At 34.8% G+C, this 120,907-nt stretch overlaps 8 protein-coding genes across 18 annotated transcripts; 7 read left to right on the top strand and 1 right to left on the bottom strand.

Annotated features, from left to right (window-relative positions):
* The first annotated feature begins 578 nt into the window (after positions 1–578).
* On the top strand, positions 579–5,842 carry LOC112028740 (uncharacterized). Of its 7 annotated transcripts, XM_065759912.1 has the most exons (6): positions 626–643; positions 847–1,059; positions 1,586–1,673; positions 3,046–3,155; positions 4,094–4,932; positions 5,403–5,842. In XM_065759912.1, exons 4-6 carry the CDS (start codon positions 3,146–3,148, stop codon positions 5,592–5,594), a joined length of 1,041 nt encoding a protein of 346 aa, XP_065615984.1. In that variant the 5' UTR covers positions 626–643; positions 847–1,059; positions 1,586–1,673; positions 3,046–3,145; the 3' UTR covers positions 5,595–5,842. The 7 variants fall into 7 exon arrangements, 6 of the variants coding, with proteins under 6 accessions (XP_065615985.1, XP_023917188.2, XP_065615984.1 ...); XM_065759913.1 differs by having other exon boundaries at positions 579–1,054; XM_024061420.2 differs by having other exon boundaries at positions 579–1,059.
* Positions 5,843–10,652: 4,810 nt separating this feature from the next.
* Positions 10,653–14,451, top strand: LOC112028755 (uncharacterized). Its single transcript, XM_024061444.2, has 6 exons — positions 10,653–11,285; positions 11,367–11,473; positions 12,218–12,315; positions 12,555–12,757; positions 13,782–13,831; positions 14,063–14,451. Exons 1-6 carry the CDS (start codon positions 10,901–10,903, stop codon positions 14,111–14,113), a joined length of 894 nt encoding a protein of 297 aa, XP_023917212.1. The 5' UTR covers positions 10,653–10,900; the 3' UTR covers positions 14,114–14,451.
* Positions 14,452–19,774: 5,323 nt separating this feature from the next.
* Positions 19,775–28,000, top strand: LOC112037158 (uncharacterized). Its single transcript, XM_065759924.1, has 12 exons — positions 19,775–20,310; positions 20,945–21,108; positions 21,603–21,825; positions 21,909–22,051; positions 22,149–22,357; positions 22,831–22,965; positions 23,797–23,925; positions 24,818–25,218; positions 26,153–26,369; positions 26,690–26,883; positions 27,013–27,389; positions 27,496–28,000. Exons 1-11 carry the CDS (start codon positions 19,931–19,933, stop codon positions 27,209–27,211), a joined length of 2,394 nt encoding a protein of 797 aa, XP_065615996.1. The 5' UTR covers positions 19,775–19,930; the 3' UTR covers positions 27,212–27,389; positions 27,496–28,000.
* An 11,346-nt stretch (positions 28,001–39,346) lies between these two features.
* LOC112028763 (rhamnogalacturonan I rhamnosyltransferase 1) lies at positions 39,347–42,755 on the top strand. Its single transcript, XM_024061454.2, has 8 exons — positions 39,347–39,509; positions 40,443–40,510; positions 40,604–40,692; positions 40,814–40,979; positions 41,294–41,583; positions 41,691–41,895; positions 42,199–42,356; positions 42,521–42,755. Exons 1-8 carry the CDS (start codon positions 39,347–39,349, stop codon positions 42,753–42,755), a joined length of 1,374 nt encoding a protein of 457 aa, XP_023917222.1.
* Positions 42,756–46,661: 3,906 nt separating this feature from the next.
* LOC112028776 (rhamnogalacturonan I rhamnosyltransferase 1-like) lies at positions 46,662–52,555 on the top strand. The gene is made up of 11 exons (XM_065759933.1): positions 46,662–47,010; positions 47,475–47,542; positions 48,005–48,410; positions 48,874–48,941; positions 49,095–49,183; positions 49,498–49,663; positions 49,766–50,055; positions 50,185–50,389; positions 50,682–50,839; positions 50,964–51,178; positions 52,488–52,555. Exons 1-11 carry the CDS (start codon positions 46,662–46,664, stop codon positions 52,553–52,555), a joined length of 2,082 nt encoding a protein of 693 aa, XP_065616005.1.
* Positions 52,556–53,906: 1,351 nt separating this feature from the next.
* Positions 53,907–57,478, top strand: LOC112028743 (multiple organellar RNA editing factor 9, chloroplastic). Its single transcript, XM_024061428.2, has 5 exons — positions 53,907–54,381; positions 56,354–56,451; positions 56,558–56,623; positions 56,750–56,923; positions 57,144–57,478. Exons 1-4 carry the CDS (start codon positions 54,029–54,031, stop codon positions 56,920–56,922), a joined length of 690 nt encoding a protein of 229 aa, XP_023917196.2. The 5' UTR covers positions 53,907–54,028; the 3' UTR covers position 56,923; positions 57,144–57,478.
* Positions 57,479–66,088: 8,610 nt separating this feature from the next.
* On the bottom strand, positions 66,089–72,134 carry LOC112028766 (transcription factor BIM2). 5 transcript variants are annotated; one of them, XM_024061461.2, is made up of 8 exons: positions 72,037–72,134; positions 71,375–71,580; positions 70,806–70,890; positions 69,527–69,596; positions 69,290–69,385; positions 68,057–68,472; positions 66,627–66,756; positions 66,089–66,406 (listed from the first exon to the last, which is right to left on the bottom strand). In XM_024061461.2, exons 2-8 carry the CDS (start codon positions 71,496–71,498, stop codon positions 66,305–66,307), a joined length of 1,023 nt encoding a protein of 340 aa, XP_023917229.1. In that variant the 5' UTR covers positions 71,499–71,580; positions 72,037–72,134; the 3' UTR covers positions 66,089–66,304. The 5 variants fall into 5 exon arrangements, with proteins under 5 accessions (XP_023917229.1, XP_023917230.1, XP_023917226.1 ...); XM_024061462.2 differs by lacking the exon at positions 72,037–72,134 and adding an exon at positions 71,729–71,852; XM_024061458.2 differs by lacking the exon at positions 72,037–72,134 and adding an exon at positions 71,681–71,846.
* A 1,332-nt stretch (positions 72,135–73,466) lies between these two features.
* LOC136061741 (uncharacterized) lies at positions 73,467–75,173 on the top strand. Its single transcript, XM_065759932.1, has 3 exons — positions 73,467–74,061; positions 74,182–74,246; positions 74,580–75,173. Exons 1-3 carry the CDS (start codon positions 73,467–73,469, stop codon positions 75,171–75,173), a joined length of 1,254 nt encoding a protein of 417 aa, XP_065616004.1.
* Positions 75,174–120,907: the final 45,734 nt, after the last annotated feature.

The following is a 120,907-nucleotide window of genomic DNA, read 5'->3' as shown; positions in this document are numbered from 1 at the left end:
CAAAAAAAAAAAAAAAAAAAAAAACACGAGCTATTTGCAGGATACGTATATAGAATTAAAAACACAATTTAATAATTTTAACTTAAATAGTGAGCCATTCAAAGGGTGTGTATCAAAGTTTACAATAGCATTATAGCAAATATGTGACAAGATTAGCTGTAATTATAAATTTTGCATTATACAATATTGAACACATTTTGTTTATATCTTACATGTGAACTAAGAATTTTCAAATATATAATTAAAATAAAAAAAGAAAAACTAGTAGACAAAGAGAGAAAAAGAGGGCCAGGGGCAGGAAGGCAGGGCAGGCCAGCTCAAAATTGAGTAAGTAATACTAATGGCTACTTGTTACATGTGTTAAACACATCATTTTAATTTTTAAACAATATTAAAAGTACTTTTACACATTTTTTTCATCTATACATATTTTTTTTAAAAAATAAAAATTATTATTTAAACACGCATATTAATCGAGCCTAAATCTCAACACATTGGGAAATGACCAAGGATCAAAGTCCAAACTCTAGCTCACCGCACCTCATTTCAGCCCTGGGATATATATATATATATTTCGAAGCTGACAGAGCTGGAGAGAGAGAGTCGTCGCAGATATATGCAACATAATTCATACTACAACAGAGTAAGTTTCAACAGACCAATAATTCTCTCACTTTCTCTGTCTCTGTCTCTGTCTCTGTGATTGTTGTGTATTTCCCCCCGTCCTTCCTTTTTCTCCGGCCAACCAGACATCCATAGTTAAACTATCAATCAAACAAACAAACAGACAAAACTCTAGTCTGTTCCCACATCCCTCATTCATTCGGGTTTTGACTTTTTTCACAGACACAGAGAGACAGAGAGAGACAAAGCTGTATGTAACTCAGGTTCTCGAACATCAAGTTTGGACTTTTGTTAGATAAGGAGAGGGACAAGGCCTCAAAACGAAAAGGGTTTCTCGGCTTATGGTGTTTGGCGTGGAGGAAAAGGACTTTCCGGGAAATTGAGTGATAGAAAACAGAAAAAGAAAAAGACAAGGGGTAAATGCACAGAGGTGAGGTGAGTTCAAATTTTAGAAAGTGAGAGATACTAATACGATTTGATATTGGTTGGAAATTAAATGCAAAAACTGAGGTTTTAATGAGGGAGCCTTTTATTTTGTTGCTCTCTCTCTCTCTCTCTCTCTCTATATATGAAATAGTATTAATTGCAGAGAGAGAGAGAGACCTCTCCCCACCCCAGTTGACCTTTTTAGTTTTTAGAACTTTTCTAATTTATAAAAGAAAAAAAAAAAAAATACCCCCAGGTATATTTATTCTTTTCTTTTTGCTACTTAACAATAACACCCCCACCACCACCTCCACCATCACCACCACTCTTCTCTTTTTTGCTTTCTTTTGCTCTTTCTTCTTCAAATACTCGCCGGCTTTCCCTTTGATATTGATTCTCTTTTATTTCTATCTCTTATTCTTTTTTATTTTTCTCTACCAAACTTGTCTCTCTCTCTCTCTCTCTCTCTACCAACAAAAGAGAACTCTGTTGTTGTTTTTTCAGATTTTTTGAACTGTTGGATTTTTGGGTGCAGTGAGAGTTCGTGGATATTGTATTTTCTGAAAGTGAGAAACAGAAAGGGCTTGCTTACATGTCCCATATAGCTAGCGCTGGTCATAAAGGTATCACATTTACTTTATAAAACAACTTCTTTCTTCTATTTGTTTGATCTCTATCTTTTTTACTCTTTTGGGTCTCTGAGTTTGTTGGGATCCGATTCAGATCTCTGAAATTCTATAATTTTGGTTTTTTACAGTGAAACCCATCTGGGATTTTTCTCAGTTGGCCTTTTGGATTTCTATTCTTGGTGGTGTTTTTTTTTTTTTTTTTTTTTTTTTTTTTTTTTTTAATTGCAATGAATTAGATCTAGTCAGAGCTATCAGACAAAAAGACGGTGGGAATTTCGTAGAGCCTAGTGTCATACTCCTTTTCATAGATAATCCTTTATTATTAAAAAATAAGAATTGGGTTATGATTTTGCTGTTGAAAGTTTACAGAAGCTTTCTAAAAGTTTTTAACTTTTCCTTGTCTTTTAGTGTATTGAAAACGGGCTCTAGATTCCACACAATTAGCCGAAAGTTATTTATTTATTTTATTTTTGGTAAATTTTTTGAAAAGGAACAAAGTAAGTCAATAGTTTTTTTTTCCCCGTGCCATGGAATCATTTAATTGTTCTATTACTGTTAACACTTTTCTTGTTGCAATTTATTGGAAACGTGTTTGTTTTTGTGGAGAATATTTTTGTTACAGTTCATTGGATGCAGTACATTAGGTTCCTTATTCATCAATAAAACACAAAAATAACATTAAACCAATATTAATTGCGTGCCTAGTGTACTCACCCAAGGAACTGTACTATACCCATTTTTTAGCCAATCCAGAATCATCAATTAGCATTGCTTGCTCTTAATTTAATTTAATAATGTTTCAGTGTTATTTTTGTTGAAAACTTAGCAAGTTGCATCTGTCTTTTTGTGTTTAGTTATTATCATGGCTGCTCAGCTGAGAATTGGCTATTAATAGTCATATACTTTAATTATCATAAAAGCAATGATAGGAACCTGTGCTTTCTCTTTTTTGTTAAAGATTAGGTATAGTTTGGGGTGGGTGGTTATGTCCAACATCATGGAACTTTGCACTTCAATAATGTGATCGTAACAAGTTCTAGGAGCATGATGTTTTCATTGCTGTTCTGTTTCTGACCCTTGTTTTACATTCTTGGTTCTGTCCAGTTGTATCATTTGGATTTGCACTATTTTTTTCCAGTTTGTGAGACCATTAAATTTGTTTATTTAGAGTGTATGAAAATAATATTAGGTAATGCTTTTTTTTTCGTTGCAGAGAGCAATTGAGGTCTAATTGTTTCTCCTTTTGAACTTGAACATCTTATCGTTCAATTGATTTCTCTATTGTTAATTTTTTATGTATTTATTTATTTTTTAAAATAAGGTTATTTAATATACTTTCCTACATTGTCTTGTGTTTGATGAGCAGGATCACTTCAGTTTCTTGCACCTACCAGAATTGTTGTAAGCTTCTAATATCACACATAGTTACTCTGGAAATTTCTCTGCTCTCCCAGTTCATGTAAACCATGAAACTTGGTAAGAACAAAATATTCCTCTTCTTTGATTCTGTTCTTTTGTGTAACTCATGCATCTGGGATTTCCTTTTTTTCCCCTCTCATCCTTGCAGCTTGCAGCTCTTATATAAGTTTGTCTCCGCCTCATGGGTGGCTTGAACAAGTTTAATATGTGACATTATGATGTTGGATGGAATATTATAATAATAATAATAATAATAATAAACAACTTTAAATTTTGTAGAATAGGGCTTTATTTACTTATTTTAGAGTTTTTGGGAGTATTTTAATCAAGATTGGGTACTTATATGGTAAACTATGAATTAGGATCTGCTTAAGAATAACATTTTTGGTGAATTTTCCTATTTTTAGCCTAATTTTGTGCCTAACACGAATTTGGGTTTTCTAAGGGTCTCCTAGCCACCCTAAGACTTCTTGACTATAAATTAGTAGTAGACTAGTAATGCCTTCATAGAAGTTATTTCTTATTCATTTTTCTGGTGGATTCTGGATTTCTCTGATGAATAGAGTATTCACTTGGGAATTTGTGAATTCAAGGAACCTTGATAAATTATATTCTTAAATTTATCTCCTTTGATGAATAGAGTATTCACTTGGGAATTTGACTTCTCAGAGGTACTTGTATTTATTGAATTTAGCGGTGAATATTGCTTGACATGGCGATAAAGTTAAATATGTCATGTATAGTTGCTTTTGGTCATCCTTTTCTATTACTAATACCTCATATGTCAGAGGATGAGTGATTATAACTTATGGTTTGGCTGAGAACTTGTGGGCTTACTGTTCTATCTTAAGTTAATTGCGTCTTTAAATGTTCTATCAATTAAATTTTCAAGCTCTAAATTGTCACTGGATTTATTTTCTATGCACTCAAGTTCCTCAATATGATACAGGACCTGAATGCTGTGTGTATGACTATATTTATGTTCCTGGTTTCAGTATTCACTGGCATTCCACATATTAATGTACTTGCAGATAGTGAACCAGTGTTTTGCCATTCGACTCTTGGTCATAAGCCTGATTCTAAGCCTTTCGAATACAATGACAATGCTATACACGCTGCTATGAAGTCAGGAAACCTGATAATGAAGGAAAATCAAAAGAGGCTCTCATGTGACTTAAAGGGCACTCAGAGGGGTACTGGGGGATTACCATATGACTTAGATGACAGAGATGATTGGACTGCAACAAACTTTGACTGCTCCCTGAGCATGGATGATTTAAAAATTGAAAACCAAGATGAGGTCAGAGATTTTGTTGCATCACCTATTCATTCTTCCAGAGAAACAGGACCATTTGATAAGGACTCGGATGTTGTTATGGACAAAAGCATTATGGAATGTGAACTGCCAGAGTTGACAGTTTGCTACAAAGAGAGTACTTACCATGTTGTGAAAGACATCTGCATTGATGAAGGAATGCCTTCCCAGGAGAAGATCCTGTTTGAGAGTGGTACAGATGAGAAAACTCTTTGCATCTTTCTGCCTGCTGAGAAGGATAAAAACAAAGAACTGGTGAAAGAAAAAGAAGATATTGATACGGCCATTCCAGATGCGTTGAAGTTTTCAGCAGAAAATGATTCTAATAAGGATTCAGCTAATCAATGTGATCCCAAGGATTTGATGACAACAGGGGAAGACTCCACTGATACTATTGTGAATGATGTCTCCAAAGAGATGTTTTTGCCTGGAGGGAAGCTTCCAATTGTAGATATGGGCACATATACTTCCCACTACAAGTCTATGAATAATGATGAAGTTGAACAACAGCCCTTCCAGGTATTCATCTCTTAGCCAAAGTTTTTGTGTAATATGCCAAAACAACTGGTAATAATAGCTGATTTACACCTTTGTTAAGATCCACTATCTTGGAAGTGTTTATCATCTTATCATGGTAGTGGACAAAGCTTCATTTCAATGGAAAATTATTTCATTGACAGGGATTCTGGCACGCAACTACTTGCATGAGATTTGGGGCATAAAATAGGTCTCATTGTTGCATAATATTTCAATCCATACTATGAACCTTTTCTCTTAAAATAATAATAAAATCTTTTAATGATGTGAAGGTGGCAATCATTCAGTCTCCAACAATGACAACATAAATTGTTCATATTAGTGGTCATATCATGGGATAGACAGGCACTAGAAGTTGGAACTTACAGTTTGTTGTTGGGTGAAATATTGTTTACGCTTGAGAGAGGTTGGCATTTCAAAGTCCAATGCTGATTGTAATGGTTTAAATGCAGGTATCTGGTGAAGGAGCAATCTTGGAAAACCATGTTTTGATTTCTGCCGCAGAAGAATCAAACAATTGTAGCGAGGATTCAATATTGGCAAACTCAACTTTGGTTTCTGCTAGTGAAGAATCAAACAATAGCAGGGGATTCAGTGTTGGCAAGCACAACTTTGGTTTCTGCAGTGGAAGAATTAAACAATAGCAGTGGGGATCAAATGTTTGCAAGCCCTGATTTGGTCTCTTCAGCAGAAGAATCAAACAATGACAATGGGGATGCAATGTCATCAAGCCCTACTAGGGTTTCTGCAGCGGAAGAAACAAACGGTAGCAGTCTCTCCAATGAGTTATATTACAATAGTAAGGTTGAAAATGGAAGCATCACTTTTGATTTTGACTCCTTAGCACCTGCAGTTAGTGGAAGAAAGTTGAGTCTTGAAAATGGTGACAGTGGTCTTGGAACAAAAAAATGTCAGAGCTTGAAAATGGCATTTCTGATACTCAGACAGTTTCAAGGCAACTTCAATATGGTCAGGGAGATGTAAGTTTTTCCACGGCCAGTCAGGGAGAGGAAAGTTTCTCTGCAGTAGGTACTTTATCAAGTCTTATAAACTTCTCTGGGCCTGTCACTTATTCTGGCAGCGTTTCTCTTCGATCAGATAGCAGCACAACCAGCACTCGTTCCTTTGCCTTCCCCGTGTAATTTACTTTGAACTCCTTACCTCTGGTTATTTTTGTCTCTATATATCCAAATCCATAACACCTTGTATTTGCTTATCATGCCTACAGATTACCGTCTGAATGAATAGTAGTCCAGTTAGAATGGCAAAAGCTGACCGGAGGTGCTTCCGAAAGCATAAAGGTTGGAGGCAGGGCCTTCTTTGCTGTAGATTCTAAATGCTTCTTCTCTATCCATAGGTCTAGAATCTAATTTTATAGATCATTCAAAATTTACCCTTTTCTAATTTTATAAATATATACATCCTCTTTTCTGGCGTGGTGTGTATTGTGCAGTAGGTTCTAGTGTCATGCTTTGAGTTTGGCCCCATGCATGCCAACTGAGATGCAAGCAATGTCCTATATTTTTTCATTATCTGAATCTAATTTTTCTCTGACGTAGTTAGTGTAACAAATTAAACTTTAAGGTTTCAAATTGATGGAGTGCAATATAACTTTATCAGTTAGCCATAGACCAAGTCCTCCACGAAAAGTTTTCATCCGCATATTTCTGACCAATTTAAGGTGAATAGGGTACACTGTAACTATTGTTAGACATCCCTGCAGTAAAGTTCCTATCCATTGTTAAGAATTCAATATGAAGCAAAGTTCCCTAAATCTAAACTTTGGAATCAAGCAACTTTTATTTTTTTTTTTCCTGTCATTCTTTTGAACTAGCTCTTCAGAGTAGCAATTGATGTTTCCAAGGAATGGAACTACCTCTTAACAGCAGCTCTTACGCCCCGATTGGCATCCCTATCCTGTGTGATGGGTATTGTGCTGGGATTCAATCATCCACTCTTACCTAGTAAATGAAGCTCTATATGATAAGAAAGACATTTAAGGGTTAATTTTCTGCTTAATTCTTATTAATGCCTTCAACCTATATAAATGGTCAAGAATGAGATAACCATTAAAATCTAATCCTAAAAAATAAGAACAAATGCTTATCTAAATACAATTTGAGTCTAAAACAAAGATGAGTACGATTTGAAATAATGCAAATCCTAATATGCAGTTGGAGTATTATTTAAACTTCAACTAGCTCTAGGCTATGGAAAGTAGCTACTCGAAAGTTAATGCAAGAGCAATTGTACATATATTGTTCACAGAGATAGCGTCTCCAAATCGACCCTCATCTCTACCTATATGTCCATATGTTGGATGGAGGGAGAAGAGAAGAGAGACCCTCATCTCTACCCGTATGTATGGATGGAAGGAGAAGAGAAGAGAGTAAAGGGAAAAGAGAAGGAAAAGTAACTAGAATATTCTTAATTTTAGCACGTTCTGGCTACCTCCCCTAACCTTCTCTACTCTTCCTCTCCCTCTGTTAGAATTAAGGGAAGCCAAGGATGGGTTGCACCTAGTGCTGTCAAAAGTTCGAACCAAGAGTGGGAAACTTGAGTAGATTGATATTGTGTCCTTTTGTAAGTTGAATGTATTAGTATCATATTTCATAGTAGATATTCTCCCTTGCTCTCTAGTACTATGTGAGGATTGAAGAGACTATTTATGTGTAATTTTAGTCATAAATTTTTTAATGAATCATGTGACTTGTTAATAATATACACATAAATAATCTTATAAATCGCCACGTAATGGGTTAGAGGAGATGAATTTAAATTGGTTTGGAGGTAAATTTTGTCCACTTCAAAAAAAGAGTGAAGTATATAGAAAAATAAGTTAAGAAGGATCATAGCTACAAACTAGGTTAGACTTTTAAGTTCTTAGGACCTTTTGCTATAGAATGCCCCTAAAACCCCCAATCTGGCTATTAAATTTGTTATATATCCCTAAATAGTATTATCTTTTCAAAAAATGTAGTAATTTTATAAGAAAATCTAAAACATACACATAATTTTAACAATTATCTCACAAAAAAAGGAGACAAAAAAGGAAAAAATTAACAAAAATGAGACAAAAAAGGGTTTCAAATTTCCCTCTTCCTCAATCAAAAATAAATTTTAATTGCTTCCTTTTGTTTTAATCACGAAAGAAGATTGTATTGTTGTGCACACTTCTTCTTGATCCTCAAAAAACTGCACCACCATTGCTGTGTTTTTTCTTTCTTCTTTAGTTCTTTGCTTCATTTTGTTTTGTTTGGCTCATTTTTAGTGCTAAGTGGTAAAGGCGTTTACTCTCCAATTTCAAGAGGAACATGTGTGTGGTTAACAAACTCTTCTTTTATTCTTTATTCTTATTCTTTTATTAAATTATAGGGTAAATTTCACTAACTACCCTTGAGATTTGAGTTAATGCCAACCAAGTCCAAAACAATTCAAAACTAACCATTTTAGTCCTTAAGTCCAAACAAAGTATAACATTATTAACTCACCTCTCATCCCTCTCTCTAACTCTCTCTCTGTTATGTTTCTCTAACTTGGATTTAAACAATCTCTATATGAAGAACAAGAACTTTCTCAATAAACAAACAAGAAAAAAAAAAATGCTTGAATGAAACCAACAATCAAAACTCACTTTCATTGAATGAGGAGGAAAACACAACAAATTTAAACCCAAACCACAGAACATGCAATCGAGAATCAAGAACTGTGACAAAAAATCAGCCTCTTAACTCAAAATCCTAATTTGAAACCAAAACCCAATCAATCAAAACATCCTCTTAACCGATCCCCCAAATTCACAAACCTTAGCAAGAAAAAATATTTGCTCCTTTTTATGGCTTTGTGACTATCCACCACCAACCACCCCCATAGCAAATCCACCATTGCTAATCGAAACCTAACCACCCCTAACCCATACCATGACACTGCCACAAACAACACAAGAGAGAACCTAAACCCTCTAAAGCCTCTAAACTCTAAATCCTAATCCAAAACCAAAACCCAATCAATCAAAACATCCTTTTAAGAAAACCCCCAAATTCATAAGCCTTAGCAAGAAAAAAAACTTTGCTCCTTTATATGGCTTTGTGATTGTCCACCACCAACCACCCCCACAGAAAATCCACCACCACCGATCAAAACCTAACCATCCCTAATCTACACCACGACACTACCACAAACACCACGAGAGAGAAAACCCAAACCCTCTAATGCTGATCCATAACAAAATTCACGAATCACCACTTACCCACACCACGGCGTTGCTGCAAAAACCACGAGAGAGAGAAGGAAGAGACTCCAACACTGATTTACACCAAAGCCCACAAAACCACCACTTACTCACACCAAAACCCACGAACCACCACTTACCCACACCACCCTGCCGCCACAAAGACCACTAAAGAGAGAAGAGAGGGACGAGAGAGTAAGAGAGAAGAGAGTGGGATGAGAGAGTAAGAAAGGTTTGAGAGTGAGAGGGATTAGAGAGTCAAAAAGTGAAGATTGAAAATTGAGGAACAAGAGAGAAGAAAGGTATGAGAGAGAGAGAGACACTAAAATAAATAACGGTGTTAAAATAGTTTAAGTTTAAGGACTGAAATTGTTAGTTTTGAATGGTTTTGGACCTCGTTGACATTAACCCAAAATCCCAAACCTTAGGAGTAGTTAGTGAAATTTACCCTAAATTATATATATATTATCTAACATATAAATCGTTTATTGCTATTATCTTCATAAAAATAAGTAATATATCAATGTAATATCTTATTTGTTATTTGATTTTTATATGCTTTCATTGATTGTTATTTTAATTTTTGAAAATTTTTAACTTATTAGTAATTTTTAATCTTAATTTGTATATTTAATGGTTTATAATTCAATCTTAAAATCAAGGTTTGTGGACAAGGTAAACTTTATTGAGTTATAAGTTACAAATTATAAAGTACTTAACATTAACCTTAATTAATGCATTAAGGCATTATTAATTGAACCCAATAACATATATTGAGAAAAAAATATTAATCATTTTCTTTTTTATTCGATACAAATTCCTAACTTTGCCATTGCTACGAGCATGGATTGATCTCTCTTGATAAAGGACCACATTGTTAGCTAATGTTGAGTCCCTTCGGTGACATCCGATAAATTGGAGCTAATGTTGAAGAAAGTTCTCATAAAATCCAATCTTCCACTTGTAGGCAATAGGTGGTAGTTATTTTCAGCCGAAAAAATAAAGGTATGAGTGGTTATTTGTAGTAAATGACTACCATTACAAGTGTCATCTTTTACCAAATGTATCCTACATGGAATAAATGACTTTTAATTATTTAAATTCTTAATCATTTAATTCCAATCATAAGAGTACTCTCTTCATTTTCATCATTAAGGATGAAATTGAAAAGAGGTTTAACTACGATGATAGCAAAGTGAAAAGAAAGGTTTTATTGGTATTCAATTTTGAAGAATAAATAATTGAAAAGAGTGTCAATTGCCATTTTAATGACTCAAGTCACTCATTCACTCAACTCAATCCTATCAGATTGAATTGAATTGGGTTGAGTTGAGTTAGAGAATTAGGATTTTGGATTGGGTTTAGAAAGAACAAAACTCTCCAAACCCCACAAGGCCCAAAGCTGGAGCCCGCTAGTTCCATTAGAGTTGACTTATAATTTAGAGACTGGGGGGGTGAGACGAGACTCCTGAGCTAAAACGGCGCGTTTTTGCGTGATGGAGTGAAACAGAAACACCGAAACAGAAACAGAAACAGAAAGCGAAACCAACAAACACAAACAAACAGCAAAGACCCCTATTATCATCAACGTCTTTCTACTAATCAATCTTCACTGCCTAATCTTTATCTCTAACAAAACAAAGTGACACAAACAAGACAAACACAACACAAAGAATTTCAGATTTGAGATTTTGAGATTCAGAAAAATCAACAACAACAATGGAGGACATTTGGAAGAGAGCGAAAGGCTTGGCAGAAGAAGCGGCGAGGAGATCTCAGACTCTCACGAGTTCCGTCAACATTTCCGATTTGGTCACCGAAACCACCAAGAAATCCATGGAGCTTGCTGCCGAGGCTTCCAAGAAGGCCGATCAGATCAAATCCGCCGCGCTCGATCAGATTCAGATTCAGCAGATCAAGTCTCTCTCCCTCTCCGACATTATCCCCGCTCAGCTCTCTTCGCTCGCCAATTCTTCCGCCTCCTCCTCGTCCGCCTCCGCTTCCTACTCCGAATCGGAGCTCCGCGCTTTCGGCGTCACTGACGATCTGAGAGACTTCGTCAAGGGCCTCACTTCTACTACATTCCAGAACTTCCCAATCCAAGGTAAAATACTAATTCAACTCAATTGCTGTTTTCTGAATTCTGTGATTTGATGGAAAAAGGAACGCTTTTTGAAATTTGCAGAGGAAGCGGAGGCGTCTGACGTGACTACGACCACGGTGTCGAATGTGCGTAAAGATCTGACGGAGTGGCAGGAGAAGCACGCTACGATTGTTCTCACTACTGTTAAAGTTGGTTCATTTTTTATTTCTCTTCTATGCTTTTCTTTTTCCATGCGCAATCTCAATTTTGCATAAAATTCAATTCATATACCTTAGTTTTACTTTTTTTGTCTTATGACCGATTTCAGTTCCTGAAGCTTAAAGTAGTCAGTTTTTTAGTCCTTAACAACTTCAAATTGATTGCTTTTAGTTTCTAGCAAACTTAAAATGATTGCTTTTAGTCTTAATGTGTTTAGCATAGTGATAACAGATTAGTTTTTAGTTTAAAAGCGATCACTTTCAAATTGAGGGACCAAAATCTAAAATATATTTATCATGAATGTTGTTGTTCTGTGTTAAAACTTTATGCCTATATTTGGAAGGAGAGAAATCCGCAAACTAGTCTTTTTTTGAACTGTTGCTTGTTTTGATCAGGCTAATAAGCTGAGAAAATTCTGATTTTGTGACTGGAAGTTTTATATTATATCAGTGGTTAGGGAAAAAACTTGAGTTCACAAAAATGTTGCTCAAAGTTGAAGTTAAAATTGTTGATACTTCATTAATTCTGTTCTTTTTGTTTTCATTGCACTTTAAGTTTTTTACTTCTCCAAGTAAATGCAAAATGATATTGAAATAAATTTTGTGTTTTTTTGAATGGGTTTTAACAAATAAATTTGTATTGTCCTGGGATTTACTGGATTATATGTGTTAATAAGGTGATGCTATGTACTACAGAAGCAGAACATTCAATAATCTTTTTATCTTTTTTCACAGGAAATTTCAAGATTAAGATATGAATTATGCCCACGTGTTATGAAAGAAAGAAGATTCTGGAAAATATATTTCACACTTGTGAACAGTCATGTGGCTCCGTAAGTAGCAGTTTATTTGAGAGAAGCATTTTTGCTTTATTGATGGATTCCCACAAGATATTAAATTTATTTTTGATGCATTATTGGAAGTAGATACTAATTTATTGTTTCTCAAAATCTCCATTTTCTGGAGTGGTGAATCAAAGGAGGAATGGATTGTTCTCTCTTTGTATTTTGGTTTAACTTGGACTATTTAGAATTAATATCTTTTCTTACAATGGTTATAAACTTACTCTTAGGTTTGAGAAGCAATACATGGAGGAGCTGAAGCTCAAAGCAGCGGAGGACATAAAAGATGATAAAGTGAAACAAGCTTCTGAAGAAAATGAGAAAGCAGAAGGGGTGGAGAAGAGCTTGAAGGGTCAAACTTCCAACGCTTCAGCTGAGCAGGACTTGGATAAATTTCTTTTGGGAGATCTTGAAGACAGTGATGGGGGTGGAGGTATACTTCCTTGTTGACATGTGGTCATGTTCAACAGCCTCAATTGCAATTTAGAATTTCCCTTCATCTGTTTGTGACATGTTTTAGTGTTGCATTAATTACATTCTAGTCTTAGTATAAACTACAGCATAATTTTGCATGGAATCTAGATGTGCACACTAGCAGGTTTAGCATGCATTCCCATAGAGTTTACTAATATCAAAATATTTATGGTCTCCCATTTGATCATTTGCCCTTATTTTTTTATGGAAGTGATCTTTTGAAAGTGGTGTTCATTGTCCAATACAGAATTAGAATTGTGGAATATGAATGTCTTTCAGTCCATTGTTTTGCATATGTCATATAGAGAAACAATGTGGCAGCATAATAACAGGACAAATACCCTTAAATTTTCAAATACTTAATAAAATAGATGGATACATTTAAAATTTAATAAAAAATAATAAGCTTATTCAATTATTCTATTTTTATGGACTCTAGGCACTTACATATTACATATTGCTTACAATTCTAAGGTGTTTGGCTTCCCAATGAGGTCTGATTCAAATGGCACTTCTTTCACCTATAAGAATTGGGTGGAGGGTGGGGTCATGGTTAAAGACCCATTGGGTTAATGTGTAATTGATCAATAGAAAAAAGGGGGTACTAGTGCACAGGGCTCCTGCTTTTGTGGGGTCTAGGAGAGCCTAATTCCTGGACTCAAACCTTTGACACATTGCTTGGGCAGAGGGCACTTGCCATCGCACCAATGTCTTACCTCTATGTAATTTATCAAATTAATGTGGGAAAAAAGTACTAAGGTGTTAATGTATGGCTGGCTCTTTTGATCAATAGTCAATATTTTCTCAGTGAAGTTGTGGACAATTTGTGTACAAGATTTGCAATTTAGTGTCATTTAACTTTTGAATAATTTGGTGCATGTTATGTAAAACATCTCTGATGAAATAAAAATGTGGTGAATATTGAGTTATGAGTCTTATAACTTTTCTGTTCAGTTGGTTGATTATCTTACATGGTCTTTCAGATGATGGTGAGGAAAGCTTTGATGATGATTTTGACAAGATTGGCAATTCAGTAAGCTTTACTTATTGCTTGATTCACTTTTCTTTCATCACATTTTTAAAATCATTGACTTATGCTTCACCTTGATTTCACTTCTTTTGCATATTGAGGAAAAAGCATCCATCTTAATTTGACCAACAATCTTATAGATAAATGAATTTTAACTAATAGACATGGAACTAGAAGCCTGCATCAAATGATTGTTACCTTGAAAATTCTTTGAAATCTTATTGGCAATTACAGGATGTTGAAGATGAAGCACAAATGAAGAAAGCAGCAGCTGCAAGAGGTTAGAAGACTGCCAATTTGAGGGAAATATGAAGTAAAGGCAAAGACTTGCATCTGTAACTAATAGTAATGACCATTGAAGGGAAAACAGGATCAGTAGATGCTACATCTCAAACTTAATATTGTGATTTTCTTAGGAGGTGCAGTTACTTTGGTTGGCAAAACTGAATTAGATATCATCTGTGTTCTTTTATTTGTTTTAGTGCTATAAATAGTGGCAAGCTATGATGCCTGTTTTAGGTTGTTAGTGAACAAATTTGGGGAAGCTGGACCTTTAAATGCCTTGTATAGATGACTTTATTATGTTTATTCTTATATTACACGGTTCTTTTAATGCTAGAAAACCTACAAGTGCATACTGATTTATCCTAGCTTGACATATGGATTGCATAAAGATTTGCGAGAATATGCATAACAAAAAATGAAGCTTTAGGAGTATACTCATGTGCGGTAGAGGTTAGTATATGATATTGTAGGGGAGTCAAAGCCCACTTATACAAGCCTGAAGTGGTGTTCGTTTGTGCTGCATGAAGTTAAAATTAGTTTCTTTATAGACGAATGAAGGGACGGGAGAGTAGAGCCCCTCTCTATAGCGCCTCTCTATCTTTCACTGTCTCATTCATCGGGGTAGACAGAAGCTTTCTGTTTTGCGCTGTGTCTGTGAGAGAGAGAGAGAGAGAGAGAGTGACGTAGTCTCACACGAAGAAGGTGACATAAAGTGATTGAATATCCACAATCATATAGAGGTGACCTAGGCCATTTTTTGTGCGGTAGGTACGCTTTAGCTGTTATTAATACATACTTTTAACCCTTGATCATTTTGTAAAATAGGACAAAAAAACTTGGAAAGCACCAATGAAAGATCAAGACAAAATCTCGAAATTCACTGGGTGGATTGACAAGTCACCTGGAACTTGATCTAGATTAAAGCATTTACTTAGGTTAGGCATTTGTAATTTTATCCGAGTGCAAAAACATCGTACATCACGCGAACCGCAAGTTAGCCAAAATCTTCAAATTCTACCGTACCTCTGCAAATTGTAGCTCACAATTTTGTATTTTCAATTTGTTTTTACAGTAATGACATCCTTTATGAGTCCTATATTTCTTGTTCAAATTTCAAATTCCATCTTCCCCTTCCTTATTACCTATCTAAAAAAAAAAGAAAAAAAAAATCATTTTTCACTCCAATCTCTTTCCACCATGCGTTGCTGTAAGTGAAAGCCCAAACTCATTGATTCAATTGATATTCAAGCATATTGGGGATTTGTTGACGAAGATTAAAGATCGTAGTCAATATCCCTCAGATGTCAAACAATTGTATCAACCTAATAAAACTAAGGAATGAAACGCTATTGTTGCCAAGTGCTTCCACAATTGAATACACAATTATTGGTCAAGACCCTTGTATCTTAGTGATTTGTTGGTCTCCCTTATGATGATAATTAAGGTTTGAATCTCTCCTCCACCACTTTTTGTAACAATTATATAATAATAATAAAAAAAGAATACTCAATCACCATAAATATTAAATCACATATTGGGTTGTTGCAATGGATTGTTGTGATTTGGGCGATTAATAAGCTAAGTTATTGAGATTGTGGCAATGCAACAATTAGATGACCCATAAGAAATGCTTTTGGTTTTCCATTAATTATGGATGAGTTACTATAATGCAGATGATGTGCAATGATGTTCAAGATTGGCTCATGTTACCTTAATGGCACATGTAACAAATCAAACTCCTATTAAGAAAATGGCAGAACTTCGTTATGATTTTTTAAGTTTTTTAATTAAATCTAAACATATGGTTACATTGACTAATGCAATACAAACAGTGTTATCTTTTTCAATAACAATTGTCATCCAATAAAAAAAAATTAATTCAATAATGTATTTAAATTTAATTGATAAACTTAAAGTATAACATTAATTTTTTTTTTTTTTTTTGGGTATGAAAATTCTCCGCAAACACCTCCTATAGTTATGAGATGGCCACCTAAACAATTCTATGGTCCTAAATCAAAATTCATTTTTCAAAACATTGTATCAAAATAAATTAGTAGTGAAACACCCCAAAAAACCCAAAGCTCAGTTTGATGTACTGATTGCACAATGTTAAAATCCAACTTGAGTTCAAGAGTTCAAGTAGAACACCATTGGCATCCTCCCTCTTACCATATGCCTCAATGTACCATCGAGCTTCCAGCCTTAGCATTCTATGGTGCAATGGAACCTCCAATGCGTGACTAATTTGTTCTGCGATGCTTTTACTTACATCCCTTTTGAGGTCCTTGAGATGCATTCTTGTGAATGCCAGGGCCTCATCCAAGAGATTTTCTCCTTCAAAAGCAAGATACGAGGCTTCATATAGACTGAGCATTCCTTGAACATCCTTTCCGAGGAATTCCTTGTAATTGCCACTATCGTCCTTGAATCTGTTGAATACATCTGGATTCCATACAGACATTATCCAATAAGATTGTGAGGTTATGAGGTTGACACGAGATGAAAAATGCTATAAATATTACAAATTAATATGATAATAAATACTGGATTTTAACAATATAATAAATGTATGTTCCAATTTTTTTTATTTATTTAGGGATAATTACAGTAAACCCACCTGAGGTTAGGCTCGTTTTCACTTTGCCTACCCGTAGTTCAAAACTTAACACTTTGCCCACCTGAGGTGTCTTCCGTTAGGGATCTGTTACCCACCTCTCTCTTTGCCGTTAGAAAAACACATTTTTACGGAAAAACAAACATAACAAAGATCAAAAAGTTAGGGTTTTTTTTTTTTTATTGTTTGAGAATTTCTATGAGAACAAAACACAAATCAAGCTATTCTCTTGTCCAATGGCTTATTCAAACATGTATTAGTTTGAATATGTACTCTTAGCTGTTTCTTTGCTTGAAAAGCAATCTCATTTTTATCAAAACAGCACCCATATACTCAAAACCCACAAGCAAATAAGCAACACATGCACAGAGCTACCAAACAACTTCAGTGCTATCTTTGGTGAGATCTAAACAACTTCGGTGCTGGACTGTCCCACTCCGTCATGGAATCAACTGTGATGATGGTTGTGCTCTTCAACTTCGCAAGCTGAAGATGATCACGGTCATGATCATGATCTGGGTTGAGGAGCTGCAAGGAGAGCCGACCGTCGGATTCACCGAGTTGTGGGATCGTCAGATTCGGTTTCGCCAGGTTGATTATTCAAGTGTTTTGCTACTGTGACAATGGTTGTGCTCTTCATCTTCGCAAGCTGAAGATGATCACGATCACGATCATGATCTGGGTTGAGGAGCTGCAAGGAGAGCTGATCGTCGGATTTGCCGAGTTGTGGGGTTGTCGGATTCGGTTTCGTCAGGTTGATTATTCAAGTGTTTTGCTACTGTGACAATGGTCGTCGGATTCAGATTCAGGTGTTTGGCTACTATGGCTGGGATTTAGAGTGGGTTTGAAGTTGGAATTGGGGGTGGGTTTGTTACTGTGGTTGGAATTGGGGGTGGGTTTGAAGTTGGAAGGGTCCTTTCCTTTCCTGGGTTGATGGTGTTTGGTTGTGCGGAAAAGGACTGAGAATTAGGAGAGGCACAAGCAGCACCTAGGGTCGCCACCATGCCACCAAACCCATGGCTGATCTACCACAATCCAAACCCACGGCTGGATTTCTCATTACCTCATTCTTTGGTTGTTGATTGCATATCTCCATCTCACTCTCTTTTGTTAATAACGTTGCTGGTTGTTTTGAGATTGTTGGTCTTCTTGTAAAAATTGGTTCACAATTTTGATTTGTTATGAGATTGTTGATATTAATATAGATTAAAAGTGATTTCATTGAGCCTTTGATCCGTGTGTTGTTCATGTGTTTTGTTCTCATACAAGTTCTCAAGCAATAAAAAAAATCCTAACTTTTTGATCTTTGTTATGTTTGTTTTTTCCTAAAAATGTGTTTTTCTAACGGCAAAGGGAGAGGTGGGTAACAGATCCCTCACGGAAGGCACCTCAGTCTTTTTTTTTTTGATGAACTGTAATGTTAGAACTTGTTTTTTTAATGTTTTATGGGTTTTGATTTAATGCATTCAAAATAAACTTTTAACAAATTATATATATATATATATATATAATTTGGGTGTGATGAGATGGGTACCTGTGGGACCCGCTAGATGGGTAAGAACAAAACCCACCTTGAAAAGGAAGTGGAGATTGAAAAGGAAGTGGAGGAGGGGCGGGAAATAGGAAATCCGCCCTTTACCTCCCTCGTTGTCATTTCTACTTGGTTAGAGCATCCGCATTTGGGCTTCTAAATGCCAAATGTTAAGAACATTTGGCATTTAAGCCCCAAAACCCATCAGCAATGGAAGGCTATATCCAAATGCTAAAAAAATATGAGATTTTGCTACAGTACCATCTCAAATGTAAGATGGTACTCTAGCAAGATGGTATTAAAAAAAAAAAATTTAATTAACTTTACCGGTAAATTTCTCACTCTCCCTCATTTTATCTCTTTCTCTTCTCTCTCTTTCTTCTCTCTTTCTCATCCCCTCTCTCTCTCTCGCCGAATCACCAAGCTGGATCGGAGCTCACGCCGGATCCGTTCTGATGGGTTCCGTTCCGATGGCGAGGTGGCTTCCGATGGCGAGGTGGGTTCTGATGGATTGTTGATGGGTTTCGATGGCGAGATGGGTTCCGATGGCGAGGTGGGTTCCACGGAGATCCGTTCTGTTCCGATGGCGAGGTGGGTTCCGATGGCGAGGTGGTTGATGGGTTCCGATGGCGAGGTGGGTTCCGATGGATTGTTGATGGTTCCGATGGCAAGATGGGTTCCGATGGCGAGGTGGGTTCCGATGGAGATCGGCATGGATTGTTGATGGTGGGTTTTTCTTCAAATTTTGTTTTTGTGATTGTTGATCGGTATGGATTGTTGGGATTGTTGTTGTGATTTGCTGGGGTGGCTGGGTTTGTTCACGGTGATTTGTTGTTGTGATTTTCTCTGTTTTTTTTTTTTTTGTTGGTGTTGANTGTTTTTTTTTTTTTTTTGGTGTTGACGGTAGTTTCTGGGTTGCCGGTGGTGGTGGTGGCAGCGGTGGTGGTGTGCAGCGGTGGTGGTGATTGTGGTTCCTGACCAGAAGGAAAGAGAGAGAAATAATAAATAATGTATAAATAATGTGTTGTAATGTATAATAGTAATTGTGAGAAATATTATTTTATTTTGTAAAAATATTATTTTAATGAGTAGGATTGGGATATAAAAGTTGGGATGTTGGAGAATTGTAAAATTGTATTGTATAATTGAAAAAGTGATTTTTTGAAGTGGTAAAATAAAATAGGATTTAGAACCCGGCTGCGGATGCTATTACAATTCTATTCAAAAGTAGGCTTTAAAAAACAAATGACTTTTAATCTTAGTAATTGAATAAGAAATTAAAAAGATAAAAAAGTAAAAAATTAAATAAAGCTTACAAGGTTGTAAAATTTTGTGAGGGATTTCCAATAGGGAAGATAGGGTACTACAACTGGTCTCCTCTCCCTTGATTAAACTTTTTCATAATAATTTTTTAATATCACCTTTTCTTTTATTAGAACCTCTCAATGTTATTATTTATTTCTTTTTCAATAGAACACTCCTATTTTTTGAACACAATAAAACACTTTTTCCTTCTCAAAAAAAGAAAAAAGAAAAAAAAACATTTTTAGTTCTTGATCCTCTAGGTGAAGTTAGAAGCGAAACACACTGGCTCTTGCCTAGTTCCTGCAAGTCCCTTCCAGTCGATACTCCATACTCCGTACTCCATAATCTCCAACCTCCAAGCTCTATGGCTCTTGCCTCCCTCCTAAATCCCAAGTGCTCAATCAAACAGCTCTCTGTTTTCTTAATGCCCCACATATCTTCCTCCCTATTCTCCTCCCTCTGCAGAGGTAGAGAGCATCCATCCTTCTCGCCACCCCAACAAACCCCTCCAATTCCAAAGAAAGTCCCATTCACTGTCTCTGCTCATGGAAGGACGTGGCAAGATCCTTACCATTGGATGTCCAACACCAACGATCCTGATCTCTCTCACTATCTCACCCAAGAGAACTCATACGCTGAAGCTTTCATGGCTGACACCCACCACCTCCAACGCACACTTTTTTCCGAGATGAAAGGCCGAATGCCCACTTCCATTTCCACTCCTCCTGAGCGCTGGGGACCCTGGTTTGTTCATTTCTCACCAACCCCATTTCCACTTTTCACCAAAGTTTTCACCTTTATGAATTTTTAATTGGTCAAAATACATTCTTGCTCCCTAAACTTTAAACTTTTTCCCGTAATCACTTTTAGTCCCTTGACAAACTTAAAAGTGATTTCTTTTAATCTTGAGTTTTTAGTCCCTAAACAAATTTAAATTGAGCCCTTTTTAGTCTCTAATGTTTCTAACATAGTAATGACCTGTCAGTTTTGTAGTTTGGCCACATCTTAGGTACCAACAATGTATTTAAGCCATTTTAATAGCTTGCATTGGTTTTTATTATAAAGTTTGGTTCCCATTGATGGTTATATACAAGTATTCTTGTTATTGGTAGGGATGCTATTTGATTTTTCTGTGCTATGGTGTGAATTTGATTATTTTGTATTAGTGCTTCTAGGTGTAAAAAATGAGAGCATTGTCTAATATGTTTGGACTTGGATTCCATGTAAGTGCCACAAGGGGAATGCAGTGAGTGATGAGGATGTTAATGTCTTAGACTCATATCATCTTTGATATTGTGCTTGTTCATTAATTGGTTCTGCTTTAATCGGGTGCCAATTCTTTAAAATTTATAATTTTGTTTTATAACCTCTTGAGCAGGTTGTATTACCAATACATTCCAGAGGGGAAGGAATACCCAGTTCTGTGTAGGAGGTTAGATACTGAGAAGAGTGGTTGGCTTAATACTTTCCTTCATTATGCAAGAGGAGGATTTGGAGGGGAGGAACCTTTGCTAGACTGGAATAAAATTGCAGAACAATATGGCAAGTATTTTTTTTTCTTTGTTCTTTATGTGAGAATAAGATTAATATATTTTTTCTCATAAATACTTGGCAAAGTGGCTTCCTTTTCACATAGACTTATTTTTTGTAGCCTAACTAGAAAGCTATTCTAAAACTTAGATACGTCTTTCCATTGGTTAATGCTACACAGCCTAGTTCATTTTTTCTATTTAGTATTCATGCTGAGCTAGAAGATGTAATTGATTTTTGTTTCCAAATTCTTAGATTTTAAAGCAAAGAATGAAGAAAAGTGCATCATTAAATTTTAATACATCCATTACTCCATGTTAATATACCTCATGGAATTGAATCATGAAAGTCATACCTTGGACCATTAGCTATGCTTTTATGGCACATATGTTTTTTCAATATTGACCTAAAAAAAAATGAAGATTCAAGTATACATTGTGTTTGGTTTTTCCTTCCCTTTTTATTTCGTTAAGCTAACATTGTTATATTGGTTCTCAACGTTGCAGGTTATGTGCATGTGGGTACATGTCGAATTTCACCAGACCACAATTTTCTTGCTTACACGCTTGATATTACTGGCAGTGAACGATTCATGCTTCAAATTAAGGACCTTAGAAGTGGATGCGTTGTTTCAAACATACAAGTTGATGGGGTTGTTAGCTTGGCATGGGCTCAAGACAGCAATACTCTGTTTTATACAATAGCAGATGATAATCAACGACCTTACAGGCAAGGTGACTATACTGAATCTTTTTTTTCCTGGGGGTCAATATACTTTCTCACCCATGTTTTATATATATATTTTTTTGCAGGGTACTCTGTACAAAATTAGGATGTCCCGACATGGATGATGTCCCAGTGTTTACGGAAAGTGATTCCAGCTTTTGTGTGGACATTACAAGCACAAAAGATGGCAAGTTCATAACTGTGAATTCAAATTCAAGGACTTCATCCGAGGAAGGAACTTACATATATAAATGTTTTCCACTTTCGAGCATTTATATTGAGCCTATTCTCATACAGTGAGACTTACCTTTTGTTGTGTTTATGACAGGTTTATGTAATTGATGCTGCCAATCCATTAGGTGGCTTGCTCCAAATTCATGAGCGTGTTTGTGGCATACAGTATTTTTTGGAACATCACTATGGTTTCTTCTATATTCTTACAAATGCTCCTTTGAGTGAGAACAAGGAGTGTTCTGGTGGAAACTATTACCTGGCTAAATGCCCAGTTGAAGATATACAGTCAGCTAATTGGCAGGTGAAGTTTTGGTGACCATCCTATGTATATTTTCTAATGGCTAAATTAAATTTTAAACCTCCTAGTTACTTGTAGGGAAAAAAAGAAACCACATAGTTTTTGAAGTGATTTTAAATTAAACTGTACACTTCCAAAAGTTTTAAATTGAACAATACACTTTTAAAAGCATTTCAATTCAAACACATTATGTGTGAAGCCATCAAAGGAAAATGCTTAAACCAAATGACCCCACGTGGCTTAGAGTAAAATAATATTCATATATAATAGATGCATGTTTTGAAATAACTACATGACATTCCTTTGTTTAAGCATTTTCCATTAACACCATTGTAAATAAGTTTATGGTTTGAATTGAAATATTTTGAAAGTTTTAAGGTTTATTTGAAACTTCTAAAAGTGTGGGGTTTAATTTGAATGTTTATTTATCATCTATCCATTTTCTCATCTTTCACATGTATCCATTTTCCTTTTAGAATGTCATCCTTCCAGGTGGAGATATGAGCTTACAAGATATGGACATTTATAACGGACATCTGGTGCTTTCTGTCAATAAGAAGGGGTTTCCTATGTTGTGTTCTGTCAATTTGCCTATTAACTTTAATTATAAGGTATTAATATTTCTGCTTCATTACCCTGTTCTTCTCATATTTTCATTGGTAGGGCATAATGTTTTATTTATTTATTTAATTTACTTATCAAAAAGAGTTACACTTTACTATAAAAATATGAAAAGAACGGAGTAATAATATTCTATTTTTGCCTTTTATACTTTATAATGTTGAAGGTTATCATGTTACAATGAAGGTCTCCCAAGATAAGAGAGAAAGAAATGATAAATTTGAAAGTAGAAAAATATAAAGAATAGATTTCTGGATTTTCTCATCCATAGACATTGAGGAATCTATATCATGTTCCTAATTTTATTAAAAAGTACTGTAACAAGCCATGTGATAAAATGGCTTAGCCTATTCTTCTATAAACAGCAGATTTGTGGAGCAGAACTGCACATGCAAATGATGGATTTTATGTTCATGTAGATGTATAAAAAGGAGGCCATCAAAGAATATGCAATGAATGAAAACAAGTGCAACATATGGATGTATATATTTGCTTTTGACCACTCTTTCTACTTAAAAAAAAAAGTGTGTTTATATGCAAATATGATCAGATATAATTTATTTAGTCATTTTTCTTTTGATAAGTCAATTTATTTAGTCATATAAGGGACCCTGGATCATTAAACATCAGGTTTACAAATGCTTGACTTTCATCTCTCTGAGATGTTTTTAAGTCCAGTTCAGATTATGTTATGGTTGATTATATTTATACACATGATCTACTCACAGAAAAGAATATATATATATATATATATCAAATGCTCCTTACGTGTGCAAATGTGTTTTTAATTAATGTTCTATTCATCTTGAGTTGTTTTGCAGCATCAAGTGGAGGTTGACGATCTTAATCCATGGTATTTTCCTCTGCCTTCAAATCTATGTACTGTTGTTCCAGGTTCAAACCATGACTTCATGAGCTCAGTATACCGTGTGGTGCTTTCATCACCAGTGGTATGACTTCTAATCAGCATAATACATTATGTTTCTCTCTCTCTCTCTCTCTCTCTCTCTCTCTCTCTCTCTCACGTGCTTGCGCTTTTTCTTGCTCTCCCTTTTTCTAGTAATCTATCATATGGAAACTTAGAAGAGTTTCTGTGGCTCTTTGATGTGGTGTCTTGCCGTTAAGATGACATATTTAACAATCCCCTGCACAACTTCTCTAAACTTGTGTTTTATCTGGATTTAGTTATGCTCTTTCATCTAGCTCTGTACTACATCATTTTCTTTCTGTCTAATTGTCTATCTAGTCACATTTTTCTATTCTCTAGATTTGAATACTAGCAATTGAAGATCTTTTTGTTATCACCACTATTCTGGTCTCACTAGTCGACATAGTCATCTCCTTCAGTTTTCCTTTCTTATCTGTTCTTAGCCTGTTTAAAGTATTTGTTTTGGCAATCAGGCAAATATCTCTGCTAAATTGGGACTTCTGTGTTCAAGAGACTTAAACCAAACTTATTCCAGTCTAGGTTTATTCTTAATCAACATTCTCATATCTAAACATACTCTTTCGAGTTATGTTTTGAAATATTTGACAGAAAGAGAGCTAAAAATAATCTTCAGCTGTTGTGGAATGGTTAGAAATCCCCCTTTACTATTTATAAGTGCATTTAAATTGCAGTTTAAATTTTTGAAAAATAAAAGCAGTGGATTTTGATTGGTGAAACTATCAAAGTTCGATAGTCCTGACATATTCTCAAGTTAACTTAAAATGAATTTTGTCGACTTCATAGGAATCCAATTGAATTTGTTATGTTAATTCTACTATTGTCAGATACTTTTGAATTAGGTACACTCCTTGATTTTGATCTAAAATTCTTATCCTTTATTTTTGAATGCACAGATGCCTGATGTGATTGTTGACTACAACATGTCGAGACAGAAATACTCGATTGTGCAGCAAGAGGAAGTGAGGGGTGTTTCTGGTAATAGAACAAGCTTACCAGCATATGAGGCAGATACATTTAGCTTGCAAAATGAGAAAGAAAATGTCCTGGATTTTGAATCAGAGAGATGGAAGGACTTTTCGAGTGCGTATTGTTTTGAAAGGAAGGAAGTTGTTTCCTATGATGGTGTCAGGATTCCCTTGACCATCTTGTATGCCCAAAAATCCTGGCAGAAAGGTCACTCTCCTGGAGTTTTACATGGCTATGGGGCATACGGTGAAGTTCTAGAAAAAAACTGGTGTTCAAACCGCCTGAGTTTACTTGATCGTGGTTGGGTGGTGGCGTTTGCTGATGTGAGGTTGGTTCCCCACATTACGTTTATTTCTATTTTCTTTGATCACTGTGGCACTGATTTTTAAGTGTGCATTAACCAACATTAACTCTATGCATGCATTGTTTCTCAAAAAAAAAAAAAAAAAAAACTCTATGCATGAAATCAAAACAATCAGATTGCTAGTGTTTTCAAAGTTGCTCATAACTACTTTTGGAATTTGTTATGAATTATCAACCTCAAAGGCTAGAAGAGGGCTGGTTGATAATTTTGAACTTGCATATTAAAGAAGTTTTTGCCTGCTTGCATCTGATATTATGTAAACTTGTCTTGTATATATGAACAAAAAAAATGTCATGATATGATATAAGTTATTACAAGCTCTAGTCGATCTGATATGTTGAATTGTCTTCACCATTGTTTTTTTTTTTTTTTTTTTTTTTTTTTAAAAAAAAAAAAAAAAAAAAAAAGAACTCTATGCATGAAATCAAAACAATCAGATTGCTAGTGTTTTCAAAGTTGCTCATAACTACTTTTGGAATTTGTTATGAATTACCAACCTCAAAGGCTAGAAGAGGGCTGGTTGATAATTTTGAACTTGCATATTAAAGAAGTTTTTGCCTGCTTGCATCTGATATTATGTAAACTTGTCTTGTATATATGAACAAAAAAAATGTCATGATATGATATAAGTTATTACAAGCTCTAGTCGATCTGATATGTTGAATTGTCTTCACCATTGTTTTTTTTTTTAATTTTATTTTTTAATTTTTTAATTGTTTGTATTTTTGAGATTGAGCATATATTTATATTTACTACCAATACTGAGCTCAAGTGTATACTTGAAATTGCGCTTAAGATGCCACTTGATAGTTACCTTCTTGGCTGAAGTAAGATGTCTGTTGCATTGCTGCTGATGCTTTAGATGTTTTATATGACACATGAAGTTATGTGTGGGCAGGGGTGGTGGCGGCGGTGATTCTTCGTGGCATAAGTCTGGCAGTGGGCTGTACAAACAGAATTCTGTATATGACTTTGTAGCATGTGCGGACTACTTGGTTAATGAGGGCTATGTTCATAGAGATCGAGTTGGTGCCATTGGATTTAGTGCTGGAAGTCTAGTTGTGGGGGCAGCTATCAATATGTACCCAGATCTATTTCGTGCTGCCATTTTGAAGGTTCGCCCTTAAAGCAAAATGTTTTACCATCCAGTTGTCAATGTTTTGATCTAGTGAAGTAGATTGTTGTTATATGTAGATTTTACTATCAAGATTCTCATGTTCTAGGATTTATAAGGAGATGGAAACAAAGATAGAATTCCAATGTTTAGAAATAATTTGTGTTTGATAAACCATGTTTTGGTTGAACTAGTATATACATACTTTGAAGTTTATAATGATATCCTTTGTGCTTTTTTATTACTTAATGTGAATGTAAATTATTAGTTTTTATTATTGTTAAATTTTTGGCACTGATGTTTGTGTAATTTTTGTATCAGGTTCCATTTCTGGATGTATGCAACACATTGTTGGATCCTAGTTTGCCTCTCACCATACTAGATTATGAAGAATTTGGGAATCCTCAGATACACTCCCAATTCAAGTCTATTTTGAGTTATTCTCCTTATGATAACGTTACTTGTGATGCCTGTTATCCATCAATGCTTGCTACAGCATCTTTTAATGACTCAAGGCAAATTTATGTCTTCTGCTTTTCATTGTCATATTTACATACATTGAATTTTGTTGTTTTAGTATATAGACATACATATATAGGTTATAGTCATAAACTTATATGGGTAGCCTTAATTTTCATTGTCAGGGTTGGAGTTTGGGAAGCTGCAAAATGGGTGGCGAAAGTGCGAGATGGTACATGTTTTGAATGTTCTCGTGCGGTCATTCTGAAGGCAAATATGACTGGAGGACATTTTGGTGAAGGTGGCCGCTATGGTCAATGTGAGGAAATGGCTTATGATTATGCTTTTCTGATGAAAGTTTTAGGGATGTGGAACAACAAATAAATAAAATAAGCTTGCTGTGGAAAAGCTGTCTCAAATCATTGGAAGAATTTTTTTGAGCCCAAGTAAAGACCGACCTTTCTTGGCTCAATAATTGCTAGGATCTACTCTTTCTTGTTTTGCAAAGGCTTCCTATAAGCATGCTGAACCACAGAGCCTGCAGGCAAAATGAAAGACAAAAGTAAATGTTTTTTTGGCATAATTCTTAATTTGCATCTTTGTTTTAAAGGCTGTCTCCTGAAATGTCTCTTTTTGTATTATGCATGGATTTACTTTTCTCTGTACAGAATGGGAAGTAGTCAAGGAGGCGAGAGATCCACAAACTCTTTGTTTGCAATAACAGAGTTCTATGAATTTAGGAACTTCTGGTTTGAGAGATTCACAAGCTTCTCCTGATAAAGATATAAGAGTCTTTTTAACCAACTGTGGCCAATCATTTCTTCTCTTGTGGTTCAGATGGCTTCAAACTCACAATTTCAAGGACAACGGAGAGATTCCTAAGTGGTGGATTTCTTATGGTCCAGTTTCTTCTCATAAACAGAATGGTGATAAATACTAATCGTCATGCTAATACTCAGTTAATTTTGTTACTAGGATATTGCTAGCCTGTAAGTGATTCAATTGTGGCGCTTTCTGGCCTGAGATGTATGTAATGTTAATTTAGGTTTGACATCTTGACTAAACACATGTTTGAGTCCATTCTCACGCTTTACCCTGTGATAAACATTGTTTGGATTTTGAGCTCTGTTATTTTTCCATATTTATTACAATTAGGTCGGTGTTGTTGGTGGCGGTTGCAGTAGTTATGATAGGCATAATTTTCCTTGTTCTCTTGGCAGTAACAGTAATGTATACTTTGTTTTCTGAATTTTCCAATCACAGCGCTCTTACTATCAAAGATAATAATTTGATTCATGACATGATTTGACTGCAACCAATTAAAATACAATGCCAGTGTGGTTTCATCAAACCTAATACTGAGATTATGGAATAATTTGATTGGAGCTGGTCACTCTTGCAACATAGATAGATGAGGACTCATTTGGAAATAACTTACTTAGCTTTTTGCTAAAAGTATTGTATTATCTAGCTTTTTACTAAAAGTATTGTAAATAAAAAGTAAAAGTCAAATAAAATATATAGATGACTCACGTGGAATATGCAAATAATAAGAAAAATAAGCAAAAGTTAAACAAAATAAGTAAGTAATTCATGTGAGATTTGCAAATAGTGGGAAAAATAAGTAATTAGTTGGTTTATAAGTAAATGAGTTTCAGTTATTTCAACTGGTAAAATCTAATAAAGAGCTATCATTAAAAACAGCTGTTGAAACTCTCTAAAAAAAAAAAGTTGGCTTATAAGTATGTCTCAAACAAGTACTCAATGTCATTCATGTAAACATTATTGTTGCCAAAAGAGGACTAATGCTACCAAGGAACCAGCGACAGCCACACAAAAATGTGAAAGGGACCAATTCTCTTTTTCTCTCACGTGAAGGGTGCCGTGGATGAAACTGATTATGATCTTTGGACTTCGCCAAGTGCTCCTTTTACATGCCTATTGCAAAATTTAAGGGTAAGGATTTTGAATTTATTGAAAAACAACGAGTTTTACCACAACAATTAGATCATAATCTCAAATCTTATGGGGTTGGTTATGGATTCTCGTAAGACCAATCGGCCGGTTCATTTACATATTGAATACAATATCAGACTATTTGACCCTTTATTTTACTTTTTGGTGATGAACAATGCACTGGTATAAAAAAGATGCATTGAGTCATGGACCTTATTGTTTGAATTTTCACCATGCAACAATGTGACAGAGGGACTTTGATTTATAGAGCATCCATCACGCAGTGTACTTCACGTAATCAATGTTTCAAAAATGTGGTACCGATCGCAATTTTTGTTCAATGCACTATAACAACCTTATTAATGTTTACTACTATATTGATTTCAATCTTAAATTGTGGTACATGAATATGGATAGTTACACGACTTCAAGTAATAGTTGTGTCAACCCATCTATTTGCTGTTACTATAAATTAAAAAAGCAGTTTTTATTAGTCGGTTGAGACAAATTGTTGATGAAATTGCTAGCCTTTTTTTTTTTTTGGAGAAAGAAAGTGATGTATTTTATTAATAAAATTCAACTACATCTAATTGTAAAATCGAACCAGCATGAGATGAGACATCTTCCATCCATACTTGAAAATTTGGTATGCATAATGCATTTTTAGCTAGACTATGAGCAACCCATTGTCGTTTCTCTTAATGTGAGAATACAACAATCCTTCTCTACGAACATTTGAAAACCTAATACAATGAAATAAACTTGCAAAACATTTAACATCACGACTAAATAAACCAAAGGATTCCAAAGATTGCGAATCTGCATTCAAAGCGTTCATTGCAATCTCTGAAACTCCCTCTGTGGTGACATCTTTCAAACTCAGATTAGTATCAAACTGTAAAGCCTTCGATATAGCCAAAGTTTCAAGCTCTATGACAGTTAGGGGGAGAGGGATGATTCCGACCATGTGTGCCAAGCCTTTTCCTTGGCATTCTCGGATGATCACTCCAATCCCTGCCCTATCTTCTTCTCGAAACATTGTATCGAAATAATTTGTGCCCGAACCCTCCACAATTACATCAATAGTCAATCTCCAAAACATCACTAACCCACCTCCCATATCCAAAACAACATCCACAGAATTTTGTTCCCGGAAAACCGCATCATCAGAGTTCACCTTTAGGATCATCCATGACAACAACTCTTAGAAATCCATGAAAGCTGCTTCCACAATAGAATCGCTGTTAATCAAAGACTTAGTCGTACTGAGGATGTGCTCTAGCCTTGCTTCGTCTACCCATGTTTCGACTATGAACATGGCAGATGGATCTTTTGCCCGTAATATTTCACCAGGCTCTCTCTCTGTCCATGGGTTCCCAAGCCCATGGCAGATCATTACTAATAGAATCATTGCATCTAGCGGGGCTGTGGTACAGCCTTCACCAATATCTGTGATTGAGAGACATCCTTCTTGGAAACTTGCCTGGTCCGCCACCAAGGTTGACGCATGATACGCTTCCATGACCTAATGTTTTTTGGCTGTTCCCCACTGATCTCCACCATTGATGGACTTAATTTTTTTTTTTTTTATCCAAATTAATTGTCATGTGGTGCTCATGTGTTGAGGCGGCTAGGGTTGTCTCCAAAGTAATTGATTTTCTCTCCATTACTACTGTTTCTATGAGATATGCATTCATTATAGGATTGTATTCAAAACTCTGGAGTTAGGCACTTTATCCGTTACCATATCTGATCCTTCAAGAGTTGGGCTGGCATCGTCAATTGTGTGATTAATCACGCCAGCTGCTGCGTGTAATTCCGAATCATTGCTCCCTGAATTTGGCATAACTACTTCCTTATTTTTCGGGGTGGATTGAGTGCTAATCTGACTCTTTAGAGTAACACTTTCCTTCCCCATTCTTCGTTGAACATTAAAGTGTGTAACGGTCTCCTTATTCAAACTTGTCTCTAGCACTTCCCCAACCTAAACGGATACCACCACTAGAGGCACCGTGGCTGAATTTGCTCCCACCGTGATCTGGGCATCCTCCTCCCCTTACTTTCTCCATTGAGATTTCCAACTCACTTTCTCAAAAAAACCCGAAACATGAATAACATTTTTACCAGCAGTTTTGAATGTAGGAGCGCACAGATATGGATCGAACTGCTGTTGCTCTATCGACAGTGTACCATTGCTCTCCATCCTAGCCATCTCCTTGTCTCTCCACGGCGGCTCAGATAAGCGTTTTTAAAAAAAAACCCTAGTTGCGTATCTGAAAGCCATTTGTGGGACACCGTATCTACTTGAAAGTTCTAGCCATTACTTCCATGCTCAAGAATCGTGAAGAGAGAAACGCTGTTGCTATTATTATCTCTCTAGACCGCTGATCACTCTGAAGAAAAAAACCAGTATCTTCCATTTCGGATAGGTTCAAATTCCCCTATATTCTTGTAAGGTCCACCATAATCCAGACAGATAATTGAAGACTAAAGCAAACCAAACAAGAAAAATGTTTCCCTATAACCCAAAAAAAACAAAACCACAAGCTCGAGAGACAAACATGTTGTCTCAAGAGAACAAAACTCTTCTTCATCAAGAAGGGACAAACGAACTTCTACTACCTAAGAGAGGAGAGATAACCAACTTTCTTAGAGATAGAGAGACTTTGATCTTTTTTATTGATTCTGAATTTCAATATTAATTAAATTGCTAGCCAGTTAATAATAATTTTTGACAATCATATTGAAAATTTGAATTGATGATCTTGACCATTATTTTATACATTTCTTTTTTTTTAATCAATTATTTATTTATTTATTAATTGGAGTAAGCAATTGCAAAAGTTATAACAAAGAACATATTTTCTTGGTGCAGTTTCGTGCTTTATTCAATATTATAGACTAATTAATTGGACCAAACCCGGGGGTAAAAACCAAGGACAAAAGAAAGTGATTGGACCATATTTAATTCCCTTTTCTCTGTTACATTCAAACATAGTGTACACAATCTCCATTTTATAGACTAATTGCAACAAGGTTGTTTGTTGTAATAAGTTATGACATTTTTCACAAAACCTTTGAAGCAATAAGCTATTGTCACAAAGTTATTTGTTGTAATAAAGAAATTATTGCATCAACTTGTTCATTGCAATATTTAGGATTTATTGCAACAAGAATTTTTTGTTGTATAAACTTATTGCCTCGGAGTTTATCACAACGGTTTGCAATACTTTTTTGTCGTTGCAATAATACCTTATTGCAACGGTTTTGTAGTTATTGCAACATTTTTTCTATTGTAATAGACATTTTTTCTTGTAGTGTATAAAAATAATTTTAAAAAAGTATTATATATAGAAATTATTGCATAAACTTGTCCTTTGCAATATTTAGGATTTATTGCAACAAGATTTTTTTGTTGTATAAACTTATTGCCTCGAAGTTTATTACAACGGTTTGCAATAACCTTTTTGTTGTTGCAATAATACCTTATTGCAACGACCTTATAGTTATTGCAATGATTTTTTCCATTATAATAGACATTTTTTCTTGTAGTGTATAAAAATAATTTTAAAAAAGTATTATATATATGTGTGTGTGTGTGTGTGTGTATATTACAGATTGAAATTGAAACAACACTGTTTCAGTAAATTTTTTTTTTGGTTGTGGTTTTAGTAAGTTGTTTTAAAAGAAAAAGAAAAAAGAAAGAAGACAATGCCTAGGTTTAGGTATAAATACCCTCTTTAGTCTTTACTCTCTCAACACTCACTCTCACTCTCAAGCCTCACTCTCACTCTCACCTTTCAAGCCTCACTAGCTGCCCTCTCACTCACAACACTTAGAACTCTCTCTCTCTCTCTCTCCCCCTCATCTCTCACTCTCGTTTCTCACTCTTACTCTCTGCTCTCTCTAAGCTGTTAGCTTTCAAAATCCCATTGGTAAGTCAGTTTCTCTCTCTCTAAGCTACTCTTTCTAAGTTGTTTGCTCCACCCCCAAAAATGCGGCTATAAGCACTAAAAACGTGGCTATAGACATGTTTTTATAACCACATGTTTAAAACGCGGCTTCTTTTGCCTACTTTAAGCCACATTTTTTGAAAATGCGGCTTTATCCCGTCTATAGTCGCGTTTTTACAAACAAGGCTTAAAAAAAGGAGGCCTAAGACCCGCGTGTTTTTTAGTGAATACTTTGATTTTTTTTTTTTTAGAAAATTGAATACTTTGACCTTGATCTACTAATTGCAAGTTGCAACAACAACCATCACGTCACTTTGGAAGTAGAATAAGGAAAATCATGTGGTTTTTTTTTTTTTGGGATTGAGAGGGACAAAGCAGTGGAGTGATGGATTTCTTTAGAGGTAGTGGGTTGGTGGTGGTATTTGGCCATTACTTGATGGAATCAGCACTTTTGATAGTTGTGGCCAATGAAGGCTGGTGGTGGCGGCAGTGGGAATACCATAGTTGCTTTTTTCATTTTTCAGGTTTTATGAAAAAAACTTATAAAATATATGTATAAATAATTATATATTTTAATAATTATTACAACAAAATAAGTACTAATTTGTTAGTGACTTGAAGTATTGTTAAAAATAATATCAATGATTAAAAAATGTTAGAAGTATTTTTGTCATTTGAAAAATCTTTGAATACTTATTTGTACACTTTTTTAGAGTATCTTTGTTCTTCTTCGTCATTGTTCTTTATTAAAATCTTTAGACATAGTATTGTAAAAATTGGCCACTTTTAAGAGAGAGAACTATTCGAAGAATAATAACCTTTAATTTGTTCTAATTATAAAACCTATCATAATTTTTGCTTCTGTACATTGCATGATTTTATACATAAATTCATATAATACAAAATTTATTTGAGAAACAAAAAGAAAATGAATAGTTTGAATTGTAAGAGAGACATTACATGTAAATGAAAAAAAAAAAATTGCAGAGCTCTACATATAGATTACACACCTTTCTTAGGATGCTTGGAATCTTTTATGACAACCTTGGAAAACAAAATCAAGAAAAAAATTAAACCGAGTTTAAAAAAAAAAATTGAACCATATAGATTGTAAAATTGCATATGAGTCTATGACCATTTAATACCAGGCTTTAAAATAATTTTTTTCTATAAAGAGCTACATTTCCACTTTGATTTTACTACTTTAGTCAAATAAGTTCCATAATTGTAAGGAAAAAAAAAACCTATTTTATAATGATGGTCCTAAATTTTGCAATTTAAAACCAAAAATATAAAAAATTAATGAAGAATTTGTTGGGTATAGAAAATTATACTAATAATTAGCAAAAAAAAAAAAATATATATATATTAATTAATGTTGCAAACGGAAACATAATTCTATGCACACTTTACATAAATAAATGCTGATATTCAAAATAAAAATAAAAAGTAAAAAGGGAACAACATGAATAAATCATACTTGACAAAATTTATTTAATTTTGTTTGATAAATTATATAAAATAAATCCTATTAACTTAGTTTTAGGGCATTTAAATGATCTAGAAAAATAATGAAGCATATACTTTTGAGCCTAATCACATCTAGCAAAATAATAAAGCATTCAAAATATTGAAAGCAATTTAAGTTCATATATGCTTGCATGAGATATGTACCATGTCCATAGTAACAATGGAAGCCTCATCTTTGAGATGAAGAATCAATTAATTAATGCTAATAAAAAATATAAAAAAAGAAAAAAGAAAAAAGAGAGAGAAAGAGAACGTGGTTGATATATATATATATATATATATTATATAAATGATGCAAAAATTCATATCTAGTTAAACATCTAGATGATGAAATTAAGAGATTTATGTGAGAAGAGCTATATTATATATATATATTTTTTTTTTATGAATTTTTGCATCATTTATATAAAAAAATCAAAAAATATGATATATATGATGCAAAAATTCATAAATAATAAATAAAAATAATGCTATATTTTTTAATTCATTTCTTGTTATATATAATATATGATATGATTTTAGGTTATTGAAATTAGGAAAGACATAAACTTTGCATTTAATTAAATAGGTGGACATGTGACATGTTATTATTTGTGAAGTATAGAGTGGAGTAGTAAAAGTAAAATTGGAGATTTTGCTCCTTAAATAGTAGTATAGATAACGTCCGTAGAGAGACTTCTATTTCCATTATGATGCATAATTGAGAGACCCTTTCAAGACTTTCTAACTAATATATATGCATTTATGCATTTATGTGACTACATGCATGCAATTCAGATTTTTGTTCAAATTAATATTATAAACTTCATTTGTTTTTGGCAAACAGAAACTACCAACAATAAATCAACTTGATTTGTTGATGCAGAACCAATCTTCAACAATTGAAGATGAAGTTCAGAGTCTTAAGGATAATATTAGGTGAGTTTCACTTTCCTTGTTTCTAAATTCAAATGGAAAGTGAATAATTAAAAAAATATTTTTTTATTTTATTTTTTCTTTTATTTCTTGTTCATATGAATTTACTTCTGCTAATCTCAAATCATTACAAAGACTCAAAGAGTGTAATGTAGTTTTTTTCTTAATTTGCAGGAATTTAGGAGTAGCAAGGTTAAGCCGTTTAACTTTGCTTGAATTGAAAAAATTAGAGAGTATCTTTGTAGAAGGACTCTCTAAGTTAGAGCAGCAATGGCAAAAAAAAAAAAAAAAAAAAAAAAAAAGTGATATGGAAGGAAAAAAATTTAAAAAAAAAAATGCTAAAATGAATTTTATGACATAACATGCTAATATATATATATATATATGTATGTATGTATGTATGTATGTATGTATAACGTAATAATATCTGATTTTCTAATTTTTTCAGGACCAACAGCTTGAAGTATTGGAGGAATATGTTGAGTTGGCACGAAATAGGGTGCTAGCTTTGGAGGAGTAGCACAAATCACTAAAAAATCAGGAGGTATATTATTATTATGTATTTACTTGATGAAATAACTTAATAAACTAAATGCACATTGTGGGATTTAAATAATTTTTCATTTTTGTGTTGACTCTTATGCTTGGAAGAGTATGCTTAGTGCGTATTGGGCAAGAGAATCTTGATTTCTTGCAGAAGATGATTGATTTGAATTGACATCACACAAATATGATCACAAACACTTGTTCCAAAATGTATATATACATACATATATATGTGTGTGTGTATTATCACATTTACATCAAATTTTGTGTCAGTAACATGACTTAGGCCACACGCATGCAAAAACATTTCAATTTATAAAGTTCTTTCTGCACTTCAACTTATAGCCATGGCCCATGCTGCTGTAAAGACATTGTTGGCGTTAGGAGAGAAAGAAATGGAAAAAGCGGACGCAGAACGTAATAGCAAGAGGAAGCAGTAAGCTTACTACATTTTATTTCCTCTTGATGGTCAGTTTTGACAGAAAAGTGAAGGATGTAGTTCTAACTTTAAATTCTTCGTTGTGTTTATGCAGGTAAACCGTACAACCAACAATAGTATCCTATGTTTATGCAATATATATATATATATTTTGGTAAACAGTTTATGTTGCAATATTGAACTTCTGTTGCTATTAGATATGGATATGTGTTTAATTATTAAGAGTATGATATGGATCTTATGCTTATGTAGCATTAAACTTCTCTTGCTATAAGATATGGATATGCTATTATTAAGAGTATAATATGAATGACTAGATTAATGCTAAGCTGGTTATGTTAGTATAATATAGTATAAATTGTATAATGTGCTTGGCATCTAAAGGTGGTTATGTTTCGATCTTATCTATTTTATGTTTATGTTATCTAATATTCACGTACTGAAAATATTCAGCTATTTCTCAACATTTTGGAGCTATGCTAGAGTGTAGCTCTAGCTAGGCGGCTGTCTTTGCTTTTCTCATTTTTCCATTTTTCTAGTTAGCTTTAGGCTTGTTTGGATAAACTATTTTAAAAAGTGCTTTTTTAAAACACGCATTTTAAAATAACAATTTTGAAAACTACAAATAAGTGTTTGGGTAACATTAATTAAAAAAAAAAAAAAACTATTTTGGATGTAAATTACCGAAAAGGATTTTACCGTATAAATAATGTTATAGTCACAAATTATTAATGCTATAATTTGTAATTTTGCAAAAAATTTTGTATATCTAATATTACTCTTATTGTATTGTTAAAAATTTCTGGCCATTTTTTATTTGATCAACAGTTTTTTAAATGAAAAATATGTTAGGATCGTTAACAATTTCATTTATAATAATAATAATAATAATAACTATTATTTTGGGTAAAAATAACTATATTGTTATGTTCTTTTGCCATCTTCTAAGATATATAGGGTCTGTTTGGATAGCACTTATTGTTGCTGAAAGTTGCTAAAAACTGATTGTTGCTAAAAACACTATAGCAAAATAATTTTTAAATATATAAATAGTACCGTAGGACCCATTTTTAATATTTTTAATGTGTGAACAGTGCATGAACAGAGCGTGAACAGTGCACGCACAGTACATGCACAGTAAATTTTGTCTCAAAAATCAAAAAAGCCGGTCAAAAAAAAAAAAAATACACAAAACGCAACTTTACTTTGAGTAAGAAAAATTGCTATCCAAACGCAGACATAATATTAGTTTTTTAATTAATAGGGTAATGGCAACAAGTACACTTTCACTTATTTAAAAAAAAACTTTTTATAAAAAGGTAGATATTTATTAAAAAAATGAAATTACAAGTGAAAATATATAAATGGCTCTTTTGTAGACAAGCTAGTATGTACTAGTCTACAACAAATAACAAATAAAAAATGCCCTACCCCTCATGATGATTTTTGTTTTTTTTGGGCGCTAAACCTATTGATTCAGTCTTTGTTGTATACTTAACTACTGTGTACAACAGTGGTAGTGTATTTTTCAGGGTTTGATAACTTAGGTCAAGAGCTGGTGTAGCTCCCTTTCACGCTAGCCAATTAGGAAACGCCATGTCAGCCATCAAACTTAAATTTAATACACCTATTACACCCAATTACAACCCACATAAAACCTCCATCTTAATTTCCTGTTCTTTCTCTTCAAAGGATAACGAAACCTTTAGCAAAGGATATTGAAACCTGCAACAATAATTCAGTTAAAAAGACCAATCAGAATCACATCCATTTGACACTAAGGAATTTAAGATAGTATTTAAGATAAATAATTTATAAATTTCAGCAATTATAAAGAGAATCATATACAATTCACATTAGAAAATACCTATATATTAATTTCCCATGAGATTGTTTTTTGAGAAAACTTCCCATCAGATTTAGAATGACATGAAAAACACAAACAAAAATCAATGAGCTTGTGATAAATCACTAACTTTTAAAATTTCAAAAGCAAACAAAAGAAACCCATACAGAGGGGAAACCCCACGTACCAAAACAACAATAAATTAGCAAACCACCCCATGCCTATTTTTATAATAACTTTAAAGTTTCTAATAGACATTTTTACAAAACATCTTGTGTGCAGTCCAAAAATTAACGTTAAAATTAAAATTTAAAGTAATGAATTGTTGTAATATTGTAACCAGTGGTGGTGAAGCACCGCCAACAATGGTGGAGTTGGTGCAAGCATAAGCTCTGCCCATAACTAGATTTGGGCTAGAGAGAATGAGAAATCAAAGAGAACCTTAAGATAGGAGAAGGCCTCAACGGCAAGCACTGCCGGTAGTGGTGGTGTGGGACTCAGTATCATAGAGATTCAACCATGGGTGTCTCACATAAAGGTACGGTGGAAGAGAGATTTTGAAATTTGGTGAAGGTGAAGTTGAAGAGAAAGAACAGGAAAGAGAGAGGTTTTATGGTGTGTAATAGGTGTATTAAATTTAAGTTAAATGGCTGACGTGACATTTCCTAATTGGCTGGCCCCCGGACCTAAGTTATTCTCAAATAGAAAAAAAAGAAGAAAAGAGAGGAGGTCTCACTCTCAATCATTTAAATAAGAAAAATAATTATTAATGAAGCATGCATATTAAATATTAATTCCACAAGAAAAAGAAACCAAAACAACGTGGCTAACAAGTGGACAAATAGAATCCCATCTTTCCTTCTTTAAAAACCAAACATTCTCGCATTCTTCTTGCATTCTCTTCTAGCCCTAAAAACCAGCTTTCCTTCTATATCCCGGAAACCTGGTCAGACAGTCCACCTTAAACACCTTTTTTTTTATATTATTTTTTATATCTCAAAATTATTAAAACCAATATTATTGCACTTCTTTAAATAATTTTAGAAGGCTTTAGTACTTCATATAGAATTTTCGATTAGCTTATATATATATATATAATAGAGAAGAAAAGAAGGAACCAAGTATATTAATTAGAGATGGATTACAACAAGAACGGTTTTGAGGATTCCGAGAAGGAGAAGGAGAAGGAGAAGCCATATGGTAAAATAAATTTGAGGTATATGGGTGTAGTCAAAGCTGAAATACTGAAGGGTATGATCATTCGAGGGATCAAAGCTGAAAAGTTGAAGAGTTTGATCAAAGAGGGTATGAAAGCTGAAAAGTTGAAGGGTACTATGATGGTTGCTAGGTCTAGCTTGGCATGGTTGAAGCTGTGGGCAATTCGAGCCATGGCCATGATGTTGCTGTGGGCTATTGCAATGCAGTTGAGAGCTATAGCTGGAATGTTGAGCCCAAGGGTGTTCAACACTCGGCTTGCATACTCTCTTCCACCAGAAAGTAATTTCTATGCTTTATTTGATTTGTGATTAATTTGCAAATACCAAAATTAGGGACCTAACTATCATTATCAAGTAGTTTTGGACGTTCTTTTTTCAACTTTAAGCCCTTTATTTTTATTTTTATTTTTTTATTGAAGTTTCCATCTGTTTGAGTGTGTATATATATATATATATATACCCATACTCATATTCAGAAAACATTGCAAAAAATTATGAGTGATTGCTTTAATTTTTCTTTAAATGTGATCAATTTCTAGATTTTAAAGGTTCTAAAATAAGCATAATATAAAAATATTTTTAAAATACTAGGGTTTTTTTTACCATGGGAGTTTCTACGCAAGAATTACATATAGGGGCAGTCTAAAATACTGAAGAGTCAATCAGTACTTTTACATAGTTTTTAGTTTTGACATGGTTTTATTTCACCTAAGCATGAGTGGTGTTTCAACTACTCAAGTGGATTAATCAAAAAAAAAAATTCAAATGGAACCCATTCTAACATAAAATAATCCTACCTCTCAATTTCATTTGATATTTCACGATTTGTATTTTATTTCGTATATCTAACAATTAATGTAATATTAAATTATTTTAAATGACATGAAGTTAAATAATATTTTAATTTAAATTATGAAATGAATTTTTTTTTTCCTGCATATATACAAGTGACTATTTTTATGGGTAGGATGTCATACGGTTTTTGCATGCATGGAAAGCACAATTAGCTACATGTTTTTCAGATTGAATTATATATACATCATCTTTTTTTGGACATCTTATATATGGTGTTATAGGTGAATCATGCTCATGTTTAGATATTACATACCTCTAGCTAGGCCTATTAATTTGTAGTTACATCCTTTCATTTTATTGTTACGTCTTTATTCAAAGGTAGCGGCAATACATCTTAAACGGTGTCATCTGTTGTCAGGAGTTTATGATAACAATGGGTATCTGATGGTTTCATGCAATGGAGGATTGAATCAGATGCGAGCTGGAGTGAGTAAATATTATTAATTCCTTTTGGCACTGATCCATCTATTACATGTTGCCCCAAATAAAGCTTCTCATGCTTACTGTTGTTCTTCACAGATTTGTGACATGGTTGCCATTGCAAGATACATGAATGTCACGCTTATAGTTCCAGAACTGGATAACACCTCCTTTTGGAATGACTACAGGTAAGTGAAACAAATTTTAGTCTCTTATCAAGCTTTGAATTTTGGATCCATGAAATAATGGAGTTATTCTTTCCATTAATTTAGTTTTTAACAAAATTTGATTACTTGATATGGCAAGCAGTCAATTCCCAGATATATTTGATGTGGATTATTTCATCACATCTTTGAGAGATGAAGTTCGGATATTGAGAGAGCTGCCTCCTGCCCAAAAGAAGAAAGTGGAAGAAGAATCCCTCTTTTCCATGCCACCCATTAGTTGGTCTAACATGACATATTATTATACTACGGTTGGTTTCTTATTTGTCACCTCACATCTTATGATTGAACACCTTCTCATCAAGGAAATTGCCAAAATTACTATCAATGTTTTTTTTAAATAACATGAAAATAAAATGGATTTGTGACACATCAATAACATAATAAATAAATTTCTTTTTTTATTTTTTATTTTTTTAATGTTGTATTTAAAAGTTAACACGTTTGTTTATAAATCTTATATAATAAAATTTGTAATTTCTTAACATGACTCTTACATCCAAGGCTGGGACTCATATATGCTGTAAAGACTAATTTTATTATATATGTGTGTGTTTGCATACAGATCCTTCAACGCATAAAAACGTACGAAGTGGTGCATTTCCAAAAAACTGATGCTAGGCTTGCTAATAATGGGATTCCTGAAGAGGTTCAAAAACTACGCTGTCGAGTAAATTATGAGGCTTTAAAGTTTTCTCCCAAAATTGAGGAAGTGGCCAAGAAGATTGTTAGTATTCTGAGGGAAAGAGGGCCTTTCTTAGTTCTTCATCTCAGATATGAAATGGATATGGTAGCCTTCTCAGGTTGTATAGAAGGTTGCAATGAAGAAGAGATTGAAGAGACCACCAAAATGAGGTGAGACGAATCTATCTTCAATCTTCTAGCTGGCCTATATGATAGCACTTTTTGATATCTATGTCTCATTCATGTACTAAAGGGATAAATTTTTTGTGTGTAAATAGATATGCTTATCCTTGGTGGAAAGAAAAAGAAATTGATTCAGTAAAGAAAAGGCAAGCTGGTCTATGCCCTCTGACTCCTGAGGAAACTACACTGGCATTGCGGGCATTGGATATTGATCGTAGTATTCAAGTGTACATAGCTGCTGGACAAATATACAAGGGAGAAAGGAGATTGGCAACTCTCAGAGAAGCTTTTCCAAATGTTGTTAGTATCTTGAACCTTGAATAAAAACTTCATAGTTATAGTGTGTATGGTTTAGGGTTTTGAACAACTTTAAGCCAAAAATTAGTGTTTAACAACCTACCCAAAAAAAAAAAAACATTTTAAAGTTGTCATTTGGAGATAAAAAAAAAAAAAGCCTTAGAATCCACTACTCATACTTTATAATTTCAGAACTTCAATATATGGATGCTCCATGTATGGCATGATAGGTTTACATACGTCCTTTTTATCTTTTTTATTTTATTTTATTTTATTTTATTTTTTATTTTTTTATATGTGAAACAGGTGAGGAAGGAGACATTACTGGACCCATCGGACCTTAGGCCCTTCCAAAACCATTCAAACCAGATGGCAGCAATAGATTACTATGTTGCAATAGAAAGTGATATATTTGTCCCAACATATGGAGGAAACATGGCAAAAGTTGTTGAAGGCCATAGAAGGTATATATATCCACCTATTATTTACTCATCCCAATACATCATTTCTTCGTTTCCCATTTGAATCAATCAAATCTACGTTATTTCAACTATATATATTTTGACATTATTCATCTCATACTACACATTTATATATGCTAATTCTTTTTCCTTTTTCTTTTCTTCAGATACTTAGGATTCAAGAAAACAATCCTTCTAGATAGAGAGGTTCTTGTGGAACTGATAGATCAGTACAACAATGGAACACTGAGCTGGGATGAATTCTCTGTATCAGTGAAGGCAGCTCATGCAGATCGCATGGGGAATCCAATTAGAAGATCCGAGGTTCCGGGTAAACCCAAGGAAGAGGATTACTTCTATACAAATCCACAGGAATGTTTGTCAACAATTGATGAACCATGAAGTGTGCATGATGATACTCCTGGCGATTTGTGGATCATTATCAATTATCATGATCTACATCCGGTTCTTCTTTCAAGTTTAATAAAGAGCCCTCTCTGACATTTAGCCCCAAAAAAGTGCTCTTTCTTACAAGATTGGAAAAGAAAATGTTTCTTTTTGTTTTTCATGGTGTTGGCTGGTGAGATTTGAAAATACGGTTGTCAAATCTAATTTGTGTAGAGTACCCTGCAAATGCTTATACATAAATTATGCAAGAACATTCAATTTAATTAAACAAGTTATTTTTGAATATTGGTCCTTATTCCTTCTATTGTTGCATTCAATTATGGTGGAGTATTTAAAAATGGTTTAAGTACAAGATCTTGAATGTGGATGTTGCAAGAAACCGGAAAAAGTTCATTGGCCGGTCCAAGATCCAATTTTGTCATCCTTTTTAATAAACATTTTTGCAATCAGCCCAAGACAACCTAGTAGAAATTAATGGCTATCTTATGGCTCTAGCATTACTTATATGGAATACCTGCTTTTCAACTATGGAATCAAAATTCAATACACTGCACGAGAGAAGGAAGATGTATCTTTTTTAACTGGGGTCTCGAGTCATGCATATAACAATCCAATGAATGGATGCTATATATATGTGTGTGTGTCAATGTATTCTTCTGTCAAAGTTGCGGCCACCAATATACTATATGGAATATTATATGAGTGACTTGATATGATTGGGGAAGAAAGCATTCTTATGCCCATAATTTTTATTTATTTATTTTAATTAAGCCTTCTTCAGGCCTTATAACCTTAAGAGTGTAAATTTTTGGTGTTGGTTTGGTGCAACCTTACGATTATGAAACATTACATAGGTACATAAGCCTCTGCCTCGGTTTTGTAAGTTTTTAGTAGATATTTGAAAAAAGAAAAAAAGAAAAACCATACTAAAATAATATTGATATGTTGGAAAAATTATTTCATATCAATATTAATATGATTCTTCTTTTTCATTATATAATGAGTTATATTCATATGTACTGGATATATACATTTTCCCTCTCATATTGTATGAGTTTCAAATAACTATAAAATTCACATATTATAAAAGAGATGATGCATACATCTAGTACAAAAGATTATTATTGGTAACCATCAAAACTCTAACTTTGATGATGTCTCTAGGGCTAGTTAATATTTCATAGTGTGTGAGTTTCACATGGTTATGGAATCCACATGTTGCTGCATAATTTTTGTCCCCTGTGCCTCAGTGGCCAAATAGGGCATTAGAGAAACAAGATATGGCCTAAAGGGGTTGGGTCATGTTCATCCATTGAATTGACCTCAAGGCTCAATGTATAATTAGCCAAAAGAGAGCTCTCTCGCTCTAGAAAAAATAAGAGCTGTGATCTAATTAATTAGGGGCTAGATCTTGCTCGTCCGCTAACTTGGGCTGATGTGTAATGAGACAAAGAAGAGTTATTCCGACTATAAAGAAGAAAAATGAGACCAGTGGCCCAAGGGGTCTAGTCTTACTCATCCACTAGCATAGACTTTAACGTGTAATCAGCCAGAGAAGAGAAAAGAAGAGTCCTTCATCCATAAAGAAGAAAAATGAGACCTATGGCTTGGTCTTGCTTGTCCACTTACTAAGGTTTCAATGTCTGATGTGTAATCACTAATCAGCTATACAAGAGCCTTGAACATTTAGTTTTTTGAATGAGCAATGTTTAATCTTTTTTATTTTTTATTTTTTTATACAAGATAGAATTTCTACTCTAGCGTAATCTAAATGTATATGTGTATGAAGTTTTCTCCTGGAGACTTAAATTCCGACCCTTGCCCTCCACACTCAACAAGCATTTATACTTGTGGAGTGACCAATGCACTAAGGGTGCACGGTGGTTCAATATTTAATCTTTGGAAAAAGATAATTTGGAGATTAAAATGAATGACCTTTATTTCATAAGACATGATATTATCAACTAATTGAATTTATCTTTGTTGTGTGGTTGCTGCTAATGGCAGAACTGATTGAATTTATCTAATTCTTATTTATAAATGAATTGGTTTCACAAACTCATAAATCCGATTTGAAGTGAGCCATAATCTTAATTTTGATGTATGCATATTCATATTTTATGATTTATATGATTCAACTGTTCAAATATAAGCATATACATGCAGGACATCTACCGCTAAGGCTAATAAACTGAATGTTTATGGAGATCCAAAAGAGATTATCATAGAATACTAGCTAGCTAGCTAGACATCATTAGGTTCTTCGTTACTTTAAAATATAGAGTAATGAACTGATGAGAATAAATAGCCTTTTTTTTTAATGGAAAATGCTAATGAATGTTTTAAGGTAATGACTAATAATTTATTTAAAAAAAGTTTTTACGGAAAAAGAAAAAAAATTAATATTTTGACAATTTTTTCTATTTTCTATAAAAGTGATGTTAAAATTTTTTAAAAATTGATTGTTAACCAATGCCGACACTTGTTAACATGACTCTTCTTTTATTTATTTATGGTGTGGAAGTGGTAGGGATTACACTTGAATCCAAATAATATGAGGACAGTCACAGTATCACGTGATAATAAGAGTCGCAATTTTGTTTAAAATTTTGATAACAACTCACAATTTTGTTAAGTGCATTAAAGCAACCTTTATTAATTACTACTATTATTTTCTTGTAATCAATTTCGAAATTATTGAAGCAAATAAATATTGATGGTTACGTGGTCCCATATCTCTGTATCCATTGATATATAGGTCAGGCCGTGCATTTACTCTATTACTATTAAATGTAATTAATTGGCTTCTTAACTTCAGTCTCTCTCGGCTGATACCTTTCTATTCTTTTTTGGTTTTTGTTTTTGTTTTGTTTTTTTGTTTTATTATTATTAGAAAAATGCTAACGAGTGCCCTTAGGGCACTCATTAATAATCCATTTAGAAAAAAATTAGGGAGAATGGAAAAAAAAAATTTTAAAATTTTGACAGTTTTTTTCATTTCCTATAAAAATGGTATCAAAACTTTTCTAAAATTAATTATTAACAAGTGCCCTATGGGCACTTGTTAGCATGACTCTTATTATTATTATTATTATGATTATTTATTATTAGTTTATATCATTCTATTCTAATTGCTCAATGTTAATTAGCTTTTAAGTAAGAGGATTGAGACTTGAGACACATCATTCATCAAAGTCCACATTTCATACGTAGCTGATGAAATTTTATGTCTCCTAAAAATCATATTAAATTAATGATTTTGACATTTTTTTTAATACATAATATCTCATTACATATACATTGGTATTCTATCATAAATATATTACATCTGCTTTAAAAAACTGGACATATCAAGTAGTAATCAACTTTATTCCCAAAACGACCATCTTCATTATTGTCCAACTCCTAATTTATTCCACCATTCAAATGATTCATAACTATAATTTTCTGAAATTTTACGTAGGGTAATGAAATAAACTCAATTGTATGCATTCGGTCACTCTCAACCTAATGAAAAGCAGAAACGTGGCTAAAAACTAGCTACATTTGTGTGTATCGGTATGATGAATGACACTTTTTGAATTGAGAGATAACAAAGACCTTATGGGACGACTATAAGGATTTCCAAAACTGCATAGAAGTCTTTGCATTGCATGCTTGCTTGCCAAACCTATAAGGATTTCCACACCTACCATTGATTGCATGTTTTTCCTTCTCTTTATTGTTGTAAGATTTCTCTTCTGATTTGTCATTCTTCTCTATATGCATGGTCTAATATAGCATACATACCTTATTACTGCAGGTTTTACGTGACATTCTTATTATGAGTTTTGTTACATATAGTACCAATCTGTAATAAAGAGAAGATTAGAAGTAGCAAGAAAGAAAGGACTTGAGGAGATGGATTACAACAAAGTTGAATTTGAAGAATCCAAAGTCGGAGAGGTGAAGGAAAAACCCCGTAATATGGAGGTGCGGCGCATTGGAGAACTCAAAGCTGAGAATTTGAAGGGTTTGATTACGGGAGAGAAGCTGAAGAGCTTGATTATGGAAAGGATCAAAGCTGAAAAGTTTAAGAGCTGGACTGTAGCTCTGTCTATGGCTCGATTAAACTTGTGGATAATTGGAGTTGCAACAATATTGTTGCTGTTCGGCACCTGTGTAGTGCAGCTGAGAACACTTAGCAAGACCGTGACGCCGAGGCTGTTCGTGTCCCTTTCTCCTCATCAAGTTGATGTTCCACCGGAAAGTGAGTGCAATTCTTGTTTCACATATTATGATTAATTGCTCAAAATCAGATTATAGAGAAATACGTAATATGTTAGTCATGTTACATTGATAGATTAAACAAGGTAGTATTCTGTTAAAATATTAATAATATATATGTAATTGAATGATATTGTAGAGAACATAATTTTATTTTCTTCTTCCTGTACTTCAACATGATATCAAAGCTATGTTTCAACAATTTTAACTTAAAAGAAGATCTTATGGCTTATGGTATTACCTCTCATTCATAGAAAAGATATTATATATATATCTGGACGCCTACATGGTGCATATAGTAACAACATATATATATATATATATAATTAAATATATGGCACAATTTAAGCACAATCTGCTATTGCTTTTTAATAATTGAATGACTATTTTTAAGAAAAATTTATCTTTGTTCTTATTAATCTGAAATCTTTCAGCCATTATCTTCAGGAGTTTATGAGAGCAATGGATATCTGATAGTTTCGACTAATGGAGGATTGAATCAAATGCGAGCTGGTGTAAGTACTTTGCTCTGCGCTTGCAGCCTATTCTTATCGCATTCAAAGTTCACTTTCCTTGGGGGTGAACTAGCTAGCTAGGTATCTTAAAATAAACTCAATTGTATGCATTCGGTCACTCTCAACCTAATGAAAAGCAGAAACGTGGCTAAAAACTAGCTACATTTGTGTGTATCGGTATGATGAATGACACTTTTTGAATTGAGAGATAACAAAGACCTTATGGGACGACTATAAGGATTTCCAAAACTGCATAGAAGTCTTTGCATTGCATGCTTGCTTGCCAAACCTATAAGGATTTCCACACCTACCATTGATTGCATGTTTTTCCTTCTCTTTATTGTTGTAAGATTTCTCTTCTGATATGTCATTCTTCTCTATATGCATGGTCTAATATAGCATACATACCTTATTACTGCAGGTTTTACGTGACATTCTTATTATGAGTTTTGTTACATATAGTACCAATCTGTACTAAAGAGAAGATTAGAAGTAGCAAGAAAGAAAGGACTTGAGGAGATGGATTACAACAAAGTTGAATTTGAAGAATCCAAAGTCGGAGAGGTGAAGGAAAAACCCCGTAATATGGAGGTGCGGCGCATTGGAGAACTCAAAGCTGAGAATTTGAAGGGTTTGATTACGGGAGAGAAGCTGAAGAGCTTGATTATGGAAAGGATCAAAGCTGAAAAGTTTAAGAGCTGGACTGTAGCTCTGTCTATGGCTCGATTAAACTTGTGGATAATTGGAGTTGCAACAATATTGTTGCTGTTCGGCACCTGTGTAGTGCAGCTGAGAACACTTAGCAAGACCGTGACGCCGAGGCTGTTCGTGTCCCTTTCTCCTCATCAAGTTGATGTTCCACCGGAAAGTGAGTGCAATTCTTGTTTCACATATTATGATTAATTGCTCAAAATCAGATTATAGAGAAATACTTAATATGTTAGTCATGTTACATTGATAGATTAAACAAGGTAGTATTCTGTTAAAATATTACTAATATATATGTAATTGAATGATATTGTAGAGAACATCATTTTATTTTCTTCTTCCTGTACTTCAACATGATATCAAAGCTATGTTTCAACAATTTTAACTTAAAAGAAGATCTTATACTTATGGTATTACCTCTCATTCATAGAAAAGATATTATATATATATCTGGACGCCTACATGGTGCATATAGTAACAACATATATATATATATATATAATTAAATATATGGCACAATTTAAGCACAATCTGCTATTGCTTTTTAATAATTGAATGACTATTTTTAAGAAAAATTTATCTTTGTTCTTATTAATCTGAAATCTTTCAGCCATTATCTTCAGGAGTTTATGAGAGCAATGGATATCTGATAGTTTCGACTAATGGAGGATTGAATCAAATGCGAGCTGGTGTAAGTACTTTGCTCTGCGCTTGCAGCCTATTCTTATCGCATTCAAAGTTCACTTTCCTTGGGGGTGAACTAGCTAGCTAGGTATCTTAAATATTCCCACAAATGTATCTGATGATGAATTGCCATGATTCTTTTTATGGTGTACATATACAGATTTGTGACATGGTTGCCATTGCAAGATATCTGAATGTTACACTTATAGTTCCTGAGTTGGATAAAACCTCCTTTTGGAATGATAGCTGGTAGGTCAATTCATATTAACTAGCTTCTTTGATTTAATTTAATTAATCCATTAGCTAATTTTGAATTGGAAAATGTTAAAAGTACGAAATATTTTACTACAAAATGTCTACAAATTAACGTGATAATAAATATAATTGGTGCTACATTAACAACATAATAAATTAACTTCTTAATTACAATTTTATTCTAGTGATTTCAATGTTAACACATCAAAATAATTACAGATTATATCTACATGCCTAAGTTTTTGACCTTATGTTATATCATTAGAAAAAATAAAAATAAAAATAAATCCCTTTATTCAATATGGCAGTAAATTCCAAGATTTATTTGATGTGGATTACTTCATTACATCTTTGAGAGACGAAGTTCGGATATTGAAAGATCTGCCCAAAGAGCTGAAGATAATGGAATACTTACCTTGCTTCTTTTCCATGGCACCCGCTAGTTGGTCCAATATGTCCTATTACTATGAAACGGTTGGTTCCCAACTTCTAATATATCATTGCTAGCTGGGTAACTTTTTTTTTTTTTTTTTTCCTGCAAGTTCTTAGGTCTAAATTCCTATTATTTTCAAGCAGATTCTTCCAATGATAAAAAGGCATGGAATCATGCATTTCACCAAGTCTGATTCTAGGCTTGCAAATAATGGGATTGCTGAGGAGGTCCAAAAGCTGCGCTGCCGAGTGAACTATGAAGCTCTGAGATTCACTACACCAATAGAAGAAATGGGCAAGAAGATTGTCAAACTTCTGAGGCAAAAAGGCCCTTTCTTAGCTCTTCATCTCAGATATGAAATGGACATGTTAGCGTTCTCTGGCTGTACTGAAGGTTGCAATGACACAGAAATTAATGAATTGACAAAAATGAGGTGAGTGATTTTCATTTCTTAATGGCCCCAAAGTAAATAATAAAATAAATATATATTTTTTCTAAGAATCCATTTAGTAACATTGTTTTCCTAATTTTCCAATGAATAAAAGTGTGTACATGTTATCAGATATGCCTACCCATGGTGGAAAGAAAAGGAAATAGACTCGGAGAAGAAAAGAAAATTTGGTGGTTGTCCTTTAACCCCCGAGGAAACTGCACTCACATTGAGGGCATTGGATATTGATCCTAGCATCCAGATTTATATTGCTGCTGGAAATATATATGGGGGAGAGAGGAGAATGGCAGCTGTGAGATCAATTTTTCCAAATTTGGTAAGTTGATTGAACCTAGTTTGAGGAGTAGAGTAATGCTAGAAATACAATTTTTCATAATTTTTTTCACAATTATTAATTTAATAAATTGTGATTAGAGCAATATTATTTTTACATAAGTTAGTATTAATATTAATCACAATAGGTCACTTCAACAATTAATTTAAAAAAAAAAAATTGTACCTAAATTTATGGATGGTTGTAAATTGTTAGGGTAAGGTTTGCATGCATGCAGTTGCAGTATGGTAGGCTTTGGTTACAGTTATATCAATTGTGTTTTGACGTGAAACAGATCAAAAAGGAAACTTTGCTGCCACCCTCAGACCTTAAACCCTTTCGGAAACATTCAAACATGATGGCAGCGTTGGATTATATGGTAGCAATAGAAAGTGACATTTTTGTGCCTACATATGAAGGAAACATGGCAAGAGTTGTGGAAGGCCATCGACGGTAATTTACGTACAGATGATTTAGCCATTAGCACTTAATTGTTAGAGATATATATTATGGCCAAGAGTGACATTAATCCATCTAGTTAACTCAAAATTTGAGTGATTCAATAATTCTTTTGCAGATACTTGGGGTTCAAGACGACAATTATTTTAGACAGAGGGGTTATAGTAAATTTGATAGATGAGTACAAGAATGGAACAATGAGCTGGGACGAATTCTCCCAAGCAGTCAAGACAGGTCATGCTGATCGCATGGGTAGCCCAACAAGAAGAATGGAGATTCTTGGGAAGCCCAAGGAAGAAGATTATTTCTATACTAATCCACAGGAATGTTTGCCACCATTTGTTAAAAAATCAAAGAGTGCATGATGGTGAATAGTGATGTTCTTTTGGATTAAAATAGCAGGGTCTAGTCCCCCACAGGCAGCTCATGTTCCAGGACTCCAAAAATGTATACATCCTGTAACAAAATTGAACTAATTTTATTTTATTTTATTTTTCTTTTCATATGCGATTTTGTTATCTAATCAATGTGCAATACCTTGGAAATGTGATGAACATACATTCACGGTAGGCCCCCTCCCAAAATTTTTTTTTTAAAAGAAATTAATATAACATAATTGAGCTTAAATCTATAGATTTGAAATTTTAGGTTAAATAATGTCTCTATATGTTATATAAAATTTAAATTCAAGTGTCAAGAGTCATAGTAGCTCAATTAGTACCTTTTGACACTTTCGATCAAAAGAGACATTCAATGTTTGATTTTATTTTTTTTCCCAACTATCGAATTATTATTTTTCTAGGAAAAAAAAAAAACTTAATTTGAATAACGATGATAGCAAGATCTTTAAGGTGGTGATTATGATCCCTTTCGCATTAGGCAAGGATGAGATGTGTGCTCTTTGAGTTATGGACAATGTGCATCACAAACACGAATGACGCACTTGGAGCCATGGAAGTTCCACATACACAAATAATAATAATAATATAATATAATATAATTAGACTCAAACTCAAAAGTGTTGTCTCCAATAAGAATAAATGTGATGCACTCATTAATGTATTCAATTTTCCTATTCATTTTCATGATTGATATAGGTTTTGCAATTGAAATATTTAATACTGATAATGGAAAAATTCAACATAACGTCTAACAAAAAACCACACATTCCATGTGAGATTCCATGTGAGAGGATGGAGGATTCCTTTTATGGGAGCAAATAATTTCTCCTTGATCATGCATGTTTTTGACCAATTTGAATAGGATAATGTTGGTGCAAGTTGGCCCCACCTTGAGTATTCTTTTACCTCTCATTAAAAAGTGGTTAGTCCTCTAATTCATGGGTCAGAAAGTTATCATCATAGTCTAATCCTTCCATAGATTATACCTTTTTGTAACCAAATATTTTGGATACATCATCTTTGCATTTGATTTTGAAAACTCATAAGCAACTAACAGTATTCATCAATGGTGTCGTTGGGACAAGGGACCATATTGGTTATGGAGAAGAGTGTCATATTTTAAGTTAGGTTTTAGATTGGCAAATCCCATGACTTGTAGTAGTCAATTGTGTATGTAATGTGTTCAACCATGTTCAAAATGTGTGTATGTAATGGGTTCAACCATTGGGTTCACAACCCCAAAAACAACAACAACCCACTGTCCTCAACCCCAAAAACGACATCGTTTCACTCAAACCCCATAAAATAAAAATCTCCTCCCCAACTCTTCCTTATCCCCATAACTACAAAATTCTCACTTTGTGGGGTCTAAAGGAAGGTGTGGTAGACAGTCTTATTGCTAAATTTTGTTTATTCATTTATTTTTTTGAGAAGTTTGAGTCTGAAGCTCTTAAACTTGAACTATTAAACTTCACCTCTAGCAAGAGAAAAAATTAAGGGTATTAAAATGCTTGCATTATAAATGATTATTAGGTATTGGTTTGTGATTCTACACAATTTTAGGGGCAGGGAAGTGGAAGATTAGACACACACACACACACACACACACACACACACAAAAAAGAAAAGAAAAGAAAAAGAAAAAGGAATTACTATGTAGAATTCACATAGACATGGTAAAAAAAGATGTCTAATTTGTGGAGGTCTTGATTGTGTCTTTAAGTACCAAAAAAAAAAAAATTGCATTAAGAGCTTATAATTCAATAACACTATCCCATTTTCCTTATTGATAGAATTTCGATTTGAATCCCTTTTTCATCCTTGTTGTAAAACTTGATACTCAAGAACCGTAGCTCCTGACAATTTTGAATGAAACTTGAGTTCCATAGCGAATTTGAGTTTGAGTTCCAAAATAATGATATATCTCTATATAGTTCACAAACAGTGGTAGATCTCTACATTTTTTTTTTTTGGTGCCAAATAGTGGTTTTTGGCCATTTTGACCCTCTCTTAAATGGTTTTAGTCATTTCAGCCTATGAAGTTTCATAGCCACTTCTCATTCATATTGTTGTTCATGTGAAGTTTCAGAATTGTTCCTGTTGTCGTTCACCGCCAGTCAACATTCATTGAGAGGCTCAAAGATTTGATTATGTGAGAAAATGAAGAGATGGTGAGCAACATAATGTATTGGACATCACCAGTTAGCTTGGTCTGGTCATAGTTGGCTTGGCTCATGACTCTCTCTCTCTCTCTCTCTCTCTCTCTAGAGGGTTTCCTTTCTTTTTATTTCTTTTGGAATTACCGTTGTTAATACTTAATATGGATAATTTTTTTTTTTTTTTTTGAGTATATGATTGTTGTTGTTTGGATTGAGTTCTGATATTGTTTGGGTTAGATTTGGATAGTGGTGTTGTTTAGGCTGAGTTTTGATTTTATTTTGTAGAGGGGGCCAATTGAGCCGACTCGAGTTGGCCCACTTGGATTCTCCTCCATTATGTTTCACAAACTCAAAATTTGCCTACCAACTCAACCCCAAATCCATGCTACAAACTTGGGCCTTCTGTCCCAACTTAACACAGACACACACACATCCCCATTGGGCTCACAACCCCGAAAACAAAAGCAAATACCCTCTCTGCTCAACTCCAAAACGCCACCGTCTCATTCAAACCCCATAAAACAAAACTCTCCTCCCCAGAAGCGCTCTTCCTTATCAGCTATCCCCATATCGACAAATCCTTTTTCCCATTTTTCTGTCAAAGAAAACAAAGTAGTTTTCCAATGGCAACATTTACACTCTCTTCTAGTCTTCTCCCTAAACCCTTAACCCCACTTTCTCACTCCAAACCCTTCACTCCCACATCTAGTCTCCACATCCAGTGCTGCAGTCTCCCTCACTGGAACCCAACTCTTGCCACCAAATCTCGGCCCTCCATCAGAGTAGCAGCCGTGGATGGAGATTTCTCAGCTAGAAGAAGCAATAGCAATAGCAATGAGCCCAGAGAGACCATTATGCTACCTGGATGTGACTATAACCACTGGCTCATAGTCATGGAGTTCCCTAAAGACCCTGCCCCAACTAGGGAGCAAATGATTGACACTTACCTTGATACCCTCGCCACTGTCTTGGGCAGGTTCGGTTTTTTTATTTTATTTTATTTTATTTTATCTATACTATGATATTTCTAGTGTGCCCATGTTTGCGTGTATGTGTATGTGTGTGGAAAAAAAATATGCATTATTATGAAAGTTTGGATTTTTTTTTTCTTTTCCCAAGAGATGATACTGAATTGATATATAATTGGGTAAATAAGAAAAGGGTATTTTCAAGTTATGATTTTGAATGTAGTTCAATGAGAAATTTGGGTTTTTTTGTTCACCCATTTTCTTGCTAAGAAAGATGGTACTAAACTGATAAGCAATTGGGTAAATGATAAAAAGTTATTTAGGTGACTTAGAGAATGTATATGACGGGGACCTAGAGAGGTTATGTGGTGAGTTTTGGAAAAGAAATGAGTTCCTGTAAAGTATATCAAGTTGATTGAGGACATGTATGACAGAGTTGCAACTAGTGTGAGAACATGTGGAGGCGACGAGGTGTCATAAGTGAGTTTCCTATCATTATAGGTTTGCATCAAGGATTGCAATTAAGTTCACATCTCTTTGCATTAGCAATGGGAGAGCTCAATAAATTGATTTAAGAGGAACTCCCTAGCTGTACGGCCTTTTTAGATGATCTAATTTTAGTGGATGAAACTAGGCATGGAGTTAAACTCAATTTGAAATTTTGGCAAGAGGCTTTAGACTATAAGGCTCTCCATTAACTAGGAAAGTTTAGTAAAAGTAGAAATAGAGATAGAGTTGTAAGACTTGATACTCAAGAACTACCAAATGAGAATGTTAAGATGAATAAGTAGAAATGCACGGAAAGATAGGATTCGAATTGAGGAAACTTGCTTAAACATTGGTGTGTCCCCTAATGATGAGAAGACAAGGGAGAGTCGTTTGCAATGATTTAGTCATGTTTAGAGGTGAGTGATTAATTCACCATTGAGAAAGAGTGATTTGATTCAAGTTAATGGAACAAAAAAAGATATAGGAAGACCAAAAGTAGCATTAATGGAAATAATGAAAAAATGAAATGTCAATTAAGGAAGTGGTCTGTTGAGGATCCATAGCCAATTAGCCAACCATAAAAATTTTGGGGCTAAGGCTTGGGTGTTGTTATTTTGGGAAGGAAAATATGTTACTAAAAACGATAGGTAATTAGGTAAATGGAAAAGTTATTTGCAAGTGATTATTTTGAAGGTAGCCCAATGAACTTTGGCTCAAATGGGACATCCTTTTATCATAAAAATAGGGTGAAGGGTAAGCTTGTGAGTTCAAATCCCAATGGGTGTGTGTAACTTAACAATAAAAAAGAAAGTGATGATTTTGAAGAAAATTATGAGTTGAAACTGGATTTTGTGGCTGTGTGATTGCCTTTTCATTTTCATTGTTCTCCATTGCTAGAAATTGTTTGAGGAATTTGTTTGTTTACCAACTACATCTGTTGATGGATACTAGGTCTTTGGGTTCCACAGATTTGGAATTTCATATTTAATCTCTTGGGATTATGCCTCTGATTTCTTTTGCTTCATTTGGGGTACTGCCACCTTTCTCAAGATAGGGCTGCTTATGTGCAATCTGACACATGGTTGAATTTTTTTGTTAGCATTTTTCCCCCAAGTATTTTAGTTTCTTTCCTGCACCTAAATTGAAACAATTTTGGTTTCCAAAGGATGTAAGATTTCTTAATTTTTAATCATTAAATACCTCAGAAAAACGCTCCACTCATCACTGGTAATGGCATCCTATGTGGTGCCCCATATCTATGGTTCCCCACCTCCTCTCCCTTGCTATCTACCTATCTCAGAATAATGTTATTATTTTCCTTCTATTTAAAGATCTTCCTGGTCACAGAATTAAGATGCATATTCTAAATGGGCAGTGATAAAAAAGATACTCTTCTATTATTGATATTAATACTGTAATTGTAGTTGTAGCAGATGGCATTTTTTCCATTACTGTTATTTCATATATATGGAACCTGTGTTTGTGTGTCAGCATGGAAGAAGCAAAGAAGAATATGTATGCTTTCAGCACCACCACGTACACTGGATTTCAGTGCACTGTTGATGAAGAGACATCTGAGAAATTCAAGGGTAAATACCTATGTCAAGCACTTGTCTTTTGACCATTATATGGGTTTTGTTGATTTTGCTTCTTTCTAATCTTCTTTCTAATGTATTTTCAACCTCATCATTGTAGGATTGCCTGGTGTTCTCTGGGTATTGCCAGACTCATATATAGACGTAAAAAATAAAGACTATGGAGGTGATTCCTATGCTTTATTTCTAAATTGACACATAGTTTTTGTTATGTCTATATATTGTAATGATGCTATGATGATGTTTCTAATCTTTTTTTTTTTTGTTTTTTACGTTATATCTTTTCTTTTAGGGGATAAGTATATCAATGGGGAGATCATTCCTTGCAAATACCCTACTTATCAACCTAAACGCAGTAATTCAAAATATGAGAGTAGAAGGTATGAAAGACGGAGAGATGGCCCCCCTCCTGAGAAGAAAAAACCCAGACAAGAGGCAACCACTACAGACTCTGCCTCTGGCTGAGGTAGTGGAACTTTAATGTCACGCTATCTTTTCTTTTGATTCAGTTTTTCTTTCTTTATTTCAAATTTCTTTGCGGGGTGAGGTTTCTGATTTTACTTGCCCATGAAAAATTATCCTGTGTATTTCATACAGTGATTGAATGGTACCAGTTTATCTTCCACTGTTAAATTTAGACCTATCATGATTGTAATCCGTTTTGTTTTGTGCTGTTATGATTGCAGGTTGTTAAGGCTTGTTTTTGAAATTCTTAGCCTGCTAGCAGTTGCAATTTATCATTTTTCAGTGTCTGCAAACGATAAAGTGCATGGATAGTTTAACATGAGGTCAGAAAACCTGCTTATAAAGTGAATTTGGTCAGATGCAGTGTTCTTGTATGTTTTGCAAGATCAACCTAAGTAGCATCATCTGGAGGAATACGTAGCTTTGCTGTATGAGTATGTTATGCAAAGGGGATTTTGAGTTACATGAATCTATGTTTAATCCAGAGTTACTTATGCAGCAACTATTTGTAGTTGGATTCATTGATATGTGATATCAATTTTCTTTTGTTATTCCATCTTTTTTGCAGCATAAAGCGATGCTCCTTGAAATTCTTAAAAAATAAAATTATTTTCTGTTGTGCTTTTCTAACAATGTCAAGCATGTCATATCACCCTTTGCTAGTTTGGTGATAGTCCCATGCGTCTGTTTGACATGTCTTAAAAGTTTGAATCTTAGCTTTATCACCTTAACACCTTGGCAAGGCAGCCAGGTGAACTATGTTGCAAACTTAATGCGCATCTAACAGTGCATTCTTGCAGTGGCGTATCATTTCAAACCTTCTAACCATTTTCAGACATCTAATAGAGATTGAAGTGATTTTACATTGTCTCCATGCTAACAGAGATTGAAGACTTACTAGTTGGATTAAACTAGTATAGTCCAGTCCCCCACATGCGGCTGTGTTGTTCCAGGACCCCAAAAATGTAAATCCTGTACCAAAATTGAACTTTTTTTTTTTTTTTTTTTTTTTTTCTTTTGGTTGTTCATTTTCATATGCGATTTTTGTTACCTAATAAATGTGCAATATAACATAATTGAGCATAAATCTATAGATTTAAAATTTTAGGTTAAATAATGTCTCTATATGTTATATAAAATTTAAATTCAAGTGTCAAGAGTCATAGTAGCTCAATTAGTACCTTTTGACATTTTCAAAAGAGACATTCAATGTTTGAATTTCATTCTTTCAACTATTGAATTATTATTTTTCTAAAAAAAAATCTTAATTTGAATAATGATGATGGTGAGATCTTTAAGGTGGTGATTGTGATCCCTTTCACGTTAGGCATCTCATGAGATGCGTGCTCTTTGAGTTATGGACAATGGGCATCACAAACACAAATGACACACTTGGAGCTATGGAAGTTCCACATACACAAATAATAATAATAATAATAAAATAATTAGACTCAAACTCAAAAGTGTTGTGTCTCTAACGAGAATAAATGTGATGTACTCATTAATGTATTCAATTTTCCTATTCATTTTCATGATTGATATAGGTTTTGCAATTAAAATATGTAATAATGATAATGGAAAAATTCAACATGATGTCCAACGAAAATCCACACATTCCATGTGAGAGGATGGGGGAAGAAGAAGAAGAAGAAGACGTTTTAAATTTTAATATAATATAATTAGACTCAAACTCAAAAGTGTTGTGTCTCCAATGAGAATAAATGTGATGCACTCATTAATGTATTCAATTTTCCTATTTATTTTCATAATTGATATAAGTTTTGCAATTGAAATATTTAATATTGATAATTCAAGATGACGTCCAATAGAAAACCACACATTCCATGTGAGAAGAAGGAGGATTCCTTTTATGGGAGCGAATAATTTCTCTTTAACCATGCATGTTTTTGACCAATTTGAATAGCATAATGTTGGTGCAAGTTGGCTCTACCTTGAGTATTCTTTTACCTCTCATTAAAAGAGGTTAGTCCTCTAATTCACAGGTCTGAAAGTTATCATCATAGTCTAATCCTTCCATAGATTATACCTTTTTGTAACTAAATATTATGGAGACATCATCTTTGCATTTGAATTTGAAAACTCATAAGCAACTAACAATATTCATCAATGGTGTCTTCGGGACAAGGGACCATATTGGTTACAGAGAAGAGTGTCATATTTTTAGTTAGGTTTTAGATTGGCAAATCCCATAACTTGTAACAGTCAAATGTGTATATAGTGTGTTCAACCATGTTCAAGATAATTTGTTCAAGAAGTAGCACAATAAAATCAAAAAAAGCAAGTTTCAAGCACCCATCGATTAACCTTTAATCAATCGAAGTTTGAAATCTCTAGATTGAGGCTTGATCAATCGAGAATTAAGGTTGATGTATTTTAACTCTAGAACATCGGCTATGCCTAGGTTTTTTACCCTACTATCATTAAGTATAAAAGGTACATTTCAAAAACTAAAAATGATGTTGGTAGGCTATTTTGCCCTAAACCCTGTTGAGAGAAAATCAATACCTATTCTTCGCACACCGGATGAGTATAATAGGGGTGTGCATGGGTCAGGTTGGGTTGGGTTAAAGAGATTTTTTGACCCAACCCACCATGGTAGAATAAAAAAAATTCAATCCAATCCAACCCATTACGTAAGTCCAACCCACATTGGTCGGGTTGGGTCAGGTTGAACTCATGGGTTGGGCAATTTTTTTATTACTATTATTATTAAATTGAGAAAAAAAATATAAATATAAATATATTAAAAAATAGTTAGGTTCAAGTTACACTTGGTGTAACTTTAAGCAATGTTACATCACCCAATAACTTATTATTAAATTTATATTTTAAGAATCCCACCGTTGAATTACATATTCTATATGTGCTTAACATGCATGCCAATTTTCATGCTAATCGGATGTTATTTACCTTGTGATCTATAAACTCATTTTTTATGAATTATCTTAAACTACAAAAACTTGAATTTAAACAATTAATTGATAACATGACTATTAATCTTTGATTACTGTGAAATTTTGTAAGCATGGAGAGTATATGAATATAATTTAATCCAATGGTAAATTTGTCAAAATTCGTATATAATAATAAGTTATTAAGTGGTGCAATATCGCTTAAAGTTATACCAGGTGTAACTTGAACCTAACTCATTAAAAAAACCCAAAGATTAGTATCAATGTAACTTCTTAAAGGCAAACAACACTAATGACTAAACAACAATAGTAATTTACTAGGGTTTGTGTGAACTAATTGGCTTTTATATAAGATAGGAAGAGCTGGTTTTTTTTTTTTTTAATTATTAATTATATAATATATTTTAAATATATGGGATGGGTGAGTCGGGCCGGGTTTAGCGGGTTTGGAATTTTATAACTTGAACCCAACCCAACCTGCCATCAAAAAAAATTTTTGTAACCCAACCCAACCCACCAAGCCCTAAAAACCGACCCAACTCGGTGGGTTGAGTCGGGTTGGATCGGTTTTGGCGGGTTGGTTGCACACCCCTTCAGTATAGATTGCGAGATATACAACGATAATGGTATAATTGAATAGTTAAAGTTGAAAACATAAGAGCCCAATAAGTTACTATAGTAAAGAAAATCTTTAAGAGGCTTTTGGAGTATGTCAAAGGTTCCAACGTGATGCACATTATCCTCTCCATTTTCTATTTCATGATTTAGATTATATGTTCTATACTTAACAATATATTCATGTCATTTACAATTTTAAATAACGTAGTACTAAAATTTTAAATGACGCATACCAACCCACCTAGATATGGTTGGACCCATGGTTGGTCTTTTTTTTAATTATTGAGACACAAATAAGAACAAATTTATGCCCTAATAAACCTAAGCATAGCACCAATCTAACACATACTATTTTATTAGTGCTCCAAAGTTTAAAACAATACAAATAATAGTAGATTTATATTGGTAGTGCATCAAATCAACAAAAATAATCAAACCAAATGATATTTGATTTAGTTAGTAAGATATTAAATAGTTATATCTCAACACAGTTGAGAAACAAAATAAACATGAACTTGTTTTATTATTCTATAGTTAGTAGGATATTATATAATTTTATCCTAATTCAATTGATAAACAAAAGAGTAAATGATAAAATCATATAATATATTTTTTAGATACATACTAAATATAAGTGAGTCGAGTTAGGTTAGGTGGATTTGTGATTCTGCTGACCCGCACCCAACTTAACCCGCTGAAAAAATATATTTTGACAATCCAACCAAACCCACCAATCTCTAAAAACTGACCTAACGTGGCAGATTGAGTTGGATTAGATCGGTTTTGTTCTTGGCGGAATAGGGGGTTAGCTGCACACCCATAGGTGTAATCTACTCTTTGCCACATGCATATACATAGTTCAAGCCTATGAGTCCTAGGTAGGGAGAGTAATATGTTAAATGGTCCCTCTCCATAAAAGGAAATGGAGCAACGTGGACAATTGGCTGCGACTGATGTGTGTCTGATGGATGACACTTTTAGTTTTCTCCTTCTGTCAATTTGTTGATGGTGAATTGGTGATGGATCACTGCAAGCTAATTCTCTGAAACCGTATAGGAGCTTTCTCTATTTCTTTAAAGGCAAGACTATTTCTTGCATTGCTCTGTATGCCGGTGGCTCCTAAAAACAGTTTTCTGGATATTATAACCAGAATCTGGTAAGAAACCACCTTAATTCGGCATAATACCTTTTTCAATCAACAAAAAAATTGTATTTGTTTTGATTGGGGCAATTGAAATTTAAGCTCAAATCTTTCTCTTAGTATTTTGTCATGCTTCTTACATCGTGGTATAATATATATATGTAGTAAGAACTTATTACTGCATGTTGCTACATAATTTATATTTTTTTAAAATACATATAGTTGAAGGGGTTGAGTATGGGAGGGATCAAAGTTGAAAAGATAAAGAGTTGGATTGTAGGTGGGTCGCTCTTTGATCAATTTAACTTGTGTGTGGTTGGAGCCATAACGTTGTTGCTGCTGTGCACCTGTACAGTCCACTTGAGAGTACTGAGCAAGACCATGACACCCAGGTTTTTGATCTTCTGGTCTTCTCAACACATTGACACTCCTCCTCAAAGTGAGTATGTGATATATTGTTTTACTTGTGATGATTAATACAATACAACCTTAACATATAGAAAACAATAATGTTATTCAAGTCATCAGGGAAGATATGCTTTTCTATTATTTCTCTAATTAATTATGAAATGAGTTGCGGATCATCATCTTGGTCATTCAATGTGAAATTCTTCTCAGGAGTCTATGAAAACAATGGATATCTGATGATTTCGGCCAATGGAGGATTGAATCAAATGAGAGCTGGGGTGAGTACCTTACTGCTTTTACATCCTTTTTTACCGCATGCAGCTTCACTTTCCTTTGGAGTCACTAGCTTTCTTAAATGTAGCCACTATGAGTGCCTGCTGAATCTTTATCCTTGATTTGGTTATGCTACACAGATTTGTGACATGGTTGCAATTGCAAAATATTTGAACGTCACGCTTGTGGTTCCTGAATTGGACAATACCTCCCTTTGGCATGATAGCAGGTGAGTCAATATCAAAACCACAAAATCCTCCTTATTTCAGAGTCGGATTTTTTTTCTTATTGTCCAAAAAAAAAAAAGGATTTTATTTTTTCATATCATTTGATGTAGTATTAAATATATTTTTGAATTTGTAATATCTGAACCATGAAATTGATCTATTTCAAATGAAGAGGATGCAACTCATCTAATTCTATTTCTGTCTCTCTTTTTTTAAACAATTCTATATATTTCTTATTGCTTCTCTCCCCCCCCCCACCCCCCCCCCCCCAAAAACTTTTTTTGGAATGTATTGATTCTTGAATCAGTATGATCTTTTCAAACTTAAAAATGTCAAAAATGTATATATCAATTCATATGAATATCATACAAAAAAAATTCTTAATGAATTCTTTTGCTGAATGGCAGTCAATTCCAAGATATATTTGACGTGAACTATTTCATTACATCTCTGAGAGATGAGGTTCGGATATTGAAACAGTTACCTGATGAGCTGAAGCGAAGAGTGAAGAATGATTCAATTTATACAATGGAACCCCATTCATGGTCCAATTTGGGCTATTATTACTACCAGGTTGATTTGCAAGGAGTTGTGCGTATAAGCTTTTCCTGCTCTCAAGATTTATGTATGTGTATGTCTGCATGCAGATTCTTCCCAAGATAAAAGAGCAGGAAGTTGTGCATTTCAATAAGACTGATTTTCGGCTTGTAAATAATGGGATTCCTATAGAGTTTCAAAAGCTGCGCTGCCAAGTGAACTATGAAGCTCTGAGATTTACTCCCACAATAGCAGAAGTAGGGAAGAAAATTGTCAAGCTTCTGAGGCAAAAAGGTCCCTTTTTAGTTCTTCATCTCAGATATGAAATGGACATGTTAGCATTCTCTGGTTGTAATGAAGGTTGCAATGAGACAGAAGCTGATGAGCTCACAAAATTGAGGTGAGTTGTCTTTGTTTCTTAACGATCCAAGAAATAAAAATGAACCTTGATTTCTTAAAAACCTTTTAGCATCACTTTCTGTAAATGTCCAGTGTATAAACAAGTTTAAAACAACATTTTTCATAACTGCTATTGTCATGGGTGCATAATAAACATTCTTCACAACTCTTGCTATTGTAATTGGTGGAAAATAAAAGTGACAGGTGTTGAAAGAGAATGAAAATAATGTTGCTTTGATCACTGCAAATCATACTAGATTTTGTGAAAAATGTAATCTTCCTAACATTACTCGCGTGTAAATTCTATACACAATGTTTTGTCAGATATGCCACCCCGTGGTGGGGACAAAAAGAAATAAATTCTGGATTGAAAAGAAAAGTGGGTGGGTGCCCTTTAACTCCCGAGGAAACTGCACTTGCATTGCAGGCATTGGACATTGACCCTAGTATCCAAATTTATATTGCCGCCGGCAATATATACGGGGGAGAGAGGAGAATGGCAGCTCTGAGAGCAGCTTTTCCAAATCTAGTAAGTTGATCAACATAGCTTGCTGCAGGACAATTTCAATACTATAATATTTGCATTAATACGTGGTCATCACCTGCTTACCTATTGTTTATTTGTCGCGTGAAACAGGTTAAGAAGGAAACATTGTTGGCACCCTCCGACCTTAAACCCTTCCAGAAACATTCAAACATGAAGGCTGCATTGGATTACATTGTAGCAATAGAAAGTGACATTTTTGTGCCTACCTATGGAGGAAACATGGCAAAACTGGTTCAAGGCCATCGACGGTATTGTACCAATTAATTATTTAGTCCTTAGAATTCATCATTGCGTCTTGATGACCCTTTAATTCATCTAACATGCACAAAGTCTATTTGTGGTTCAATTTTTTTGTAGATACTTGGGGTACAAGATAACAATTTCTCTAGATGTACAGCTTCTAGTGAACGTGATTGATCGGTACAAGAAGGGAGGGCTGAACTGGGATGAAGTCTCCCAGGAAGTGAAGACAGGTCATGCTGATCGAATGGGTAGCCCTACTCAGAGGATGGAGGTTCCTGAGAATCCCATGCATGAAGCTTACTTCTATAGTAATCCACAGGAATGTTTGCCACCAGTTAGTAAAAATTCAAAGAGTACATGATGCTCGTTATGAATTACTGTTGGTAGTTTATTTTTGGAATCCACTAATATTCTTTGTTCGCCACATGCTGCTATTGTACATCTCCTGTGATCAAAATGGAAATACTTACTGCTTGTGTTTGAGTTCCTGTTCGTGTCAGGCTTGGAGCCTTGGGCCTTTGGGATAGGCCAGTACTGCACTAGCTTGGTAACTAAAACCAAAAAAGTGTTACTTTTAGAAATATTTTTCAAAAACAACATTTGTCACTTTTTTTCTTCCCTTTTTTGCTGCAGAAGTACATAATTCAATTGGCATAAAACTTGATACATCAGTTTGTAATACTAAGTCTCCCTGACAATTAATAATTAATAGCACTGACTAAAATGATAGTACTGATTGTCATTATAAAACAATAAGGATAGCAGGGATATGTTAATCATATTAATTAGTAATGTTTTCCATCAACTTCTGTGATTTGTATATTCTATAACACATGTAAAATGATGTTGCTTTTATGCTTTTATAAGAACCAGTCACAGTCAGTTTGATGTTGAGCCGCTTAGAAATTGCTGAGAATATATCATTTGGACATTTTCCTAATATGTAAATGCTGATCCCTAGTCACTCACAAGATCGTAATATATATTTTTTCATTGCAAGTCTAGAGTATGATCATGGCAATGATGACGGATATTTGACGCCTGAACATGGAATAAGAGAATATGTTAACAACAAAGATGGTTGGAAGTAAAAAGAACAGACGAGGTTTACAGCATGGAAATTTGTGGTTTAATGGGTTTTTTCTTTAGGAAGATGTAGGCGATATGATAAGGCTTTTAAGGAGTTATGATTTAAACAATGATGCCAATTATGGTGGCTGTGATGGGTTCAAACTTCAAAGTTCAAAGACCCAATGATTGGCTTTGGCAGATAACACATTCTTTTCTGAAATACTAACGACATTTTTTATGAGTCCAACCCAGGGTACCAGCATTTGCTCCTTGCTTTCTGTTTTGTTGGTGTTGGGATATACAAATGCAAAGTCGTGGTGGATTTGAAACCAGTTGTTGATTTAGCTGTTTCTAGGGGAAGTTTTGAACCCAAGCCTTTGAGATTTATCATGGAGGACCCAGGTGCTGGACAACCTACTATGGAGCAAATTCAAAATGCTACAAGTCATATTAACACTACCTATAACCATTACTGCATTCAATGGTTCCTGGTTTTAATTTTGCTTGCTCATAGTTGTTCAAAATATTCCAGGAGGGGTTCGCTACTTCACTTATAAATGTCTGTCTCAAAAGAAGGCTTTAATAATGGAGTGTTTTTTACTTAATTAGATGAAGCAAGATGTAATTGTGAGTTGTGACAGAAAAAGATGCTCTGTGTTGAAGAAATGTGAGAAACAAAGAAATGCAGAAGACATGAAAAACCAAACTATGTACAGAGAATTTAGTTTCATGCATTTGAGATTATGTATGATAACAAAAAAAAAAAAAATACAGGCAATGGCACCACTTGAATAGATTCATAGAAGGAACTCCCCAAAAAAGAATTTGTAATTTATGGAGCAGTTTGGGTCATGGATCCCAGGGAAAGTGTAAAAACTCAAGATAACTTAAGACACAGCATGTACAATAACCAGGAGCTGGCTCTATAGAAAGTAAATAAGAAATCTAGGAGAAAGAGAAGATTCATGAAATTCCCATACTAGTTTTATGTTCTTAGCCGTTTTTGAGCTTGATCTGAGTCCTCTCTGCTGCCAGCATCAGTAAGATGTGTCATTGCTTGGTGGCTAGATGGGGGATTCTCATGATCCTGGAAAACGAAAGAACCATTATTTAAGTCCAAAAGACCACTGTAAAAGAGGTCAGTAATTAAAAAAAAAATTAGAAATAAATAAAATAAAATAAAAACCCTCCACTTTCAGGGACGGGGAGGAAAAAAAATAGAGAGAAGTGGCAACAGGAAGTAGTAAAAGGACTTCCTGTTTAACCAACTCTACATGAAAAACAATTACCTAATTTATTATTTATACCTTAGCAATTGATGTTCCAGAAGTCATCCCTCTATTTGCTCGCTTCCCAAGATCAATCTGCACTGAGACACTGGCCTGTGATAGATCAACACCTGCACTCTGCAGTGCTTGTGTCAAAGTGTTCAATAACCTGATCATCACCAAAATCAATCACTCATCAGCTTACACTTTTAGCACTCAATTCCATGAAAAGGCTTTGAGCAAAATAATGTACGCATGCATTGGCACCAGATGATGAAAGTTCCGTAAGCAATAAAGTATTTTTAATTGGAAAAAAAAGAAAAAAGAAAAAGAAAAATCTTGCTGGCCACGCCTAGCCAAAATCCATAGTGGGCCAAATAGTTTGACCAATCTATGAATCTCTATGCAGAAATCACAGAACAAAATAATTATAGTTGAAAAGATATTTAGAAAGAAAACCAAGAAAGATGAAGGACACCATTAAAAATCCACAGTGGAAATTATTCCACAACAACAATAAGCAGATGAGGACCAGACAACATTCTCAGCCATCCATCTTCTGATTGATATATAATTAATAAAATTTTGAAAAATAAATTTATGAAAAAAAGGGGCTAAAATTTACTTTACACCCTTGAGGTGCAGGATTACTTCTAAATCAGTCCATCACATTTTTGCCGTTAACCCTGCCTAAAAAAATGTTTCTTGTATTTTTCTATTCAAAATGACATCGTTTATAGGTGGGTAACAACAATATTCTAATGGATGATGATGGAAAGGGCATATTTACATTGTTGTAATACTTGAGGGTGTAAATTGCTAGTTTCCATAGTCAAGGGACTGATTTAGAAGTGACCACAAACTTAGAGGGCATAAATAGTATTTTAGTCCCAAAAAATAAACAAGAATGATGATACAATTCCAAAACAGCCTGATTCAACATCTATAGAGTAACATAAAAATCAGGCTCTTTGATTGTATACGTGATTATAAACCTAAATTATAAATTTCTCAAACCCAACGCTTAAAATGTCTAAATATCAAATCATAGTAGGTGTCAAACATTAAAAATAGACATGAATAACATCATCCATACCTAACCAACATTTGAACAGCCAAAACATTACATCTTTAACACTAGTGATGTATAGAAGCCTTTTTAAAAACAATTGAAATTGATTTCTGAAAGAATGTGAGTTTGGTTCGCTCTTACTGTGAGTAAGATTGCTAAAGGTACAAGCTAACACAGAAAATGTACAAGCAGATTTATCAAGGAAAAGTATCAAAACTGAGGCAAGAATATAAAGGTACAAGAAATCAACTGGAGGGAAAAAAGAAAGGAAAAAAAAGAAAAGAAGGAACTCTATATATAAATAGTAGTCTAACTATAAAGTTGGTATACCAAATCTATCAAGAAGCATCATAATTTTTTTTGAAACTATACACAACAGATTTCTATGATTACCCACCCTTGAGAGTAAACACTTGAGATGCTAATTGTTCCCCCTTCAATTATCAGCTCCTCCTGTTGGTTCAGTGTTTCACTGGTCATGGGAGACTGAGTTGATTGTGCATCAGAAACCAATCCCTGAAGAGGATGGGCTTGCACACCATCACCTCTGACAGAAATAGGCACATTTGCCTGCAGAGGAATGGGCAGAGGTAATCCCTTGTTTGCTAACTCTGGTTGTCGATCCATTGGTTTGCAGGTGATATCTCTGCTAGGATCAGATTCTACAGGATTCTGAGTGCTTGTAAGCATGGTTGGGGTTATAGAGACATTATTCTCATCAAACTTCCCAGGAAACGTTGTCCCCAGACCAGAACCATTTTTTATGGTTTGAGGGTGACCAACAAAATTCTGAACGCGCCAGTGACTATTTCTCTGTCTCAAGCAGGTGAGTGAACAAGTTAACAGTGACAATAATTTCAACAAGAAAACAAGCATCATATTCAAATCAAATGCATCCTTTAATTCCTCTTCATCACCAGGAAGATTCCATCAGCAGTGAACAGAACCAATCATTAACCAGATACTAGCCCATCACTTAAACCAGTCAATGAATATGTTATGCTCTTCAATATTTCAGAATCAAACAAATACAGAATAAAGAGAATAAAAAAAATACAGAATAAAGAAGTTTTTAATTTTAGGACTGTTCGAGCACCAAGCAATGGCATTAACACCAATGTATCAACTTTGACAAGGCCTAGTCATCATACATTCACAAAAGACCAAAATTTTAAAAAAATCTAAGGCTAATAACATTTTCAAATTTAATTTATTCTAGATCTCAAATTTTACCTCCTTTTTGTGGATTATGAAACTTTAAAGATAATTTTATATGCATTAAAATTTTCTACCCATAAATTGCATACATTTATGACCTATATGTTCATAAGAAAAAATATTTTTATATGTGAAAGGAAACATATGAAACCATATATCTTACTACAGTGAAGAGTTATTTACTAAAAGCATAACATCATCCACCATAAGAGGGACCATGTGATGAGATTCTCTTCATATATCAGACCCACTACAGAAGGCTCCTTTAAACTTGTAAAATGCAAAGGTCAATTCCATATTAAAAAGTAGAAAACTTGTATTCAATATTTACACATGAGAATTCACTTTGAAACAAGCATGCAGGTCATCCTTAAACACAAACATTGTGCAAAGCCAAGTATCAGGACTTTACCCATGGCATCAACTTTGTGGGCTCAGAACTCCATCCCTGGTAAGAACCCTCATACTTGTGTACCCTTTCTTGTAGATATTGAACATACTCAATCACCTGAAATAGCACACTGACCATCAGTCAAATTAAGCACAAAAAAAAGAGAGCTAATTTTAACAAATTTGTTATAGTGTTCACTAATAAAATAACAACTAAAAGTTTAACAAATTTGTTATAGATTATTCACTAATAAGGTACCTCTAATAGGAATGATGCCGTATCTCTCTTTTGATCACTATTGGGTATAAGATCTCTCAATATCTGGAATCTGAAAGAAAAAAGATTAAGCTTCACCAAACTTTTTTTTTCATATAAGTAAAAGGGGTGGCAACAATAAATGGATAATATATAAATAAACTACACATTCAAACATCTTTATTCATAAAAGATCTATTAGTTGAGCAACCTATCATGTTTTCAGTTACGAACTTGACCAGTTTGACATGTAACTAAACCAGTTGGTGTGATGCCACCCCACAACAATGTACAATTTTCACCTCAAACAGAACAGAACCATCCAAACTTCACAAGTAGTATCTGTTTTTCCTACTCAAGCTGCACTACTAAAGTAATTCTATACATTTATAAACGTAAGTGCAATAATTTTTACAAGGTAAGCAAATGACATGGACAGCTTCAGAGTTCAGATGAATTATGAATCTCATTACAAGTTGCTTATCAAAAGTATATCTATAGAACCATTGAGAATGCCATAAAAGACCCACAAAAACCATTAAATCAGATAATGAAATTAATTTTAGGACGAATACCAATTATGTTGGAACCAATGCCAATTGGGCCAAAAATAATGTCGAACTGTGAATTGAGTAATCCAACTATACTATTCAGATTTTTTTTTTTTTTTTAAATTTTATAAATGGCATACTATCTCTATTATAACAGATAAAGAAGTTTCCTTTGCTCTGGAATTATAAAAGGCTAATCCAATTGCACGTGTTAGCACCTTCATTCTCTTGCTATAGAAAACAATATTGATGAACAAAGGTATCATCAATGCACCATCCAATTATAAATTGAGTATAAGAAATTGATGAAATATGGCACAATGGAAAAAAAAAAAATGTTGACTCCATCACAATCACATATCATAAAGTTTGTTGATTTAATGTCTATTACTCTCTCAGCTCTTATACAAATCAAAGTGACTGCAAGATAAAGTTAATGACATCAACAAAAATATAAAGAACAATAAAGCCTACAGAAAAAACCCCACTTTGAGTTATAGGCTACCTGTAACAAAAATTCTTATGGTTTGGCCTATTTAATGTTAGGTATTCATGAGATAAGGAATGCGTAGACACACTAAGAAACACTTCATAAGAAGTATGGCAGCTAAATCCAATAACCACACAAAGGCCAGTACCCATCAAAATATAGAATTTTTATTCATTAGCTCTTAAAATCATGGTTATCAAAATGTTTACCGTACAAACATTGTTGAGGGACTCAAATATACCTCTCGTTGATTTTGCTCCTCCTCCGCTGCTCTGTGACTGAATGTTTCGATCGTATGGCACTAGCCTTATCATTGTTCTTAGCATCTGGTTTCATAGTCAATATCCCAACATAAGGATTCCAAATTTCAAACGGAGAAAAAAGAAAAAGAAAAAAAGAAATGCAGTCATTAGTCAACCCCAGTATTCCAAAAAAATAAAATTGACCCATAAAAGAAAAAACAAAGTTTAAAAATTTCACCCATTTTCCAAAACAATTTTAAAACAAATATGAACATCCTCATCAATAGAAAGTGTACACCATAGACAAGAAAAATCCAAACTTTTAAGGGACCAACGTCCATATCAGTTTCCAAATTCAAGGGGCAACAACAATTTCAATAAGATTAACCTACGTGGTTAGCGTCAGTCCAAAAGAAATTGCAGTCTGTATAAGAACATCAATGATTTATAACATAACCTGGCACTAAGTAAAAGGGATCTCTCAGATATGGATCTAACATATAAAACATGGTACGTGAAAACGAAAAAACCAAAAGGGTTAGTCTAGAATAGGAGAGAAAGTAGAAACCTTTGTTGTTGGTGGTGTTGTTGTTGTTGTTGTTAGGCGTGGAAGAAGTGGCATCTTTCTTGGAGGTGAAATCTTCATCCTCGTACTCCTCGTCTTCCTGATGATTACCCTTCTCTGTTCTCATCCTTTCTTTATTATTATCAAAAAATAAAATAAAAAAGACTGCTGCTTTGCTTTCTGCTCAGATTTTCACTCTCTATGAGAATCTGCAAAATACCCACAAAACCAAAAAAAATTAAATTAAATTAAATAAGATTAATTAGAAAGAAATAGAGAAAGGGGTAAAATTGGGAAAAGTGAATGAACTTTGGTTTGATTTACTGGCAGGGATTTGGGATTACGATTGGACTTTACAGTTTAGACAGAGAGGGAAAGAGTGGATCTTTTTTGTTTTTGTTTTTATTTATATTTTGGGGGGTGTTTATAAGTTATGTATCAGAGACTCATGAGAGTATATATGCATTTGATTCCGGCCAGTTCAGCTCTATTATTAAGAGGTGTATTATATATAATAAATATATAAAAAGTATAAAAATAACAATAATAATAATAATAATTATTATTATTATTATAAAATGTAGTTAATGGGGGTGTTAAACAAATCCTACGGCTATGGCTGCTCTGCAAAGGCAGTGGCTTATGAGTTATGATGAGTCACTCACCACTCACCAGCACCGCCATGATTCCTCTGCCTGTGCTGCTGCCATAACTGATAACTGGAGGTATCATCATTATCATCATCATCATCTACAATACTCTAACATGTAACATTCAACCAAGAATAACATGTGACTTTTGCAACCAAAACAATAAGAGAATAACATGTGACTTTCATCACGTGCTTCCCGTGCAACCTTTTAATTATACCTTCCTTCCTTTCTTTTTCTTCTTTTTCTTTTTTATCCTCTTTGAATGTTAATTTGGACTTAGGATTGCTCAACCCCTACACATTTACTTGGTTATTGAGTTGAATGTCTTAAATAATTGAGTGTAAGAATATGGCTCGAGACTTGAACACAAGCTAGTGTCCATGCAAAGACCCGACTTTGAGATAGCAACACCACAGATGGCAATCAGCCAAGACTCTGATTCGCAATTCATGATACGCAAAGGGCATGTCAGGAAGAATAGGGGCACAAGGCCTCACTGGTCACAAGTCTACTATCTAGGGTTTTTCATAGCAAAACAAAAAAGAAAGCAGAAAATCTCTCTATCAGGTCTTTCACTAAGAATAGCCCTATTGCCAAACTAAAGTCTAGCTTATCAACAACCGAAGGTAGGCTTTTAGAGGGTGGTATTTTAACACTCACCAAGGATGGAGGATCGGAAATCATGGGTTATCAATTTAAAAGGGAAAGTGATAGAGCTATCAGATTCAATGGTAAATACGATTCGGAGGAGCCCTACAGAAATCATGGGATGGTTCAATCTGGATCTGATGAGAGCGTGGAAGTTTATCTTCCCATTGACTCCGACAAGCCTACAGTAAGGCTCTCTCCCCTTCTCAGACCCAGCATGGTAGTCCTGGCCAAACCCGTGGTGGATTTTCCTCATAGACAGACCAACACCAATAGAGAGAAATTTCCCCATGTGGAAAATGATGTACCGCCCTTATCTTCTATCAACCTTATGTGAATTGGTTCCGATGGTCGAAATAACAAAGGACAGAGTAATGGTAGATTCACCAATGATAACGAGCTGGGCAGGGAATATGCAAGTCAAGAAGTAAGTCCTAGTATTTCATCCTACAAGGAGCATCAACCTCATGATCAGGTGCATACGAGAAAGAGATGGGAGTCCTAGAGCATTCATTGCTGCTAATGAGCGGAGAGGAGTTCTTCAATCACTTTCTGAAGGAAGTTAGGGGGAAAATGTTGAAGCAAGAGGTTTCCAAACCAGCTGTTGACAATTGTCCTCCTCCAATTACTCAATTAATGATGAATATCATGGTATGAAATTGCAGAGGGGCTCTAAGCCCAAACTTTAGCCAAACAGTTGTAAACATGGTGAAAGAGAGCTCGCCGGACATTTTTATTGTTATAGAGACTAGGGTTTGGACAATGTCATTATAACTCAAGAAATACTTCATACTATGAGTAGAAAGAAAGGAAATGTGGGATACATGGCAAACAAAATAGACCTTGAGAAGACCTATGATAGATTGGAATGGAGCTTTGTCCGGGATACTCTCAAACTATTTAACATACCAGACTACCTTGTTAATGTGATAATGAGCTGTATTTCATCCTCTAGTGTGGCAGTTTTGTTCAATGAAGGAGTTTTGGAAGAATCACATCCGATGAGAGGTATAAGGCAAGGTGATCCCTTATCTCCTTATCTCTTTATAATGTGCATGGAGGTTCATAGATTAATGATAAAGGATAAATGTGACTCAAAATTATGGGACCTGGTGAAGGCATCTAGGGGTGGGCTAGCCTTCTCCCATTTGTTATTTGCGGATGATCTAATTCTCTTTGGGAAAGCTGATAAGAAAAACTACACAAGTATAAAAGAAGCACTTGATCGTTTTTGTGAGCTATCTAGGCAAAAGGTAAATAATGGAAAGTCTCGAGTTTATTTCTCGCCAAATATCTCCGAGAAAAGGAGGGAAGAATTATGCTCTTGTCTCGACCTTCACTCAACTCCAAATCTTGGGAAGTATCTAGGATTCTCATTGAAGCTTCCGGGTACAACAAATCAAGAGTTTGATTTTGTTATTGAAAGAGCGCAAGGGAGATTAAGTGGCTGGAAATCACATTTGCTATCCTTTGCTGGAAGAGTGGTCCTTACTTAGTTGGTTTTGTCAGCTATCCCAGTTTATGTTATGCAAGGAACTATGCTACCTACAAAAATCCTTGAAGCCATTGATAGAGTAAGTAGAAACTTTGTGTGGAGATCTTCGGTGGAGAAAAGGAAGCTGCACACTATTAGTTGGGCCAAGATCACTAGGCCCAAGAAAGAGGGAGGTCTTGGTTTAATCGCAACAAAACCCAAAAATTAAGCACTTCTAGCCAAGCTAAATTGGAGGATGCATAAAGAAAGTGATAGTCCATGGGCTAAAGTGCTTAGAACCAAATATTCAAACCCGAGAAAAACATGCTCAAGAACCTGGTCTACTATGAAGAAAGGTAAAGAAGTTTTTGTTCAAGACACCAAATGGGTAGTGGGTGCAAATAGCTCACTAAATTTTTGGCATGATAAATAGCTAAATGAAGGCTCCTTGAGAAGTTTGATTGTTAGGCCCCTTAATAGCGGGGAAGATCAACTAGAGATGGGAGAGGTGACACAGAAGGGGGGCTGGAACTTTAGCTATTGCTCCTTTGTCTTTCCTTGTGGCTTGTTGCAAAGAATTAAGGCCATTCTAATTCCCTACTTAGATGCGAGCTTGGATAACATTAGCTGGGATTATTCTAATTATGGGGAATTTGATGGAAGAAGTGCTTACAAACTAGCAAAAGGAGAAAGCAATGTAACAGACGAATTCGCTAGGAGTTGGATTTGGAAAGTGGATACGCTGCCAAAAATCCAGTGTTTCATATGGAAAAGCTATCTCTTTAGTCTGCCAGCTAAAGATCTGCCTGTTACAAGAGGCATTGCTGAAGACAGTAAATGTGAAGGGTGTGGGAGAGAAGCTGAGACTATTATCCACGTGCTCAGGGATTGTGATATAGCAAAGAAGTTTTGGCTAGACACAGGAAACGGGAGGTGTGATAACAATTTCTTCACATCTGATCTGTGCAGTTGGTTGAAAGAAAATCTAAGGTCCTCCACAGATCTGGTGGAGGCAAATGTGCCATAGAGAGTGTTATTTGCCTTTAAAATATGGGGATTGTGGAAGCAGCGAAACAAGAGAGTATTTATTCAAGCTACACCAAATGGTAGATTGAGCAAAGAAGTGTATAGCATGGCTCTGAATTACCATTATTGTGCTGGTCGTGCTAAGCCTATGAGAACCAAGAGCCCAATTAATATAGGATGGAACAAGCCAGAGAAGAACTGGTACAAGCTAAACACAGATGGGTTAGCTATAGGAAACCCAAGTAAGGCAGGTGGTGGAGGTATTATCCGGGATCATAATGGAGTGTGGATTTCTGGATTTAGTAGAGCCATTGGAATAGCAACAAGTGTAGAAGCGGAGCTATGGGCCTTAAGGGATGGTCTAAAAATTTGCAACCCTTTAAACTTACTAGCAGTTGAGATAGAACTTGATGCCAAAGTCGTGATGGACTGAGTGTCGAAAAGTAACACTAAAAATATTGCTCACTCTACTCTTATATGGGATTGCAGGCAACTAATGGGGTAAATTCCTAATCCAAAGGTCAAGTATTGTTACAGGGAGCCAAACTAGTGCGCAGATAGACTAGCGAAATGGGAGCAACTCAGCGGCAAGACTTTTTCCCCCACTGGATATTATTTTGTTAATGCTTTTATGATTCAGTTGGTGTATGTTATGAGAGGCTATGCCTTAACTCATCTAATTTAAGTTAATGAAGTGATTTCCGTTCTCTACCAAAAAAGAAAGAAAAAGAGTGCAAGAATATATCACCTGAAAGCATTATCTGATCGACTATATAAACTATAAAAACTAACGTGTGTTTGCAAATAGGAGCAGAAGAATATCAAATAATTAAGGCCAAGATCAACCAAAGCCAACCCAAAGATAATAAATCCTTCTAATATCTTTTTAGCCTATGGTTTTGAATTTTGAGACTTTCAAGGTTAGAATTGATGTCGCGGAAGCCTGAAGAGAAACACACACGATGCTCTCTTGATGGAACAGAAACTAAACTGTTAGTTTCTGGTAGTAAACTTCGAATCCACGAGGGGTTTCCCTGAATCCACAAGGAGATAAAACTGGAATCCACCAGAAGAAAATTTGACAAAAGTCTGTGTTTATTGATAATAGTCTATGAAAAAACGTTTACAGACTTTGGGGCCTATTTAAGGGCTCCTTAAAACTTGATTGACAAGAAAATATAATCTAAATTAACTCCTAATTGATACCTAACCATAACAGGAATCAAATTTGACCTAAAAAGCATTAAATGCACCTAAAAACAAGGAAATAAATGCCCTAAACCTAAAATAACGAAAATTACAAAAAAATACCAAATATAAAAGATTACAGAAATTAATTAGAATATTTTGTCCTACATCAGACCCCTCCACTTGAAATAAACTCGTCCTCGAGTTCATTCTTGAAATCTGAAATCTTCCGCTCCAAATAAACAAATACTTTGAATGCTTTAATAACTTGATTAGGCTCTGAAACTTGAATTCTTCATAAAATGTAGCATAAAATTTCTTCTCATCTACTTTCAATTTATTTGCAACATCAATCAAAAATGGGTTGATAATGAAATTAAAATTTTCTACTCCAAGAAAATCAACATATTGTGTAGTCGTCTTCAATAAATCAATCGGAACCTGGGGGTTGTGGGTGATGGACTCGTCCTCACCTTTGAACTCAAGTGAATCTTCCACAACGTTCTCAATAATTACCATCTCTTCATTCCTGTCATTATTCACAATCAACTCAACCTTCGTTTCTTTGACCTCTTCTTCAAATTTTTGACAAGTGGTATTTTCAATCTTCAATTCAATAACTGGTAGCAAATCTTGATCTTTTTTAACCACTTCAAAATTTTCTTTAGAAATAGGCTGCTTCTTCTCAACCCTCAAACCCTTTCCTTTACTTGACACATGGACTTGGCTGTTAAAATTTTGGTTTCGAATATATTGCTTTTCATATGAATACACAGATTTATAATCAACACTTGTATAATCTAGTATATCATAATAGTCATTAGGAAACCATAAATCAATTAATACCTTTTTCATTCTTTGCCAAGAGCAGATTGGATGCTTACCTCGTCGCTTTCTATCAATTTGAATGTCTTCCCACCATTCTTCTGCTTCATTGTCTAATTTATTAGATGCAAGCCGCACCTTTTCTTCATCACAAATCTTCCAAAAATTAAAATATTCTTCTAAATCAAGAAGCCAGTCAATAAAATCCATCTTACACATATCTCCGTCAAAGAATGAAATTTTCTTGTAGTTAGGAGTGCGTCTTTGAATATATTGAACATTGTTGTTGTGAGATGATTTCCTAGCAAGAAGAGTAGCAATCTTTTGCTGGATTTCACCCATAATTTTCTGACTCTTTTCATGAAATTGTTGCTCATAACGAGCCTCTTCACGAAACTTGAGGAACTCAGCCCTAGTGAGGACTAGGTTGTTGACGTCGTCACTGCCGTCATTGTTGTGGTGGTTACCGTCTCGCCGGTTAGCCATCAGACCAGGGTAAGTCAAGGCTCTGATACCAACTGATGTCGCGGAAGCCTGAAGAGAAACACACACGATGCTCTCTTGATGGAACAGAAACTAAACTGTTAGTTTCTGGTAGTAAACCTCGAATCCACGAGGGGTTTCCTTGAATCCACAAGGAGATAAAACTGGAATCCACCAGAAGAAAATTTGACAAAAGTCTGTGTTTATTGATAATAGTCTATGAAAAAACGTTTACAGACTTTGGGGCCTATTTAAGGGCTCCTTAAAACTTGATTGACAAGAAAATATAATCTAAATTAACTCCTAATTGATACCTAACCATAACAGGAATCAAATTTGACCTAAAAAGCATTAAATGCACCTAAAAACAAGGAAATAAATGCCCTAAACCTAAAATAACGAAAATTACAAAAAAATACAAAATATAAAAGATTACAGAAATTAATTAGAATATTTTGTCCTACATCAAGAATGATCTTAGTGACTTCACTCTTTGTAACATCCTATTTTAATGAATTTTGGTTTTTAAGGTTAGTTAATTATAGGGTGTTAATAAATTGATTTTTGGTAGGGAATGGCAAGCAAAATTAGTTGTAAACATGATCTTAACATTTGAATTTTATTTAAAATTATATGTACTTGAATTTTAGTTGAAAATTTAAGTGGAAACCTGAAATGGTTCATGAAAAGGAGTTCTTGAAAAATGAAACAATCTATAAAGAAAAAAAAAAGGGAAAATAATCTTTGACAAAGCCCATTCGTAAACCACAAGATTGTTTGAGAGCAGTGTGGTCACCACCTAGCCTATTTAGTTTGATGAAAGCCCATCATGACATACATGCCCAAATAAGACTAATGTACCCTACTTTGATCCAAAATTGAGTCCATAAAAAAGGTAGTTTTCATATAGGTACTCTCAAAATTATTTGGTACAAATTTGAAGGTTATTTTACAAGAGTTCAAAAAATATCATAGTTTTTTCTTCCAAACAAAAAAATCATAGTTTTCGTACTTTTTTCATTGATTTGCTTTGAGGGGAGAAAGCAAAATTAGATGAAAAATGCATAAGTTGGGTTAATTCATTTGATAAAGTTGTTCAAGATAAAACTTAATTAATTTGAGTATTTACTTATATTAGATTGATCCTGTGGTGTTATAATTTGAAATTTTGGTGGAGTTGTTGGAGGTAAGTAACCTTTTCCCTTGATTGGCAATATTTTTGCTTAAAACATATTGTTTAATTTAATGAAATAGTTATTTGATTCTAATTGTAAAATGTATTATTGAATTATTTTAGTTAATTAATTTTCATTAAAAAAAAAAACAGAATCTCATTCCTTATTGTGACTACACAGAGTTTTGACTAATAAATTAATTTTGCAGACGTTTACATTCTTAAATTTGCAAACTTTTTCATCCTTCAAAAACTTGGATCAAGAAAATATATATATATATATATATATATATATTAGCATCCACATCCTTCAAAAACTTGGATCAAGAAAAAAAAAAAATATATATATATATATATATATTAGCATCCATTTGAACTTCTCAACATGTGAACATGTAACTTAATTGTGTTGCTTTTTGCTCATCTACTGATTGCATTTCTTATTGTATAAAGCTGTGTAATAGAAAATTGCACAGTTTGAGTTTAGAAATTAAACACTAAAATGATTCAAATCATGCATTTTGATTCTTTATTTTCTTTTCTGGTTAGATAAATAATTGAGAGTTGATAGGTTGGAACTCCAAACATCAAAGTGGATGCCAATAGGCAAATAGCATTGAACCGCATACATTTTAATTATCAGTTGTCACATATATAGTGCATACACGATGTTAGGGACCAATTTGATCACCATGAGGACCCATAAATTTCATAGCCAATGGAAGACAGTGAACCAGAAAGTGGAGTAACAATATCCAAATCAAACCCCCATTTCACAAATGCATTTGGTTTAAAGCAATGTTGATGGGTCCACCTTGACGCCAGGTACAAGATTGTGCTGAAGGATAAATCCATATGAAAAGCTTATATATGCTATAGGACATGATCGTATCATCCTTAAAACATTTTATATTGGATTATTAGGTAATTGATAACTATATTCATATTTTTTAAGGAAAATAACATTTTTTAGTTCCATAAATCTATAATCTATAATGGGTTAAAACGCAAGTTTTCACCTTTAAAAAATGCTGCTATGAAGCATCATCCAGAAACAATAGTAAAAGAGCTAGTAAAATAAAAGGCCTTGGACATTAGGCTATTGTCTCATTAGTCAATAATTAATTGACCAATATAATGACAGCCCTTCTTATTGCTCTGTCACTTAATTTTGTGAAAACATTAATAAAAGCTAATTGAAATCTGGTGAGGGATTGAGGGTTCTGTGAGCTGGGTTCACGGGATTCTGCAGGAGTTTATGGCCTAAGAGGCTAAGACCACGGCAGTTCAGAAGGAGTTTGTGAACAGGCTTAACAGCTACAACGCATTAACATCAACTTGAGCAAGAGTGAGGGATTCACTACTTTTTGTTTTTATCCCATGATAGTAAACTAATAATATTATGTATTGTTGGTTGTGCAAGAAAGTGAAGTTTGAATCCTAGAACTCTTATTTTACTCGATCTTAAACATAACTGTAGCGTCTGTAGGCTTCAGCATTACATTGTCTAATATAGATGACACATTCAACTATCCCCTCTAGTGAGTTATAGCTCAATTGAGATTTTTATTCTTTCATGATAATAGAATGGAGGGTAATGTCAAGGGTTTAAGATCCATTGAATGGGTTTGTAAGTAATAACAAGAAAATATATGTCCAACTAACCATTAGGAGAGTAATGATTTTGTTAAAATAACATTATTAGCAACGTGATGTGTTATACCATGTTGTATATGTTAGAGTGAATGCGGAAGAGAAAGTATAAAATAGGAACAGTGAGAACATGAGGGTTGCGTGGTTCAGCCAGTGACGGCTCTAGGATATATTTTTAGGGGGGTCAATAAGAAGATGTATTTTGGGCAAAAAAAAAAAGTGAATCTTGCGGTCTACATGATTTCTTTATTACAAAATTTTTCATAATACGTACTAACAAGTGAATAAAAGATGAGAACTGCTACATCTAAAATATTTTCACAACACTTTTCCAACAAATTTTAGGTTATAAGTTGTTATTAGTTCTAATTTAAACTCACGACTAAAATTATTTTTTTTTTTTTTTTTTCTTTAGTAACAACTAGTAACAATTTGCCAATTAGATTTTATTATGAACGTATTATGAACATAGCATACCTCATATAAGATAAATTATAAGTTCATTGCATATTATTTATTAATATGATGAAGATAATAATTATTGTTGCTAAGATTAAATCTTAGACATTATCTATTGTTTTTAAATACAATCAACATATGAATTATTGTTGTTAAGTGAACTCCAAGTGAGATCTAAATACAATAAACTTTTATGTATTAATTTATTTCAAATTTGTTAAGATGTAAATGATTTTTTTTAGATTTAAGATGAAAAAATTTATACTTTTGTTGTTAGGCTTACTATTTTTCCCCCCCATATTTTAGATCATATTGGTTTGTTATTGTTTTTTTTTTTAATTTTAATTTTAATTTTATTTTATTAAAAAGACCAGATATTGTCAAAATGATCATATTCAAATTCATTTAAGCTAGGCTTAAAAAAAAAAATAAAGTTTAGGAGGTTCAAAATTTATATTAGGAGGATCAAATTAAAAAAAATTATATACAAATTTTTTTTTGGTCCAGCTCAGGGGGTTCATTTGAACCCCCTGGGTTGCACCTAGAGCCGCCCATGGGTTCAGCCTTGTTGGCCTACATCCACGGAGAAATCCCTTAAGAGCTACATCTTTATTGTATAAGAGTGTAGTACAATAACTTATGTTACAATGAACCCTAACATAAGTATATATAGATGACTAAATCCTAGACTACTAGTATAAGCAGGAATGAACTTGGGCCTATTATATTGGGCTAATATGTCTAATATATCTCTAACAGATTTCTTGTGCACACAATACACATTCGATGACTATGATTATTGTATGCAACACATTTTTAAAGAACAAAACGTCTTCTAGTCAATTTCTCATCTCCCTTTAAAAAATGTGATGTTCCTCCAATGAACTAAATGCAACCATTGAGGACAGCACTAGGGATATGCAATTATTGAGAATTTCCTAGAGCTGATCCCTTATTTCAAAGATGTGCCAACAAGTCAAAAAAAAAAAAAAAATTGAAAACGTTAAATAAAATATTTTTTGAGCCTGACTTGTGGGCCCATATGTTAATCTCATAATGGCGTATACGCCCTACTTACTAAATACTTTCCCATTTCCATTAGTGAAAATACATTTGGTAAAAAATAATTAGTACATAGCAACCTATTTTAGAGATACTGACTCAATATATATAGAATGATAATAAATTAATGTTATGAGAAACAAGTCTTTTGGCAGTGTTTAGCCTTACCAATAAAACATGGAAAATGCTAATTAATATTACGGGAAACAAATCTTTTGGTGAATTTCAAACACAATAGATCATGTCAAATTAACTTTTTTATGATTTATGAGACATCAGTCTCAAAGAATGTCTATTTTTTTTTTTGGAGAAAAATTAGTTTGTAAAGGATATGTATTAAAATTTATAATATCTTTCATGTCACTTATAAAACATATATATAAAAGAAAGAAAAACATAAGCTTGCTTGACTAGCAGTCTAGCATACAAAAGAGCTAAACTAAGTTAACCGGACTTTATGAACGGAAGAGAAATGCTTAGCTGCAGTGACCATGGTTGCCTCTGGGCCATCAGGCAACTCAGCTGTTGGATCCTTTTTCATTTTTTCACCTTCGCCAGAGGCACAAAAGCATAAAGCGAATGTTGTTAAGATTGACGAATACCAAGCCTCTTTCTTTTCCTTACTTATCTCTCGCTAGCAAGCCTAGAAAATATTGGAGGCAAGTCTATGAAAGTAGAAACAACAATTGCAAATATGTTATATATATATATGTGTGTGTGTGTGTGTGTTGTATGTACGAATTCCTAAAGAAGTGCTTAATTTGCTTGTAGATCAGTCTCAGAGAACCATCTTGGCCATTATATAAGCTCAAGTTTCTTGATGGTTAAGCAAGAATTGTAAAAGTTCAAAAGGAAAGATTGCAGCACTTAGCTAGGAAGTTGACCGTGTTTACTGAATACGATAAGTTCAAGTTATACTTAGTATGGGTTTGGATACAATGGTTAGTTGCGGCGCGTTTTAGGCTGTGCGTTTTCTCCCTTTTTTTTTTTTTTTTTTTTTGCCGGCTTTTTTGACTTTGAGGGACAAAAAAAAAAAAAAAAAAAAATTGAAAACGTTAAATAAAATATTTTTTGAGCCTGACTTGTGGCCCCATGTGTTAATCTCATAATGGCGTATACTCCCTACTTACTAAATACTTTCCCATTTCCATTAGTGAAAATACATTTGGTAAAAAATAATTAGCGCATAGCAACCCTATTTTAGAGATACTGACTCAATATATATAGAATGATAATAAATTAATGTTATGAGAAACAAGTTTTTTGGCAGTGTTTAGCCTTACCAATAAAACATGGAAAATGCTAATTAATATTACGAGAAACAAATCTTTTGGTGAATTTCAAACACAATAGATCATGTCAAATTAACTTTTTTATGATTTATGAGACATCAGTCTCAAAGAATGTCTTTTTTTTTTTTTTTTTTTTGGGAGAAAAATTAGTTTGTAAAGGATATGTATTAAAATTTATAATATCTTTCATGTCACTTATAAAACATATATTAAAAAGAAAGAAAAACATAAGCTTGCTTGACTAGCAGTCTAGCATACAAAAGAGCTAACTAAGTTAACCGGACTTTATGAGCGGAAGAGAAATGCTTAGCTGCAGTGACCATGGTTGCCTCTGGGCCATCAGGCGACTCAGCTGTTGGATTCTTTTTCATTTTTTCACCTTCGCCAGAGGCACAAAAGCATAAAGCGAATGTTGTTAAGATTGACGAATACCAAGCCTCTTTCTTTTCCTTACTTATCTCTCGCTAGCAAGCCTAGAAAATATTGGAGGCAAGTCTATGAAAGTAGAAACAACAATTGCAAATATGTTATATATATATATGTGTGTGTGTGTGTGTGTGTGTGTTGTATGTACGAATTCCTAAAGAAGTGCTTAATTTGCTTGTAGATCAGTCTCAGAGAACCATCTTGGCCATTATATAAGCTCAAGTTTCTCGATGGTTAAGCAAGAATTGTAAAAGTTCAAAAGGAAAGATTGCAGCACTTAGCTAGGAAGTTGACCGTGTTTACTGGACACGATGAGTTCAAGTTATACTTAATGTAATTTTACACAATATTACACTACTCAATATTTTTTAATTGGATACAAATTTTGACAAATTTACTGTTAGATTAAATTATCTTCGTATATTCTTAATGCTTGTAAAATTTTAAGGTGATAAAAAATTAATAGCCATGTCATCAATAAATTTTTTAAATTCAAGTTTTTGTAATTTAAATGCATAAAAGATAAGTTTATGGATTAAATGGTAAATAACATCCAATTGACATGAAAATTTGCATGATTATTATAAACATATAGAACATGTAATTCAACGGTGAGATTTTTAAAATATGAATTCTATAACAAGTTATTTGGTGGTGTAACATTACTTAGAAGTGTAACTCTAAGCAATATTACACAAGGTGTAACTTGAACCCAATCCTATATACATATGTATATATATGATAAATTCTTTGTAATATTAATTTTTCAACACTACAGTCTTTATAATATTTGTAAAAGTTCAAAAGGAAAGATCGCAACACTTAGCTAGGAAGTTGACCATGTTTATTGGATAGGTCTTTGCAATATATATATATATATATATGCGTTGAGTTTGAAGTTACACTTGGTGTAACTCTTAAGTAATGCTACACTACTCAATATTTTTTAGGCGAAAACCACATTTTCTTCCCTACATTTTCATGCGATTTCCACTTTGGTCCCTATCTTTTATTTTCACTGCTTTTACTCTCTATCCTAAAAAATGTGTCTCGTTTTTATCCCTGCTATTACATCAGATACGGAAAATGCACATGTGGCAAATGGCATAAGTTAAAAATATTAAAATAATGTCCACAAGTCTCCATGTGGCTTTCCCGCCCTTCAATTAGTCACATGGCACTCATATGACATTCTTTCTAAACCAAAAACCTCAAATCAACTAAAAACTTTACCCTAACCTCTTTCCTGTCGCTCAAATCACCATAGACCACAAAAAAAAACCCCAAATCAGCAAGCACAATCCCTAACCTCTTACCAAGATAGCTTCAGAGTGATTGTAGCAACTCCGTGTTTATGAAAGGCACATTGCGAAGGCTCTCTCTCTCTCTCTCTCTCTCTCTCTCTCTCTCTCTCTCTCTCTTATGAATGCTATTTTTAAGATATATATATATATATATATATGCGTTGAGTTTGAAGTTACATCTAGTGTAACTCTTAAGTAATGTCTTAAGTAATGCTACACTACTCAATATTTTTTAGGCGAAAACCACATTTTCTTCCCTACATTTTCACGCGATTTCCACTTTGGTCCCTATCTTTTATTTTCACTGCTTTTACTCCCTATCCTAAAAAATGCGTCTCGTTTTTATCCCTGCTATTACATCAGATACGGAAAATGCACATGTGGCAAATGACATAAGTTAAAAATATTAAAATAATGTCCACAAGTCTCTATGTGGCTTTCCCGCCCTTCAATTAGTCACATGGCACTCACATGACATTCTTTCTAAACCAAAAAACCTCAAATCAACTAAAAACTTTACCCTAACCTCTTTCCCATCGCTTAAATCACCATAGACCACAAAAAAACCCCAAATCAGCAAGCACAATCCCTAACCTCTTACCAAGATAGCTTCAGAGTGATTGTAGCAACTCCGTGTTTGTCAAAGGCACATTGCGAAGGCTCTCTCTCTCTCTCTCTCTTATGAATGCTATTTTTAAGTGCTGGGTAATCAGTCTGGGTCTCAATCTCAGCTTTTGATTTTGAGAATTTGGGAATTTTGAGATGTTGTGTTTTGTTCTTGCTCTGGGTTCTCTCTCTCTCTCTCTCTCTCTCTCTCCCTTTATAGTTGTTGCAGTGGACATAATATTGACTGTGATAGTGGAATATTTTTAGGATTTGCATTGTTTGGCTGTTTGGCTGTTGTGTGTTACTTTTGTTTATAGCTTTTGGTATTTGTAGTTGTGTTTGTTTTACTTTTGTTTATCAGGGGCCACAATATTGACTGTGATAAACAATGGAATATTTTTGTTGGTATTTGCATTGTTTGTCTGTATTGTGTGTCACTATTGTTTATTAAAGGCCGCTATATTGACTTTGATAAACCATGGAATCTTTGTGTTGGTATTTGCATTGATTGTCTATATTGTGTCTTGCTTTTCGAATGATCCATAGACCTGTGTGATTAATGAATGATTAATTCTATCTTTCTTTCTATATGCTTGTTGCTTGAGTGTATTAGGCTATATCTAATAACTAGATTTTAAGCAAATAGGCAAATGATTATGAAGGTGGAATCTGAGTTGTGTCCTAAGATAAGAAAGAGATTGTATAAGGAGAAATTGGCATGTAGCAAGTGGCTAGCATGTTAGGTTGGTCGTACCAAGTTTGAAGTGAAGAATGGGCTAAAGAATTTCACTGTGGACTTGGAAGAGAAGATGTGTAGCTGTAGGAAATGGGACATAACTGGCATACCATGTTGCCATGCCATTTCCTGTATCTTTTTCAATAGGGAAGATTCTGAAAAGTATGTCAATGCTTGCTACAAAAGAACAACCTACATTGATTGCTATGACCTCATTATAAAGCCTATCAATGGCCAGAATATGTGGAGACCCAGTGGACTACCACCTGTGCAGCCCCTATCAAGAGGAGACCTCTTGGCCGGCCTAAAAAGAAGAGGGCATTGGAGCCTGATGAACCTAGAAGTCACAGAAAAAACAAAGTTCTAGGCATTTCAAAACAATGCAAGGTATGTGGGAAATTTGGCCACAACAGGAGGAGTTGCAAGGGAGAAGTAGAAGTGAACTCCTCCCTGCCTAGGAGTGCATCCCAAGTCAACAAGACCACTAGGAGGCTAAGTATACTTCTTTGACTTAGATATCTATGTTGTTTTATTTTTCAGTTGGTAGCTTATTAATTGTTATTGTACTTATGCTTGTGCTTGTGCTTGCAGGCAGCCAAGGATGGTCATGTAAACAACCCAACTGTGGGCAGTGCACAACCAAGCTCCAATGCTCAGCCAACTATAAATAGGGCACAACTAAGCTCTACTGATGATGTGACCACAACTGCACCTCCACCCCCACTGATAACCAGTCCAGTCCAAGACCAAAAAGACAGAGGAAGAGAAGTGCAGTCACCATTAAGACCTTGAATGCATTTAGGAATGCAGCAAGGTATATGGCAGCAATGAGATCTGCTGGAAGATAGCAAGCTGAAGCAGGACCTTTTTTTTTTGCTATATGTTGAAAGCCAAAGTTGATTTTTTTTTTTTTTTTGAGAAAAAAGTTGACCAAGTTAATATGTTTATGTAACTGCTAAGGCAATTGGCATTTTGGTATACTTATATAATGGCTAACCAAGTCCTTTTTTTGTATGAATGTGTTGGGTAGAGTTTGTCCCATATTTTGTAATTATTGGTACACCAAAAATTGTCATTGGTGTTAATTAGTGATCATTAGTATTTATAGGTGGATGAATACTTGGTGTTAATTGGTGTTAATTATTGTCTATTTATTGGTGTTAATTGTTGTCTATATATTGGTGTTAATTGGTGTTAATTTGTTCATTAGTATTTACCATTTCTCCCATTGTTATGATGAATACTTAATTCATGTACAGTTGAAGCCAAATTTGTTTGATTGGTATTGGGGGGCTATTTTGTTTTTAATGCTATTATTCAGGTACCTTTATATGATTCAAATATGCAAGTCTGTAATTATGCAAGTAATATTCAACTTGAGTGTTTCGTCTGTGATTATGTCAACAGTGGGCAGCTATTTACCATGTTTGGTTTGTGATTATGTCAACAGTAGGAGAGAGCTCTGTTTATTTGGTGTATTAGATATGGCTTTGTTTTTCTGATTTTCAGCTTCATATGCAGAGTAATATTGAGTGCATACAAAGCACAAATAGTTCACAACAATACAATAAATTGGCATACAAGTCATACATTAATTAAAAAGTGATGTTCCATTGCTAAAGTCTCGGATTATAGAGAGAATTACACCAAAATTCAGGCATTTTCCTACTAATACATACCAACACATATCAACACATACCAACACAAATTTAGACCAACACATACCAACAAAAAAATTCTGCCAAAACCTACCAACATACACCAAAATTATGGTATTTTTACACTAATACCTACCCACTTAATGACCCATTTTCCCCCCACCTATTTCGCCAACCAAAAAAAGCATCAAGCAAAGTAGCATCCCACTTATCACCAGAGACAGCCCCAGGTAGATAAGTAGCCTCTTCTTTCTCTTCCTATAGCCTACAATGTCAGCTTAAAGGGTTAAAATCCGTTGCCTTCGCTTCAGAATCAGCACTTTGCCACGCTTGCAGATTTCATCATCACACCATTGAAAAAAATTTACAATTGTGTCCAACCTGACACCGAGGAGCCAGATAGAACCCTTTATATATTCATTCAAAATCATGAAAAACAACAACAAATAGTATTAGCAAAATCTGGTCACAGCCAATCCAACACTTGTATTAGCAAAATACTAAAATCCTTGAAACTAAAAAAGACCCACTAAAGAAAATAGCTATAAAATAAGAACCCAATAACAGAATCCAATAAATGTTCCATAAAGCAACATCTTTACAGTTAATAAAGCCTACAAAAAGTTCCTATTTCTCACTCTGTTTTTTTCCCACCCAGAAAATCAATAGAAATTTAAAAAGTGTACAAAGAGAGATCGTGTATGGTTGGAAAAAAAGAGAGATAGTGTATTATATAGATACTAACTTACCCAATAATTTGGACACTCGTAGAACTTTCTTCCAGGGTTTTTAGGTGTCCACGAAACAACCAAAACGGGTTTCTCAAAGTAGAAGTATTGGGTTAGGCCCCTTTTCCTCAAGCTTCCACTCGATGACATCAAGCTTGAGGAAAAGGGGCCCAACCCAATGCTTGAGGAAAAGGTGTATTTGGTTGATGGTACAGCTTTGGATGTTGTGGGTATGGGAGACGTTCGGATACTATTTCCTAATGGGTCTGTTTGGTTACTGGAGAAGGTCCGACATATTCCTGACCTAAGGAGGAATTTGATTTCTGTTGGACAACTTGATGATGAAGGGCATGCAATACTATTTGTTGGTGGTACTTAAAAAGTTACAAAGGGAGCCAGGGTATTGGCTCGTGGAAAGAAGACCGGTACTCTATATGACCTCAAGTCCAAGAGACATAATGCAGTTGCTGAAGCAAGTACTAATACAAGCCTATGGCATCGCAGACTTGGTCACATGAGTGAGAAAGGGATGAAGATGCTGCTGTCAAGAGGAAAACTACCAAAATTGAAGTCCATTGATTTTGACATGTGTGAAAGCTGCATCTTAAGAAAGCAGAAAAATGTGATCTTCTTGAAAATTGACAGGACATCGAAGGCTGAAAAATTGGAGTTAGTACACACTAATTTGTGGGGGCCTTCTCCAGTTGCATCCCTTGGAGGTTCAAGGTACTACATCACTTTCATTGATGACTCAAGTAGAAAGGTATAGGTTTATTTTCTAAAAAATAAATCTGATGTATTTGAAAATTTTAAGAAGTGGAAGGTCATGGTTGAGACAGAAACAGGTTTGAAAGTAAAATGTTTGAGATCAGATAATGCAGGAGAGGACATAAGTGGAGGGTTCAGTAAGTATTGTGCTGCATAAGGAATTAGGATGGAAAAGACCATTCTTGGGACACCACAACAGAATGGTGTGGCTGAGCGCATGAATAGAACTCTCAATAAGTGTGCTAGGAGTATGAGGTTGCATGCTGGACTACCAAAAACTTTTGAGCTGATGCTATTAATATTGCAACTTACCTGATAAATCAAGGGCCATCAGTTTTTATAGAGTTCAAACTTCCTGAGAAAGTTTGAAGCAGTAAAGAGGTAAAGTTCTCACATTTAAATTTTTTTTTTATTGAGTTTCTTATGTTCATATTGATTCTGATGCTCGTAGTAAATTTAATGCAAAGTCTAAAATATGTTTTTTTATTGGCTATGGTGATGAGAAATTTGGCTATAGGTTTTGGGATGAACAAAACAGGAAAATCATCAGAAGTAGAAATGTGATATTTAATGAATAGGTTATGTATAAGGACAAGTCAACTGTAGTGTTAAATGTTACAGAGATAGATCAAAAGAAATATGAGTTTCTCAACTTAGATGAATTAACTGAAAGTACTGTCCAAAAAAGGGGTGAAAATGATAAGGAGAATGTAGATTCACAGGTAGATCAAAGTACACATGTAGCTGAAGTCCGTAGATCTTTCAGAACCATTAGATCTCCATAGCGTTATTCACCCACTTTAAATTATCTCCTATTGACTGATGGTGGTGAGCCAGAGTGTTATGAAGAAGCCTTGCAGGATGAAAATTCAAGCAAGTGGGAGTTAGCCATGAAGGATGAGATGGATTCCTTATTAGGGAATCAGATATAGGAATTGAATGAATTGCTAGTAAGAAAGAAGGTTTTGCACTACAAGTGGGTATACAGAATAAATAATGAGCATGATGGTAGCAAACGTTACAAGGCTAGATTAGTTGTTAAAGGGTTCTAGCAGAAGGAGGGCATTGACTACATAGAGATATTTTCTCCAGTTGTGAAGATGTCAACAATTAGACTGGTATTGGGAATGGTGGCTATAGAAAACTTATATTTTGAGCAGTTAGATGAAGACGGCATTCCTTCATGGTGACTTGGAGGAAGACATTTACATGATTCAGCCAAAAGGGTTCATTGTTCAAGGACAATAGAATCTAGTCTGCAAACTGAGAAATAGCTTGTATGGCCTAAAACAAGCTCCAAGACAGTGGTACAAGAAATTTGACATTTTTATGTATAGAATTGGGTTCAAGAGATGTGAAGCTGATCAATGTTGCTATGTTAAGTTTTTTGACAATTCTTATATCATTTTACTGTTGTATGTAGATGATATGCTCATTGTAGGGTCTAACATTAAGGAGATTAATAATCTAAAAAAGCAATTGTCAAAACAGTTTGTAATAAAGGATTTGGGAGCTGCAAAGCAAATCTTTGATATGAGAATCATTAGAGATAAGGCTAATAGTACATTGAAGCTTTTATAGTCAGAGTATGTGAAGAAAGTTCTCAATAGGTTCAACATGAATGAAGTTAAACCAGTGAGCATATCCTTGGGTAGTCATTTCAAATTAAGTAAGGAACAATCTCCGAAAACAAAAGAAGAAAGGGACCATATGAGCAAGGTGCGCTATGCCTCAGCTATTGGCAGCTTGATGTATGCTATGGTGTGTACAAGGCCAAACATTACACATACAGTGAGAGTTGTGAACAGATTCATGAGTAGGCCCGGAAAGCATCATTGGGAGGTAGTTAAGTGGATTTTGAGATATCTGAGGGGTTCATCAGATACATGTCTTTACTTCACAGGTGCAAGTTTGAAATTATAGGATTATGTAGATGTTGATTTTGCTGGTGATATTGATAATAGAAAGAGTACTACTAGGTTTGTATTTACTCTGGGTGGTACAGCTATATCATAGGCTTCAAATCTATAAAAGATTGTTACTTTGTCTACTACAAAAGCTGAGTATATTGCAACAATTGAAGCTGGAAATAAGATGATTTGGCTACATGGCTTCTTAGATGAATTTGGGCAAGAAGTAGGAGATGGGCATTCTACATAGTGACAATCAAAATGCAATTTTTCTTGTTAAAAATTTGACTTTTCATACAAAGTCGAAACATATACAGACAAAATACCACTTTATCCGTTATCTTATTGAAGATAAGTTGGTAATACTTGAGAAGATTTGTAGATCTAAGAATCCGGCAGACATGTTGACTAAGGGTGTCACTATTGAGAAGCTGAAGTTGTGTGCAGCTTCAGTTGGTCTTCTAGCTTGAGGATAAGAGGATGAGTTGCAGGGATGAGGCACTTTTGGAGGATAGCGGCTGATGTTGGTGATTAAACTAGTCTCCAAGTGAGGGATTTGTTAGGCTTTGTGAAGTCTAGTTGTGTTTGATCTCGGTTGACGACCAGACTCGACACGAAATAATTTTGCGTAGTTTTTAATGGGAGATTTTCTGAGGCTTAGGGTTTTCGTTGTTGTTGTCGTTCTTGAGAGACTGAAACACTATAATCGCACTTTGTATTTTTTACCTAATAATAGTGAAATCCCTACAACTTCGTGGACGTAAGCAAATTGCCGAATCACGTAAATATTGTCTTGTACGTATGATTGTTTTCTTTGGCGTATGTTTTCTCTATTTTTGTTTCTCACATGTTGGGAATTTCAAGTTTATTCCCTACACTGGCATGGTTGTGGGTTTGTAGGATTCTTTGGGCGAGATCAGCGTGGTCAAGGATCTGGTAGTTGTTGTGGTGGCGAGATCAGCGTGGTTATGGGTTTGCAGCTTGGATTTGGTTGTGGGTGGTGATGGGTTTACTAATCAGTTTTGGTCGTGGGTTTGGGGTTGAGTTTCAGTGGTGAGTTGTGGTGGACCATGGGTTGTGGTGGCATGGTGGGTTTGGGGCTGAGTTTGGTGGGTTTGCTTGGTGGGTCGGGTGGGTTTGCTTGGTGTTTCCCGTGGTGGCTCTGTGATGTGGTGGTTGTTGGTTGTGTTGTTGATGATGGGTGGTGGTTATAAGTTGTGTTGTTGATGGTGGGAGGTGGTTATTAGTTGTGTTGTTGATGGTGGATCAGTTGGTGATGATGGATCGGTGGGTGGTGATTGGAAATTTTGGGTGGATAGGTGGGTGGCTTTGTTCTTGATGGTTGGTTAAGTTTCTGTGCTGGATTTGTTTAGGGTTTGGGATGAGTTTCTGTGTTGGGTTTTTTTTTTTTTTTTTTGNCCTTTTGGCTGAATCATGTAAATGTCTTCCTCCAAGTCACCATGAAGGAATGCCGTCTTCATCTAACTGCTCAAAATATAAGTTTTCTATAGCCACCATTCCCAATACCAGTCTAATTGTTGACATCTTCACAACTGGAGAAAATATCTCTATGTAGTCAATGCCCTCCTTCTGCTAGAACCCTTTAACAACTAATCTAGCCTTGTAACGTTTGCTACCATCATGCTCATTATTTATTCTGTATACCCACTTGTAGTGCAAAACCTTCTTTCTTACTAGCAATTCATTCAATTCCTATATCTGATTCCCTAATAAGGAATCCATCTCATCCTTCATGGCTAACTCCCACTTGCTTGAATTTTCATCCTGCAAGGCTTCTTCATAACACTCTGGCTCACCACCATCAGTCAATAGGAGATAATTTAAAGTGGGTGAATAACGCTATGGAGATCTAATGGTTCTGAAAGATCTACGGACTTCAGCTACATGTGTACTTTGATCTACCTGTGAATCTACATTCTCCTTATCATTTTCACCCCTTTTTTGGACAGTACTTTCAGTTAATTCATCTAAGTTGAGAAACTCATATTTCTTTTGATCTATCTCTGTAACATTTAACACTACAGTTGACTTGTCCTTATACATAACCTATTCATTAAATATCACATTTCTACTTCTGATGATTTTCCTGTTTTGTTCATCCCAAAACCTATAGCCAAATTTCTCATCACCATAGCCAATAAAAAAACATATTTTAGACTTTGCATTAAATTTACTACGAGCATCAGAATCAATATGAACATAAGAAACTCAATAAAAAAAAAATTTAAATGTGAGAACTTTACCTCTTTACTGCTTCAAACTTTCTCAGGAAGTTTGAACTCTATAAAAACTGATGGCCCTTGATTTATCAGGTAAGTTGCAATATTAATAGCATCAGCTCAAAAGTTTTTGGTAGTCCAGCATGCAACCTCATACTCCTAGCACACTTATTGAGAGTTCTATTCATGCGCTCAGCCACACCATTCTGTTGTGGTGTCCCAAGAATGGTCTTTTCCATCCTAATTCCTTATGCAGCACAATACTTACTGAACCCTCCACTTATGTCCTCTCCTGCATTATCTGATCTCAAACATTTTACTTTCAAACCTGTTTCTGTCTCAACCATGACCTTCCACTTCTTAAAATTTTCAAATACATCAGATTTATTTTTTAGAAAATAAACCTATACCTTTCTACTTGAGTCATCAATGAAAGTGATGTAGTACCTTGAACCTCCAAGGGATGCAACTGGAGAAGGCCCCCACAAATTAGTGTGTACTAACTCCAATTTTTCAGCCTTCGATGTCCTGTCAATTTTCAAGAAGATCACATTTTTCTGCTTTCTTAAGATGCAGCTTTCACACATGTCAAAATCAATGGACTTCAATTTTGGTAGTTTTCCTCTTGACAGCAGCATCTTCATCCCTTTCTCACTCATGTGACCAAGTCTGCGATGCCATAGGCTTGTATTAGTACTTGCTTCAGCAACTGCATTATGTCTCTTGGACTTGAGGTCATATAGAGTACCGGTCTTCTTTCCACGAGCCAATACCCTGGCTCCCTTTGTAACTTTTTAAGTACCACCAACAAATAGTATTGCATGCCCTTCATCATCAAGTTGTCCAACAGAAATCAAATTCCTCCTTAGGTCAGGAATATGTCGGACCTTCTCCAGTAACCAAACAGACCCATTAGGAAATAGTATCCGAACGTCTCCCATACCCACAACATCCAAAGCTGTACCATCAACCAAATACACCTTTTCCTCAAGCATTGGGTTGGGCCCCTTTTCCTCAAGCTTGATGTCATCGAGTGGAAGCTTGAGGAAAAGGGGCTTAACCCAATACTTCTACTTTGAGAAACCCGTTTTGGTTGTTTCGTGGACACCTAAAAACCCTGGAAGAAAGTTCTACGAGTGTCCAAATTATTGGGTAAGTTAGTATCTATATAATACACTATCTCTCTTTTTTTCCAACCATACACGATCTCTCTTTGTACACTTTTTAAATTTCTATTGATTTTCTGGGTGGGAAAAAAACAGAGTGAGAAATAGGAACTTTTTGTAGGCTTTATTAACTGTAAAGATGTTGCTTTATGGAACATTTATTGGATTCTGTTATTGGGTTCTTATTTTATAGCTATTTTCTTTAGTGGGTCTTTTTTAGTTTCAAGGATTTTAGTATTTTGCTAATACAAGTGTTGGATTGGCTGTGACCAGATTTTGCTAATACTATTTGTTGTTGTTTTTCATGATTTTGAATGAATATATAAAGGGTTCTATCTGGCTCCTCGGTGTCAGGTTGGACACAATTGTAAATTTTTTTCAATGGTGTGATGATGAAATCTGCAAGCGTGGCAAAGTGCTGATTCTGAAGCGAAGGCAACGGATTTTAACCCTTTAAGCTGACATTGTAGGCTATAGGAAGAGAAAGAAGAGGCTACTTATCTACCTGGGGCTGTCTCTGGTGATAAGTGGGATGCTACTTTGCTTGATGCTTTTTTTGGTTGGCGAAATAGGTGGGGGGAAAATGGGTCATTAAGTGGGTAGGTATTAGTGTAAAAATACCTTAATTTTGGTGTATGTTGGTAGGTTTTGGCAGAATTTTTTTGTTGGTATGTGTTGGTCTAAATTTGTGTTGGTATGTGTTGATATGTGTTGGTATGTATTAGTAGGAAAATGCCTGAATTTTGGTGTAATTCTCTCTATAATCCGAGACTTTAGCAATGAACATCACTTTTTAATTAATGTATGACTTGTATGCCAATTTATTGTATTGTTGTGAACTATTTGTGCTTTGTATGCACTCAATATTACTCTGCATATGAAGCTGAAAATCAGAAAAACAAAGCCATATCTAATACACCAAATAAACAGAGCTCTCTCCTACTGTTGACATAATCACAAACCAAACATGGTAAATAGCTGCCCACTGTTGACATAATCACAGACGAACACTCAAGTTGAATATTACTTGCATAATTACAGACTTGCATATTTGAATCATATAAAGGTACCTGAATAATAGCATTAAAAACAAAATAGCCCCCAATACCATCAAACAAATTTGGCTTCAACTGTACATGAATTAAGTATTCATCATAACAATGGGAGAAATGGTAAATACTAATGAACAAATTAACACCAATTAACACCATATATAGACAACAATTAACACCAATAAATAGACAATAATTAACCCCAATTAACACCAAGTATTCATCCACCTATAAATACTAATGATCACTAATTAACACCAATGACAATTTTTGGTGTACCAATAATTACAAAATATGGGACAAACTCTACCCAACACATTCATACAAAAAAAGGACTTGGTTAGCCATTATATAAGTATACCAAAATGCCAATTGCCTTAGCAGTTACAAACATATTAACTTGGTCAACAACTCATTTAGATTAAAAAAAAAAAAACTTAAATAAGACATGTGATGCAAAATTAGACAACAATGTCACTCCAATTTAAATTTTAATTGAATTTTCTCTCAATTTTAAATTTAATTATATATATATATATATGGTATTTCTATTCATTCATTCTGGATTTGGGTTTTGGAACATAGTGATTGAGAGGACAAGCCTACAGTGGATGTTGTTGGACGGTTGATACACCCTCGTGTCCATCAAGGTTTGTACACGTGAACAACACATAGTAATAATAAAGTTAATTAAACACAAAGGCAGCAGGCAGGTCGAGTCTGTCATAAAAAAATAAAATCCATGTGCGCTTTCTTCACCGCCCACCGGATTAAGATCATATCATATCATATAATTCTATTTTTGAATATATATCAACATTCAATCCAATGTCTTTCTCAAAAAAAATCCAATGTCGGTTCCATTCCGTACATAAATTAAGGCAACTTTCAGCTCTATTCGTCCACTGCGACGTACGTGGCAGTATTCTAGTTGTTGTCTCATCTCATTCTGCCCTCTGTATTATTTTGTCTTTTGCTTTTTGTATTATAGGCTACAAATACTACAAAAATACAATGTATCTAGTCACCCCTATACCTCCACAATATGATTCTCTATTTCAAAATAATACTCTACTAATATATCTCACTTCTTTAATCTGTTCTGCAAAACTTGTACTTATTTATATTTAAAACGAAAATAAAATATTTAATTAATATTGATAGATAATCTAAGGTCATAAAACTAATAAAGTAATAATGGGTTATCTCTCCTTTTTTTTTTCATGATTTTATTTTCTCTCCACTTTTTTCCCAACCATATTCTATACTTAAATAACATTTCATTCCTTTATAGAAATAGAGACAATGCTTTCATTAAAAAATTGGAGACAATCAGCCAGTGGTTACTTTTAGCGTTTGTTAATGAGTGTGTAAAAGTGAAGATGTATTTAATATTTAATGTTAAATAATATTTTTTATACATATTTTTATAATAAAAATTTTTGTACATACATATAAGAAAAGCACACCTAATGTATTAATTTGTGTATCTAAATTAATGAATTATTAACAAGTATATATTTTTAGGGTTTCAATTAGTTTAATTGGTAAAATCTATTATTGTTGAGTAAGAGATCTAAAATTCAAATGCTGCTTACACAAAAAATTAATTGATATCTTGACCTAATAATAAAAAACAATTATCATAAAATGGACATCTATGAAGTTGATGTCATAAGTTGAAATTATAAGTAATCTATAAAATAAATAAATTAAAAATACAAATCAATGTTAATAATTGAATATTTATCATTATCTTTACGGAAAAGTTTTGAAGGCATAGCAAATTCAATCCACTCTTTTTGTGGAGAAGGTTTTAGGAACTCTACCGTGGAGTTACTCTAAAAATTTTAGAGAATTCTAATATTTTCTTTGATTCTTTTTTGTTAACAGATGACTTAAAGAGTATACATTAATTAGCATGTATTTAATACACTTTCTAATGACATTTATTTATATATATTAATGAGTCATGCTAACTAGTTCCCTTAGGGCACTCATTAATAATCTATTTTAGGAAAGTTTTGATACCACTTTTATAAGAAATGAAAAAAACTGCCAAAATATTAATTACTTTTTTTTTTTCATTTCCCATAAAAAATTTTTTTAAATGGATTATTAATGAGTGCTCTAAGAGCACTCATTAGCATTTCCCTTATTTTAAATTCAAAATGTGTACAATTATAAAAAGACACAAACACATTGAATTTATACACACAAACCAATAAACTATAAATAAGTGTATTTATATTTTCATAAAGCATAAAACATAATTAATAATTTAATGTTGTAAAAAATCTTGTAGTCTAATAATCCTATGTTCAAATCTTTAACTCATGTTATTACTTATTAGTCTAAAAATAGAAAAGTTTATCATGTTCTTAAAATGTAATAGTCCTTTAAAATTTTAATAATATTGTGGGGTCAAAGAATTTGGCAACCCCGGCCCATTTTATATCAAGCCTAAGGCCCACGCCGAGGAGGAAGAAATGTCCGAGGACGAACGAAGAAGGTCCAAATTGCCAAGAGACATTGCCGAGGACAATCCTGTTCTCGGCAAACCGAGATCACAGAAGGAAAAAGCGGCACGCCACCAAAGGCAGCCTCTTAGAGCATCACAAGGAAAAGGACAAGTGCAATGACTTAGCCATGGGAGCATGGTGGAGGAGCAATTCAAGGAGAAGTTATCACCTTCGCATTAAATGCCAACAACTAACGTTTTAGCCGCATTAATGAAGAAATGACCCCTGAACAGTGCTGTCTTGGTTGCTACAACTCACAGAAGGTTTGGTAAGACGGCTAATGGGACAAGCACTCAAGTAATAACCTGTATGATCAACAAATGTAGGGCCAAGATCAATTAAAAGAGGATATATAATGTAAGAAATCCTCTAGGAAAAGGGGGATCGGGAATTTAGAAACAGAAAACACAGTAGCCATCTGTATCATCTTTGAAACTTTTGTAACGGAGCACTGAAGAAATAATAAGAACTACAAGTTCCTCAGGTGAGGGCCGATGAAAGAATTTCATACTTTAGTCCACGTCCTTGTTATTCAAATTAGTCTATAACCGTGTCTAGTTGTTGTAACCCTCACTAAAGCCTAGTTCTTAAACTCATTCTCTACAAATTTATTGTATTGGGCTAGTTGGGTCTGAGTTAACTCATCCAGTAGTAGAAGTGCTAAAACTCAGTCCCTACAATTGGCGCCGTCTGTGAGAAGAACTTGTGTGTTAGTAAGGGCAACAATCAAGCATAGTAGGATCAGGCCCTCATCAAGTAGGCTCTCATCAGCCTGAACTAGCTAAATCCCAGCAACAGGGTAACTTTCCCAACTCAGAGAATGATTAAAATGAAGAGAATGGAAGGTTTCGAGAGGGAAGTGTGCACACCACTCAAACCAGCAGAAGCCACTCTCGTATGGGTAGTCATGTGCTCCAAAGACAAAATGACAACCGGGTCATGCAACAAGAAGAAGTTAGGAGGCACGTATCCCAGAGATAGAATGATAATCAGGCCATGCAACGAGAGATAGAAGATTTGAAGAGAAAGCTGCGCCATGCACAACGAAGGCGGCCTCATTCTAACTCTGGCATGCCCTCCGATGATGAAAGCGATGATGACTATAGGCAAAGATTGAGAACTCCTCCAAGTAAGACATTCTCTCATGAAGAAAAGCACTACCAGAGGCGTAAATGTAAAAGCCCATCCCCTAGAGGCTTGGGAAATGATGCCATGAGCAGGGCACTGGATCAACTCTTCAAGTCACCCTTCACACACCACATAGAAGGGGTTACACTTCCTCGACAGTTCCAGCAGCCAACCTTCACCGTTTATAACGGTAAAACAGATCCCGTGGAGCATGTGAGCCAGTTTAACCAAATGATGGCTGGCTATTCTAAAGACGAGGCGTTAATGTGCAAGGTTTTCCCATCTAGCCTGGGACCGGTAGCGATGAGATGGTTCAATGGCTTAAAGATGAATTCTATAAATTCATATAGGCAGCTAACCCAAGCCTTTGGCTCCCGTTTCATTACAAACATCAGAGCTCCTTGGCCCTTAAGTGCGTTATTATCTTTATCCATGCATGATGGAGAAACTCTAAAGGCCTACTTGGACAGCTATTGGGATATGTATAATGAAATGGACGGCAATTTGACGATGTCGCCATCAGTACCTTCAAAAATATTCTCCCCATCGAGCACGGCTTAAGGAAGTCTCTGACTAGCAACCCTGCCACCAGCGTGCGCCAATTGATGGATCAGATCGATAAGTATAAACGAGTAAAGGAAGACCAGCTGCAAGGCAAGGGAAAACAGAAGGTTATCCCTCAGGAAAGAAGGGATTTTAGGTTGGACCGATATAACAGCAACCGCCTAAGGAGAGATTTCGTAGGACAATCCGGAGTAGCCAACACACAGACTGTCAATGCTGTATTCCGAGAACCAGTACATCGGATGTTCATGAAAATCAAGAACGAGCCATACTTTAAGTGGCCGAATAAGATAGCGGGTGAGTCCACGAGGCACAATCAGAACTTTTATTGCCAATACTACCAGGACCACGAACATACCACAAAGAATAGTAGGAACCTCTGGAACTATCTGCAGCTAGTCCGAGAAGGAAATCTAAAACACCTTCTGTATCATTCCAGTAGTCATCAAGGCCAGACCTATCAAGAGCCCCAGAAAGATACTGCCCTAGGGCCACCTATAGGGACGATCGATGTAATCGTGGCCGTTCTAGGAAGAATAGGCACGCGCCCTTTACGAGTGTTATCTGTGGCTCAGCTGCCTGCCGAGGAGTCCCAATCAGAGCCGAAGAGGGCCAAAATGAAGTCTCACCAAATCCTGAGTTTTTCAAAAGAAGACATGATTAGAACCATCCAGCCCCATGATGATGCGCTGGTGGTTACTCTCAGAATCAGGGACTACGATGTAAAAAGAGTGATGGTGGTCGATGACAGTGCGGCCAAAGTTATGTACCCCGACCTCTACAAGGGGCTGAGGTTAAAACTGGAATATTTGATGCCCTATAGCTCTTCTTTGATAAGCTTCAACGGGAAGATTATTATTCCAAAGGGCATGATTAGGCTGCCCATCCAAACCGGCCAAGAGATAGTGGAGATGAACTTTATTGTGGTGGATACCTACTCTCCATATGCGGCCATTGTCAGTAGACCTTGGCTCCATACCTTGGGAGTTGTTGCTTCCTCTTTACATCAGAAGGTGAAATTCCTGTCAGGGGACCAGGTTCTCGAAATCTATGGTTGCCAATCCACAACAAGGCAATGTATGGTGGCTGCCATTTCACATCGGCTCGATGCAGAGTTTTTGGCCTCTGCTGAAAGGAACTTATAGCAATTATAGGCCCTGGTGTCGCCTCCTTATACAGTGGCCGAGGAGGCAAAATGTGAAGACCTGGAGAAGGTGGTCATTGGTGGTGACCTAGAGAAGATCTTTCAAGTTGGGGCTCAGCTACCTCTTCGAGAGAAGGAGGAGTTGGTTGAGTTTCTCAAAAGAAATATCTTTGTATTTGCATGGGATGCCTGTGATGCTCCAGGGATTGATCTAGCCTTCATCTGTCACCATCTCAATGTCAACTCGTCCATCACTCCCAAGAAGTAACCACCCTAGCACCCATTAAGAGAGCATGCCAATGCGATTAGGGACGAGGTGTAGGGGCTATCAAAGAAATTTTTTACCTCGCATGGTTGGCCAACACCATGATGGTCAAGAAGAAAAGTGAAAAATGACAGGTTTGTGTAGACTTCACGGACCTAAATATGACATGCCCAAAAGATCTGTTCCCCATGCCTTAGATAGACTAGCTGGTGGATGCAACTGCAGGCCATTCTCAGATGAGCTTCTTAGATGCCTTTCAAGACTACCATCAAATTCCACTAGCCTTGGAGGATTAGGAGAAGATAGCCTTTGTGACACCTATTAGGAACTACCACTACAAGGTAATGCTGTTTGGTCTGAAGAACGTAGGGTCCACTTATCAAAGGATGATGATGAGGATGTTCAAGCTACAGTTGGGCAAGATTATCGAAATCTATGTCGATGATATAGTGGTGAAGAGTAAAGTGGTGTCTGAGCATTTAGGAGACCTCAGTAGCACCTTTGATGTCTTAAGGAAGCACAAGTTGTGCCTAAATGCTTCTAAATGCTCATTTGGTGTGAGATCAGGCAAGTTTTTAGGCTACATGGTTACTCATAGGGGAATTGAAGTTAACTTAGATCAGATCAAGGCTATCAATGATTTAAAACCACCACAAAATGCCAAGGAGTTCCAAAACCTTACTAGAATGATCGCAGCCTTAAACCAATTCATTTCCAGGTTGGCGGATAGATGCAGACCATTCTATCTCTTGATCAACAAGTGGAAAGGATTTGAGTGGTTCGAGGACTGTAGTGTGGCCTTCCAACAACTCAGGGAGTACCTATCCCGACCACCTATCATATCCAATCCTGAGGCCGATGAAGTCCTATACGCATATATTGCTGTAGCCCCTCATGCTGTGAGCTTGGTGCTAATACGGGATAAAAATGGCCTTCAGAAGCCAGACTATTACGTGACTAAGTTATTACATGAAGTTGAGGTCAGATACTTACCTTTGGAGAAAGCCATACTAGTTGTGGTCCATGTTACGTGAAAGCTTCCCCATTATTTCCAAGCCCACACAGTAGTTGTTTTGACCCAACTACGCCTGAAGTCTGTACTTCGGACAGTTGATTACACTGGAAGGATTGCCCTATGGAACACAATTCTGGGAGTTTTTGACATCAAGTACATGCCTCGGACCTTTATAAAGGGTTAGGTCCTGGCTGACTTGGTGGTCGAATTTACTGAACCACCAGTAGAAATAGTAGCAGAGGGGCGAAACATGGATGGAAAATCCGTTGGGGTAATCTCTATGCCAGGACTCCCATGTTGGAAGGTGTATGATGATGGGGCAATAAATCAAAGGGGGTCTAGAGTGGGACTAGTCCTAGTATCTCCTAACAAGACTATCATAGAAAAATCCCTGAGACTTGGATTTTCAGCCACAAATAACGAAGCCGAGTATGAGGCCTTGTTACAAGGAATAGCTATGGTGCAGAAAATGGGAGGAAAAGCAGTAGAGATGTTCTCAGACTCGAGATTGGTAGTGGGCCAGGTAAAGGGAGAGTTGGAAGCCGAAGATGCAAGGATGCAAGAGTACTTAAGCCAGGTCAAACGCTTGCGGTCAAACTTCGATCTTTTTAGCTTTTCACATATTTCCAGAAGTGAAAACACCCATGCTGATTCATTGACCACGCTTACTACTTCCTTGACAGGGGGCATGCCTCGAATTATTATTGTCGAGCATTTAGATAGGACAAATGAGGTTGCAAAAGACGTGGTTCATATCCATCAAGTTAGTGTGGGTCCTAGCTGGATGGACCGTATGGTGAGATTCCTCAAAGATGATATTCTACCTAAGGAGAAGTCAGAGGTTGAGAAAATACGAAGAAATGCTCCTCAGTTCTGGTTGTTCGAGGACCACAAATTATATTAACGCTCATATTTCTGGGCTATATTTGCTGTGTATTCACTCGGAAGTATCTAAATTACTGCTTAAAGAGCTGCACAAGGGGATCTGTAGGAGTCACACAGGAGGAAGATCTTTGTCGCACTGAGCCATTACCTAGGGACATTGGTGGCTATGGATGCAGAAGGAGGCCCTAGAATATATTAAGAAGAAATGTGACCAATGCCAAAGGTTTGCCCCAAATATTCATCAGCCAAGAAGGACCCTTAACCCTTTATCTAGTCCATAGCCGTTTGCCTAGTGGGACCTGGATATTATAGGCCCTTTCTCTAAGGCAGCAGGAAATAAGAGATATTTGTTAGTCGGCATAGATTATTTCACCAAATGGGTCAAAGCTGAGCCATTGGCCAATATCAGAAATATGGATGCTAAGAAATTCATCTAGAAAAACATTGTTACACGATTCAGGGTCCCTTATACCTTCATTTAGGATAATGGACTCCAATTTGACAGCAAAGCCTTCAGAAGATACTATTGCGAATTGAGGATCACAAACATGTACTCAACTCTAGCTTACCCTCTGAGAAATGGATAGGCCAAGGTTGTCAACAAGGTCATAGTCTATGGGTTTAAGAAGAGGCTAGATGACGCCAAGGGAAGGTGGGTAGAAGAGCTACCACACGTCTTATGGACCTATCGGACTACACCATGACGGTCAACGGGGGAGACACCTTTTGCCATGACCTATGGGGCAGAGGCTATCATCCCTCTAGAGGCAAACTTCCCAATGCTGAGGACGAGCTCCTTCACTCTAAGCAGTAATGATGAACTACTGGGGAAAAGCCTAGATCTGATCGATGAATGAAGAGAAAGGGCAGTGATCCAATTGGCCTATTACCACTAGAAGCTCAAGCAAGGGTATGGTGCCAATGTAAAGCTGAGACCACTAGCACCAGGGGACCTAGTGTTGAGGAAAGTTGTGAGTGTTTCCTAAAACCCATCATTTGGAAAGCTGGGACCCAACTGGGAAAGACCATACCGAATTACTTCAATAGCAGGAATAAGTGCATACTACTTAAAAGACTTAGATGGAAAAGCTGAGGGCTTAGTAGCATCCTGGGGTGCTTCTTGGTTAGGGCCTTTGTCTGTCTCAGTTACCCCAAAAGGTTCAGCTTTCTTGGTAGGCTCATCAGGAGTAGTTGAAGCAAGAGTAGTGTCAGGATGGCCTGCCTCAACCACCTCGAGAGAAGTACCAGCCTCAGAGCTAAGAGGGCCTAGCTCTCGGATGGCAGAAGGGTAATATACATTCTCTACCTTCCAAAGGTCAGATGAAGCCTCAATCCCAGCTTGTTTGAGGGCTTTATTCCAAACCTGAGAACAGTTTAGCCTGCATACCCCAGGTACTTGAGACTTGAGAAGGGCCTGGGTCTCAGCCACTCCTAAGTCAAAAGCCGCCTCCTCAGCCTTCTCCTTAGAGGTCCCGGCCTCTATCCTGGCGAACTCAGCCTCTTCCTTAGCCTTCAAGGCTTTATCCCTAGCCCACTTAGCGACGTTTTTGGCCCCCTCTGCCTCGGCTAACTTTTTCTTTAGATCAGTGATTTGCTCATTGGCAATCCTTAATTGATCCTCAACTTTGAGTAGGCGCCTTGTCTGGTCCTCGGCCTATTTTTGAGTGCCAGCTAGGCCAGATTTAGCGCTATCTCTGGCCCTTGTCATCTCCTTCATATCCTCCCTTGCTTTCTGGAGATCAGCGTTGGAGTTTTTGAGGGTCAGCGTGGCGTCCAGGCACTTGTCACGCTTGAGATCCAAGGCCTTACTCTGGTTATTGGCCACCTCTTCCAACCTATAAGTGGCCTGGATAGCCTGCCCATTGAAACAAGTACACGATGAGTTGGAAACCAAAGAACAAAAATTAACGGAGTCATAAGTGTTAGAAGTCTTACCATGCCCAAGTACCTTATGAGGTTGAGGACAACCTCTTGCCTCCTCAAATCCCCCAACTCGGCCATATCTGTTGGGAGTAGCAGGAACCTCTCCAGGACATCAGCCATATAAATGCCTTCACCCCCTTAGAAGTCCCTGAGGATGACGTCGTCCATCAGAGGCTCCCCATGTAGCATTGGGGCAGGCAACCAGGCCTAGGGCTCGGACCGTGTAGCAACTTCTTTTTCTTGGCCCTGGTGCCCAATTTTCAATTGCTTCGAAGCTCATCGGGTTTCATCTTCCTCCTAAGAGGAGCGAGATCTCCCTCCATCCATTGGCTCTTTGCCTTTGGTGGAAGCCCTCTTCCTTTTTGGATCGGGGGGCTCAAGCCGAGGAGGCAAGGTCGGTTGGGTGGAAGACGACCTGGTCTGAACAGGCTGAAGCTTGGGTGGAGGAGGAGGAGGAGGAGGAGGAAGCTTGGATTGTGGCTTCTTCGGCGCGTCCTTCCCCGGCTGGCCCTCAATTAGGTCGAGCAGGTTGGTTTAAGGCTTTCTCTTGAAAACCATCTCGGCCCAAAAAGAAATCCCCACTGATAAGAGATCCACTTTAGTCAAATTGGGATCGCCCAAGTCACCAGAAGGATCCTCAGATGGATTAACTTGGTCGAAAACACCAAATTCGTCCTTGGACGGACCCAAATCAGCAACTTCTTTTCTTTCTGCACTTTCTCCCTCGGCCTCTGCAGCCTGATGGGATGAAGAAGAGCCTGCCAACGGAACACCTTCTGGGATAGGAGATCCTTCAAGAAGCAAGAACCCGTGCTCTGCTATGGTGATCTTGTGAAGCCGAGGATCTTTAGCTCTGATCACGTATTTGGGAGCCGAGAACGACTTCTGGATGGGATCGTACCTGAGGATCTTGTGAGCGGCTCTAATTTGGTTGTCAACTTCGTTTACAAAGACCTTCGCCCTAAGGATGGTTTTCAAATCCTCTCGGTTAACCAAGTGAAAGTGTCGTTCAAAGGCGTGTAGATCTGCAAAAAAGAAAGCACATTCATGTCAGCAACCGGACGGTGCAAATTGTGATAACACAAAAGACCAACTCTCTCCTACTCTAAATACCCCACCCGGTGCCCCCTCTTCTGTCGGACAATGCAGGCTGTCGTGCCACTCCCCGGACATGATGAGAAAATCCTTATTTAACCCTTTGCTGGACTCGAGGAGGCACTGAATAAGCCGAACCTTATCATCCCTCGTCTTCATATAGTAAGATTTACCCTTTAGGTATTGAAGGTTGTAGCATCAGTTTACATCGTGATGGGTTAACCTCAACCCCATCTTCTCGTTTAGAGCATCCACACAACCCAGGATCCTAAACACGTTGGTGGCACACTAGGTGGGAGCTAACCGGAAATGCCTAAGGTAATCCCTCATCACCGGCCTTATAGGGATTCTCATACCACCTTCTAGGAAGGTGATTATGGGAATCACTACTTCCCCGTCTTGCCTCCTAAAATGCCACTCCCCTTCTTCATAGTACCTTAAACGTACATTACTAGGTACCCTATAATCAGCGATGAATTTCTCCATCGCCTCTTCAAACTCAACCAACTTTTTAAACCTACCCATCCCTAAGAACAGCTAAAAGACTCAGGGAAGGACGAAAGAAAGAGAGGAATAAGGGAAAAAGAAACTTAGAAGAAAGAAAGCATGAATTAGAGAGAGAATAAAACTTACAGAAATAAGGAAAAGCTCCTTGGACATGCTTTTTATGCTTAAAAGAGACGTGAGTTTGGTTAGAGATTTGACTGAACTCAAGATATGTGCGCAAGAACTCTTGAGTGTAAAAGTAAAGAGGCAAATCGGTTCAAATGAGTATTTATATCTCCAATTAAAAATAACCGTTTGGGTTCTCCCACCCATAAGGTTGAAGAAATCCTACCGTTAGATTACCATCACACTGTTGAACACGGGGAGCACAAAGCCGCCAGAATTTAATGAGGGCGCGCTCCACATATCGAAGCACCAGGAATGTGCTTTGGACAGGTGAAAAGACTCTGGCACTGACGGAGGACAAGACTTAACAAGCCATGACCAAGGCCTAAGGACATCAAAACCCTCCTTTCCGTCCGAGGAGCCGGACAACAGGGTTTTGAGGGGTTATTATGAGGTCAAAGAATTTGGCAACCCCGACCCATTTTATATCAAGCCAAGGCTCACGTCGAGGAGGAAGAAATGTCCGAGGATGAACAAAGAAGGTCCAAATTGCCAGGAGACGTTGCCAAGGACAATCCTGTTCTCGGCAAACCGAGATCACAGAAGGAAAATGCGGCACGCCACCAGAGGCAACCTCCTAGAGCATCACAAGGAAAAGGACAAGTGCAATGAGTTAGCCATGGGAGCATGGTAGAGGAGCAATTCAAGAAAAAGCTGTCACCTCCGCATTAAATGCCCACAACGAAGGTTCTGGCCGCATTAATGAAGAAATGACCCCGAAACAGTGCTGCCTTGGTCGCTACAACTCACAGAAGGTTTGGTAAGGCGGCTGACGAGACAAGCACTCAGGTAGTGACCTGTATGATCAACAAATGTAGGGTCAAAATCAACTGAAAGGAGATATATAATGTAAGAAATCCTCCAAGAAAAGGGGGATCTGGAATTTAGAAACAGAAAACACAGTAGCCATTTATATCATCTTTGAAAATTTTGTAACGGAGCACAAAAGAAATAATAAGAACTACAAGTTCCTCAGGTGAGGGCCAAGGACATAATTTCATACTTTAGTCTACGTCCTTGTTATTCAAATCAGTCTATAAACGTGTTTAGTTGTTGTAACCTTCACTAAGGCCTAGTTCTTAAACTCATTCTGTACAAATTTATTGTATTAGGTTAGTTGGGCCTGAGTTAACTCATCCTGTAGTAGAAGTGCTCAAACCTAGTTCTTATATATATATATATATATATATATATTTTAAACTTGGAGGTTGTAGCTGCATATATATGGAGATTTGTTGAATGGATTATGTTTTTTTTTTGGATAATTGAATGGATTATAGTTGAAAGAAAGCATTGAATCTGGCTAGACCGAGCGGTGTGGCTCAGCACTCGCATTCTATTCCACTTGTCTCATCCAGAGTCCAAACAGAGATGGAGGACATGGAGTAATTCAGAGGTTGCTTCGTGAACAATAAATAATAAAGAAATAGTGACACGGCAGGAGATAAGAGGGATAGGTGTCGGATAATACAATGATATTCCACCAGTCACCATCAGATGCAGATGCAGATGCAGATGATGCAGTCTTTGCAAAATGCTTTATTATTAGTTTGACTACATGCAGCATTGCATGATACACTTTACTGTGGTCTGTGGGATCAGCTAATAACGACTATATAAAAAAGATCCAAAGTAAAAAATTATACGGTATTGTGGGATCACTGGGATCCTTCACTTCTTAGGATCTAAGATCATAGCCTTTGAATCAATAGCACTGGTTGAATCAATTAATATTCACTGACTGCAGGTTACGTCTCCGCTAATCGTATCGCTTATTACAATAATCAAGTTGGTATCTTAAAATTAACGAGATCAATATATGTGTCAGAATGTTGACCATATATAAACTAATTAATATTTGATTTAATGGATGAGATTTGTTGGATTCCACGATATATATAAACTATGTTGCTAATTTTGAGGATACGATATATATAAAATGGATTCCATGAAAATCTTAACCTCGACAATGGACGGCCCTGCACGTCCATTTGCCCTCTTGCACGTATCGACTTCTTTAATCTTGCAAATCAATGCAGCATTTGACTCATCGTTATCTCATTTTTTAAAAAGTTTTCAACAAAAAAAAGTGTTAGCTTGATCGATCTACTAGTATTGTTGGAGGGTCAGCACAACGCACTTTGGATTATAAGACAACAACTTTAAATGGGGTCTTTTCAAATCCTTTGTGTTCAAATTCTCCTATTTAGTTAGTAATATGACTAACCTACTTACTCTTTCTCGTGGCATATATAGTCAATCTTATATAAGATATAACCAATTCCAATTTTAAAAAACTTTTTTATGCAAACGCTACTGCAACAAACATTGTTAGTATTATTCTGTAAGCGATACATGAATTTGAAAAAGAATCTATAGCATTTTTATATAATTTAGTACATTAATTATTGCATTTTCATCTATTTGTAAAACTTTTTGGAAATAAATCTAAACAATCAAAAATATATCATTATAAATTTTATATTTTGGATCATTTTTGTCTCTCTTAATGACATCTGATATATTTTCAAGTAATGAACATTGGATTTCAATAATGAATTTGTAAAAACTATTAATTCTGGTTTTGGTTTTGATAGACAAAGAAAGGAAGAGTTTAGTCACTTTCCATGTTTTATACTCTTAAACTAAAACAAATATAGTAAAACGTGTTAACAATATGCACAACATTCAAAGAAATGAACATTTTTGCATTAAAAATTCATTGTAAAACAGATAGACAATACATTATATTAGCTAATTGAAGAGGGCCTTAAATTTTTATTTTATTTTATTTTTTTTATAGAAGAAAATAAGTACTTTTATTATGAAGAAACAACTATATCATTTGAATTATAGCTTGAAATTGTGGTGAAGCATACTCCATCCATACTATAAAATCTAAAATATCTTTTTGCGAGTCTTGCATGATTATGAGTTTCCTTACTGCCCTTATATTTAGTGTGTGAAAAACTAACCAACTATAGGAGCGAAAGATAAACTTGGCTTCTTGGATTAGAGTTCCATATGGGGAAAAAGAGGATGCATTTGATGATGGGGCGTCCTTCATAATATATTTTATTGTATAGGGGTCTTCGTCCATATTTCCACTTTGAAGCTCTAAATGTCTACTTTTTAATAAAACAAGTTTTACTTAGAAATATTATCAAATCTTGGACTTTGAGTAGATTGAAACTTTGTTGCCTATGAGCAATTTATGACCCAAAGTCAATTTTAAGTCCTTTAACACAATTTTATTGATATAACCCAATTTTGACATGCTTTGACACTATGATTTGCAAACACATATATCAACCCTAACAAATCCCATTAATACGATGGTTAAACTTATGCTGTAATTAATGGAAATTATATTAGATGAACTTTTGCTTGAACAAAACAATACTAATCAAGCTTTTCCAAAAGGCTTAATGATCATATGGCGTTATGCTCTTTTGGTAGGATTTGTGTCCAAGGTTTAATCCTTCTATGTTATACGTATTAAAAAAATACTACTAAAATAAAATAAAAATTATCAAAATTTTTTTTTAAAGCTAAAAGATCGATCAAGCTTAGTATTGAGCACACTGCATACTTCCTGGTATATATCTTGGACTTCAACATAACATCATAAGAAATACTGAATCCTTAATTGTGATGGAACTTGTTAACCCAAAACCCACATATTACATATACCGAGGATTGTCAAGGCAAATTTCACGAGCACGCTAAACTAGTTATGATTATCAAACCTTTATTATTTTAACTAGTAAAATTTTTAATGGTTGAATAATAGATTTGAAGTTCAATCCTCGCTTATATAAAAAATTGATTGATGTCTTGGTCTGATAATAAAGAATTATCATCAAGAGTGGACTTATAGATTGAAACTCTCTAAAAAAAAACTAGTATTAAAAAAGAACAATATTTACCATAAAATGTTACTACCAAGACCGGCTAGTGTTACATTAAAAATAAACCCCTTTTCATATTGCCATCGGAGTGCTGGACACGTGGACCCATAAAAAGAGGAAAAAAAAAACACACACACACACATATAGGTCAAAATGGGAATATACTCCTTTCAGCTAAACTTTCTAACAAAATGCCTCATGCATGTTTGAAACTAATTAGGAATATACTCCTATTTTAAACTCGATTTTTTAAAAATCGAGTTATAGACAATCAAACTTAAAATATATATATATATATATATGGAACTCAAGTTCCATGTAAATTTTTTCAAACAACTCGATTTTCGGGAAATTGAGTTTTTCATTGAAACTCGATTTTTTAAAAATCGAGTTTTAAAACAAAGACATATTCCTAAATAGTTTCAAATATGGGGTATTTTGCTGGAAACTTTGGCTAAAATGGGCAAAACCTAATTTTGGCATATATATATAATTTTACGTAAAAACACACCTGATTAGAACCTATTTGTCCCTCACCTAATCCTTTCTTTCTCTAATTCACTAGTAGCATTCTGAGACTTTAGGCCCGCTTGATACGTGTGTTTAAACAACAATTTTAAATTTTTTTCAAAAATATGTATGAGTAAAAAAATATATAAAAATATATATAATATTATTTAAAAACTAAAAACATATGTTTAACCACATGTACTAAACAACTGTTTATTTCTAAGAAAGCCGTAGAACTTGATTCCTGGAGACTAACGAGCATTCAATAACTACGTGGTCGTTGTTCACTTTGCACATGTGGTGGGAGCTCGTGGGGGCACATAAACCAAGCTTGGTACGTGTGTTCGCAATCCACTAGTACTAATTGCCTCTCTTTTTTTTCTCCAAAAAAAGTGAAGTATATATCTAAATCCTTGGTTTTTGAGGTACTTTACTTGTCCTATTTTGGTGTATTCTTTCAGTTGGATGTTCCTTTGATCTAATTCTAGAATATCTGCATGTTGGTTTGCCTATCATAAGTTCATATGAAAGTAGAAAAAGAAATAAAGAAATGCTTCCAACGATATTGGTCATAATATTTTCTTTTTCCTTTTTTTAACTTTTTGAAGGTAACATATGAGAGTGCCCGTGAAACATTGGTAAGGCTTTCCCTCCAGTACTCTAGCATACGGAACATTTTATGATATGTGTGTGCCTATATATGTTGCATCTAATACACAAGAGTATTGGATGCAAGCCAAACCCATGATATTCTTCTTCAAAACAAACACTTTTTTTAAAATAAAACTTATTAGTAAGCTTTCAAATGTTATTAATATCAAACATAACAAAAAAATTCAAACAATAGGATCGATCCATACCTAAGAGCATCTCCAACAGGAGAGCTAAATACAAAATCCTCTCTACTATAGAGAGTAAACCCACAAAATAGGTCTCCAATGGACTCTCTATACCCGAAAATTTTTTTGGGTCATGAACAGTAGCTCATCAAGTCTGATGGGCTACTACTTGATGAGCTACTGTTCATTCTTCAAATGTTTTTTTCTATTATAATAATCAGATATTGAATAAAAAAATATTGGAAGATGTGTAGTTGTTAAAAAAAGAATAAATAATGAATGAAGAAATAATATTTAAATGAGATAGAGAATGGGATAGAAACTCTGTTGGAAAGTGTATTTGAAAAAATGGATAGCTAAAAGGTAAAAATCACTGTTCATTCTCCAAACAGTACAAAAATTTGCCTAATCTGCTGGAGATACTCTAAGCTAGGTTAAGTAATTCCATCATATCCTTATTAAATCAATTAAGGCAACAATAATAATAATACTCCACATCAAAATCATCTTCTTGATAATGCCTTCCAACATACCAAGCACTTAAATCGAGAATATCTATTTTGTGTTGCTCAAAAAATTATTTTTCTTTCACATGATGAGACAAAAATTTCATCTAGTTTCTCCCATTTTTGCAATCAATTCATTATTATTTTGGGTAATTATACTTTAGTACTCTAAACTATACCTCAAATTATACTGTATACCATAAACTTTCAGAAGTCATGATTAGCATCCCTAAACAATAACCCGTGTTACATTTTGCACTTGCTGTCAATTCTACTATTATTTTGGATGGAAAACAAAAGTTTAGGGTGCACAATGTAATTAAAAGTATAGTTTAGAATGGTAAAATATAATTTCAATTTTATTTTTAAGAGTTTGAGAAAAGAGGCAATCGAGTTTTTTCACGTGATGTCGTCCAAGATAATGACATAATTGACGATGGGGTGCAAAGTGTAACATGAGTTATACGTTATAGTTTAAATTGCTAACCGTACATTTTGAGAGTTTAGGATGCAAAGTGTAATTTAAGATATAGTTTAAGGTTGTAAAGTGTAACTTCCCCTACTATTTTAAATAAGATGCATAGTGTTTAGAATATCTTGAGATTTTCATTGCAAAACTTGAGAAATAATATAGTGATTTTTATGATGTTGTTCATCAGTTGCAATATAAAGAAACCTCTTGGTATTTTCAATGAAAACATTTAGAGTTTAAATTCCTCTCCTCCAATTATCAAGTTATATATATATATATATATACAAGTTTGCAAAATAACCATTTTCTTCTTATGAATGGGGGCAAATACGCTAGATTATGAAGTATTTAACAAGAGCTAAATCATTAAGGGTACATTTGATACACTAAATGATAATTACATTAAGAATGATCATTTGTATTATTGGGAATAAAAAGTGATGTAATGTATTCACTATTCTTATTAATATTTCTATAAAAAAAAAAAATTTATTAAAATGTTTGCTTGTGAAATAGGAATAAAAGCACAAATCTGTATTTTTTGGAAATATTATAATTTTATAATATTTAATAATGCACATAGAAATGATTTGTATTTTTGTAAATATAATAAATTTTAAAGTTATTATATATATATATATATAAAAAATAGTTAATACATCTTTTTTAGAGAGGAATTACTATTCTTCAATTTAAGAAATAACTATTTAATAAAAATATAGCCAAACCATCAAATAGCTATTCCACGTGAATAAGCATTCCACAATTTTATTTTTTATTTTTTATTTTTTATAGAAATCAACTGGTTGTTTATTTCATTGACACTAAGAATTAACAAACAATATATAAGGAGCAACATCCACATGTATGTCTTCTAACCAAACTTGTAGCTTATCACAATTTCTATTACATTATGGGACCTATTACAAGAATAAACATTTCATTACGAGACCTATTGTAGGGTATCAAACATACCCTAATTCAAAATATTTATTCTGTTATCTAATATCTATTGGTAACATAACATATACCCTTGTAAATTATATCATTTGTTAGGGATACCGTCTGATTAATGTTCCATTTCTTTGCAAGGTTGTGGAATTGTTCGACCTTTTTTTTTTTACTGTAGTGATAATAAATTATAGATTTTAAATTTCGAAACCAATTTCCTAAAATTACTTATTAAAGCATTCACAGCAAGGTTATAAAAAATATAGATTTTAGTAACTCAAAAACATANTTCATACTGCCAACAAGTTGATGTAGATAAAATATAGTGCTCTGAAATCTGAATATGGAATGTATTTTGTATGCTGTTGGGTGTTCTGATCATAGCTTTGTGACATATTTGGCTTGATGGTATAGTGACTGGTAAAGGTGACTCTATTATTGTAATATCATTTGATTCACATGCCCAACATTCTTCATTTCAATTATTATTATTATTATGTTTGTTATTCAGCAAAAAAAAATTATTATTATTATTATGTTTGTTGATGATGATTTTGAACATATATGTCTATTATTTCATTACCCTTTTGGCCTTCTATGCAGTTTTTGTAATGAGAATTAATTTGTATTCATTAGGTTCAGTAACAGATATTAAAAACTTGGTTACAATCATGGTTGTCAAAATCGCAATCAAGATTGTAAGATCGCACGATTTTACGATCTAACTTCACTAAAAACATTTAGGATCATATTAGGATTGTAAAAATGGTAGGATCGTAAGGGATCCTATCGATTAGACATTGCAATATGGGTTAGAATTTTTTGATCCGACCTGAATCCGATTTTTGTTGACCCGACGTAAAAACGGATTGACCTATGACCTGAGTCGATTTTTGCGGTTCAACCCAACTTGACTTGGATAACTCATGACCCGGCTAGTTAAAAAAAATTCGCTAAAAAAATATTTAAGCTACATCTTGATACTACGTGCATAAAGCACAAAATACCAAAACTAATAATCAATATATTATAGATATAAAGTTATAAACAATTAAGATTCAGTGCTTTACAAACATGACATGAGACAAGACAACATGTTACATAAGGTTGTCAAGACTTAAGATAACTATTAAAAAAAAAAAATCTCATTCAATACTAGGCCTAGCTATAGTCGGCCAATGGCCTCCTTTAAGTTTTGTTGGTCCTGTCATTGATGTGACCAATTTTAGTTTCTAAAGAGTTACTATTCAATAGTGCAAATAAATAAGTCTTATGTTCATTAGAGCATTCACATCAGCATGTGTATTTTACACATCTATTTTTACATTAAAAACCTACTTTTTCTATTTTACACATCTACTTTTACAAAACACCTACATCAATTCATTTATTTTACACGTTATTCCAATAAAATATACATTATACTCTATTTTTTTATTATTTCTCACCAACCACTCACTTAAATACGCGCCCTCTCTCTCTCCAAACCCATTTTCTGATTTCTCACTCTCTCACTGTCTCTCTCTCTCCCTCTCTCCATCTCTCTGGCCTTCCTCCCGAATCGCAAAAAGCCATATCTCCTCGCCGCGCCGCTCCGCTCCGCTCAGCTTCGCTCCGAGCCGATCCGATCCACCAAACGCCGCGCCACTCCGCTCCGCTCAGCTTCGCTCCGATCCGCTCCACTCCGCTCCGATCTGCTCCGCTCCACTCCGCTTCGCTCCGATCCGCTCCGATCCACCAAACGCCGCGCCGCTCCGCTCAGCTTCGCTCCGATCCGCTCCGCTCCACTCCGCTTCGCTCCGATCCGATCCGATCCGATCCGATCCGCTCCGATCCACCAAACGCTATATCTCCGCTCCGATCCAGCAAACCCCATATCTCCGATATCCGCTCCGATTCACGGTCAGCTCCGATCTCCGCTCCGATCCACCAAACGCCAGTTCTCCGATCTCCGCTCCGATCTACGCTCCACTCCGATCTCCGCTCTGATCCACCAACGCCACATCTCCGATCTACGCGCCGCTCCATCAACGAGCTCCGATCGTTCCAGTCAAGCTCCGATCAGTATCTTTGTTGTTTGTCTGTGTGGGTTTGCTTCTGTGTGGGTGTGTTTGTGTATCTCGTGTTTTTTTTTTTTTTTTAGCAAGTGAATCTGTGTTGATCAGAGCTGTGTGTGGATGTGTTTGTGTGTGAGAGAGTGTTTGTGTGTATCTGAGGAAAAAGAAGAAGATGAGAAGTGGTGAGGTTGTTGAGCCCGGAGAAGAGAGAGAAAAAAGGGAGCGAAAAAAAAATTAATAAACTAATCTATACATGAGCTACAGTAGCCGTGTAAATTTACACGGTTACTGTAGCTCGTGTATAGATATACACGATTTTAGCCATTTTTAGAGGGACTGATGGAGTCTAATTTTGAGCCAAAATGTGTAAAAACAACTTTTTTTTCTATTTTACATGATTTTAAATACACTGATGGGAATGCTCTTAGACATGTAAAGTTTAACATTCAACTATTCAAGACCTTCCAAACTCAAGCTTTCACTTTTAATTAAGAGTAGTGTTAGACATATTATGGCCGAAGTGGCCTAAAATTTTTTTTAGCCCATGTAATGATAGAACAAGCATATTAATCTTGGGTTAGTCTAGGGTTCTCTAGTGCATAAACCCTATAATAGGCTCATTGTTACATGAGCTTAATAGACAATATGTAACCATTAAGAGCTTTTTACTATGGAGACAGACCGTCAAGTTGAACCACGTAAACTTTTATGTTCACTCTCTCTTTCATGCTTCCACTTATCATTCAATCATCACCCAATCAACACAATAACTTTAATAGTTACAATGAGGGCTAGGAAATTTAAACCCTAGATGTCTCAATTGGAAATATGAGGAGGTACCAACCAATTGAGGTACAAAACTTTTGTTTTTAATTTTATAAACATGGGTAGGTTTTTTGTTTTTAATTTTTGTCAATTTACAGTTTTAACCTCATTTTTATGTTTTAGGAATAATGATAAGTTAATTAAATTAGGGGTATTTTTGAAAGTCAAAAAGACAATAACTAATTTTTTAAATCCTCTTAATATATAGATATATAATTTTTTGTTTTTGTTTTTATTATTATTATTATTATTATTATTATTATTATTATTATTATTATTATTTTACATTGTTAACTTCTTTTAATGTTGTGGCATAAATTTTGAAATCTCACATTTGTCCCAATCATCGTTATAATTTTATATATTTTTTAGTATTATTTATAATTTTAGAATATGTTAATATTATATTAATTAAACCTTCTTCCATCAGTCAAAAAAAAAAAAAAACCTTCTTCCAAAAAAATTAAATTAAAATTAAGAAAACCTCACCTTCTTTTCTATAAAGCATTAAAACACTACACGAATTCATTAAGTTGGGTTGATATTTTTTTCTAAACAAATTATAATTATACTAGGAATTTATTTTATATAAAATTTGGCCTNTTTTTTTCGGCTTTTGTTTTTCTTAATTCCCTCTAACACTGAGACAAGGTATCTAAACCAATCCTCCCAAGTATAAGAAGTAATGACAGAATCCTTCAAACTTAGATAACATAGAAGTCCTAGTGAGAGGGAAAACGTTTCTCTCCATGCTAATTTAATTTGGAGAGAAACCCTTCAAGCTCTTCTTATATCATTTTATTGGATATAAATTTTGAAAATCTAACAATTGCATTTTTTACTATATCTTTCATGCTTGCAATATTCCAAGAATATCAAATATAAATAGTTATATCATCAATCAAATGTTTAAATTTCAAGTTTTTATAGTACTAAATTATTTATAAAATAAAAATTTATTGATTGTATAGTAAATAACATGTTTAAATTTCAAGTTTTTATAGTATTAAATTATGCATAAAATAAAAATTTATTGATTGTATAGTAAATAACATCATATTCAAACGATATTTAATTGTGTGTTAAGAACATAAAGAACATGTAATTTAACAGTTAAATTTTAAAAATTCACATCCAATATAGAGATATAGGAAAAGTTTGAATGACATCCGATTTAAACGATACTTGACTGCATGTTCAGAACATAAAGAATATTCAATCCAACAGTTAAATTTTTATAATTCACATCTAATATAAAGATATAGGAAAAGTTTGAAGGATTCTCTCCAAACTAGTTTAGAGAGAAACCTTATCCCAATGATAGATATAATAAAGAACATGCAATCCAACAGATAAATTTTTAAAATTCATATGTAATATAAAGATATAGGAAAATTTTGAAGGATTTCTCTCGAAACTAGTTTAGAGAGAAACCTTATCCAAGTGATAGGTATTGTGGGGCCTGTTATCTAAAAAAGGGTATAGTAGCCCTCAGAATTGGGCTCAGGGCCCAAAGGCCCGATCCGAGAACACGCAGTTGTCCGAGGACAGCCTAAAGAAGTTTTATTCACGTCAAATAGGTGATATGAAAGGTATAAATAGGTGTTATATACAGTGGTATGGCACACGTCCGAGGACGACAAAGTCCGAGGTGAAGGTAACCTTCGTACTGACTGAAAGATTCTGCCAGGTTGTAGCTGAATTGGAAGTTGGATATAGCTTAAAGAGGCGTCAGAGAAGGTAGAAAATATCTTCTAAAGTCTATCACCTCCTCATTAAATGCTGTCCACCTAACACTCTGGCCGCATTAATGTGGAGGTGATACCTGAATAGTAACTAAACAGCTTTATGACCACTAAGCTGAAGGTTCCGGTAGGGACTAGATGGGACAGAAAGGAGCCCCCAGGATAAGAACTACACGTGTACAAAGGAAACAAGAAAAGAAACGAAGTATATAATGTAGAAACGAAGAAAACCGGAGGGACTTCTGACCAGAAAAAGAAAAAAGGAAAAAGAGAGAGAGAAGAANTATATTTTTTTTTTTGAGCAAATATATATATATACACACGGTTTTCCTTTGCTTAATGCACCCATGTGTGTAGGGGGTGTAGGGTAAAGACTAAAGTTACACGTCTCGTCTATATATATATGACTATACTATCGTATTCTCTGTAGGGTACTATTGTTTGTCTTAGCTGTATATAGGTCGTGCTGCAGCTGGCATCACTTTTTGTTTTAACCCTAAACTAAACTATTATATTTCATAGGCTTTATCGTATCTGTGGTCTAAAATATTTTCATTATATAATATTTATTTATTTATTTATAAAATCAATTTTTTATCGTAAACTATATCTTATTTAAAATTTGGTACTTAAACTATCGAAATATGTGATTGACCTTCCAAAGAAGGGTGGAATTAGAATTTTATAAATGCGAGGGCCAAAATAATAATATATATAAAATTGATCCAATCTAATATTGTTGTACAAAAAAAAAAAAATGAAAAGTTTGAAGGGCTGACCATATTTTTTTGAAAATTTTAAGTTCATTTAGCAGTAAAAATCTAATATTTAAGAAGTTTGGAGGACCAATCATACATTTTTTTTAAAAAAAAAATTAAGAAATTTTAGGAGTAATTTTCTAATATTGAAAAAAGTTTTTTTTGGGGGGGTGGGCATGGCCCTCCCTTCTATCTAAGTGGTTTTGCCCTGCTTCCAAAGATATGACTTTCTTTCAATGTCCCTTAGTCATCTATTTTGGTGTTAAGTGTGAAAATTAATATTTGAAAGACCAATTTATTCTTCTCTCCAAAACAAATCATTAACGGGGCAAATTGATATTTTAATGCTAAATTCAGTTAGACTTAACAACAAACAAGTAACAGAAGATTAAGAGTTACAAAGTTTTCGATTTGGGAGGATTGATCGTGCACTTTGTTAGTTCATGAGACACAATATAAAATGGAGTATACTTTAAGTGTGTGTTTTGTTACAATGACTAAGGATTACTTGCAATAATAATAATAAATGCGTAATAAAGTTATAGGTGTCACAATTTTATCACATTAACAAATTATGAAATATATAGTAAATAATAATGTGTCGCTAACATTATTCTTTTTTAATCACTTCTTGTTGTCCTCTTAAAAATAAGAGCATTAAGTTTGCATTTGGGTCAGGATTAAAAATTAAAATTATTTAACCATTCAGCTTATTTTTGTTACTATTTATAGGCCCCACTGTACTTTTTGGCACTATTTATGGATCTCACTGTACTATTTCAACTAACTTTTACTTTTATCTACAGTACTTTCAGCAATAAATTTTCAGTTTCAATAAAATAAGTAGTATCCAAGCACACTATAACTATAAATACAACAACAAATTATCATCCCTGATTAACCACTAGTTATGACTACTTTATTAATTTGATTGCATAAGTAGTTAGATTTTCTTCCCCTAGGATGCATAAGTAGCTAGATTTTTTTTTTAGAGGGTTTCAACTTATGGCATTCGATCCTGATAATAGTTCTTGTGCGGGTCGCAAATGAGGCCAATGGGCTCAGCCCCACTTGGGCTCACAACTAATTTGTTTGTAAGGCTGAATTTCCTACTATGGGTGATCCTACAACCAAGGACTCACTGAGATCACCTTTCTCCTTCTTGGCGACACAATCTTTCCTCCCAACTGCTCTCCGGACTCTCTTTTTCTCCCCTTT

The sequence above is a fragment of the Quercus suber genome, unplaced genomic scaffold, assembly GCF_002906115.3.
Source record: "Quercus suber isolate HL8 unplaced genomic scaffold, Cork oak 2.0 scaffold_346, whole genome shotgun sequence".
Classification (NCBI taxonomy): Eukaryota; Viridiplantae; Streptophyta; class Magnoliopsida; order Fagales; family Fagaceae; genus Quercus; species Quercus suber.
Note: the sequence above shows the minus strand (reverse complement) of the source record. Positions and strands in the feature narration are given on the sequence as shown.

What these genes read in the sequence shown, in the direction of transcription:
- LOC112028766 (XM_024061461.2), bottom strand. Translation starts at nt 71,498, where the DNA reads ATGAGAACAGAGAAGGGTAATCATCAGGAAGACGAGGAGTACGAGGAT. An exon ending in TCAAGTGTTTACTCTCAAGG is followed by an intron (nt 66,757 to 68,056) that starts GTGGGTAATCAT and finishes GGTGATGATCAG; the next exon opens with GTTATTGAACACTTTGACAC. An exon ending in CTGGAACATCAATTGCTAAG is followed by an intron (nt 66,407 to 66,626) that starts GTATAAATAATA and finishes TTCGTTTTCCAG; the next exon opens with GATCATGAGAATCCCCCATC.
- LOC112037158 (XM_065759924.1), top strand. Translation starts at nt 19,931, where the DNA reads ATGGCTCTTGCCTCCCTCCTAAATCCCAAGTGCTCAATCAAACAGCTC. An exon ending in GATAATCAACGACCTTACAG is followed by an intron (nt 21,826 to 21,908) that starts GCAAGGTGACTA and finishes ATTTTTTTGCAG; the next exon opens with GGTACTCTGTACAAAATTAG. An exon ending in TTCGTGCTGCCATTTTGAAG is followed by an intron (nt 26,370 to 26,689) that starts GTTCGCCCTTAA and finishes TTTTTGTATCAG; the next exon opens with GTTCCATTTCTGGATGTATG.
- LOC112028743 (XM_024061428.2), top strand. Translation starts at nt 54,029, where the DNA reads ATGGCAACATTTACACTCTCTTCTAGTCTTCTCCCTAAACCCTTAACC. An exon ending in GACATCTGAGAAATTCAAGG is followed by an intron (nt 56,452 to 56,557) that starts GTAAATACCTAT and finishes TCATCATTGTAG; the next exon opens with GATTGCCTGGTGTTCTCTGG. An exon ending in AAAAAATAAAGACTATGGAG is followed by an intron (nt 56,624 to 56,749) that starts GTGATTCCTATG and finishes CTTTTCTTTTAG; the next exon opens with GGGATAAGTATATCAATGGG.
- LOC136061741 (XM_065759932.1), top strand. Translation starts at nt 73,467, where the DNA reads ATGAGTAGAAAGAAAGGAAATGTGGGATACATGGCAAACAAAATAGAC. An exon ending in ATTCTCATTGAAGCTTCCGG is followed by an intron (nt 74,062 to 74,181) that starts GTACAACAAATC and finishes TGGTTTTGTCAG; the next exon opens with CTATCCCAGTTTATGTTATG. An exon ending in TCCTTGAAGCCATTGATAGA is followed by an intron (nt 74,247 to 74,579) that starts GTAAGTAGAAAC and finishes CATGATAAATAG; the next exon opens with CTAAATGAAGGCTCCTTGAG.
- LOC112028755 (XM_024061444.2), top strand. Translation starts at nt 10,901, where the DNA reads ATGGAGGACATTTGGAAGAGAGCGAAAGGCTTGGCAGAAGAAGCGGCG. An exon ending in CCAGAACTTCCCAATCCAAG is followed by an intron (nt 11,286 to 11,366) that starts GTAAAATACTAA and finishes TGAAATTTGCAG; the next exon opens with AGGAAGCGGAGGCGTCTGAC. An exon ending in AGACAGTGATGGGGGTGGAG is followed by an intron (nt 12,758 to 13,781) that starts GTATACTTCCTT and finishes ATGGTCTTTCAG; the next exon opens with ATGATGGTGAGGAAAGCTTT.
- LOC112028763 (XM_024061454.2), top strand. Translation starts at nt 39,347, where the DNA reads ATGATGGTTGCTAGGTCTAGCTTGGCATGGTTGAAGCTGTGGGCAATT. An exon ending in ATACTCTCTTCCACCAGAAA is followed by an intron (nt 39,510 to 40,442) that starts GTAATTTCTATG and finishes ATCTGTTGTCAG; the next exon opens with GAGTTTATGATAACAATGGG. An exon ending in TGACATATTATTATACTACG is followed by an intron (nt 40,980 to 41,293) that starts GTTGGTTTCTTA and finishes GTTTGCATACAG; the next exon opens with ATCCTTCAACGCATAAAAAC.
- LOC112028740 (XM_065759913.1), top strand. An exon ending in TTGAACAACAGCCCTTCCAG is followed by an intron (nt 4,933 to 5,402) that starts GTATTCATCTCT and finishes GTTTAAATGCAG; the next exon opens with GTATCTGGTGAAGGAGCAAT.
- LOC112028776 (XM_065759933.1), top strand. Translation starts at nt 46,662, where the DNA reads ATGGATTACAACAAAGTTGAATTTGAAGAATCCAAAGTCGGAGAGGTG. An exon ending in TGAATCAAATGCGAGCTGGT is followed by an intron (nt 48,942 to 49,094) that starts GTAAGTACTTTG and finishes GTACATATACAG; the next exon opens with ATTTGTGACATGGTTGCCAT. An exon ending in TAATCCACAGGAATGTTTGC is followed by an intron (nt 51,179 to 52,487) that starts CACCATTTGTTA and finishes TTCACAACCCCA; the next exon opens with AAAACAACAACAACCCACTG.